This window comes from Amborella trichopoda, chromosome 10, assembly GCF_054954075.1.
Source record: "Amborella trichopoda isolate Santa Cruz 75 chromosome 10, AtrichopodaSantaCruz75HAP2 v2.0, whole genome shotgun sequence".
Classification (NCBI taxonomy): Eukaryota; Viridiplantae; Streptophyta; class Magnoliopsida; order Amborellales; family Amborellaceae; genus Amborella; species Amborella trichopoda.
This window is the reverse complement of record NC_142345.1, coordinates 26,552,831-26,697,009: the sequence shown is the minus strand read 5'-3', so window position 1 is coordinate 26,697,009 and position 144,179 is coordinate 26,552,831. Positions and strand designations below refer to the sequence as shown.

General features: G+C 36.6%; 3 protein-coding genes, 2 long non-coding RNA genes and 1 pseudogene across 7 annotated transcripts; 4 read left to right on the top strand and 2 right to left on the bottom strand.

Moving 5' to 3' along the window:
* The first annotated feature begins 16,736 nt into the window (after positions 1–16,736).
* Positions 16,737–20,921, top strand: LOC105421874 (triacylglycerol lipase 2-like). Its single transcript, XM_088850547.1, has 6 exons — positions 16,737–16,906; positions 17,020–17,130; positions 17,457–17,597; positions 17,705–17,944; positions 19,401–19,441; positions 20,439–20,921. Exons 1-6 carry the CDS (start codon positions 16,742–16,744, stop codon positions 20,749–20,751), a joined length of 1,011 nt encoding a protein of 336 aa, XP_088706673.1. The 5' UTR covers positions 16,737–16,741; the 3' UTR covers positions 20,752–20,921.
* A 31,083-nt stretch (positions 20,922–52,004) lies between these two features.
* LOC148780098 (uncharacterized) lies at positions 52,005–62,849 on the bottom strand. The gene is made up of 2 exons (XR_016042560.1): positions 62,237–62,849; positions 52,005–52,493 (listed from the first exon to the last, which is right to left on the bottom strand). It is a non-coding gene; the product is annotated as an uncharacterized LOC148780098 (long non-coding RNA).
* A 20,744-nt stretch (positions 62,850–83,593) lies between these two features.
* Positions 83,594–90,640, top strand: LOC18424870 (triacylglycerol lipase 2). Its single transcript, XM_020661790.2, has 8 exons — positions 83,594–83,764; positions 83,890–84,003; positions 84,963–85,103; positions 85,174–85,428; positions 85,591–85,631; positions 86,548–86,627; positions 86,763–86,858; positions 90,176–90,640. Exons 1-8 carry the CDS (start codon positions 83,642–83,644, stop codon positions 90,493–90,495), a joined length of 1,170 nt encoding a protein of 389 aa, XP_020517449.1. The 5' UTR covers positions 83,594–83,641; the 3' UTR covers positions 90,496–90,640.
* Positions 90,641–97,054: 6,414 nt separating this feature from the next.
* LOC18424869 (protein disulfide isomerase-like 2-3) lies at positions 97,055–119,406 on the bottom strand. Its single transcript, XM_006829442.4, has 9 exons — positions 119,142–119,406; positions 118,374–118,532; positions 112,193–112,306; positions 106,977–107,134; positions 99,656–99,755; positions 98,550–98,726; positions 98,193–98,338; positions 97,656–97,802; positions 97,055–97,507 (listed from the first exon to the last, which is right to left on the bottom strand). Exons 1-9 carry the CDS (start codon positions 119,253–119,255, stop codon positions 97,333–97,335), a joined length of 1,290 nt encoding a protein of 429 aa, XP_006829505.1. The 5' UTR covers positions 119,256–119,406; the 3' UTR covers positions 97,055–97,332.
* A 208-nt stretch (positions 119,407–119,614) lies between these two features.
* On the top strand, positions 119,615–120,586 carry LOC105421873 (putative glutathione S-transferase parC pseudogene; annotated as a pseudogene).
* A 12,802-nt stretch (positions 120,587–133,388) lies between these two features.
* Positions 133,389–140,447, top strand: LOC110006428 (uncharacterized). 3 transcript variants are annotated; one of them, XR_002279388.2, is made up of 8 exons: positions 133,389–133,540; positions 134,387–134,413; positions 134,507–134,561; positions 134,728–135,065; positions 136,745–136,829; positions 137,614–137,885; positions 139,903–139,977; positions 140,086–140,447. It is a non-coding gene; the product is annotated as an uncharacterized LOC110006428 (long non-coding RNA). The 3 variants fall into 3 exon arrangements; XR_016042558.1 differs by lacking the exon at positions 133,389–133,540 and adding an exon at positions 133,766–133,861; XR_016042559.1 differs by lacking the exon at positions 136,745–136,829.
* Positions 140,448–144,179: the final 3,732 nt, after the last annotated feature.

Sequence of the window (144,179 nt, the reverse complement as noted above, 5' to 3'; positions counted from 1 at the left end):
CAAAGATAATTTTCCATTACGAAACATAGATGCCTTGGTTGACAACACTGTGGGTTACGAGATGTTGTCATTCATGGACGGCTTCTCGAGTTACAACCAAATCCTTATGGCAGAAGAAGACCAAAACAAGACGACATTCATAACTCAATGGGGAACCTACTGTTACAAAGTTATGCCCTTCGGTCTCAAAAATGCAGGAGCAACTTATCAAAGAGCAATGACTAGCATCTTCCACGATCTAATGCACACCATTATGGAGGACTATGTCAACGACATTCAGGTCAAGTCAAAGACCAGGTCTGATCATTTCACTAACCTGAGAACCATTTTCGAAAGACTCCGGAAACATCTACTCAAACTCAATCCACAAAAATGTGTCTTTGGAGTTGAATCCGGCAAATTACTAGGCTTTATAGTGAACCAAAGAGGCATCGAGGTGGACCCATCCAAAATACGAGCCATAACTGAAATGCCTCCTCCCCAGAATATTAGAAAAATCTGTGGGCTTCAAGGCCGCATACAAGCCATAAGGCGTTTTATTTCACAACTGAAGGATAAGTGCTCACCATTCAATAGGCTCCTTAAGAAGGAGACCCCATTCATATGGGACAATGAATGCCAAGTAGCATTCGATCAAATCAATGAGTACCTCACCAAAACTCCCATCCTTAGTCCTCTTAGTCTAGATAAACCCCTGTTCCTATACATGTCAATGAAAGACAAGACCGTGGGGGCAATGTTAAGACAATATAAAAAAGAACAAACGATATACTACATCAGCAAGACCATGGTCGATTATGAGACAAGATAAATGGCTGTGGAGAAACACTGCTTAACACTTGTATGGGCCATGCAGAAACTAAGACATTATGTCTTATCTCATTCTGTCAAGCTCATATAAAAAATTGACCCACTCAAGTACCTATTGGAGAGGCCAGTCCTCAACGGACATTTGGCGAAGTGGAGAATGCTATTGAGCGAGTTCGAGATCAAGTATATCACTCAAAAATCGGTCAAAGGATAAGTCATTGCTGACCACTTAGTTGAACATGCATTGCCGGACAATATTCCTGTTAACACGGATCTCCCTGATGAGAACCTCTTCACAATTGAGGACTAGATTTGGGAGCTGCACTTTGACGGTGCAAAGATCAAATACAGGTCAGGTATAGGAGTCATACTATGCTCACCCGAGAAGATTTTAATGCCAACAATCATCCGATTGAATTTTCATTTACTAATAACGTTGCTGGATATGAAGCCTTGATAGCTGGGCTTAAGAATGCCATGGGAATGAAAATCCAGCAAATACGAGTTATTGGTGACTCCTTACTCGTTATAAACCAAGTTCAAGGGATTTGGAGGGTGAAAGAAGAAAAGCTCAAGCCCTATCAAGAAAAGGTGGAAAAGATGATTCCGTACTTTAAGAAAATCACCTTCCAACACGTGACTAGGGAAAATAATCGGTTCTTGCAACCCTTGCCTCAATAGTCCATATTCCCCCAGAGATCACCATGCTCCCATTCTACATTAAGAACAAATATGAACCTTCCCCACCAAGGATCGAAAAAGCAATAGAGCAAGAAAATGACAATGATGGGGAAGTATCTCTCATGGTTTCAGAGGCCCTAGCTAAGGCAAAGCCATGGTTCCACGATATGCTGTCCCTGTTGAAAGATGGGTTGTACCTTGAAGAAGCCACCAAAAAGAATAAAGAAGCCCTTCAAAGGTTTTCTATGGGATTCTTAGTAAGAGGTGATCTCCTATTCAAAAAGTCCTTCAATGGCATCATTCTACAGTGCCTCGATCAGCCAGAAATTGACTAAGTACTGACAGAGCTGCACAATGAAGGAGGTCATTCTGGGGCAGCTTCCTTAGTTCAAAAAATCGAGAGCCAAGGCTATTACTGGACCACCATAGCTGAAGACTACTGAAAGTTCATTAAGAGGTGTCCCAAATGTCAACTCTATGGAGACCTCATCCATGCACCATCCATATCACTCAACGCAACACCACCCGTATGGTATCACCAAAACCCTCAAACATATCACTCTCCATGTGAGGTCTTGATATCATCAGAATAATATCACCAAAACCCTCAAACAACCACTGTTTTATATTAGCGGCTACATAATACTTCACCAAATGGGTAGAGGCCGCGTCATTTGTTAAAATTGAAGGCCTACATACTGCTCGTTTTATAAAGAATAACATTGTATTCAGATTTGGAGTTCCTACGTCAATCATTATTGACAACGGATTCAATTTTAAAAATGAAAAGGTCACTAGGGTGTGCAAAAAGTTTGGGATAATATAGAAATTCTCCACACCTTACTACCCTCAAGGAAACGGACGAACAGCAGCCACAAATAAAAGACTTGTCAGAATCATAGACAAAATAATAAAAGGCGGGAAAGATTAGCACGAAAAGCTAAATGACGCCCTATGGGCCTACCGGACAACTGAGAAGACTCTTATTGGCATGACCCTATACTCATTGGTGTATGGTATGGAAGCAGTGCTACCTATTGAAGTTGAGATACCATCTCTCCGAGTACTCATTCATAGAAATTCAGATGAGGAACAAAAGATTGAAGCACGAACCACTGCTCTCATTAATTTGGATGAAAGACAACTACGAGAGACACAAAATATCGTTGCGTATCAGCGTAGGGTCAAGAGGGCATACCAAAGAAAAGTTGTTTCTCGACAGTTCAAAGAAGAAGATATGGTACTCAAGAAAATCTTCAACACTCCTGCAAATCCACACCCTTTAACAAAGTTCAAACTTAATTGGGAGAAGCCATTCGTGGTTACCCGAGTGCACACAGGCAATTCTTATAAAATAAAAACTCAGGAGGGGTACGAACTCAACGGCCCCATTAATGCAATGTATCTCAGAAAATACTACCCGTAATGAATAGAAAAACATAGTGAAAACCAGAAAAGGCATCACAAAGAAAAAAAAAAAACATAATAATAATAATAATAATAATGTAATATAATATAGTAATAAAAAAAAATGGATGTGGTGAAAACCTGAAAAGGCATCACGGGTAAAGAAATAAAAAGATCTCCAAGAAGGAGTTTCGATACAAAACACTCAAGCACAAACAAGTACTTGCAAGTTCCAATAATAGTACACAAGCAGACTCTGAGGATGAAGACCCCTCCTAAACCCTGCAGGTTCCTAATAGAACCAACTCAAAAAGATGTAGGAGGGTGATATGAATGGAAAACCAAAGTGATTTCGACGAACCCTGAAAAACGTCGAGACCCCTCCAAGATGGAAGCCTGAGGCATAGGATGGAAAGCTCCAAAGCTAAAAAGACAACTTTAAGACCTTTTAGTTCTCACTATCCCATAAGGAAACCCTTTCATCAATTTTGGGTAAAACATAATAAAGAAAATACCCACCAAAGGGGTCACAGAAGCCAAAACTGTAAGGCCCATCTCTTTTTAAAATGTTGTTCCAATTTGATTGTTAAAATCATCAATTTTCAAAAGCTTTCTCCTTTTATAAGGGACATCCTCCATTACTACAAGAGGATAAACTGTTAGTCAATCTAGCCTCGCTCTCGAAGCGAACTTCCTATGCCTATTATGAAGGTTTGAAACTAGCCAGGCACTCCATGGTTGTATGGGTATAACTATCGACTACCACATATCAGAGATGGGTGAATCTCACCAATGACGAAGTTGGCTAATCTGGGAGCGCCTTTTTCTTGACTGGATCCCTTGAGGAAAAACGAGGCTAGCTCATCGCCGTATGTGTGTATGATGGTTCAATAGCCGGAGATTCCAGACAAAAACCCTACAACTAGGGGGGCTAAGTTTATAAGAAATTCAGTTTGAGAAGTGTGTGCAAGGAAAGTGTTCTGCTATGCTTCAATGAATCAAATGCACACTTACTATAGGAATCCCCAACAGGGGCAATAAATAATAATAAAAAAAAAACAAGAAGGGGTTTTTCAAACTCCCCATAACAAGGAAAAGTCTGCAAAGGACCTCCCAACAGGGGAAAAATTCTCCCAGAAGTAAAAAAAAAAAAAAGAAAACATAATAATAATATATATATATATATATATATATATATATACCGGGTGACACGATCCGTGTCGCCCAAATTTTGTTTAAAAAAAAAAAAAAATCATATGGGTGGCACGTCTCGTGCCGCCTGGGCGACACGACCCGGTCACCCATCTCAGTTAAAAAAAAAAAAAAAAAAAATATTGCATATGGGTGACATTTCTCGTGCTGCCCGCGTGACACAAATAGTGTCGCCCACCTCATTTAATAATAATAAAAAAAATTATATGGGTGGTACGACCTGTGTCACCCACCTCATTTAAAAAGAAAAATAAAAAATAAAAAAATAAAAATTGTGTGGGCGGCACGTTCCGTGCAGCCCTGGCGATACTCCTAGTGTCACCCAAATTTTTTTTGTAAATTTTGTCTCGGTCTAAACCCTGGACATTTTAATAATAAAAAATCATCTTTTTTAGAAAATGAATTTTTGTAATAAACTATTTTCAAATGTTTATTTTAATAAAAAAATCATATTTTTTTATAAAATGAATTTTTGAATTAAACTGTTTTCAAGTGATTTTGAAGTACATTGGCTTTGGACATCCCGTCAGATGCTCCATGGTGGCATGAGCCTAAACTGCCACCTGATTTTCAAAAATAACAATTTTAAAAAAAATTAAAAAAAAAATTAAAAAAGAAATGCTCCTTGGTTGCATGAGCCTAAACTGCCAACCAACTTTCATGAAAGTAAAATAAAACGAAAAACGAAAAAGAAAATGCTCCATGGTGGCATGAGCCTAAACTGCCAACCAATTATAAAAGATAACAATTTTAGAAAAAAAAAGAAAATTTAAAAGAAACGCTCCTCGGTGGCATGAGCCTAAACTGCCAACCAATTTTCTTGAAAATTTCAAAAAAAATTGAAACTCTCTGCGGTGCCATAAGCTTGAACTACCAACCAAGTTTTCAAAATTTCAAAATAAAAATAAAAAATAAAATAAAAAAGAAAGGACACTCCTCGGTGGTATGAGCCTAAACTGCCAACCAAAGTCCGATCCAAGGCACAACCACCCTGTTTTAAAGGGAAAACGTCAAACTCGTGCAACGTTAAAGAGCCGAGACAGGAAAGCGTCAAACTCGTGTGACGTTAAAGAGCCGAGATGGGTAACGTCTAGCCCCGTATGATGTAAAATGTCGGATATGTTCTGGGCATAACCACCCTATTCAATGTGTTCAGGGCACAACCACCCTGTTCAATGTGTTGAGGGCACAACCACCCTGTTCAAACATTTAGCCCCGTATGACACTAAAGGTCAGGTATATCCATTTCAACATCAAACTCGTGCGACATAAAAGAGCTGAGATAGGTAACTTCTAGCCTCGTATGACGTAAAATGTCGAATGTGTTCAGGCACAACGACCTTGTTCAATGTCGTTCAGGGCACAACCACCCTGTTCAATGTGTTCAAGGCACAACCACCTTAATCAAATGTCTATCCCCATATGACATAAAAGGGTCGGGTGTATGATCCATCGATGCATGACCTTAAACTGCATAAAGGGCTCTATGGTTGCTGGAGTTAAAACTGCTAGCCAACCTTGTTTTTCAAAATATCTTTCTCTTTTCAAAATTTTCATGTCTTGTGATTTCAAAAACTTTAATTTTTTTGTTAAAATCGTAATATGTCCCTGCTCCAGGGGTCTATTTTCAAATCTCCCCTTACTTTCAAAATTTTTAAAACATTTTCTAAAACGAAGGAGCTTGGACACCAGTAGATGATGAATACCACGATTGCCGCGTTGCTGCCTCATCTTTCACTTCGGATTCGACCAGACAAGTCTCTTCCTATAGAAAGCCTTTCCCTATAGACAGCCTTAGGAAACCCTAAGGAGATCAAAGAAAATGCCAGGGTTAAAATGTCAAATTGTGAAAACCCCTGAAGTTAAGTGGCATGGCCAAAAATCCAACTTGAGTTTCGAGCTTGTGTAACTCGTTGACATCTTATGTCGAAAACCCTAGGAGGAAAATACCCTAGGTGGGTGAGCTCGTTGAGCGCAATGACTTGGAGGGATAGTTAGTATGCCTCCTAACCACATGCCTTCAAGACAAAATTTAAAATGTCTGCTTCATCTTTGACGTTCTCCTGCCCCTCGAAGGACAAGGAAAGCCAAAGTCTACTTCTTTTCTACTCACCTGTCCCCTGAAGGACAGGGAGTGTTAAAGAGGGGCAACTGTAGACACCCCATTTTAAATCTGGCAAACTCTGTGGTTTCTTGAACCCTAGGATCACACTTAACCTAGTAAACCCAAATCCATAGTTCACATAGCCCACATTGTGATCCGGAACAAATTTCCCTACCCGGAACCCTGTGGAAATCTTGTTTTGACCAAGATTGCTGTAATTGTCCTGTTTTATCAAAAAAATCATTAAAAATAGTAAACAAATCAATTATGACCCAAATTTTCTCTGAGAGCTTCACAAGAGGTTGATGAACACACTTGAAAAGAAAAAAAAAATTCAATTAAAATAAGTTTTGGTTTGGACGACATGGGGCATGCCGCCCGGGCGACAGTCTCCATGTTGCTCAGGTGACACGCCCCGTGCCACCCAGTCGACACGTCCCATGCCACCCAGGCGACACGACCCGTGACGCTTAGATTTGGGACCCTCAAAAATACGTTTTGACTGAGCTTGCTGGTTGGTTACGGGAAGATATTCTTCCCAACAAATTTTCTTCCATTTTGTCATCTTTTCGGGACCATTTAGAGGGGAAAGAAGAGAGAAATTCAGAATTCTTGGAGAGGTCCTGATCTTCTTCTAGGATTTGTCGAAGTCACTTTAGTTTTCTATTCATATCACGCTCCCGCATCTTTCTGAGTTGGTTTGTTGGGAACTTGCAGGGTTTTAGGAGGAGTCTTTGTCCTCAGGGTTCTTGTGCCGTATTGTTGGAACTTGCAAGTACTTGTTTGTACTTTAGTATTTTTTAATCAGAAGTTCCTTCTTGGAGATTTTTTTTTTTTCTTTTTCTTTTTACCCGTGATGCCCTTTCAGGTTTTCACCACGTCCATGTTTTTTTTTTTTTCTTTTTTTTTTAATGCTTTTTCAGGTTTTCACCACTCTTTTTAACCCGTTATGGGTAGTATTTTCTGAGATACATCGTATTGATGGGGTCGTTGAGCTCGCACCCCTCATGATTCTTAATCCTGTAATAATTGTCTGCGTCCACTTGGGTGACCATGAATGGCCCCTCCCAATTAGGTTTGAACTTGCTTAAAGGGAATGTGTTTGCAAAAGTGTGGAAGATTTTCTTGAGTACCATGTCCCCTTCCCTGAGCTGTCGAGGAACAACTTTACTTTGGTATGCCCTCTCGATTCTACGCTAGTAAGCAACAATATTTTGTGTTGCTCGTAGTCGTATTTCATTCAAATTAATGAGGGCATCGATTCGTTCTTCGATCTTTTATTCATCATCTGAATCTTTATGAATAATCACTCGGAGCGATGGTATCTCGACTTCAATGGCTAATACTGCTTCCATAGCATACACTGGCTAATACTGCTTCCATATCATACAATAATGAGTACGGGGTCATGCCAGTAGGAGTCTTCTCAGTTGTCCGGTAGGGCCATACTGCGTCATTTAGCTTTTCGTGCCAATCTGTGCCACCTTATATTATTCTGTCTATAATTCTGAGAAGTCCTTTGTCTGTAGCCTCTGCTTGTCCATTTCCTTTAGGGTAGTAAGGTGTGAAAAATTTCTATGTTATCCCTAAATTTTTGCACACCTTAGAGACCTTTTCATTTTTGAAATTGGATCTATTGTCAGTAATGATTGACTCAGGAGCACCAAACCTGAGTACAATACATGTTGTCTCTCAATTTTAACAAATGATGCGGCCACTGCCCATTTGGTGAACTACTCTGTAGCCATTAATATAAAACGGTGGCCATTTGAGGCTTTCGGTGAGCGGCGAGATCATTCCGATGATATCAAGACCCCACATGGCAAAGGGCCATACAGGCGGTGTTGAGTTGAGTGGTACGGATGGTGCATGGGTGAGGTCTCCATAAAGCGGACATTTGGGACACCGCTTTATGAACTTCTAATAATCTTCAGCCATGGTGGTCCAATAATAGCCTTGGAGCCTGATTTCCTGAGCTAAAGCGGCTGCGCCAGAATGACCTCCTTCATTGTGTAACTCTGTCAGTATTTATTTGATTTCTAGTTGATCAAGACACCGTAGAATGATGTCATCGAAGGAATTTTTGAACAAGAGATCACCTCTTAGTAAGAATCCCATATAAAACCTTCGAAGGGCTTCTTTATCTTTTTTTGTGACTCCTTCATGGTATAACCCATCTTTCAGCAAGGACAGAACATCGTGGAACCATGGTTTTGCCTTAATTAGCGCATCTGAAGCCATGAGAGATACTTCCACATCGTTCTTATTGTCTTGCTCTATTTCTTCTTCATTCCTTGGTGGGGAAGGATCATGTTTGTTCCTAATATAGAATGACAGCGTCGTGATTTTTGGAAGAATATCAACCATTGAAGGAAGGGTCACAAGGGCGTCGACGAACCAATTATTTTCCCTAGCTACATGCTGAAAGGCGATTTATTGAAATATGAGATCATCTTTTTCACCTTTTCTTGATAGGACTTGAGCTTTTCTTCTTTCACCTTTCAAATCCCTTGAACTTGGTTTATGACGAATAAGGAGTAACCAATCACTCGTATTTGTTGGATTTTCATTCCTATGGCGTTCTCGAGCCTAGCTATCAAGGCTTCATATTCAGCAACGTAATTGGTACATGAGAAATTCAAAATGATGGTTGTTGGTATTAAAATCTTCTAGGGTGAGCATAGTATGACTCATATACCTGACCCGTATTCACTCCTTGCACCATCAAAGAATAGCTCCCAAATTGATTCCTCAATTATGAAGAGGTTCTCATCAAGGAGACCTGTGTTGACGGGAGTGTTATCTGACAGTGTGTGTTCAGCTAAGTGGTCAACAATGACTTGTCCTTTGATCGGTTTTTGAATAACATATTCGATCTCGAACTCACTAAATAGCATTCTCTACTTCGCTAAATGTCCGTTCAGGACTAGTCTCTCCAATAGGTACTTGAGTGGGTCTATTTTTTAGATGAGCTTGACTGAATGAGATAAGACCTAGTGTCTTAACTTCTGCATGGCCCACACAAGCTTCAAGCAATGCTTCTCCTCATCTGTGTATCTTGTCTCATAGTCCACTATAGTCTTACTGATGTAGAATATTGTTTGTTATTTTTCATGGTCTTTGTATTGTCCTAACATTGCCCTCATGATCTTGCCTCTCACTGACATGTATAGGAACAGGGGTTTGTCTGGACTAGGAGGACTAAGGATGAGAGGTTTGGTGAGGTACACTTTGATTTGATCAAATGCTTCTTGGCACTCATTATTCCATATGAATGGGGTATCTTTCTTGAGTACTATATTAAACGATGCACACTTGTCTGCTACTTGTGAGATGAAATGCCTTATGGCTTGTATGCGACCTTGCAGCCCACGAATTTCTTTGATGTTCATGGGAGAGGGCATTTCAATGATGGCTCGTATTTTGGACGGGTCCACCTCAATGCCTCCTTGGCTTACTTTAAAGCCTAGTAATTTGCCGGATTCAACCCCAAAGGCACATTTTTACAGATTGAGCTTCAGTTGATGTTTCTAGAGTCTTTCGAAAATGATTCTCAGGTTGGTGAGACGATCAAACCTGGTCTTCAACTTGCCCAGAATGTCGTCGACATAGTCTTTCATGATGGTGTGCATTAAGTAGTGGAAGATGGTAGTCATTGTGTTGGCCAACCATTATGATGGTCAACACACACGCGGATCCTCCCGTCTTTCTTGGGTACGACCATTATGTTGGCCAACCATTATGAGTAATCGATAGGGGTAATGAACTTCGCCTTGAGCAGTTTATCTACTTTTTCCTTAATTTTCAGCTCAAGGTAGATCTTCTGACGATGGAGTTTATGCCTTACAGGCTTTGCCCCTTCATTGAATATGACGTGATGTTGCACCAATGTGGGATCTAGCCCTAGCATACCATCGTATGACTAGGTGAAGACATCGCGATATTCCTTGAGAAAGAAAATCGTATTTTCCCTTCCTCAGGAGATAGGGAGGTTCCAACCTTGGTTAACCTTGGGTCCTTCTCAGTTCCTAAGTTTATGTCGATCGTCTCTTCGATGATAGTCGTGGGGTCACCATCAAACTCTTCTAGAATTGCTCAACATGGGAAGTGAATTCCTCAGGTTGAGAGATTTCTTTAGACTCTTGGCTCTCTTGATCTTCGTCTTGGTCATCCAATTCGCCATCTTGGGTATTGTGCACCGTTTTCAAGCTATCTTGAGTGTTCGTCTTTCTTGAAAATTCTTTTTCATTATTATCAGTTTTATCCTGTTTTGATATTTCAACGGTTTTTGAAATAACACGAGAGGTGTCCCTTATGGGACTAGTGAGATAAATGTTGGGGACTAGACGCGCAGGGTGGTTAGATGGCCACTCTGCGCCTATCTGATTTTTTGCACCGGGACTTGAAGGTGTCATTGGTATGCTTCCAACGATTCTTGAGATAGGGAATTGATCAACCAATTCCCTCATGGGTTTGAATCGGTGGATGAGCACGCTTAGCTGTGTTAGAGCCGATTATACAAACCTTCAAATCTAGGTCAGCAAAAAGGCCTTCAATTCCTAGTTCTTGTGTATGCTGAGATGTGGAAGAAGAGTTATTCCCCATTGGAGATTCAAGGATCACCTTAAGTCGTTTTGAAGGACGGCCATCGAGAGGATCGAGGCTTTGAATGCCTCTAGATACAAAGCCTGGATAGCTTGAAGGTTTCATCCGGCTTTGCAATAAGGTGAGAGAACACTCGAGACCTCTTCGCTCTTATTTCGAATGATTAGAAATTGCCTCTGTTACGCTTTGCCCTTGACTACCTAAGCCTTGGCTTGGTTGGAAGCCTTGGGAGAAGAGCATGTGTCAAGCTTCGAGGGACCCGAAACCGTATCGATGTTGACATTGGATAATGTCATCTATCGATGCAGAAGTTTGCAAAATTTGAGGATCAGGGTCGCCGGCCTCTAGGTGTAAGGTGGCACAATCGACTTACTCGAAGGAAGAGAGCGGGATTTCTCTAAGCTCGACTCCCATAGGTAGCTTCCCGTTATGTATTTCTTTGAGCTCGACTCCTATAGGTAGCTTCCCGTTTTTAGTTGGAAATTTGAGGCATTGATGAAGTGTAGGGCTTTTGCCTATTTGCTTGCTGACATGGCTCGAAGTCATCTGGGCATATGTTTAAGGATTCCCCATTATCAACAAGCACTCTTCGTATCTCATATCCTTGCATGAAGACGGTGATGTGCAGAGGTTGACGTGAAATCGGTTGAAGCTAGCGGGGATGTCATCGTCTGTGAACACAATTGGTTTTGATGCCATCAGCCGGTTGATTATTCCACCCAAGTCATCCAGCTGTGTGTTGTGTGTCTTGGCAAGGACCTTTGTGATCTGGGCTCTTTGTACTGGTGAATTGACAAGTAGCTCCAAGATGGAGATTGAGCCTGGATCTTTTCGAGATGAGCTAGTACATTGTAGATGGCTGCAGATCCTTGAATTTCCTTGTTCGGCTAGTGATCTACCACCCCCACTGGTTGTTTATTTTTTAGGTATTTCTCATTCTTTCATCGAGAGTATCGGCCATCAATTGAATGGGTTTGAACACTCGGCCTCTTCGCGTTAAAGAATCGACCTCGCTAGCCTGAAGCTCGATAGGGTTAGTCCTAGCAAGAGTAATGTGAGACTTTGGGGTGTTGACCCCTTGTTTGGAAGATGACGCCTTTTCATTGGTCTTGACTATATTAATCTCTAGTGTGTCATATTCGTCATATCGGTCCTATTTGGGAAGGTTATCAAGGTTTGGAGATGAAGGGCTTCCTCTTAGGAGGCTCAAAAGGTCTTCTTCGGGTTCTTGAAAGTGATGATCACAGGACAATATGAACTGACTGGGATCCCCTTTTTCGTCTCCACACTAAATCATGTGCATGACAACGTTCTATTTCAAGTTGTCTTGAGCTCCCAACTTTTCGATCATTGTGACCATATTCTTAAGAAGATGATTTGTGAAGATACCCGTCTTTTGATTAGGCTCTTCGACAAGTTGATTTTTAGGAGCGACAGTGATGTCCCCCCTATTGATTAACCTTTGAATCACCCGTTTCAAATATATGTAGTTTTGAGTATCATGAGCATGGTTTTGATGCCATTTGCACCACCTGCTCTTATGCATGACTTGAAATGGTGGTTCAGATGGTGGAGGGAGATAAATCATATTCCAAGCCAAGAGTAATTCCAACACTTTTTTTAATAGGTCTTTGAGAGGGGTGAAATTATTCTCTCGGCTTTGGTTATTATTTTGAGCGTTGGCTCTAGGCTGACTCCTTCGATTTTGATTCTAATTGTTGTGTTGAGAAGTTGAGCCTTAGGCCGATCCAATAACGACGTTCTCATTAACCTGACCAGAAGCATTCCCCTTGTTTTTGTTCTTATTTTTTGGAACTGTTATTAGCTTGTTGTCGGACTTGGCGCTGAGGGGTGTCCCTCTGACTCTTTCATGTTGCACCACCTGCTCGATCCTGAAGAAAGTCTTGTACTCGGGAGCAGCATCTCTAAGACTACGAAGATCTTGGCTGGGTCTGTAAGTGGACAATCTATGATCCACATTGCCGCCTTGCAAAATCGACTGATGAAATCCTTGAAGGATTCTCCTGGGTTTTGTTTTGTTGTGTTGAGTTCGCCCAGGAAGATAGGTCTTGGTATCGATCAGCGGTAGTGAGAGATGAATAGGTTGAACATTTCGCTTGGAGTGATGTGTGGTCGACCGGACATTGTTCTCCGATGCCAGTTCAAGGCCTCATCGATCAATGTTTGTGAAAATATGGCCTTCAGTTGGTTAAGCCCATCACGCAAAGCTCTAACGGAGAGGAGGTACGTGAGTATATGGATCGCTCTTCCCATTGAACTTGTTTCTAAATTCTTGGACGACAAATCCCTAGGGAAGGTCTTCCATGCCTCCAAGGGTCTCACGAACATAGGCTTTTGGGGGTAGAATTTCATGCATGCCCATTCTTACAAGCATATCCTATATTGCTTTTAAGGTGCCTTCTTATTGAGTATTTGGCATGGCAGTAGGCTCACTAGTTGGTGGGTTCTCGATTACGGAAATTGCACGGTTTGTTGGACCGGAGAAACCAGAGGGACTGATTGAAGAATCAGCTGACTCAGCTGTGCTAAGGGTTGACCTATACTACTAACTTAGTTTGGGATCGACCCATAAGCTGGGGCATGAACAGTGTAACTAAGGTCAACTAGACTTTTGAGGCCATCTTGGATGCCTATCTCTCCTAAGGGTCAGTTTGAGTCGACACCTCTGCTTCGTACAGTGTTCCGGACATCATGAGTTGTACTATGGTGGCTTGAGGTTGGGTCAGATCCCTTAGACCTAGGTGGGTCTTGGTTTTGAGATCACTGGACCTCAAATTTATCTTGGTTCGAGTTACGGGAATTGGTGCTAGATGTTGCATGAATTTCTTCCCTCACTCGATTTCTACTTTGATTGCCTAAAATCCCTTGTAGGACGACTCTTGGTCGGACTACCTAACTATTCAAGGTTTTTTGGGCAGAGCCTGCTTTTCGAGCCACACAAATCTCAGGATTAAGAGTGGATGCTTGGAACTACCTCTAATTGAAGACTTGGGCGTTGGATAATGGATTGTCCTGAGGTATGTCGATAACTCCAAGGGATTGCAACATACTGACCCCTAGGTTTGGGTAGTTTAGGCTTAAAGTCAATCGTGGAGCAGTCATCATAGTCGCTTTGAGTGACTGACATGGTGATTGCTTTTGGCTGGGTTTTAAAATCTAGACTTAGGTAATATCTAAACTCGACGACTAAGGGCAAACCTAGCCTGACACTAGGGGCAAAAACCTTAGCTAAAACCTAGACTAAGACTAGACTGGAACCTAGACTTATCAGACTCAATGGATTTTGGTTGAAACCCTAAACTAGAGTAAGCCTAGTCTAGCTCTAGAGGCAACTCTTAAGCTCAGACCTGTGCTAGAACCTAGACTAAGATCTAGACTACATGGTGTACGGGTCTTGGCTCGAACCAAGAGTGGCTCTAGGTTTGGAGGGGTAAGCAACCCTAATGTATTTTTTTTTTTATCTTTTTAATTTTGATAAAACATAGTTAAACTAAGCATGGTGAAAGCAGGGAAAATATGATTTCAATCAAAATTAACAAACTAAAATAAAATCAAAAGGGCAGAAACAGAACAGATTTATCTGAAGCAAATTATTTTTTTAATTTTTAAATTTTTTGTTTTAGGTCAAAAATTGGTTAACAGGGAGTCAAAAGTCCTTGGAATGGTCTTGTGGGGTCCCAGAATATTTCTGAGACACTTACAGTTGGGCGTCATGGGTGGTGGCAGCACTAGTGCTTTTGTGCTTACAAGGTGGGTGACAAGGCTGGTGTCACCCAAAACATTATTTTTTTTATTTTTTTATATTTTTATCTTGTTAATATTGATTAAATAAGACTACTTTAAACTTGGAAGAAGCATAAAATAGAAATACTTATGATGAAATAAATTAAAATAAAGTAAAATAGAAAGTCCCAGATTGACCTAAAAAATGTTTTTTTGCATTTTTAAAAATTTTATTTTGATCTGAATTTTTTTTGTGCAGTCACAAAAAAGTCCCTAGAACAGATCTACAAATTTCCATAGGTTTATGAGATTTTTGAATTTGGGAGACACTGAGAGTGTCGCCTAGAAAAAGCAGGATTTCGAAGCATCGAAACCCTGTATTCTGGTCACAACCAACTTTTGGGACCTTTTGTGACTGAAAACAGTGAAAAACAATGAATAAAAGTTACATTTTGAAGCTTGGATCAAGCTCGAAATAGCTCTACGGTGGGGCGCTAAACTGCTTACGATGAAAATCTAACAGATCTTCCGATGAAGATCTCTCAAATTTTAACACCTTAAACTAATTAAAAAAATATAAATAAAGTTGTAGAGAAAGTGAGACATATCGAATTCAGATCTGAGGCCAGATTTGCTCATAAACGAGGAAATCTACTCTCATATATGTGGCAAAGCCAGCATGATCCAAAGCATTAAAATACGATTTTTAAGACAAGTTAACAGATCAAAAATAAATAAAAGAAGAAAAATATTAAAAAGAAGAAGAAAGATATAGGAAGAAATAATATCAAAACGGGCCAGATGGTTTAGGATTCCCGAGCCTTTGAGGGCTCGCCTTGGTCCTCTTTGCCTCTCTTATTAGGATGTTGACCAGCAAATCTCCGGTGTAAAGGATTAGATCAAGGGTTTTTTTACCCTAATTTTAATTTTGATCTAGGGTTTTTGTACCCTAGGTCTAGGTTTTTTCAATCTTGGGGGTTAGGACTTCAGGAGGCTAGGGTTTCTATCTTTTCTAGGGTTGTCAATCTAGAGATTTTTCTAAGGCTGTCCATTTTTTAGGAGAATTTCCTTGGTTTTATAAGGGTTTTGTGATCTCCAGAGGTTGAATATGAATTATGAGATTTTCTATTTTTGAAGATTTTTTCTAAATTTTTAGGAATTTTCTAAAGGTTTTTCCTATTTTTGGGTTATTTTCTAATTTCGTGAATTTCTAAGGTTTTTTTTTTTGTCTCTTTTTCTCTCTCATTTTTGGTTAAGGAGATGGGGTATTTATAAGATTCAATTGGTGATTTTTTCTAAATTTTTTGGAGTTTTTTCGGAATTTTTTGGATTTATGTTGAAGTTTTAGCCTTATTTAATTAAAAAACATATTTATTGCATCATCAAATGCATTGACTGCATTATCTGTCCGTGTCTAGGCCTCTCAGGCCAATTACAGCGAAGCCCATGGCCCGACAGTTGAGTCTCACAGGGACTAAATTGTCATTTGTTATATTCGTAGGTCCGATTCAAACGATTATTGGATCGTTGGGACGCTCTTGAGCTCTACTTCAAATTGGGATAGGATTTGCGTAGTTTTGGGACAATTAAATCGAGTCTACTAAAATAATGCGGTCTTCAAAGTTAAAAAAACTATAGAATTTGTCAGATTTAAAATGCGGTGTCTACAAATCTACACTATTTTTTAAACTTTAAATTTTCAAGTGAAAGATAGAAAATATATTTTAAGGCTAACACATAGATTTTCAATATTGAAACCACATTTCTCGACGCTATTTGAAAATGTGCCCTACTTTGATTATTTAGAGCTTCGGCACGGTACAAACCACAACCCCATTTAATGCACATTCTCTTCCACTTGTTGTCCAAGTTTGCACGTGCAACAAGGAGGTTCACGCAAGTCATGGGTGACAGGGCGCATGGGAATAGAGCCCACACGCTAACAGTAACGTTGAGCCGTTGGATCTTGTCCTTTATTCTCATTCTTTAACAAAAGGTAAGCATTGGGGCCCACCACGTGTGGAGGCAAATCTACCTCCTACGGTTCCTTCTTGTTAAGAGTATCGATGACAGCTTCCTTTCCATTATCTCTCGCTCCTATAAATTGAGCACCCATTCTGGAGTCCTGCTCCAGGTGCAAAAACTTCCAGGAAACAAACACAAATCGGAGAAACAAAAATGGCTACGAACCTCGGCCCCTGGATCTGTGGTACTCTATTATGCATATGGCTCTGTGTGGAGTACGGTGAGGCTCGAACTCCCCGCATACTCCATGGAGAGCCCTCCGGTGGGGTTTGCCAGAAATTTGTGAGACCCAAAGGATACCCATGTCAAGAACATACTGTACATACAACAACTCGAACTCGAACTACTCTTTCCCTTTTATTTTTTTATTTTTTTTTAGATTAGTGAAAATAACAATATCTTCATTTGTTTGGGTTGAATAATGATAATAGGTGATAACCAATGATGGTTTCATCCTCGGCCTCCAAAGAATTCCAGCAGGCCGCACTTCAACGTCCAACCAGACGAGGCAGCCCGTTTTAGTGCAACACGGTATGGTGGTCGTGTGTGTATCTCTTTCTCTCTCTTGAATTTTAAGATATTTTATAGTGGTATTATGCAAATAGGACAGGCGTCATCAATAAATAGTATGCCACTTCTATCCTCCACCGTCGATTCTCAACAACAAGCGGTTGAACTGAACATTTCCTCTTCTGAAATCCACCAAACGGCTGAGCATAATATCAAAACAATTGTTGTTTGCAATTGATGGTTTGATACATGAAGCACATGCTGCATGTGTGTGTGCGTGTGTGTTTCTATTGTGACATTATTGAATTACAGGGTGTGTGTGCGTGTGTGTTTCTATTGTGACATTATTGAATTACAGGATGGAGTTTCATGGCTTATAAGTCCTCCTGAAGAGTCTCTGCCGCTGATCTTGGCCGATAGCGGGTTTGGCGTTTGGATTTCATACACTCGAGGGACTAGATGGAGCCGTGGACACACAACACTCAATGACACAGACAAGGTTCATCACTCTCCTTTCCTCTCCTTCAAGTATGACAGAGAAACAGAGTTATTCCTCTGTTCCAGTCACATCGAGTATTGAGATGGCAAATGTATTTCGTATTTCAGGCCTTCTGGGCATGGTCTTGGCAAGATCTTGCGGAAAACGATTTGCCGGCTATGTTTGAGTATGTGCACGGGCAAACTGAGCAGAAGCTGAATTATGTGGGTCATTCGCTTGGTACTCTTACTGCCATGGCTGCCTTCTCTGAAGGGAAGCTAGTTGAGATGGTGAAATCGGCTGCTTTGCTGAGCCCAATCGCGCATTTGAATCATATTAATAGTACCTTGATTATCTCTTGCCAAAACCTTTCTTTCTGAAGTAAGAATCATCCCATTCATCTCCAAATCCTATGCTATTTTCAAAGATTTGTCATCGTCGTCGTTGTCATCGCCGTCATTATCAGTAGTAGTATTATTCACTGTTTTTAGACTCGGCCGACGAAACTCGAACTCGGCCGAGTTACTCAGCTTTGGCCTATGGACAAGGGCAAGCACCATGTTCCAATCTGGGCTATTCGGGTCATATGTTCATATGAACTAGTGGGGTAATCCCAGCTTTTTCCTTTATCTATTGTTTTTTAAGTGTGATGTGGTGGCATTTTTTTTGCTATTATTCATGGCTCAACTTTCTCATATCAAAGGTTATTCACGCCTCAACTTTCTCATATCAAAGGTTTGAATCTCGCGAGGCGTTGATACAATTTTTTATAATAATTTTATTAAAAAGATCCTGCCAAGGCGTTGATACAATATTTTATTAAAAAATAATTTTTTTATTTTATTAAAAAATAAGCCCCTAAATTTTATTAAAAAGTATACATGTTTCACCGTGGGGTTCAATTACAGGATTCAATAACCCCAACTTATTAGCGCCCATCACTTTTATCCAACACATTACTTAAGCCCTTGTGGTTAGAGTAAGTGTCTTGTTTACTTCCCACCATTAGATGTGAAATCTGATAGCTTCCCACCATTCGATGTGAAATCTGATAGCTTGGGTGTGCCATAAATTTAAAAAGATTTCTTTTGAACTTTGAGCCTAGCTAATGAAATAAATGCAGCCACTCAATTTCACATCTAATGGTCTAGATTACTTGTGACCACCTTAGGCAAAAAGTAATGGTCTCATTATTACCTTTTGCACATGATTGTTATAATTAATCTAGACCAGTGGATATGAAATTGGGTGGGCATTTATTTCATTGGCCAAGCTCAAAGTTCAAAATATATTTTATCGAATTTTGTGACAAACCTAAGCTATATGATTTCACATCGAATGGTAGTAAGTAATTATGACCTCCCTATACAAAAAGTAGATAGTCTCATTGTATACAATCCTTTATATATATACTTTATTTCAGTTGGTTATTCTCTTCTTTTTTTAACACGGCATGAACTCGATTGAGTTATTCGGACACATCCGGATAACTCGCCTCGCCCAAAGTCTGAGTATCTTGGCCGAGTCAATTATTTGAACCTTGGCATTATTATTTTTTGATAGGAAAGAACTTTGGTATTATTGTTAGCAGTGTTCAACTACTCGAACAAACCGACTCGGACATGCCCGAGTAATTTGGGCTTGCCACATTGGCAATCTCGAGTATCCCGAATTTGGTTGTCAAGCTCGGGATCCTTTAAAAATAATAATAATAATAACCATATATATATATATATATATATATATATATATATATATATATATAAAATCCAAAAAAATAATTTTATTGTTGTAGTATCTAATTTTGTTTTTGATCTGTTTCAGCTTGAAACCTGGCTAGACGCTGGGGAGTTCAACATGGGATTGTAAGTGTATTCATTATATGTTGGCAATAGAAAGAAAAGAGAACAAGGGCAATGTACTTGATTTTGAAACCTAGGGGTTTTCCAAATATCTATCCTTAATAGGACCCAACCAACAATCACCGTCCAAGTCGTAAAATTGCTAACTGACACCTTAACTAATCTGGCCCAAAACAAAAACTAGATTTGGCTAAAAACAACCATTACTTATGTTGTCCAATTCTAACTAATCGAATTGGTCGATATTGGCCAGTTAACCAACTAAACAAATTTGAAAATCCTTCATTTAAAAATATTTCATAATTTTAGTCCGAAAGGTTTTTTTTGTTCTTTTTAAAATCTAGTCTAATAGTTTGACACACCATTACATTCTTATCAACAATATTTGTGACATTTTCCCTTATTTGTAACCTTTTCCCTCATCTTTGCTTTGCATGGGCATGCTGGGCAATCTCAGACCTATTGTGAGGAAACTCTTAAGAAGTTTGTGCACCCCCGGTGTCAACTGCTATGACGTCGTCATTGCCATCACAGGTAATACTCCTTGACAATGCATACCATGCTGCATGTATCGCATAACCAGCGTGATACACATCATCTCCGTTTTCATTGCTTAATTAATGAAAATAGATATTAGCAATTCCTCAAAGATTAGAGGTGTTTGCTGAGAATGAAAGGCGAAGATGATATGTATCATATTTTTCGGTATGATACATGCATCATGTACTAACAAAATAACAATTTTGAGTTTTTACCATATTATAATTTATGCATGAAGCTGACTACACTGTATTTTTGTTAAAGGCAAGAACTGCTGCCTCAATGCCTCCACAGTTGAAGTCGTTATGGATTATGAGACTATGTCTACTTCAACATTGAATTTGGCTCACCTCGCCCAAAGTGAGTCTCTCTCTGTCTCTGTCTCTGTCTCTCTCTCTCTGAAAATCTGCCCTCTCTGTGTCTCACTATGGTCATTATCTCCATAATTTGCGGTGATTAGGAGTGGATCAGTGTCCAAGTACGACTATGAAAACCCGTTTAAAAACTGGAAGCACTACGGCCAGTTCAGTCCCCCAAGAAACAACATATCCAACATACCAACAGACCTCCCACTCTTCCTAAGCCGCGGCGCATATGGTGCTCTTTCCACCCCCACAGATGTGGAGTTGTTGATTGCTGATCTCAAGTCTCACAGCAAGGACAAGATCGAGGTGCAATTAGTGGAGAGTTATGCCCATATTGACTTCATATTGGGTGTTAATGCAAAGCAAACTGTCTACACTCACATTATTGATTTTTTCAATCGCCATTGATACTCTGTATAACTAAGAACCAGCCATGAAGCTGGTTTTTGTGTTTCATTCCTTCTAGGAACTGGGTCAGAGGTCTATGACCCATTAGGGAAACCCGACTCAAACAAGGAAGAAGAATTTGTCTGTATTTTCACAACTCTCGAGCAAATCAAGGATGTTATTGATCCCAATATTTTAGGTTACCTGCATTGCGCGTAGGAATGAAATAAGCTATTGTGTAAATAATCATGTAAATACATAATGGCGAGTGCATGGAAAACGTAATGAGCATTCATGTAATGGTGCGGTTTCTATAAGGTTGCAACATTAAATGATCCAATTAAGGCGCACCTCTAAATTTTATTATAACATGTAATTTTGGTGTAAAGTGTTTTTAGGATTATCTAAAAATCTATTTTCATATCTAATTATAAAAATTTAAACTCCAAAAGTGGTTAAAATCGAGTTGATCTATAAACATATGAAAATCTTGCAAATGGAAGGTCTAGATAATGTGTTGTAAGATGCACTTATTTTGGGACTCAAAATTTTTTTTTATATATATTCATATATCTCGATGTTGAGATGATCAATTAGAGGGTCTTTCAACAGTAAAACAATCTTTTTCGATAGATTTTTGAGGTGCATTTGTAATTCTACATGTCAAGGTTTCGTAAACTTTTCCCTTCATGTAAGGAAAAAGTTTATATAGAGCCGAGGCTCTAAACAATCAAATCAAAGCCTACTTCAAAAATTTCACTAGAAAAGGTTGTTTTGATGCTGAGATATCCTTTAATTGATCATCTCGACATCAAGATGCCTGCACATGAGAAAAAAATGGATTTCAAGTTCTGGAAATAGTGTATTTTGTAACACATTTTTGGACCATCAATTTTCAAGATTTTCAAGTTTGCATATATCTCTCATTCTACACTAGAAAAGGTTGTTTTGATGCTGAGATATCCTCTAATTGATCATCTCGACATCAAGATGCATGCACATGAGAAAAAAATGGATTTCAAGTTCTGGAAATAGTGTATTTTGTAACACATTTTTGGACCATCAATTTTCAAGATTTTCAAGTTTGCATATATCTCTCATTCTACACTATTTTTTAAGCTTTAAACTCTATAAATAAAGATGAAAATATATTTGAAGGCTATCAAAAAGATTTCCAGTATTGAAACTACATTTCTCGACATTATTTGAAGGTAGGCTCTAATTTGATTGTTTAGACCCTAGGCTCTATACAAACTACACCCATATAAACAATCATATAAATGTGCAATGCAAGAGTATATTGTTATGCAATAAGCCATCATGTAAGTAAAGCAAAAGTATAAAATGAGATTATTTACCTTTGATACAAGGGTCACAATAATCATGACCATTGGATGTGAAATTGAGTGGCTGCAGTTATTCGTTTGACCAAGCTCAAGGTTCAAAAGAAATTTTCTCGAATTTTCTGACACGAAACTATCAAATTTCACATCAAATGGTTGTAAAAAATTGTGACTATCTTATACCAAAAATAAACCCCTCATAATATAAAATCCTTGTAAATAATGAAGATATTGCACCAGAGTGCATAGAAATGCAAGGACAAATATATTTTGATTTCCTCGTATACAAGTCGAAGCAAGTAAAATGGGGATGAAGGGTACGCAACAATTAATATCATTAATTCATTTTAATACGGAAATATACAATTATTAAAAGATATAGCTTAATAGTCGACAATTGAGGGAATATTCAAAAGGAATCGCGCTTTTATGAATGAAACATTAAAGTAGCCGTTGATATATAAATAAGTTCAACAAAATATTCAAAATTACAATGAATCTTAAAATAAAACAAATCACAAATGTAAAGATAAGTACAATGATTTATATGCGCCGTAATACTTGAAAGCAGCGTTTTAAAAAACGCCGAGTCGAACCGAACTCGCCCGGTTCGACTCGGAAATAGTGAAAAGGGACCGGATCGCCCAAAAAATCGGAAATCGTCCGGTTCTAGAGAGAACCGGACGATTCTGTACAGTGAATCGCCGATTCACTGTACAGAATCGGCGAGTCCGAACAGTGAATCGGCGATTCCGTACGGAATTTTTTTTTTTTTTTTTTTTTTTTGTAATCCATGATAGATTTTTTTGTAATACTTGATCGATTTTTTTGTAATCCATGATCGAATTGTTTTTGTTTTTTTGTAATCCATGATCGAATTTTTTGGTTTTTTGTAACCCATAATAGAATTTTTTGTAATCCATGATCGAAATGTTTGTTTTCTTTTCTTGTAATCCATGATCGATTTTTTTTTTTTTTTGTAACCCATGATAGAATTTTTTGTAATCCATGATCGAATGTTTTGTAATACATGATCGAAATGTTTGTTTTTTTTTTGTAATCCATGATCGAAATGTTTGTTTTTTTTTTTGTAATCCATGATTGAATTTTTTGTTTTTTGCATTTTTTGTAACCCATGATAGAGTTTTTTGTAATTCATGATTGAATTTTTTGTTGATCGAACTATTTTTTTTCTTTTTTTGTAATCCACGAATGAATTTTTTGTTTTTTTTTGTTTGTTTTTTTTGTTTGTTTTTTTTTGTAATCCATGATCGAATTTTATGTAATCCATGATCGAATTTTATGTAATCCATGATTGAATTTTTTGAAAATTTGTGATTTTTTTTGTTTAATCCATGATCGAATTTTTTTTTGTAATCCATGATAGAATTTTTTGAAAATTTGTGATTTTATTTTTAATCCATGATCGATTTTTTTGAAAATTTGTTTTTTTTTTTTTTTAATCCATATTATTCAAAGAGAAAACGAGAGAGATGATGATTCTGAGGCCACCCTATCCCAGCCATATTATTCACATATCGAGTCCCAATAGCAATAGTGTAGGGATGAGCACGAAATACTGTAAATTAAATGCTGAATGGCGGTTCATGCAGGGAAAGAACATATCAATATTCGCATATTCATTCAAAAACATGAAAATTCTTAATGGAGTACCCTCATTTTTTATTGAATTCCTAAAAAAAAATATTTATAATGAATTTTAATAATTTTTTCGAATTTTTTTTAAGCTTTATTTTGACCGATTCACCCGATTCCCGATCCGGATCGCCGATTCTCCGATCCGGATCCGTTTTTTTTAAGCCAGATCCGGATCACCGATCCGTTTTTTAAACCATTGCATGAAAGTGATTGCATTTATTACGTCCAACAAAATATTCAAACTTACAATGAATCTTTAAAAAAAAAACAAATCACAAATGTATGATAAGTACAATGAATTATATGCGCCGTAATACTTGAATACGATTGCATTTATTATGCTACTTTTAATTTGGTAAGATTTTAGGTAATAAAATTCTTAAGTAGAACTGAAATAAATTTCAACGCCTAAAATATAATATATTAAAAAACTTCTATAATATTCTTGTGCATCCATGGAACTTTATTTCTTATCTAATATGGAAGGAAAAATTCACTTCAAGTTCAAAATATGTACTTAGGGTATTCACCTTAAGCTCAAAATATGTACTTACAGTCATTTGGATCTATGAAAAAAGATTACCTAGAAATTTTTTTTTTTTTTTTAAATATATTTCAAGAAAAGTATTTTTTATAAAATAGATTGCAGTTGTTTGGATTCTACATAGATGCATAACATTTTCATGTTTTTATGTTTAATTTTTTGTCAAATATTTTTATTATATTATTCATTATAATTTCATTTTTTTATTAAATTTGAGATAGCTTCTCTCGATAAATATTTGAGATGCTTTCTCTCTAAAAATTTTCAAGTGGTTTCTCTCTTTAAAATTTTAAAATATATTCTATCCGTAAAACTTAAAATTTGAGATCATTTATCTCCCTAAAATTTAAGTACTTTCTTTCTCTCAAAATTTTGAGATAATTTCTCTCTCTAAAGATTTTAACTACTTTTTCTATCTCTAAAAATTTACAGATAATTTGTCTCTCTAACATTTTAATATATTTTTATTTCTAAAACTTAAAAATATGAGGCAATTTCTCTCTCTAAAAAGTTTGAGATGATTTTTCACTCTAAAAATTTTAAGATATATTCTCTTTATAAAACTTAAAATTTGATATAGTTTCTCTTTCTAAAATTTAGAGATAGTTTCTCTCTATAAAAATTTTCAAATACTTTCTCTCTCTAAAAATTTAAATTTGAGATAGTTACTCTCTTTAAAATTTTTGAGATATTTTATCTTTCAAAAAAGTCCAAGTACTTGTTATCTCTAAAACTTATTTGATATAGTTTCTCTATTTAAAATTTTAAGATACTTTTTCTCTCTAAAACTTAAAACTTGAGATAGTTTCTCTTTCAAAAAAATTTGAGAAAGTTTTCCCTAAAACTTTTCAGTACTTTGTCTCTCTAAAGCTTAAAATGTGAGATAGTTTCTCTGTCAAAATATTTTGAGATAGTTTCTCTCTAAAATAATTGAGGTAATTTCTCTTTCTAAGACTTAAAATTTGAGATGATTTCTCTTCTTTAAAATTTTGGGATATTTTCTCTATTTAAAAATTTTGAGATAGTTTCTCTCTCTAAAAATAAAAAATTGAGATTGTTTCTCTCTCTAAAAAGTTTTTAATAGTTATAATGTTTTTAGGCACTCTCTCTCTCTCAAACTTAAAATTTGATATAATTGCTCTCTTAAAATTTTGAAATAGTTTTTCCTTAAAAATTTTCATTTACTTTCTTACTATAAAATTTAAAATTTGAGATAGTTTCTCTCTCTAAAGATTTTGATATAGTTTCTCTCTTAAAAAAATTTTAAATATTTTCTCTCTCTAAAACTTAAAACTTGGAATAATTTCTCTCTCTAAAAAGTTTGAGATAGGTTCTCTCTCTAAAACGTTTTAGGTAATTCTTTCCCTAAAATTTGATATAGTTTCTTTCTAAAATTTAAGATATTTGTTTGCTTTAAAACTTAAATTTTGAAATAGCCTCTCTCTAAAAATTTCTTAGATATTTTTTCTCTTTCAAATTTTTTAGTAACTTCCTCTCTATAAAACTTAACTTTGAGATAGTTTCTCTATAAGAATTTAAGATAGTTTTTCTTTTTAAAATTAAAATTTGATATAATTTTTCTCTGTAAAAAATTTGAGATAGTTTCTCTCTCTAAAAAATTTCAAGTATTTTCTCTCTCTAAAACTTAAAATTTATTATTGTTTCTCTCTCTCTAAAAATTTTAAGATGGTTTTTCTCTCTAAAATATCTTTAGATACTTCTCTCTAAAAATTGTTATAATTTCTCTATCTAAAATTTGGGATGTTTTTTCTCTCTAAACCTTAAAATTTGAAATAGGTCCTCTCTATTAAAAATTTTGAGATAGTTTCTCTCTCTAATTTTTTTTATAGTTTCCCTCTCTAAAATTAGATGTAGTTTATCTTTATAAAATTTTAAGATAGTTTTTTTTTCTAAAACATTAAATTTGAAAGTCTCTCTCTAATTCGTGGGGTTTTTTTGTGGAGCTAATTGTATTTTATAAAGTGGATATCTCCATAACGAGGAAATCTGGTTGGAAATCAATTTCAAAAGGTAAAGAAATGGTACAAATTTCCCTATATTTTTGCTTAAAATACGGAAAATAATTACTGTAGGAATTACTTTTGTCCCAAAATTTCGACCCAAAAGCTAGAAATATGCCATCTCCGCTAAAAAACATTTCTAGAAATATATTTCTAAGTATCCAAATCACCTCTTAGTGATACCACCGAAGAATGTTATAAGGATTTATATGAATAAAAATAAAAGAAAATGACATGGAAGCATTTAAAAATTATAAGTCAAAATAGAAAATTAGAAAGGAATTTTGAAAATTTTTGGAAACGAAAAAAAATGGAAATAAATTTTGGAAATATTAAAATATTTTATTAAAAAATTAACAATAAACCTCATTCTTAAGTTTCTAAAATTTATTAAAAAGAAAAGAAAAAAAGAGTATGGTTTCATAATGCATTGTAATAAAAAAAGAGAAATTAGTCAAAAATATTTTAGGGGACAAAATTTTGAAATATAAAATTAAAAGTATTAGAAAATCATTTTGTTATTAGGAACATTTGTAATTTTCTTAATAAATTGTAGAAGAAATAAGTTTAGGAGAGCAACAATGCCCAAATAAATTTGTTTGAAAAATCCAAAACTCGTTATTAAAATTAAAATATTTGTAAAAAATATAAAGTAACCAAAATAAAATCCCGTTGCCAACAAAACATAAGTGTTTTATACAATTTCTCATAATATTTTTCAATATCTAGATAATAATCGAAAATAAAAGTATGGAATTTTCCACAATCGAAAACAAAAATTTAAGAAATAGTATATGTAGATAATAAAAAGATCTCAAAAAATAATATTATAAACAAATTAATTCAAGGCATGTGCTTATGAAATTTAAATAAAATAACTCATTATCGTCAAAGCCTTTCTCTAACTACTTGGGATCAACTGTAGTAATCATGGTCGGCCATTTTAGTCTATTAAGGGTCATACCTTCAGTGAGGTCATAAGTCCCTATATATTTTCTCACTTCTTCCAACCAGGGATTTAAAAACCGTTGATTCAACCCGAAATCTCTCCGGTCGACACGGGAATCGGTCACCCATGCTGATTCTCACAAAATACATGAAATCAAGCAATTCTAAAGCTGAAACGACATTTTTGACCGAAAAAATGACGACTTGCTATAATAAAACAGTGAAATGGTATTCTTCCCTGTTTTTAGCAAAAAAGATACTGGAAGCGTAAAACTTCGTCGTTTTTTTATGAACAATGGAGGGGAAGTATATTTTAGTTCCATAAAACATAGATTGGGGTTGGATTGAATTCAAAACAATACCGGATTGTGCATTTATAGATTGAAATTTGGGTTTTTTTTTCAGTGGATTAGGGTTTTCCGCTAATTCAAAATTTTGGTGGCCATTTTTTCATCAATTTAATCTATTCTTTTTGTTGAATGATCGTGGTAATACATGCTTTCATCAAAATCATGTATTATGATTTGTTGTTTTTTATTTTAGTTTTACGATTTTTATTTTGGAGCGAGATTTGTTGGGTTTATAGCCTTTAAAGGACTTATAAGTGTGTATTGAAATACTTTTATTATAGTGAAACATAAACTCAGTGGGAGTGTGGTCCCTCGACGACCATACTAAGCAAATGATGTTTACTTATACCGAACTGCGCTTATCGATCCAGGCAGTCGGTTGGAAAATACCCAAGGTACTTGGGCATAAAGAATTAACCGATGAGGGTTTTGGGTTGGCCCTTGATGAGATCGGAGCTTATGCCTAAATGAGTGAGCCGAGGGACTGTGTGACCCTTATGTGTGATAGTAGGCCTACTGAGACGGGGGCCAAAACCTCATTCATGTTCCATCACACGACATGCATATCGATTGATCGTTCGAAAAAGCCAGATATCCACCTTTAGATGAAGCGTATGCATGTACGAGAGATACCCCTAAGCACCATAGAGTTGTGGTCGCAGCGGGTCGTGGTGACCTTGACTCGTCTTTAGGGGAGGACTTGTAATCTATAGACTGAGATTGCGACCCCTTGATTCATCGATCTAACTTTGGTTACCTGCTAATGAGCCCTTGCTTGGACTGTGGGTCAAGAGAAACACTGAGTCGGTTCGAAAAAACTAGTGTGGTCTGTAGTCCACAGTTGGAGGTGGAGTACCTTATATTTACAGATTGAATTCCTAAAACCATATGGATCATTTTCTTATCATATTAATTTAATTGTGTTCATTTTATTGTTAAAATTATTTTAGTTTTATTATTTGATTTTTTATGAATCTCTCAATATTTTAATTATGATTTTAGACTTATAAAATACAATTATTGATTTTACAAAGTTGTAAAAATTCAAATATATATTAATTTGGTTTATTTAATTTAAAAAAAAAAATTTATAAAATTCCATGGGGACCCAAACTGCACATGGGTCCACCATGTGGCATATTGGTGGGGGCCCACATGTGCCACAAAGGGCTGGCATGCCCCACCCTTTGGATACTCTTTAATTGCTTTGTGTTCAAGACTTCGAGTTTTGGTAACTTTGATTTCTGGCATGTGGTCAAAATCTTGGAAGGGTGGCATATTTTGTTTTATAGCAAGTTTGCCTTAGAGGGATATGGTCAATTTGAATAGATAGTAAATATTGACCTTATCTTATTTATATTTGGTAGTATTTATTTACTTGATAATATTTGATATATCCTTATGGAATATAAGACAAGGATCATGCAATTTTGTAGAATGCATGATATTTATGTTATTTAAATATATTGATGGGAAAATGGTTTAAGAAAAGGGAGATAATGGTTCAAGCACCTTCCATAATGTTGATGACTTATCTATGGAATTGATGGCTCAGATCTCTCATCCCACAAGTCACAATGATCAACGGTCTAGATTCAATCTCATAAAAGAGGCAAACTATGGAAAAACCCTAAGAAACCCTAAACCTAAATATTTACTATAAATAGGGGTGCTCTCCCCCAATCTCTACACAACTTTCTCTCTCTTAGAGGGACACGCCGCTCTCTCTCTATATTTCTCTCTCTAATTTTCTCTATCCAAAACCTTAAGTAGTACTCTCTCTCCTCTCTAGACCTATGTTAATTTTAAGGGTTGAAAAAATTAGAGGGGGCCTAAACTAATTTTGGGGGTTATGGTTTAGTAGAGATTTTAAGGGGAGGTTACCTAGTTTGGCTGAAATCAGCTATCTCGGTTTGTGATTGAAGCTAGACCACAGATCCCACGTCATTGGATGTGGTGACTCGGTATGGGGTATAAAAAGCCTGGTTGAGGTAATCTCAGGCATCTTTTCTTTTATTTGTTTGTTCGTTTATTTTATATTCTCAAGCACAGTATTAGTTTGTATGAATGACATCAAGTAGTTGAGATTTATTTTATTGATGTGTTATTTATTTTGGAATTTCTATTATTTGCACTAAGACAATCTGTGAGTGATATTGTTGCCAAAAATATAAGGGGTTATTATTATTAAAAAAAAAAATTGTATTTCCCCGATAAAAGATCTCATATATCTTTCTTTCATTGGTATCAGAGCAAGATTTTACTTGATTGCCATTAAGAGTCTTTTCTTATTTTTTCTTGAGAATAGAAATATAATGGTTGCTCGTACCTTCATCTCTGAGATCTTGAAAACCAAAAGGTTTGATGGGACTAACTTTGCTTCATGGAAAAGAAAAATCAAATTTGTGCTTTATGAAGAAAACTTGTATGAGGTACTCTTTGAGAACCTCGTCGTCCAACTGACGACTCATCTCAAATAATCACAGATGAATACGCCAATTAGAAGAGAAGGAACTTGAGATGTAAGCACATTGTTTTATGTGTCATGACTGACTCGTATGCTTCTGAATACCAGTCAATCTATACTGCAAGTGAGATTTTTGATAAACTTGAATGAGATTATGTTGAACCCTTTCTCATGAAACAAAATATGGCTATGAGAGGTACAATGATTTAAAAGTGGTAGAAGGTACCAAGTTTGCAGATCTTGTGCACGGGTTTCGTGCGCTAGTCAAAGATTTGGAAGATACATGCATGAAGCCCAATGAATCTAGGCAAGTGATTCATTAATAAATTCTCTTCTTAATTCATGGGAGACTTTCATATCTTCCATCTCTATTAGAAGAAAGGCACCAAAATTGGAGGAACTCATCACGACCATCAAATCTGAAGAAGAAATGAGGAGTTCAAGGCAAACCCTAAGAGATGCTGTGCATATGGTAAAATTTCAACCATCTTTTAAATTTAAGAAAGAAAAGAGAAGAAATACTTTTGAGAAGAAATGATATTTCAAAAGAAGAGATTTTGGAAATAAAAGAACAAAGAGAATGACTCGAAATGGTTTTATTTGCAAGAAGGTGGGCCACATAGCCAATAGTGGTCAGTTCAACAAATTTGGTGGAATTAACAAGGAATTGGCATATGTGGTTTTCGAGTCCATGCTAGCTGACCCTAATAGAGCTTCTTGGTGTCTTGACTCGGGGGCTAAGCCCATGTCACTAATACCAAGGAAGGTTACCGTTCTTTCACTCCAATGGGGCTAGGACAACAACATATTTATATGGGAGGAAATAAGAAGATTGATGTACTTGGACTTGGAGATTTTGAGCTGAACCTGAAGAATGGGAGCACCTCGATCCTAAAGCAAACACTTTATGCTTCTGATATAAGGAATTGCTTGGTTTCGGTTCCTAGGATATCTATGGTTGGATTCATAACCACTTTCATTGGGGAGAAGGTGGTGGTCAGGAAGGAGAAAGATATTATCATGACTGGACGACTTGTAGTCGGGCTATTTACTATTAAAATAAAAGAGAACATTGCTTATGTCTCATCCCTTAATGAATTAGATGCTACCCTATGACATATGAGGTTAGGACACATTAATGTCAAACGAATGGAGAGATTACAAAGGGACGGGATTCTTCAAAATTATAAGAGAGATTTTTCGAAAGTGTGCGAGTCTTGTGTGGAAGGAAAACTAATAAGGAAAAATACCACTAGGGCAAAAAGAGCTGCTAGCGCATTGGAAATTATTCATAGTGACATATGTGGACCTATGAATGTGACCACAAAAAGTGGAAAAATATATTTTATCTCTTTTATAAATGACCACTCGTGATATGGCCATGTGTACCTTATTTATGTTAAATCAGAAGCTCGAGAAAAATTCAAATAATATAAGGCCAGGTAGAGAATCAAACCAACCTGAAAATTAAAGTCCTTAGAACCGATAGAGAGGGAAATATTTATCTGACCTTTTCAAAGAATTATGCATTGAAAATGATATCATCCATTAGTACACCATGTCTTATACTCCTGAACAAAATGGTGTAGCTGAGAAAAGGAATAAGACCTTAGTAGAAATGATAAGGAGTATGATGGGGCATGCAAATCTCTCATTATACTTTTAGGGAGAAGCCGTATTAACGACATGTTACATCCTTAACCGGACTCCCACAAAAGCTGCCCCACTTGCTCCTCACGAAATTTGGGGGAATTTTCACAGGTCGTACTCTCTCCCTTGAACATTTGAAAGTTTGGGGTAGCTCAGTCCATGTCCTTATCTCACATCAAAATAGAACCAAATTGCAACCCAAAACTATCAAATCTATTTTCATTGGTTACCCAGATCATGGTAAGGGGTATCGATTCTGCAACCTTGAAACAAGTATGGTTATTGAAAGCCATGATGCTCACTTTTTCGAGGAAGAGTTCCTTTAAGCAAGGGTGAGTAGAAAACAAGCCGACTTTTATGAGGAGGTCTAAAATAAGGATGTAGTTCGAGACCTTGAATTTGAAACTTCCAAACCAATGAAACCTGATCCTGAACTCCCTTTAAAAAATGAACATTTGCCTGAACCAAGACGAAGTAACCGAGTCAGTAGACCACCTCCTTACCTAGAACATTTTGTCTACGTTGGAGAACATATTAATAAGGTTGGGGAAGATTCAGATTTAGAACCTAGAACTCATCGTGAACCCTTGACCTGTTCTGAAAGGGACTGCTGGGTAGAAGCCATAAAAGATGAGTATGGTTCCATTAACCAAAACCATGTATGGGATATAGTCCCCCTACTTAAAAAACGTAAGGCCATTGGTGGTAAGTGGATTTTCAAGAAAAAGTTTAACTCTGAAGGGAAAATAAAAAAATATAAAGCTAGGTTGGTTGCAAAGTTTCACTCAAAAAGAAAGGATAGATTATGAGGAAACGTTTTCCCTTGTTGCCAAATTTCCATCCATTTGAATCCACATAGCTATAGCAGTTCATTTTGACTTTGAGGTTCATCAAATGAATGTCAAAACAACATTTCTAAATGGGGATTTAGACGAAGAAATTTACATGACCCAACCTGAGGGTTTGAGGAGAAAGGGAAAGAGAATGTAGTATGCAAACTTAATAAACCCTTTTATGGCCTGAAACAAACATTGCGACAGTTGTATATAAAATTTCAGGAGACCCTTTCTCTTGCAGGGTTCTCCACATATAATGAGGATTATTGCATATATCAAAAGGTCAGTGGGAGTGATGTGGCCTTTATATCATTATATGTGGATGATATGTTAATTGTTAGTAGCTCAATTATTCTAGTAGTAGAGACGAAAAATTTCCTTGCACAACACTTCGATATGAAGGATCTTGGAGAAGCTTCATATGTGTTGGGCATCAAGATAATAAGAAACAAGAGAGAGAAGACTATCCAACTTCTCAAGAAACTTACTGTAAGAGGATTCTGGAAAAGTTTGAAATGAGTATGTGTAAGCCCATGTCTACCCTAATTGACAAAAAGACGAAGCTTAGTAATAAGATGTGCCCTACCGAAGACATGGATATAAGATCCATGGAGAGAGTGTCATATAGGAGAGCTGTTGGGTCCCTTATGTATGGCCTGACTTGTCCTTCATCATGAGTCTGGTGAGGCGTTCCAAAGTAATCCAAGAGATAAGTATTGATAAGCTGTAAAAAGAATTCTCAGATATTTAAAAGAGACCATGAACTATGTGCTCACATATAAAGGGGGAACTGAAATAGCAATAAAAGGATATTCAGATGCAAGCTATCTCGCGGATCCAGATGATGCAAAGTTTACATCTGGGTATGTGTTTATGCTTGGAGGGGGTGCGTTTCTTGAAAGTCAAAGAAACAAGATATTGTGGCCTTGTCCACCACGAAATCCGAGTACGTGGCATGATGTCTAGCAGCCAAGGAGGCCGTGTGGATTAATAAGTTTCGTAATCAACTTAATTTTCATCCTGTACGTTGTGAGTCAGTGCAAATTTTTTGTGACAACGCTGCGGCTATTTGTGTCTCTAAGGAGCTTTGGTTTCACAATAACTCCAAGTATATTAAGCCTTATTTTTGTCACCTGAGAAATGAAGTGAGATTGAAAGAGATCGAGATCACCTACATATCTACATATTTGATGATTGCATACCCTTTGACTAAGGGAGTTGTCCCTAATGTTTTTGTAAGACATGTGAAAAAGAAGGGAAGAGAGAAAGTGAGGAAGAGATAATGTAAAGCCTTCAAGGTCAAGTGGGAGATGTTGGGTTTATATGGCCTTTAAAGACCTTATAAGTGTATATTAAAATACTTCTATTATAGTGAAACATAAACTAGGTGGGAGTGTGGTCTCTTGAGGACCATATTAAGCGAATGATGTTAGCTTATACCTGACTGTGTTTATCGATCTAGGGCAGTCGGTTGGAAAACCCAAGGTACCTGAGAAAAAAGAATTAATCAATGAGAGTTTTGGGTTAACCCTTGATGACGTCGGAGCTTATGGCTAGACGAGTGAGTCGAGGGACTGTGTGACCTTTGTATGTGATGGTAGGCCTACTGAGATAGGGGCCAAAACCTCATCCATGTTCCATCACACGGCATGCATATTGATAGATCGTTCAGGAAAGCCAGATATCCATCTTTGGGTGAAGCGTATGCATGTGTGAGAGATACCCCTATGTCGCATCAGGTCGTGATGACATTGACTCGTCTTTAGGGGAGGACCTATAATCTACAGACTGGAATTGCGATCCCTTGATTCATCGACCTAACTTTGGTGACTTGTTAATGAGCCCCTACTTGTTAGTGTGGTCAGTTGTCCACAGTTGGAGGTGGAGTACCCCATATTTAAATATTGAATTCATAAAACCATATGGATCCTTTTCCCATCATATTAATTTAAATGTGTTCATTTTATTATTGAAATAATTTTAGCTTTATTATTTGAATTTTTATGAATTTATCAATATTTTAATTATGATTCTTGGACTTATAAAATACAATTATTGATTTTAATAAGTTGTAAAAATTCAAATATAGATTAATTCATTTTATTTATTTTTTTTAAAAAAATGTTTTATAAAATTTCATGAGGGCCCAATGTGGATATGGGCCCACCATGTGGCATGTGGGTGGGGGCCCACCTATGCTACAAAGGGGTGGCACACCCCACCCTTTGGATACTCTTTAATTGCTTGGTAACTTTGATTTGTGGCGTGTGGTCAAAATTTTGGAAGGAAAATATTAAGCATGGCATATTTTGTTTTATAGCAAGTTTGCTTTAAAGGGATATCGTCAATTTGAATAGATAGTATCTATTGACTTTATCTTATTTATATTTGGTAGTATTTATTTACTTAATAATATTTGACATATCCTTATGGAATATATGACATGGATCATTGCACTTTATGGAATGCATGATATTTATTTTATTTAAATATATTGATGGAAAAATGGTTTAAGGAAAGGGGGATAATGGTTCAAGCACCTTCCATATTGTTGATGGCTCATCTATAGAATGGATGGCTCAGATCTCTCACCCCACAAATCACCTTAATCAACGGTCTAGATTTAATCTCATGAAAGAGGCAAACTATGAAAAAACCTTAAGAAACCCTAAATTTAAATATTTACTATAAATAGGGGTTCTCTACCCCAATCTCTACACAACCTCTCTCTCTCTCCCATAACCTCTCTCTCACCTCTCTCTCTCCTAAAGCGTACGCCCCTCTCTCTCTCCATATTTCTCTCTCCAAAACCTTAGGTAGTACTCTCTCTCTCTTCTCTGGACCTAAGTTAATTTTAAGGGTTTGAAAAATTAGATGGGGCCTAAGCTAATTTTGGGGGTTATGGTTTAGTAGAGATTTTAAGGGGTGATTACCTAGTTTGGCCGAAATCAGCTATCCCGGTTCGTGATTGAAGTTAGAACACAGATCCCCTGCCATTGGATATGGTGACCTAGTGTAGGGTGTAAAAAGCCCAGTTGAGGTAATCTCTGGCATCTTTTCTTTTATTTATTTGTTCTTTCATTTTATATTCCCAAGCCCAATATTAGGTTGTATGAATGGCATCATGTAGTTGATATTTATTTTATTGATGTGTTATTTATTTTGGAATTTCTATTATTTGTAATAAGACCATTTGTGAGTGATCTTTTTGTCAAATATAATGGGTTACTATTATTAAAAGAAAAAAAATTTATATTTCCCCGACAAAAGATCACATAGGTATTTCTTTCAAGATTCACGATTTTTTTTTAGAGGGTTTGGTTTTCTACAAATACGTGAATCATGGGGCCATTCTCCATCGATTTGATCCATTTTGTTATTTTGGAATAATTGTTGAAGGATTATATTTCACCAGAATCAGGTAACACAATTTGTTGTTTTATATTTTTTGTTACGAAATCTGTTTTGTGGGGTCTCTGCACATGAACACTTATAAGGTTGATTGTTGGATTTTTTTTTTTTTTTTTTGTTTACGAACTTCCCTTATAGAATGTCTAATTGTATGAAATCTGAATTTTCTTACTTGAATCATTTTTGGGTTTTCATTTTTATTTTTGTTTTTAATTTTCATATTTCTTGATGCTTATTGAGGAACCATTTCTTTTCTTCTTCTTCTTCTTTTTTTTTTTTTTCTTTTCTTGTATGTAGTTGTAGTTATCGTGACCTATTATTTTTACGGGGTTTTTTCCCCAATTGTCGATTGTATTTGCGGATTTGTTATGAGCTTCTTTGGGTTATGGAGATTTCAGTTATCAATTTCTAACTCTAAAAGTGTACTGTAATGTTGCCTATCTTTTAAAGTTCTAAATAAGAAAAACTATTCTTTCAAAATGGGTTGCATTATCTATTTCCCTTTTCTTTCGTTTTTGTTTTTTTGTTTGGGGTTCTTGGACTAGCTTTGATCATGTGGCATTGCATTCAAAATGAAGTTGCATTGTTTATTTTGTTAGTAGCTTTTGTGATATCTTTTGGATTCTCAATTAAATTTCCGATGTTAATTGGGCAACAATTTCATGTTCAGAATAAAGGGGCCTACATTTTCAATCACTACAATATTTTATTTTTGGCTATGACGTTGGAAGTATTTATTTTCTTTAAATACAGCTTGTTGTCCACTATTGTTCTTATGGATTCGTCACAATTTGTTCTCTTTGAAGGATGCGTGCATGTATTCTTATTTTATCTTTAAAATTGTTGCATGCTTCTTATATTATTGAATATCATGATAGCTTTTATAAATCAATTATCTTCATCGTTCTTTGATGTGCTAGTAGTAGCATTGGGTATCAGTATTATATCCATTTGAACATGTTTCTGCTGACCCAGAAGTTTTGGGGGCTGCGAGTATCTCATTGGAACATCTTTCCCTTTACGTGTCCAACAAAAATAAAAAATATGCGATAAGTTTTTGTTTTAGTACAAAGTCACGTAATATCCGCTTTGAGATAAGCTGTGTATCCAACAACAAGAGGCCAGGGACGAGCATGACAGTGTTGGTGAACATGAAATAGGACAAGCTTCGGAGATTTTGGACTAGGAGTGCAACAAAACACTAACACTTGGAGATACTCAGATAGCCACTAATTTGTATGATTTGTTCCTAAATCGAGTCAATGAATTGTCACACGAATTCAATGAATGAGAACAACATGACCAAAATGAAGGAGAACACCGTCTTTCATTTTGGTTTAGGTCATATTTTACAAATTGTATACTTTATGGTAGACTATGTACGATTACATACTTCATCCATGATAATTCTATGATTCTTCTTTTGTGTGATATAAATTTAATGGTTAACATAAGTTCATATAGGGAAAGAACATCTCAATATTCGCATATTGATAAAAAAAATGAAAGTTAATAATGTAGTACCCCTATTTCTTATTGGATTCTTGTAAAACAACATTTATAATGATTTTTAATAATTGTTTGGGAACTTTTTATTGCCAAAATTGACCAATTTCCCAATCCGAACCTCCAATTCACCGATCCGGGTGGATTTTTGGGGTGCCCGATCCGGGGCACCGATCCCATTTCTAAACCATTGCTTTCAACCATATCCTTTTGAGCCTACCCCTGGCTCTTTATGAGCTTTCTATTTGTCATATAATATGTCTCAGGTTCTAGAGCATTCCTCCAAAGTTCTAACTTTGTTTTGATGCCATTTCGGTCCTCATCGATTAAAACGGTATCAACTACGAATATGCTTTCAATCTTCACAAAATGTGTGTGTGTGTTTATATATACATATATATATATATATATATATATATATATATATATATATATATATATATATATATATATATATATATATATATATATATATATATAAAAGATCATTTATCTTTTGTACATGGAGGTCACAATCATTCTCATTCATTAGATGTCAAATTTGGATCGCTTTGAGTGAATAACAAAGTTCAAGAATTTTTTTTTTTTAACTCTGCATCTATTCAATGACACTTTTACAACCCCCCATTTTGAAATTTAAGGGTCAAGAATGATTGTGACTTATATGTACAAAAGATAAATGGTCTCTTTGTAGAATATAAATATATATATATATAACTCTTTGAAATGCATATAGGCGAGAAGGCACAACGTTTTCGCCCCCTATACCCTATATCCAATGTCCGTTTATTTTAACGCAAACGTAAGGCCCTAATCCACTTTAAAACTCTTGCATGTGAAAATGCTTATTGGTTGAAAGGCTTCAAACCGAAGCTAATAGCAGGGCTACCCCTCTCCTCCCACATGCTATGTGAACCAGAGATTTCCTGTGCGAAGCTCCTTCTCTCTCGTTCGTCATCGGCTCTCCTAGTGGCTACATACCCTCTGCCTCCTCTCTCAATAACTTTTCAGGTGCTCTCCCTCCTCATTCATTCACTCGGAGTAGCGTGGCTCGCTATGGCTGCTGGCACCCCAAGGAGCAGGTTGAGAAACATTGTGAGGAAAATCGAAGGCGACTTAGGATTAGGGCACCGAAATCGATGAGTAACAAAAATTTTATTTGATTTATAGTCTGTAAATCACCATAAAAATCCTAAATTTGATTTGAATTTTTTGTTTTCAGAGTAAAATAAAACCCCATATCCCTGCTGAAATTTCAACTCATTTTTCACTGTTGAAATCGCCTACATCTATTCTCATTTGTATGATTTTTTTGCTCGAACGAAGCCACAATCTCTGAATAAACAACAATCTCAAATCAAGAATAAAACCCATTTTTTAAAAAAAACCAACTCAAAATGTTTAGTAGATCCCAAATTGAAGTGTTCCAATAAAACACTACTTTTTTTCCTAATAAATCACAAAAAACAGGATAGGAAATCAGTCATAAAAATGGAAGAGAAAACTACATATAGGAGAGGAAATTTTGGGTTTGGTTAATAATAAATTAGGTGATTTTAATTTATCATAGTTAAATCAAACCCTTATCATGAATAAACACCAATATTTTTCTTTGTTGTCTAAATTAATGCCAAAGTTTGTGATTAGACCCCAAAATGGAATTTGTGAATGAAGCCCTCTGTTTCACACTGTTCGATGCAAAATCAATGATTACAAAAAAATATTTACTCAATAAATTACTATAGAAAATGCTTAAAAAGGTACATGTGGGAGAGAGAAGATTTTTTAGGACATTGTGCATTCGTTTGAATAAGATTATTGCTATCAAGGTTTGAGATTTTGAGAATACGAACAGTAATTTGGTGAGCTTTTTGGTCTGATACCTCATGGCATTTAATGAACAATGGTTCTCATTTTTTCTCTTTTTTTTTTGGAGTATTCGTATTTGATCTTATTTATATTTTAAATTTATAAAAGCCATCAAGGAGTTGTTAATTAGCTAAATCTTCTTAGTTGATGTTGTTATGACTATCATTAGTATTATTCTGTTCCTTTCGAATGGATTTTAGTACCTGTTTTATTTTAGGGGCATGGAATTGTTCATTTTCATACTTGTAATTATGAAGAGAGTCATTGCTATCTTGTACTTTTTGCATACAAACTTGTAATTATGATTTTAGAATGGGGTTGGGGTTGGAGTTGTGGTGGTGGTAGCACTACTTGTGCCCCAACTAAGGTTTAGGCTTCCATTCTCACCAACGCATTCAAAAACCACTAATGATTGAAAAAACGGGTAGGGGCTTGTCATCCCTAGTGAATTACCCAAAAAAAAAAAAAAATGGTAATTATTATTTCAATTTACTTTAGAAGGTACCTTTTTGTGGGTATTCCTGGTATCATTTTTTGAAAGGTTTTGGGTCTAATATTGATCACAGCATGTTATTTGGTATTTTAGATGTGAAATTAGTAGCATGCCCATGATACAAAACTAAATAACTTCTCCCATTGCCCAATTAATTGTTTCATTCAAGTTTATTGGACATGATCCATATGTTGTTTGATGATATTTCAGCATGCTATTGTTGAGCCAGAGAGCTTGTTCACGATGTTGAATTTCTGGGATTTATTTTAAGAGAAGTTGGCATAATGTTTTTGAATCACAAAATAAATACATATTCTTGCCCCCCCATTCTTGTTCTCGTCATCTTTGTGCAAAGAATGGGCCTCAGCAAGCTCTCTCCCATTGACAGGGTAGTCTAACTCAAAAACTTTTGAGAAAGAAAGAGGAGCAAAACGCTTCCCAGCCTTGTTGTCGTGCTTGGCGTTGTTGATAGCCTTCCATGGGTGGTTGAAGCGCCAGTACAAGCGGCCACCGCCAATAACTCTCTGTCGCATGACTCACATGACCACAATGAGGAATCACAAACTTGCTTAACCCCGTGAGGTGAAGGCAAGTCTCCCACGCCATCCTCATGTTGAGGTCGGTCCTGGCCTCACGACTCACTTCAGAGGCCTCATGATCATGCAGCGCCCTGTTTTCCCATACTTCTTCTCAACACGTATGGTAAAACAACATCCTTGATCCAAGCCATTCTTACGTGCGAAGCGATGGGGGAAATAGTCCTCCAACTTTGTATCTCCCACACCTCTATAAGGAAGGATACAACCCCTCACACTTAGGAGGTACATGACCTCCTTTGTTTCCGTGGTCAGCCTGTAGAAGACCCCTCCGAAAGCATCTATAAAGACGTTATCAGTAGGGCCACCCATGGGAAAGGGGCTCCCACTGGCAAATAAAGAGATATCAGACAAAAGCTTACGAGTCTCTCCTGGCCCCTGAAACACATCCTTCATCCTGACAATCTTCAGCATGTGAGGGCAGGCGACCTCCGCAAGACTTCCATTTATCTCATATGCCCCAGGGGTACGTGGGAAGGTTTTTCTCTCATGGAAGTACTCCAAGAGCCACCCGAAGATATAGTGGACTAGGAAGCTCATCATGAAACACTCAGGAAAGCTCTCACCTACCAGGACCTCGTTCTTGTCGTCCTTTGAGGGGGCCTTACCACATGTAATGGCCCCCACCCCACGGTAAATGCTGCACAAGACTAGTTGTGCCAAGGCATACTCGCTCCCTTGAGCCATCATACAAGCCGCAAAGAAGCAGCTCGGTCGGATGATGTAACCCCTTTATCCTGGCAAGGCGAATTTGTACAAGAAAATGACCAAGTAGCCGGCTAGGTACACATGGTCCTTCTCCCCTTTTTGGGAGGAGTAACTGGTCTCTTTGATGCCTTAATTACCGCCACTCTCAGTACCGCATCTGCCCACAAAGTGTTGGAACAAGCATCCTCGCTGTCTTGGCGGTCCTCGTGAAAGTAGTCCCTCCATTCCTCGTAATGCACCCCTCCTTGAGTTTGGTTTCTGAGTGCAAGAGTTGGTAAATCTCAAACAACTCATGGAGACCAGGAGGGGCTGACTTGCAATTAATGGGTTGATTTCCAAAAATGGCCTCGTTGCTGGGTACAAACTCTTCAGACATCCCAGCAAGGGCAAGCCCCCTACAAAGTACAGATCCAGGAGAGTGATCAAAGTACAGATCCAGGAGAGTGATCACTGCCTCACCTCCATCAAAATGCGAGCTATTGGTTTTATAACACTATGTCTCTAATAGAGCTTCGATGGTATTGGGGCATCGATCGTAATAGCCAGCTGAACATTGGCACACCGCGGCTAATCCACATGCCTTCAGAGTGTCTACGTGAGAGTTTAGGAAATCAAATGTCCAAGTACTATACCCAGGCATGTATTGGTGCTCTCCCTCAAAATGAAGAGCACCTGCGGCCCAGTGAAACTTTGTCCTCGCAAGCATCCTCTTCCCCCAGCATAGGCAAGTCCTCGCTACAATCAAAATTCTTGTGGAGAGCATGATAAAGGGGGACATCGTCCCTTTGACTAAGAGGCTTTCCATTAACGTCCTCATATCTACAAAGCCGAGCATCTTCTCCCTCATAAGTGATGCTCAAATGCCACTTTATCTCTTTGGTAGGCTCAAGGACACCAAGTGAAGTCCCTTTGATGAAAGAGGCACCTGTGTAGGAATTGGTTTCCAGTTCCCCTTCATGGGGTAATTGATCTACATCAAGGATTTTCACTGCAAAGAACAAAAAAAAAAGTAAGCGACATGTAGGCTTACAACTTATACCCCGGAGGGGCATGCGCACGCTAAAGCTCAAAGCAACACTTTCAATACGTGCACGTGCAACCACTGCATTTGTTGTACACGTGCGTGTAAGTCTAGAGGCCGACATAAGTGGCGCCTCATCAAGGCATACTCGCAAGCAGGCGCTCGTACGCGTAAAAACGTGTAAACAAGGGCAGGCAAACCAAGTGCATACCAATGTGGTCATCAGGCACAAAACTCCAGAAGGTACCCTGACCCAGGCTCAGGCACGCACAAACTCAAACACACAGGTGTTCAGACATGTGCAAAAATAGGACCAACCAGATGCACGTACTCAGATCGCAGGCAGATGTTACAACGCGCATGTGCAGCGCTGAAGACGCACAAGATTGAGCCCAACTCAATGCGCACACACCAAAACTCAGGAGCGCACAAGATACCTCATATAGGCATTATCGGCTAGAAATGAGGTTTGCTCACGGTCGCTCATGGCTAATATCACTCAACCGAGCCAAGACTTGGCAGGCATAACTACGCCTGAACACTATCAATGGGAACACACATGGCCACAATAGGAGATAGTGAAGAGCCTTGCACAAAGGAACTCATGCTCGCAAAGCTCATCGGACAGCTAGAATGGTCCCAAAAGAAGCAATGGCATAGTCGATCAAACACTTAAAACACAATGGAAGAATTGCGGAAAATGGAGATTTGCGACTAAGAAGAAAACACAACAAAAAGTAAAACCAAATCGAAGAGAAATGACCATACCTTGAGGTGGAGCAGAGCTTGTACTGGCCATTGCTACAAATAACACTTGATGGTGAGAAATTTCGCTCGAGGATGGTGGTGAAAAGGGGCGCAGTAAGAATTAGGGCTTTTTACCTTGGGTAAAAATTTAGGGTAAAAATGAGGAAAAGGTACCTCTAAGCGTCTTTTTATAAGACAAGGGAATGACGTGTTGCTCAAGCAAATAGAACGTCGCACGACCCCGTCACAGGAAAACATGGACAACACGCACGTGAAACGTCACACGAAACATCGCATGGTCCCATCCAAGGAAATGCAAATGACGCCCGGCTTTGCCACAGAGAAGTACAAAGGACACGTGGCTCTGCCATTCCGCGTAGGAAAGTGCAAAGGTCACGCGGCTCTGCCACTCTGCACACATAAATCTGTTCTCTTAACAGTGCATGCGTCTTCGATAGGAAATTGCCAATTTCAGGTACGCGCACACATACGCACCCTGACAAATGCCTTCAATTTTCCCCGCTTGAGTCCATTACCAATGCCTCTCTTGGCCGTGCAAACATATGGGTCCATTCGCAGACCCACAAGGACCCTTGGCTTGGGTAGGGCTTAGTACACACTCATGCACAATTACACTTGGTAGGCAAGGGAGTCATGCCCCTTATACTATCTACACACTTTGGACCCGCAGTGTGTTAAAAAAAAAAAAAAAAGAGGGCCTTTGTGAAAACCAGAAGTGACACACACCCTAAGGGCTGAAATGAAAACCCGATAAGACTTTCAAACCACAGAAGCCAAAGGACCAACATACCTCCCAAGCGAAGCAAATCCCCTAGTCCATTCCTTACCCTCACTTTCAAAGGAGATAAGGACTGATCATAGAGAGATACAAGAGAAGACAAACCATGAGAAAAAACTACAAGCTGTGAACCAAGAAAGAACATTCATGCTAAAGGAAGATTCAATACATGAACAAAAGAGATCACAAAATTGTGGTTACAATCATCAGTAGCTACAAAAGAGAAGGACTTGTTCTAAATAAAACCCTCACCCAGGGATATAGCCCCCAAATACGCCACCTCCTTCTACAACTATGATCTCTTCAAGAGAGCGGTATTCTTCTTTCTAGAGACAAATTGGAATACCTAGAAAAAACCACTTTCTTCTTCTTACCATTGGTTTAAGGCGATGAACCAGATGGTAGTTAAGGGAGCAACAACGAGAAAATATCCTAGCAAATAATCACCTGTTGGACATGTTGGAGATATGCCCAATTACTGAACATTGAAGTTGCCCAAATCATTCAGGTGGGCAAGTACAATGAAAAGGATTACAAACCAGCAAAAATCACCATAACCCATCATCATTTTCTAATGGACAAGATTGGGTTCAGGCATGTTGACCTTCAAAATCTTGTGCACAACCATGAACTTTATTTTTAGAATCTCAAGCAAACCTTGTAGATTTGGAGGTATGAGCTCACCATCGATCACAGGATCATCACAAGAAACTTTTAAAGCTCGAACACTAGTGCTAACTAAAGCCATGGAACCACAGAGGAAGACTTCAAGAGGGAAAGCTCTCTTTCTCTCTCTACAAAAAGAAGGTTGAAAAAACAGGGCATTCCAAGGCAAAAGATGCCCTACTCTCTCTCTACCCTTGATTTTATTGGCCACTTTATCCTCGAACCTATCACAAAAACATGTCGCCTCCCTGACGTCGCTTCATCTGACCGCAGATCAATCTCCCATCACTTCGCCTTCCTGGCAACACTTCATCTACTCGCAGTCCCATCACGAAAACGTTTTTCCTTCCTAACGACACTTCATCTGCGAGTGGTTTCATCACGGAAACGTTTCGCCTTCCTTACGACGCTTCATCTACTCACGGTTTCCTCACATAAATGTTTCGCCTTCCTGACGACACTTCATCTGCTCACGGTTCCGTCATGAAAATGTTTCTCCTTCTTGACGACACTTCATCTGCTAGCAGGTCCATCACAGAAACACGGCTCCATCAAAAGAGTTTTCTCCAACTCTTCGCTAGCATACGCATATCGCAACATTGGTGTGCCTTCCCGCACAAACACTCAGCTACGCCACACCTCCATCCTCTTACAACTCACCAAAGGTACCTGTTAACCCAAGGAGCCTTATGCAAACATAACTCCTCTGTCCTATACCTTGTCGACGAAGGGAAGCCGGGCATGATGAGCATCCGACAAAGCCCATAATGAGTAAAAGAGAGCTTTTTAGGCGGACATAGTCACAAACTATGGGTAAATTGTCAAAGAAAAAAATAATAAAAAATTAAGCATGGTGAAAACTTGCAAGGGCGCCATGAGTAAAAATGACAGGTAGGCATGGCCATGAAGCCATGAGTAAGAGAGTCCTAAAAATGAAAACCGGGCATGATGAAAACCCAAAATGAAAACCGGGCATGATGAAAATCCAAAATGAGTAAGAGAGTCCTAAAAATCAAAGGTGGATGCGACCTCAAGGTCACGGGTAAAAGAGCTTCAATAAAGGGTGTTGGTGAAAATCATTCTAATGGCACCACTCCTACCTAGTTCAGGTGAAAACCCAAAAGGGCACTTGGACTAATAAATAGGTTGATGCAGCTTCTTAACTAAAGACGACTTCAACCTTCTAAAGAAAGAAAATTGGAAGGTACTAGGTGTAATCCAGACCATCCCTGCCCTAGCAACTAGATTGGGATAAAACGCCCACGAAGGGCATCCACTAGTCGGCCCCCGAGCCAAAAATGAAGTTCCTACAAATACTGAGATCACGTCCATCGAGGACTCTCAGCTGTTAAAGAAACTAGATTGGGACACAATGTCCACCAAGGGCTCCCACTAGCTGGCCCCATAGCCAAAATAAAGTTTCTACAAACACTAAGTTCGCGTCCGCCAAGGACCCTCTGCTGTTACAAATAAAAGCAATTAAATTGGGACAAAACACCCACCAATGGCACCCACTAGTCGGCCCAGAGCCAAAATGAAATTCTTAGAACACTGGGATCAGGTCCACCAAAGACCCTCAGCTATTACAAATAAAAGCAACTAGATTGGGATAAAACACCCACTAAGGGAACCCACTAGTTGGTCCATTAAGAGATGTTGTTGCGATGGAACGATAAGCCCTTCCACAAGGCACCCTATCAGCATACTGTCCTAAAAAATGAATTCTAGTAGCATTGGGAAGGAAGCCCTTAAGAAAGGCCCCCATGCATTAAAGTCCGCTTCGATCATCCCCCAGGGAAGAAGCTTAGCGTGGTCTCCCCCACAAGGATCGTGTTGACGCTGATGATCTAAAAGCAAAAGATTGTTGAGAGGCAATAAAAATATCTTAGTAAGGATTCGAAAAATGAACTTTGACATCAATTTTTTTTTTTGAATGTTATCCTTCTCATTTATCTTGAAGAGCATCATTCGGCGGGGCAAGTTGTTATATGTTATTTTTGACGTACTTGTATTCGCAAGTCACATAAGGAGAGAGCCAGTGATAACATGGTCCTACTGGTACCCAAGATACCGTCGGACCATGGGAACACTGCAAAATAAGCCTACAAGTGGGAAACCTTAAAAATAACACTAGAATGGCCTCAGAAAGCATGAAAAGGGTAGTTTTGGATGCCTGAAGGAAGCTCACAAAATTTTGTTACATTTTGATGATATTTGATGTGATCAAGGTGAAACGCAATAATCAAATCCAGCTCATATCATGCTGAAAAGAGACTTTATAACTACAGCTCTATCTTCTGGGACCATTATAGGCCCAAATTACCACAAACGGGTAAGTTTCATACTGTTACGATGTCACCTCAGTGAACCAGTTTCCATATCTGGAAACTGTGTTTTCATCCCTCAGGACAATTTTCAAGTACTCATAGCTTGCTCATTTGGAATCGGAACAAGCTCAAAATCGGTCACGAGCTAAAACTCGACGGCTCGGTCATTTTTATAGGCACACATCATGGTGTGGTGTGAGACAAGAGAATTTCTAGAAAGAATGTGGGCCCAAAGGCATGAAAATCATAATTTTTTATAGAGGATATCTTGTACTTCAAGAGGGCATAACCTAAGATATGGATATTAGATCGATGCAAATATGGGTCCGTTGCAACCACATCAAGAAGAGGTACAATTTGTTATGATATTTGCATTCAACTGAAGGCCGGATAGTGTAAATTTCAAGGTTGAAGATGGCAAGAATTTCCCGATTGCCGGAATCCCATTTTTCGACGACCTCCCAAATTTGGAATGTACTCAAATGAAGATCAAATCAGACAAAACTTAGTGCAGAATGATCATGACAATGTCCTCTTCAAATCAAGACAAAAAAGAGGATACAAAACACAACAGATCGCACTACATTGGCAATCAAAAGCTATGAACTTGGCCGGATTTTTACCCTTCCAAAAAAGTTCGTTTCAAGAAGATCAAAGGACATCAAAATGTTCATAATCGATCAAGCATCAATTCTAGGACAATGAATCGTCCCAACCATTGCCACAAGAGTCCCAAAAACTCTCGAAGTTTAGCTGTGGCGAGAGGCCCCTCGAGCAGGGATGGTTTTGTCATTAGCCCAAAAGATTTAAGGGGTATTTTGGTCAGTTTTTCTAAAAATGGGATTTTATTTTAATTCATTTAATATTTAATTTTCAGAAATTTAGCTTAATTTTGAGTGTTCCACCCATGTTTGGGGGTTGCTCTATATAAAGAAGCTTAGGTGAATTGTAACGAGCTGGATTATTCGTTAATGAAATTGAGGCCTTAGTGTGCGTTTACTTGACTTTGCTTCTGATTTTTTGATCTAGTGGAGAGGAGAGAGAAAAATTTTAGAGAGAGAAATTACCCTTAGTTCAGGCATCCTAGCCTACCCAATGGTCCATGCATAACATCCGTGACTCGCAGCAGACCTACGGTCCCATCTTTCTCTCTACTCTCCTTCTTTCTTTCATCGCGTGACAAGTCTTGGAGCCGTAGCACCTGCGACCCCGTCTCTCTCTCTCTGCGTCTCTTTCTCTTTTGCCTCACCTAGTAACTTGGAACCGCAACAGACCTGATGGCCAATTTTTTCTCTACACCTTTCACTCTTTCATTGAGTGATAAGTTTTAGAGTCACAGCCCCAGCGACCCCGTCTCTCTCTTCACGCCTCTCTCTCTTTTTCCTCTCGTAGTAACTCGGAACTGTAGCAGACCAGCGGTCCTGTATTTCTCTCTAGGCCTTTCTTTCTTTCATTGTGTGATAAGTTTTGAAGCCGCAACACCTGCGACCCTGTCTCTCTCTCTTTGGGCCTCTCTCTTTGCCTTGCGTTGTAACTCCGAACCACAGTAGAACTGCGGTCCCGTCTTTATCTTTATGCCTTGCTCTCTTTCATCACGCGATAAGTTTCGGAGCCGCATTACCTGCGACCCTATCTCTCTCTTAGCGCCTTTCTCCTTTAATCATGTTGTTCATCATACGCTCAATTTGATACCTCTCAGAGTAGTCTCATGAGTCTTAACACTCGGATCATTGCTCGAACTTCCTCTCCGTACAGTCGAGTCGAGTCACGAGAGATATACACGCTCTTGCCCTCTCTCACTTTGGTGGTGTCATCCTGAGTAGGTAATCGAGGGAGTTTTGACTCTCTATTTGCTTTAATCGTCAAGTTTCGTAGCGTTTGTGTAAATAGAGGGACCTCTGCCATCCCTTCTCCTTCATCCTTCATTGGCCATCCAATTCTTGTTCGAGTGAACCGTTACAGAGGGGTACTTTCGAGTCCACATTGCAAGCCTTGGAGTAAAAGAACAAGATGATGCATCAAAGTTTAAGGAGATTTCGTGTCCAAACCGTGCTGGCAAACAGCCAGAGGGCTTCGTGATTGTTCTGCTTTCAAAATAAACATGACTCACTAAAATCTAAATTAGAAGATTTTAAACTTGGGACGAGAGTTTTATTGAAAAGTACCTTGAGTCTATTTTGTACACGAGCCATGTCATGACGAAATCCACTTTTGCAATATCGGCCTCTCCCAAAACTGTTTCTCCAATAAGTTTGTACAAAATGCCAACTAACTCTCCTTTTGCAACCACTAGTTCCCCCTTTAAGATTTTCAGACATTTATTTTCACCTATAAATTTGAAACCTTGGATCTTGGCTAATCTCTTCCTGTAGTTGTCTCTATTGATATACCCCGTGCTACAAACACATTTCCACAGGAATCCTGACCAAAATTTTGCCTAGACTCCTTTGTTAGAAGTACTGAAATAATGGAATCAGATTCAAATGACTTTGCATTATTGAGATTCATGATCAGTCCATCCCATGATACCGGCATAGAACAAAATAATATAGTTGTTTTATATTACTTTACAACTAGTGACATCAACTTGCTAATCAAATGATTAAATTTACTGAAGTGCCCTTGTAAAAGTGCACCGCCACTCATCTTGAGATTATAAAGTTACCGACGAAGACAATTTTTTTTAGGAAGACACTTATTCATAAGTATTTTTCAACTGTCTCATAAATATTTTACAATAGTTTTTGAGGAGATATTGAATAAAATAAACTCATTAAGCTCCAAAAGAATATTCTCCTCAGCCAATTCATCATTTTCATCAAATTTCTCATTATCCACCCTTGGAGGTTTATTTTCTCTACCTTTTAGAGCCACTACACAACCATCTTTCACGAACATCACGGGCCTCTTTAGTTTTCAGGTTGATAAATTTGAACTGTCAAATTTCTGCCACAAACCTTGTGTCCAAGCAAGGATCTTAAAACCCTAGGGCTTTGAAACGAATTTAAATGATAAAAACCAAGGTTTGGGAAAAATAAAGGGAAAGAAAAATAGTGCAGAAAATTAAAGAAGCGAGACACAAATATTTACATAGTTCACAAATTGCTTGCGTCCTTTGGGTGGCAAAAATCTCTTCCACTAATAAAAAAAATACCCTGTAAGTATAGGGATTATAAGGGTTTTTCAAGCTCTCTCTCAAGCCTTAAAACATGTTCTTTCTCTCTCTAAAACACCCACCCAAAGGACTACAGAACTAATTTTTCTCTCTCTTTTTCATATATTTTCTCCCTCTACACAAGATGTATGGATATGGAGAAAGAAAGATTTCAAGCCCCGAAAATACTACATCTTGTAACAGAATATCTGGACCATCCATTTCAAGATTTTCATGCGTTTATAGATTTGCTTCATTTGCACCATTTTTTTAGCTTAAAATTTCATAATTAGAGATAAAATAGATTCTCATAGTATCTAAAGAATTATTGACACCAAAATTATGTCGAACAAAATTTGCAGGTACACCTTATTTTGATTGTTTAAGGCTGCAACTTTATGCAAACCACATTGCATTTTTTAAAGGGCAAGGTTTGTATAAGGCGCCCTCCTTATACGGCAGAAAATACATTATTTTTAGAACTTGAAATTCTGTTTTTCTATCCACACATCTCGAGATGGTGATGATCATTTTTTAGGGTTCTACAATATCAAAATACTCTCTTCTAGAGGATTTTTAATGTGCAACTTACTCCAATAATATTAGGTTGCAACCTTCTATAACTATTTTCTTAAGCCCCCACACTATCCTCCCTTCATTTTTTTTTTTTTTTTTTCGAAACAAGAAGACAATATGCAATAATTGTATACTATGGTATATGTAGCTTGCAGGATCCTATAGGTAGATGGTTCATTTTCAACAATTGCGATTTTAGATATGTTCCCTTGCTTTGACAGAGAGATGGTTCCCTTGTGCAACATCGATGATTTAGAAAATTTGAAACTACTTCTCTCTCATTAAGAACAATAGGAAAAATATAGAATATGATCATTTACCTTTAATATAAGGACATCATAATTACTCTTAGCCATTCATAGTACAATTGAAGAATATTTACCTTTAATATAAAGAAATCATAATTACTCTTAGCCATTCATAGTACAATTGAAGAATACGATCATTTCCTTTCTTATGCAGGGCCTTGTAGATGTGTGTCTGCGAAGGGCTGGTTTTGAAGAGGCATATATATGGCTTTTGTATCTGAAGGGGATCCTCTTCATGCACTTGATTGGTGTAGCAAGGAGTTTAGGCCGATTTGGAGATTAAGATCTTTATGGATAGAGATGTGTTTAATTCGTTGATTGTTTCTTTTCAGCGCACATATCAAGAGGCTAGCTAAAACAAGAAAAAAACCAATCCCAAAAAAATGAAAAATAAAATAAGAGATGCGAGAATATACCCTATCTCAGTATCTGCAAGGGATTCCACCCCAATCATCTCTTCACAAGATCAAAGAGAGTTCTATCTTTACTTAATTCACCAGCTCTTTCATAAGAGGGATGTTTTTCCCTTAAATACAAACTAGAACAAGAGAATAAGATAAAATAAAATAACACTTCAAAAATACTCTCTCCCGCTAACCTCCACATTTCTCATCCTAAACCCCACGTTATTATTCCTTTCTATCTTTTCCCATCACTTGAAGCAAGCCCATAAATTTTGGAAGACCCCACCTATCTCTACGTATTTCCTAATCTTTTCTTATTTTATTTTTTTTAATACTTATCAACTTATTAAAAGCAACATCAACCCCCACAAAAATAGAAACTAAATCTTGTATAAAAAATTTAAAATAAATATCACAACCAACTTCCATGAAAAAATTTCTATTCTAACATTTAAATCTATACAAAGAAAAAATGATAAAAATAAACCTAAACCTAAAAACTTAAAACTAAAAAAAAAAAAAAAGATTAAAAATTATTATTCTCCTGGATTGGGAGAAGCTCGACCTCGAAAAATTTATTTATCGAACTTTTGATTGTTGATCTTAATCGAACAAAGTCATGATATGCTTGGAAAGTCAATTGTGACACCAAATCTCTTGCACCTTCCACCACTTATATTTCATGCCTCTCAATCAATTCAACTTGCGAAGCAAGCTATAATGTGTGATTAATGCTTAGATTGGTGGTTGATTCTTGATCTTCTACTTGTTCAAAGTCTTGTTCCTCCTGCTGCAATCTACTAAATATATCTTATAGACTTTGTTGTATGACTTTGCCAATACATTCTATCATGTCTTCTTTGAGTCGCTCAAATTTTTTATTTGATCACTCAAATATTTGATTTATACGCTCCATAATATGATCATCAATTGTTTGTGATCATCATGGATCTCAAGGATCAGATACCAACTGATGCAGAAAAAAGACAATCTGGAAAAAATTAAAAGATAAAATAAAGGATGAGAGACTGCAAGGGAGTCCAACACAAGATATGCTCACAACATCAAACAGATCTTTTTTTTACTCAATTTATCATCTCTTTCATAAGAGGGGTATCCTTCCCTTTAATACAACTAAGAAAACGAGAATAAAATAAAACAAAATAAAACCTCAAAAATACTTTGTCCCCCTAACCTCCAAGTTTTCTCGCCCTGACTCTCTCTTTGCCCATCAGTTGAAGCTCAAAAATTTAGGAAGCTCCCACCCATCTTCATGCACTTCCTAATCTCTATTTTATTTTTTCTTTATCCACCCATTAAGTGGTAACAACTTCGAGCCCCACAAAATAGAAACTATATCCTGCATAAAAAATCTAAATTAAATACCCTACCTAACTTCCATAGTAAATTTTCTATCTCCTTGAATCTGCACATGGAAGAAAAGATAAAAATAACCCTAAACCTAAAAAACTAAAAATAGCATAGTAATTTTCTAAAAAAACCTCATTGCATGAGTAATGATATGGCAGATGGATTAGCAAGGTTTGGAGCTTGTTAGTGAGAATTTGTTAGCTTGATTCTATTGTACCTACCTATTATAGCAATAATAAAAACAAAATGTAATATTGTTAAAAATAAAAAAAAGGTGATTGATTTTGCTTAAAGTCTATTAAATAAGGAAAAAGTTTATATAAGGATGCAACCTTATAATGTAATACTGCAGATGCACCTTCAAAATCCATCTGAAAAGGTAGTGTTATTGTTGAAAAACCCTTTGATTGATCATCTCGACATCGAGATGTATGACCATGAAAAATAAAAAGATTTTAAGTATCAGAAATAGTGCATAAGACAACATATTATCTACATCATCCATTTTCAAGATTTTCATATGTTTATAGATCTACTTGATTTTAACCATTTTTTAAATTTAAAATTTTATAATTAGATATAAAAATAGATTTTGAGATAATCCTAAGATCATTTTAGATCAAAATTATATACCATAATAAAATTTGAAGGTGCACCTTACCTCTACAGCTACGAATGCATTTGTATGCCAACTGCACCCATTAAAAAAGAAAAAAAAAAAAAATTGGGAAACCCCTTAGTCGGATTTCACATTTTAAGGCAACGAGGTGATGATGGGGTTTATTTACTACGCTCCAAAAAGGGAAATAGATTTTGACTTTTCAGCAATCAAAAAAAGATAACATGGACATGCACTAGAAAAATGTGCACTTACTCCCTTGAGCAAAAACCTACTTAGGCTTATTTCTTGAACCGCAGATTTTGATGATGTATCCTTCTCATCGTAGCGACCAATACCAGAAGAAGAAAAAAAAAATGGAAAAGCTAAAGATTTACCCTAAAACTAACTACAAAAATGTTGTCCCACTATTGAATGTACATCCTTTAATTTCTAAACAGTTATTTGTAAGTGCAAACCATCTATGTTCGTTTATGATGAAAATATGACAGATCTTCTGATGAAAATATCTCAGATTTTGACACCTTAAACTAATGAAAAATGTAATAAAAGAGTGGCAAAAAAAGTGGGACAAATCGAATTCAAATCTGAGGTAAAATCTACCCGAAAACGAGCAAATCTACACTCAGATCTGTGGTAGAGCCAACATGATCCAAGACATGAAAATACGATTTTAAGGCAAATAAGCATATCATAATGAAATTAAAACTATAAAAGAAGAATAAAAAAAAGAAAGAAATGATACTGAACCGAGCCAAGTGGCCCGGGACTCTTGAGCCTTCTGGGGCTCACCCGTATCAGAACCGGTCATCGTTTGTCTCTTTGAGTCGGATGTTCATCAAAAAGTCTCACGTTGAAGAAGGGTGGTTGTGCCCTAAGTGTAGATCTATGGTGGTTGTGTCCTAGGTCTAAGTTTCTCAAATTTAGGTTTTCTCTCGGGAGGCTCGGGTTCAATTTCTAAGGTTTTCTCTTCTCTTGTGTAACTCTCTGTCTATCCGATCTCTATTTGTTCACTTCCCTATGGTCTCTCAGATTTTTTATCTCTATCTACTCTCTCCTAGGGTTTTTCTCTTTTTCCGTCCTCTCACCAAATGGCCACGAACAAACCCATTTAAAAGCCAAAGATTTGTTGGGGAAGGATAATATCCCCGTAACCAACAAATCCCCTTGGTCAAAGATGTCATTTTGAGGGGGTGGATTTGGAGTTACTAGGTTAAGTGTGGTCCTAAGGGTTCAAGAAACCATAGAGTTTATCAGATTTAAAATGGGGTGCCTACAGTTGCTCCTTTTTGGCACTCCATGTCGTTCGAGGGACAAGTGAGTGGTAAAGAAATAGACACTCTGGCGTTCCCTGTCCTTCGAGGGGCAGATGAACGTTAAAGATTTCTTCCTGAGGTCACGTGGTTAGAGGGCACACCAACGATCCATGCAAGTCATTGTGATCATCGAACTCACTCACCTAGGGCATTTTTCCTCTTAGGGTTTTCGGCGTGAAATGTCGATGAGTTACACAAGCTTGAAACTCAAGGTGGATTTTCTGGCCATGCCACCCAACTTTAGGGGTTTTGCAGTTTGAAAGTTTTAACCCTGGCATTTTCTTTAATTTCCTTAGGGTTTCCTAATGTTGTCTATAGGAAAGGCTTTCTATAGGAAGAGACATGTCTGGCCAAATCCGAAGTGAGAGACGATGTAGCAACGCGGCAATCGCGGCAAATACGATAATCATCATATACGAGTGTCCAAGCTCCTTTGTTTTTTTTTAAAAAAAGACGTTTTAGAAATTTTGAAAGTAGAGGGATATTTGAAATAGAACCCGGAGCAAGGACAGGTTACGATTTTAACAAAGAAATTAAATTTGTTTAAAACATAAGACATATAGTGAAAAAATTTTAAAAAAGAGAAAGATATTTCGAAAAACAAATTTTGGTTAGCAGTTTTAACTCCTGCAACCATAGAGCCCTCTAAGAAGTTTAACGTCATGCAGCGATGGACGGTGTAGTCGGCAGTTATACTCATATGACCGTAGAGTTATTATTATTTATATTTTGTTTGCTGCCCCTGTTGGGGGATGGTTTTCTTTTAATGTAGGTCATACAGTTTAACTACCCTATGTGAGCGTATCGAGTCATTGCTTGAATCTTCGGGATGAGGAATCATCAAGTATTTATTTATCTTCCAACCTCAGCTCTTGTGTTGCAATTCAAGGAGAGTTCGTTGGAGTTTCGAGCGAAACAGAGTCTTGAAATATTGAATATTGTCCCTGGATGTTCAGAATCTCTTTGGATTTTCGATTTCGTTCCTCCACCACCCACCTTTTGAAGTTTCAGATGATCTAGGTCCTTAACAACGTTTCATCAGGTTATTACTTATTGATTCTTCTTTTAACGCCACTTTGACTGAGGGGAGGAAAAGAAGATGTTTAGAGAGAAAAGACTTTGGTGGGTAGAAGGAAGGAGAGAACTTTGCCATTTTCATCACCCCGGGGTCTCTTTCGGGTGTTCAGCTTGGTGGGTAAGAATTCGAACATCTCTCCTCCAAGAGGTAGGGAGGTTCTAATATCGGTCTTCCTCTGATTTCCGTTAACCCAGGTTGGCATCCAAAATCTCTTTGATAATGGTTGTTGAACTTTTCGTTGAACTTTTCCTTTAAACCACTCCATTTGAACCTCGATTTTGGGGCTAAAAATCACTCTCAGTTTCCAAATCCTTTAGCCTTTTGTATGGACGGATAGGCTCATCAAGGTTTTCTCGTTAATAGAGTACTTCATGTTACACATTAGGCGTTAATGCCTTTTGAAGTGTGAGGCATGAATGCCTCATTTGGTTATTTGTAAGGGGTGAGTAATCACTCACTGCTTTTCGATAGTTTTTTTCATTACAAATTTCAAATTGTTTGTCGGGGGGTTAACTCTGTAGTAGACTCAATTTCAGTGCTCAAGCTTAGGTGAGACTCTCGCACAAGAGGAGTGGATGAGTTGGTACTAGTTGCCCTTACAACATGTTGGGAGTCAACAAAGAAGGTTTCAATCTCATTAGTTGCCCCCGTTGTATTAAACGGCCTTATGACGTGTTGGGAATCAACAAACAAGGGTTCAATCTCATTAGTTGTCGCTATTGTATCCTCTTCATGAGAGGATTTTGCCCCTATCGAATATTTTGATGGGGTTGCCCCTACAGGGCTTTCGGTTCCATTGGGAACTTTTTCTTCACAGGATGAATTCTCTTGATATGGTGGTGCCCCAGTTATTGGAGTTGTGCTCATATCGTTAATGACTTTTAGAGAGCCTGCCTCTTGAGTAGGTAAGACGATCAGATTTTCAATATCCAATTCTTGGTCCCAGATTAGTGGATTGTTTAAGAAATCTTGTGAAGGTGGCCCAAGTGGGCCCCTTAAAATTTCCAAAGGATCGAGTTCTATTAACTATAGCGAAGATGTCAAATCTTTGTGAATAGTCAAATTTGGGCTCTTTGTTTTTCTATCATCTATAACTGAGTTCACTTCGAGAGGTGACTCGATTAAATCTTCTGAGCTTGGCTCCTCATCCCATATAGGTGGATTGGTCAAGAAGTCTGGTGAAGGTGGCCTAGGTGGGCCCCTTATAATTTCTAAAGGTTCATCTTCTTTTGATATTTGAGGTGTTGGCCCCTTGTTTAGAAGCGTAATGGGAGACTTTGAGGTGTTGACCCATTGTTTAGAAGATGATCCATTCGCGTTGATATGGATCACATCAATTTCTGAAACGTCGTCATCATCATATTGATCCCACTTAGGTGGGTCGTCAAGGTTTTGAGGTGAAGGGCTTCCTTTTAGCACTTGATCATTTGCCCCCTCACGAGTTATTGTCCCAAACTTAAGGTTTTTCTTGTCATCATGGGCTTGGGAATCCATAGCTTCAAAACCTTAGTTGAGCTTATGCCCGAGTTCATATTGCTCTTGTGAGTTTGATTCATTGTCACACATGTATAAACCATTTATTGTATTAACTTGAAAGTACGGGTTGAAGGGTTCATAGCCCTGATGTGACTCTTGATGATGGGGATTTCTTGTGTCACTTTTCGGAGTGTATCTTGGAGTGGAATCCCATATGCGATACCCCTTTCTTCTCCCCTTTCTTCTGCTATAGGCTTGGAGCTAAGGTCATCCTCACTGATTTGATCTTAAGTATCCTTAGTCATTAACTCCTTGGTAAGGTTATGCTCTTTTTGTACTTCATCTACTAGATTTTCTAATTGATTTCTTCTTGTACTCCAAGTCCTTTGTGGATGTTCTTCGGGTTTGGGTATAGCTTGTGAATCTCCTAAGTTAATCAGGTTAACATCAAAATTGTTTATCGAAGCATCTAGAGTTTTTGGTTTTTTATTGTCATCAGCGTCTTTCTTTCTGACACTTATCGTGTCATTATTAATGAGGTTCTGAACTCTATGTCTGAAAGCTCGACATTCCTCCGTGCTATGGGCATAGTTTTGATGCCAATCACACCATTGAGATGTATCGTCTCCTTGGAAAGAAGGAATCTTGGCTCCTATCGGTAATCCTATGAGCCTCGCCTTAAGCAACTTCTTCATGACATCAGTCATAGACTCATCATTGGAAGTGAATTCCCTTGGTGTGGAAGTCTGCATTCTCCATGCGATAGAGTGAATATTAGTCTTTCCCTGTGAATGGTTTGTAGAAAGGTTGATTTTCTTGATCATGTTTACCTTCCCTTTTTTAAAGGGTTTTTCAGCTGCGGTGTTATCTTCCTTAGCTCTCTCATATCGTGATACTCTTTCGAGCATATCATCAAATGAGTAAGGGACTACCCCCACACTGAAAAACGTGACATATTCTATAGTCATGTTCTCTAATGTTATGCTTACCTTCGCAGCTTCAAGGAGTGGAGTTTCAATGACTCACATAGCGGCTTCTCTGAATCTGGTTATAAATAGGGAATGAGACTCGCCCGACTTCTGTTCGGTAGAAGTTAACTCACCAAGGGTGACTGGTCTTGGCCTTCCTCCACTATAAAAGGAGGAAAATTGCCTGAACATTTCATCAGGAGTTGCTTGAGGGTTATCCTTCATAAATCTTCGGTGCCACATCAAGGGTTCTTCTGATAAGCTATGCGAGAACATGACTTTAAGTTGGTTGGGTTGGTCTCGCAGTGTGTGGACCATCAATAAGTAGGCGTTGATGTGTGCCTCAGGATCCTCTTTCTCTGGAAATCAATTTCTAAACTGTAACATCACAAACCCAACTGGTCGATCTTCTAGGTTTCCTAGAATTTCTTGTACATAAGCCTTACGAGTTGAGAAATCTCACATTCTCATTTTCTCTAAAGAGTCTTGTAGGTATTGCATACGAGCAAATTGAGCCATCATTGTAGCTGTGAGCTAACTTGGTTGTATGGTTTGTTGAACCTAATTTCGTGGTATGTGGCTCGTGTGAACTAGCTGTTGAGCTATCTAGCGGGTTGCCCCAAGGACTCAGCATGTTGGCTAGTGACTTCTAAATGGTGGCCTTGAAGGCGCTTGGATGGCTAAGTTTGGCTCCATGTGGGTCGAGAGTCGGCTCACTAACACGAGTGCTATGAATAATTTGTGAGGGAGCATTATGACAGTGCCTCTCGGACTGAGTAGGTTCTCTAGATCTAGACTGAGCTAGGGCTGCTCTGCTATGACCTTGGGTCATGATTCCTAGACTCGATGGGATCTAGATTTGACGCCTCATGGTAGACCTAGTTTGACTCTAGGGGCAAAACCCTTACTAAGATCTAGGCTAGGACTAGATTGGATGAAACCTACTGGTACGAGTCTCGGCTCGGACCAAGAGTGGGTCTAGGCTCGAACCTGGGTAGGAGCCTAGTTCGGAACTAGACTGAGCTGGGTGAGAGCCTAAGCATGGACCTAGAGGGTTTTGAAGATCAGACCTGGTGTGGACCCGAACTGGATCAAGGTTGAGACAGGCACAGGCTTGGACCAAAAGGGAGCCTAGGTTCGGACCTGGGTGTGAACCTGGTTCGGACTTGGGCTAGGCTGGGTATAAGCCTGAACTTGGACCCAGAGAGTTTTGATGATCAGACCAGGTATGGACCTGGACTGGATCAAAGATGAACTAGGAAAGTGCCATCGGCTCGGACCGAGAAGGGGCCTAAGTTCAGACCATGGAGAGACCTGATTCAGACATGGGCTAAGCTGGGTACAAGTTTGGACTTGAACCCAGAGGGTTAAGCTCGGACTAAAAGCAGATCTGGTCTGAGATCTAAGATTAACCAACAAAAATAAGCAAGCACAGCACACGAAACGTTTTGACCTAGATTATAGGTAGGCTTGGCTTGAGAGTGGGTTCCTAACTATTGAAATGTGGCTAGACTGATATAGGTCCCCACATAGGTCCTGGCCTCCTGTTATAGGATGTTTACCACGTCCTACTATACGCGGAATTGCTTTGAGGCAAAGGATTACGGAAGGGTGCTCACAGTTAAAGTTACGTAAATCCCAACTGCCTCGACTCTCAAAGCTAGGTTTCCCTGATGCTGTTAACGCGGATTTTGGGGGTTTGTTGGTTTCCTGGGCACTCTCGATCCGGTGTGTGCAAGAGTGTGTAAAGAAGCACACAAGAAAAAATAAAGTAGCAAGCAAGCAAGCACACAATGCAAAAAAAAATGTGAACACTTAGCGCAAATCATGCCAAGTGAGGTGTGTTTCGGGTTGAGTTTTGACTGACCAAAAGCACAGTTCAAATGTGGGGGTAAACAACCCCCAAGAAAGTATGCAGTAAATGAAAGTGCAACCAAGCACAACATGTGCCTAGTTGAGCGCGCCCTGAGTCGAGGTTGACTCGATCAAGGCACAATTAGAAAGAGAGTGCAGCTGACCTTGGAAATTTTTTTTTTTTAACCCCTTTTTGTTTAGTGAAGAGAGAAAGAAGTGGAAAATGCCGAATTAGAAACAAAAAAATAAAAGAGAGTTTTTTTTGACAAATTTTTTTTTTTTTTTTGCTTAAGAAGATTCTCTCTTTTTAAAAGCAAAATTTTTTTTGTGAAAACTAAATGACTTACAAAACGAAACTTTTGTAGAAAAAGTGAAATTTTTTTTTTTGCAAAGAAATTTTTTTTTTTTTCCAAAAATGAGAAATGCCTTAAAAAAATAAATTTTTTTTTTTTTTAATGCAAGATTGCCTTTAAAAGAGATGTTTTGCTTTTTTTTTTTTTTTTTTTTTTTTTTTTTTTTTTTGTAAGACAAAGATGCCTAAAAAATTTGTTGATATTCTTTTTTTTAGGAAATTTATTTTTTTATTTAAAAGAAAAACTAAAGATACCTTTGTGTTTTTTTTTTTTTTTTTTAGTGGATAAGAAAGATGGCCTCAAACACCCACTCTTTTTCTTTTTCTTTTTCTTTTTTTTTTTTGAGATAAAATGACCTTAAAAAAAGGCAAAACAATTTTTCACAAAAATGATCTTCTTCTTTTTTTTTTCATTGCAAAGGATTTTTTCTTTTTGCTTTTTCAAAAATGAGAAAGGACCTAATTTTTTATTTTTTATTTTTCCCTCTCCCACACTCTAAAACTCTCTCTCTCTCTCCCTCTCTCTCTCTCTCTCTCTCTCTCTTTCTCCCTCTCTCTCTCTCTCCCTCTCTCTCTCTCTCTCTCTCCCTCTCTCTCTCTCTTTTTTCTTTCTATTTTCTCTCATTCTCCTTTCCCTATTTCTTCTTCCTATTTTCTCTCAATCTCCCTTTCCTATTTTCTCTCCGTGGGACCTCCAATCTCTATCTAAATCATTCAATATGATTTTCTCTCAATCTCCCTTCCTTGGCCATCTCTATCTAAATCTTCCACAAATTTCCCCTATAGCGATTTATTGCTTTCTATGTAAATCTCCTCTCAAGTAAATAGTTTCTATCTATTCCTCAAAATCCTCTTAACAACTCACACACCTCAACCCACTTAACTTAAAGTCACGTACTATTGATATGAAAACTATCCCATGAATACCAAAGAAGAAAAAAATTATTCCATGAATATAAAAAAAGATTAAGGAAAAAGAGACCAAAGAATGTTTTGAACGTGAATACCAGCAGAAACTGCTAACAATTAACCTAAAGTGTTAACTACGGAATAACTCAAAAAAAGAAAGCTTTATCTCTTGATCAAAAACTCTACCTCTCTTAATAAAATAAAGAAAAATGAATAAACAACAAGTAAACCTTATGAGGAAGGAAAAGAAGACAACAATGAACTAAAATAAATAAGGAAACTAAAGTCAGAATCCCAAAAGAAAATATTTATGCCATTCTCTCTCTTTCTCTCTCTAAAAATCACAAAAGTTCAAAGAGATGAAAATAAAATAGAAAGCATTGAGATAATCATAAACAAAGACACGCAAATTCCCTGAAATACAAGAAAATTATTTGAAACGGATCCAAGCCCTTAACAAGTTGGAGAAGGTCGAGAGAGAAAAAAATAGGAAGTTGAGTAGCCTTCTTAAATAGAGATAAACACAAACCCAAAACAACCTTTTAGAAGTAGAAAATAAACAGACACATAAACATAAACATGCTCCTATCATAAAAGTCAATGAGTGATCTTTTTTCTTCTTTTTATTCTACTTACAAAGTAAAATAATAATCAATAAATAAAATGAAAAGAAATAATAAAGGAAAAAGGTAACAAAAACAAGATTTTCCAATGAAAATGATTATTATTATTTTTTCATTTCTTTTGGATTTTTTTTTTTTTTTGGACCAAAAAAAAGACCCTAAAAAGGAGATTGGGGGGGGGCTTTTATTTTATTTTTTATTTTTCGTTCACGGATCTAGTTCGAAATGCCCTCTGGTGGTCGTCAAACTGTTTATAGTGCAAAATCAAAGAGATCGTCAAAGGAAGATCCCTCAGATCTAAACACCACAAACTGATTTTAAAAGAAGATGATAGAGAATGTGGGAAAATCGAATTCTGATCTGAGGCCAGGTCTGACAAGAAACAAGCAAATCTGTTCTCAGATCAGTGGCAGCGCTAGCATTGATCCGAATATGAAACACGAAATACAAGGTAATAAAAACTAATCTAATCCAATTAAAATGAAAAAAAAGCAGAAAATAAATAATAAAAGAGTAATAAACATTATCAAACCAGACCAGATGGCCCGAGCCTTCTGAGGCTCGCCCGTATCAGAACCAATCATCTTTTGTCTCTCTGAGTCGGATGTTCATCAGAAAGTCTCTGGTTGAAGAAGGGTGGTTGTGCCCTAAGGGTAGATCTAGGGTGGTTGCGCCTTAGGTCTAGGTTTCTAAGACTTAGGTTTTCTCTCAAGAGGCTCGGGTTCAGTTTTTAGGGTTTTTTCTTCTCTCATTTAACTCTCTTTGGTTTTTTCTCGTCTCTATCTGTTCTCTTCCCTAGGGTTCTGGTCTCTTAGATTTTTTATCTCTATCTACTCTCTCCTAGGGTTTTTGTCTCTCCCCATCCTCCCACCAAAGGGCCACGAAAAAATCTATTTAAAAGCCAAAGATTTGTTGGGGAAGGATAATATCCCCGTAACCAACAAATCGCCTTGGTCAAAGATGCCATTTTGAGGGGACGGATTTGGGTTTACTAGGTTAAGTGTGGTCTTAAGGGTTCAAGAAACCATAGAGTTTGTCAGATTTAAAATGGGATGTCTACAACTTTCTTATCAGCTACTTGTAAGATTATATAAATGTACAGAAGAGGGTAGTTTGAAGGGTTACTTTAGGTAAGGATCTAGTTTCTATCAAAAGTTATTTTGCATTTGCCCTAGCCTGGCCCTCAGGCCATATTTTGCAACCCAAGCCCTACATTTTTAGGCCTGGGTATCAACCCATTGCAAACCCTAGATTCATTCTCTGACATTGTAATAAGCTAAACTAATTATTTACTTTTAGAAAAATTTTATTCAAAACTGAGGCTCTAAACAATCAAATTAGAGCCCACCTTAAAAACTCAACTAGAGAGTTTTTTTTTATGCCCAAATATCCTCAAATTGATCATCTCAACATTATGATGTATGGACATGAGAGAAAAATGGATTTCAAGTTTTGAAAATAGTGCACCTTGTAATGCATTTTTTTACTGTCAATTTTCAAGATTTCATAGATCTGCTCAATCTACACTATTTTTGAAGCTCTACTTTTATAATTAAAGATGAGAATATATTTTAAGATTGTCACAAATATTTTCAGTATTGAAACCACATTTCTCGATACTTGTAACAATCCTAAAATTTCAAAAAAAAAAAAAAAAAAAAAAGGAGAAAAGATGCTTTTAAATAGGTGATGGTCTGTTTGAGTATGATGGTCCTTGGGGACCATCACTATTTTCAAAAGTTTTTACTTTGGTTTAAACTTTTGCTTTTGCCTGCTTTTGCCTGTTTCTTTTGCCTGCTGCTGCTTGCTGCTTGCCACGTCCTTTAGTGAACGTGGTTTTCGTATGTTAAAAGCGACTCTTAACGCGACACCTCAGGTATGAGGTTGAGCGTAATAAAATAATATAATAATACGTTATAAGAATTTAAATAGGGGAGGTGAGCGCTCCCACCCTAGAAAATTGTGAGATCTCTCTCTTTGGTCGAAACACAATGAATGCCTCTTTCGAACCGAATTTTTATCGGAAGCTCCCTCTCAAATATTTGTGGGTAAGTGACATCGTCTTCCTGAAAAATAGTCTATTTTTAATAAATAGTGATATTTCCGTCCAGGATCTTTATTTTATCAGTTTTATGTGTAAGTGACCTCATTGTCTCGAAATATAATCCATTCTTTTTAAAAATAAAATGAAATAATTATTTCTGTTTATTATCATGAATTTTACGTGCGATAAATTTTATGCGCACGTGACCTCATTATCTTGAAAAATAATCTTTTTAATAAAAATTGTGATATTTTATCTATGTTAGAAATTTTGAATGCTGTAATTTAGAAAAAATAAATTTATTTATTTTTCTTGTTTATTGTTAGAAATAAATGTGATATTTCTACTTTTAGTAAAATTGTGATATTTCTTTCTACTGTTTTGAATATTTAGACATTGTAAAATTCATGTGCAAATGACTGCCTTATTATTGACATTTTTGCAATTGATTATAGTATTGTTGTGAAATGTTTATTTGTGGATTGATATCCCATAAATTGTGATAATTCCGTATTTTTGAATTTTTATAAGAGTTTTTCTATACATATTAAATTGGCAATTATGCTAGAATGCTTTTACAAACTGCTATCTTTCTAAATTTGAGCCCAAAATATTTGATTGGTTATTTTTGAAATGTTATAGAGAGTGACTGTTATTAATGGTTTAAGTGAAATTCATATTAATGAGTTTAGTGATATGTTGAGTACATGATATTGCTGCTTTCGAATGTTTAAAGAGATTTAGAAATAATTTAAGTATGCAAGTGGACTCATCTGGTTCGCCGGTGAGGTATAAGTGGATCTATCTGGGATGCCGGTAGGGATTAAGTGGACTCATCCGGTACGCCGGTAAGGTATAAGTGGACCTGCAGGGATTAAGTGGACCTATCTGGGACGCCGATAGGGATTAAGTGGACCCATCAAGACGCTGATGGGGTATATAGGTGACCTACTTGGGATGCCAGTAGGGTATTTTGTGAAATCCTTTGAATTATGTACTGCCGTTAAAAGTGTTATAAGCATTTCAATTACTCGGATTATACTTAATTATGCATTTATTGAAAGTGAAACTGTTGATGCATTTCTGTTAATAGATCTCATTTTGGAAAATATTGATATCTTTCAATCATGATTATTTTTAGGATTATGATGATCACTTACTGAGTAGCCAAACTCATCAAACTATGGTAAACATTTTTTCAAGATAACTGCGGATTCATTTTGAGTGCTAGTCAAGATCAACCTTGGAAGATACTGTTGTTGTGCTAGCTTTCTTTATTTACTTTGTAAGACCTCGCCACTGTAAATTTGTCCTATCAATAGATGTATATATGTTTTGTCTGTCATATCTCAAGAATAACAGTATTGTAAATTCTTGGGGTGTGACAATACTATTTGAAGGTGCGCTTTGCTTTGAATGTTTAGAGCCTCGACTCTATGCAAATGGCACCCTTTACTTTTTTTCTACTGTTAACTTGAGATCTAATGGAAATGATACTCTAGGCATTACGCTATAGCACGTGCTTCCCTAAACACGTGTGCCAAAAGCCCCTTCTCCTATAATGAATTCCACCGGCTAATGCATAAAGGAAAATAAAAGCTTAAAGCATGTTTGGTTCATTTGAAAATGATTTCTTAACAATTATTTTTTTAGAAAATAACTAATTCTCACGTTTGGTTCGTCACAACAGTAAGAAATCATTTTACCTATGAAATTAGTTCCCATAAAAAGTGTCCAAAATATAAGAAATTGGAATCATAACTACGTAGGTATGAATACATTTTGTTTCAAAATAATTGGGGAAGAGAAAATAGGTTTTAGAGAGAGCAAGAGAGATTAATTTTCTAGAGAGAGAATGGGTTTTTAGAGAGATATTGGTTTCTAAAGAGAGAATCAATTGTTAGAGAGAGAAATAGATAATAGGTTTCTAGAGAGAGAATGACTTTTAGAGAGAAAGATAGATTGGATTTTTAGATAGAGAAAGAGATAATGCGATTTAGAATAGAAAAAGAGAGATTGAGTTTATAAAGAAAGTGTAGGTTTTTAGACGGAAAGAGATATTGGATTTCTAAATTGGGAGATGGGTTTCTAGATAGAGATAATAGTTTTTAAAGAGAGAAAAAGAGATTGTTTTTAGAGAGAGAAAAAGAGAATGAGTTTTAGAAAGAAAGATATATTGGGTTTCTAGATAGAGAAAATGTGTTTTAGAGAGAGAAAGATGATTGAGTTTAGGGAGAGATGGATTACTAAAGAGAGAATTGATTTTTAGAAAGAGATTGGGTTTTTCAAGAAAATGTATTTTTAGATAGAGAAATAGAGATTGGATTTTTAGATTGAAAAAATGGGTTTTTAGAGAGAGATTGAGTTTTTAGAGAGAGTGGGTTTTTAGAGAGAGCTTAGTTTTTTAGAGAGAGAGAAATGGATTTTTAAAGAGAGAATGAGTTTTTAGAGAGAGAAATAATGGGTTTTTAGAAAGAGAAAGAGAGATTGGTTTTTTAGAGAGAATCAATTTTTAGAGAGAGAGAGAATAGAATTTTAGAGAGAAAAAAATTGGATGTCTAGAGAGATAATAGGTTTTAGAGAGATATTGGGTTTCTAGATAGAGAATGGCTTTTTAGAGAGAATGATAGATTGGGTTTTTAGAGAGAGAAAGAGAGTGGGTTTTTAGAAAGAGAAATAGAGATTGGGTTTATAAAGAGAGAGAGGGTTTTTAGAGAGAGAAAGATAATGGATTTTTAGAAAGCACAAGAAAGATTGGGTTTCTTGAGAGGGAATGTAGGTTTTTAGATAGAGAAAGAGAGATTGGGTTTCGAGGGAAAGAGGATGGGTTTGGAGGGAGCTATTGGATTTTTAGAGAGAGAGATTGGATTTTTAGAGAGAGAAAATAGCTAACATTCCAAATTCTAGGAGGATAGATGTTGTGCGCGGAAGCTCTAAATCCGATAGGTTAATATTTTGATAAATAATTCTGAGAAATAAATCATAAAACATTTAAGATAAGAAGACAAAGATTTACGTGATTCACTCAAAAGGGCTAATCCACAGCATGACAAACTCTATTCGGGTTTTACTAACCATGGTTGCATTGTTTAATTTGGAGTTAGAGTAGCTTGATGTTAAGACTACATTCCTTCATGGAGAGTTAGAATAACATATTTATAAGACTCAGCCAGAAGGATTTGTTGTTAAAAGAAAGAAGTCTCATATGTAGTGGTACAAACGTTTTGATACATTCATGATTGGATACGGATATATCATAAATAAGTATGATAATTGTGTATATTTTAATAAATTTACTGATGGTTTGTTTGTCTATTTATTGCTTTATGTGGATGATATGCCTATTGTAGCGAAGAATTCTTTAGAAATCAGTAATTTGAATACTCAACTTGCCAGAGAATTTGAAATGAAAGATTTAGGTTCAGCAAAGAAAATTTTGAGTATGGAGATTAGTAGAGATTGAAAGTTGGGTAAATTGTAGCTATCTCGGAAGGAGTACATTGAGAAGGTCCTCACTAGATTCAAGATGAAAAATTCAAAGCCCGTGGTTACTCCTCTTGCTGCACATTTCATATTGTCAGCAGCATTATCTCTAAGTTCAGTTGTTAAAAAGGAATACATGTCACGTGTTCCTTATGCGAGTACATGTGGAAGTCTTATGTATGCAATGGTTTGCACTCGTCCATATATTTCTCATGTTGTTAGTGTTATTAGCAAGTATATGACTAATCCAGGAAATGAGCATTGGCATGCGGTAAAATAGATTCTGCATTATCTAAGGGGTACATCAGATGTGGGTCTGATGTTTGATAGAGATAGCAAGTTTGGTGACAAGGTTGTTGGTTATGTTGATGCTGACTTTGCAGGTGACTTGGACTATTGGAGATCTACTACAGGTTATGTGTTTACATTTGTAGGAGCTCCAATCAGTTGGAGGTCGATGATACAAACTGTAGTTACATTGTCTACGACTGAAGCATAATACATGGTTGTTAAAAGAAGTCATTTGACTTAGAGGGCTTGTAAGCGATTTGGGGTTATGACATGATGGGACTGTCATTTATTGTTGCTTAGAGGGCTTGTAAGCGATTTGGGCTTACGACAGGATGGGACTGTCATTTATAATTGCTTAGAGGGCTTGTAAGTGATTTGGGCTTACGACAGGATGAGACTGTCGTTTATTGTAACAGCCAGAGTGCAATACATTTGGCGAAGAACCAGGTATATCATGCAAAGACGAAGCATATTGATGTCAAATACCATTTTATTTGTGAGATCATAACTAAAGGTGATATCTTGTTACTAATGATTCACACCAAAAAAAATGTTGCAGATATGTTGAAGTTCAAGCTACGCTTGGACTTGACTAATGTGTTGCCAAGGTTGCCTATGGGGGCGCATGTGGAGAAGACAGTCGATGAAAATTTTTGAAATTCAAGCCAAGGTGGAGATTTGTTGATTTGTGTTGTATTCCAAGATAAGTCTTGGTTAAGTTTCCATATTTTGTTGTGATTTGAATTCTAAATTTTAGGAAGCAAATAGTTTTTAGATATATTTAAATTGGCAAGAGATAGGGGCATAATGATTTTGCCCTTGTGTGATCTCTCTAAGTTTCCTATTTATTTGGGTAGAGCCTATTGTTTATTATCTAAGTTTCTAAATAAGTCTTACTTATATTAAGATGAGTCTTTGAGTCCACATGGATAGGGATAAAATTCCTTTTTGATAAAGCTAAGAAAGTTGAGATTGGTTTGACGTACTTGTTTTTTGGGCTTTATTCTCTCTATATAAAGATGTTTTTCTAAAGAGAGAAAACATGTGTAGAAAAAGTAGGTCATACGTGGGTGCACTTTTCAGTTTGTCCTCTCTTATTGAGATATATTGTAGAGAGAGAAAGTGCATAGAGAAAAATAGAGGGAAACTTTTGGGGGTTTTTACAAAGACAAAATTGTAGAGAAGAAGGCTTTGTGGGAGATTGAGTCTCTGGTTCTCTCAAGTAAGTTTTCATGTAATTTTTTTTCTTTGATTTAGTGAAAAACATTAATTGTCTTCGCCCATAGATGTAGTCACAATTGTGACGAACCACGTAAATCCTGGTAATCTCTTTCTATTATTTATTTTCTTCTTTATTTTTGTTACTTGTTTTTTGTCAATTCTTTTTCTTGTACTTTATTTGTCAAAAATCAATCCGTCGGGTTTAGAGCTTCAGTGCACAACAAGTAGTATTAGAGCCCTGTTTGGGGTTTTAGTATGGCAGTAAAGGTTTTGAATGCAAGGTTCAAGGTGGAGAAATTTGAAGGAGACATTATTTTTCAGCAAGAATGATGAAGAAATTTATTTGGCAAAAGATGAAGAATCTATAAAGGTATCCAATGAATATTGGCATAATGAGCAGGTGATTTTGATATCAAGGTGGAGATTGTTGGATTTGGTGCTATCTAAAATCACCAACATAAGGAAATTTCATATTTTGTGGGATTGATTGAGAATGATCCATATTATGTGTGATTGAGATAATCTAATATTATGTGGGATTGAGATTGATATTGATAAGTTTCCCAAATGAAATAGAAATTAAAAAAGATTAAGACTCTTTAAATATATCTCTTAGTCTTTTGAGATATATATAACATCTATAGAAAGGTTTCTATTTAGTATAGATTCCTAATATTATATATAGGATGAAAGTGCAAAGAATTTGTGTGATTTATTCGGGTCACCATATGAGAATGGTGGTTCCTCTAGAGAGAGTGGGAGGAATAGCCTCCTGTGCATAAAATACAATTTCCTCTTAAAGAGAAGAAAGTTTTCTTTGGACAAAAACATTGTGATGGTGTCTCTTTTAGACTCCCGAAGATTGAGAGGCTTATTTGTTTTTTATAGAGAAGCGGTTCCTATTGAGATTTTGGGTGGTTTCCCTTTTAGTAAGAGAGAAAGATTGTTTCTCGTTGTTCTCGCATCTCTATCTGGTATTGTCGATATTGTAAGAAGTAAAGAGAATAACTCTCGTGTCTCTATTTGGTGTTGTCGATATTCCTAGAAGTAAAGAGAAGGAATTGAGAGCTGTTTAAAAGGGTTTTCTTGACTTGGGATTTTTGTCGAGGTTTGTTCCAAAATTTTTGATGTAACTTTCATTAGTGTAGTAGATTTTTGTTTGTCGTGCCGGTAGATGTAGCCCTTTTGGGTGAACCATGTAAATCTTTGTTTTCTTGAATTATATGCCTGCACTAATATTTAGGAAGAATATTTTCCTTCATCTTATGTGTACCCATATTAAGAAGGTGGTTTATTATATATGTTAGTTTCTTTAGTAGTACACAACTTTGTAACCCTATAATTTGGGACACTTGTTCATATCTTTGATAAACTCAATAATACATCTTTTATGGGGGCGTTAGGTCCAATTATACAGAAATATAGTTTCTCACATGTATAATTAAGAATCAGCCATGAAGCTGGTTTTTGTATTCCATTCCTTATAGGGACTGGGTCAGAGGTCAATGACCCATTAGGGAAACCCGACTCAAACAAGGAAGAAGAATTTGTTTGTATTTTCTCAACTGTCAAGCAAATCAAGGATGTTATTGACCCCAATATTTTAGGTTACCTGCATTTGTGTAGGAATGAAATAAGCTATTGTGTAAAAATCATGTAAATACACAATGGCTAGTGCATGGAAAAAGTAATGAGCATTCATGTAAACGACTGTTGGAAAAATCAGGCGATCTAACTACTAACCGCCCAGTTAGATCGAAACCAACCACTGGCCGGTTTCGATTTTGGGCGGCTTTGGTGATCGATCGATATTTAAAAAACAAATCAAAAAAATGTATATAAATTCCCCAAAATAAGGAATTTGATTTGTAATGTATTTTTTAATATTCTTTACATTATGGTAAGGATTAAAAATTATTTTGGTTATTACCACTTTTATATTTTCCTATCATTAATACTCACTTTTATGCACAAATCTATTCATTAAAATCAATTTTTTTTAATTAATTTTCAACTTCATTTGATTGTGTTTTGTTTTAATTATTCTTTATATGTTTTTCATATTTTAATAGATAAAAAACCACCTTGTACCCTAGGTGTCTCCTAAGGATCAAGCTTGTGAATTAGGAGGTTCAGGTGTATTTAAGGGAGTTCATGGATATTAAGGTAGCCGAAGGTTTGGTTCACGATAACTTCGCCTCACAACGTCCCCTTTTGAGAATTGGACTGTCTTTTGGCACCCCACGGAGTGTACATCTGACTCCTTCATTATTTTTAAAACGCATTTGAAAAGATTTTGAAAGGTTTTAGAAACAGATGTTGATGTCCGGTTACAATTTGAACCAAAGAAATTAAAAGTTTTTTAAAATGACATGCACAAATTTTGGAAATTCTCCAAACCAGTGTTGCCCTTGTGTTTTGGGTTTGAAATTACAAAATTGCAAATAAGATATTAAGAAACTGCAATTAATAAATTCAAGTTAAGAACTTGAACATGAAATTGGGAGGTTATGAAATAATGTTGATTTTGTCGCCATGGGGTTGCTAAAGGAAAATTTTAAAAATGCAGAATTTTGAAAACAGTGTGGTCGTGCAGTTTTCGCTCATGCAATCGTAGAGCCAACTAAGCAGTTTAACATCATGCAATGATGGACGTGGTGATTTGTTGTAGCAGTGGTTGTCATGTCATGACATGCTACCCCTAGCAGGCACCTCGTGGGTCCTGTTGGGGCGGTCAAGATCCAATTATACCATGTATAAGAGAATCGTATGTCATCAGTAGGTTTGGTGCCCCTTTCGAAGGGTCATTTCCTAGATCTTCTGAGCCTAGTGAACTATAGAAGTAAGGTACACCCAAAAATTGATTGAAAATAGTTGTTTCAATGTTGGAAATCCTCTAATTGATCACCCTGCACTTGATATGTATGACTATAAAAGGAAAAAATGCATTTTAGATATTAAAAATTATTCATCTTGTAACATATTATCGAGAGTATCCAATTTTAAGAGTTTTAAGTATGAGAAATGATCTGATGCAATCGTTGCATCATAGTATGATGAAACGCTTAGTTGGCAAAATTGTAGCCATTAGATTCTTAAGCAATCCAACGGTTGAGCTTACACCTACTTTAAAATGGGATTTGAAACCCCAAAAATTTGTTCTACTCCTGCTCTTCTCTCCTCACTACTGCCTCTCTCTTCATCTCCCACCTCTCTCTCTCTACTAGCACAGTCTCTCTCCCTTTGCCGTTTCACTCTCCTCTAGTCTTCTCCTCCGATCCCTCTCCCCTCTTGTTTCCTCACCCTATCATCTCCCCTGATCATCTCTCTCTCTCTTCTTCCCTCTCCAAGCTTTTTCTATCTTTTTACCTTACTCATTTTCTTCTTCCATCTCTTTCATTGCTCCCAAAGAAACACCCAGCAAACTCAGAAGCTCCAAATAGCCAAATCAATATGGCTCAAGAACCCCAAACAAATTCTGATGGTGAGAATTTGCTGTGATTTTGGTGTACAAGATGCATGTGGCTCCAAATAGCCAAATCAAGGCTTTTGGTGTAGAAGGTGTGATTTTTCTGCACTTTTCAAATCTTATCGCTATAGTTGTTTCTCTATTATTTACCCAATTTTTTTTTGTTTCTCTCTCTAAATCCTTCTATTTTATCACTCTAATGGTTTCTCAATTCCATATATCTCGGTAAGCTCTTTTATTCCACCAGTTGAATGGTTGCCCAAATTTATGTCTTTCTCTGTTATCTTTCCATTGCAATGGCTACTGAGTTAGTGGAAGCTTACATGTCTTTTATCACTATAATGGTTGTCCAAATTATTTTTTCTCTAAAATTATTTTCTTTTATATTTCTTTTATCTCTATTTGGTGTGATTTTGGTGTAGAAGGTGCATTTGGCTCCAAATAGCCAAATCAGGGCTTTTGGTGTAGAATGTGCGATTTTGCTGGGCTCCAAATCAGGGCTGATTTTCAAAACCTTCTGAAGTTATTTGTATTGAATTTAAGCTAAAAACTTGCTGAACTGGAATATCACGATTTTGAGAGGGATTTCTCAAAATAATTGAGTGGACACAAAATAAGGATAGCTTATTTTTTGTTCACTCAATTCCTAAACTTTGTTTCTGTTTCCCAAGAAATGTTGCTAACACAGAATTCTAGGATTATTCTGTTTTGTCTCACATTCGAATAAGATTTAATAAATTCACTTGAAGATTTAATAAATTCACTTGATGATGGGATCATCCCTGTTGCATTTTTTTTCTTCACCCTTTCTTAATGCATAATCATATTGTTAGTAAAGTTGGAATGCCATGTCTCATATGCATTATATAATGCTGGTTTGCCCTTGTAATCAGTTATGACTGATAGACTGCTAGTTGGTTCTAGGTGCTACATAGAGATTTTTCCAAGTGATCCATTAATAACGGCATCAAAAAATTTTAATTGTGAGTTTAAGGCTAATTAGTCATTTGGTTTAAAAAAATACTTCTTGATGTTGTCATTGTGATATTATTGTTGTTAGTTATTGTTCACCATACTTTGTTTTTTGACATTGTAAATCATTTGATTTTTCTTTATTTTAATTCTTTGTTGGGAGTCATTTGCAGGATGAAGTTCGCAGACTTGCAGCAAAGATGGGTGTTCCCAACAAAGAAAGGAAAGACTCACAAGGAATATGTTTCCTTGGGAAGGTGAGTATCATTATGACTTTCAATCCCGCCTCAGTAAGAATTCTGATATAACATGTGCCAGTGAAATCATTTTTCCAGCAGTTGGTTCATTCTAACTTTGGTTTACATTTTCATTCATTTTAATGGTTGAGCATTCAACTGGAGTTTTTAAGATATTTAGTTCGGGTCATTTCTTATACACTCGGGGACATAAAACAAATGCATGCACACACACACATTATGACGGACAGAGTTAGGCCTAGTTGGTCTAGCCAGCTAAGCCCTAGTATGGATCTGGGACAGCATAGTGGCCCATAAGGCCAGGCCTAGGTTGGCCCTGCTAATTGCCAGGCCTAGATGGTGTGGTGCCTCTCTTATTGCAATGAAGCTTATTTTGTTCATCCCAAATTGGAGGTCTCTTACACCATATATGTATGTTAGGAGATAACTATGTTTGAAAGTGTGTATTTGTGTGTGTGTTGTGTTTGAGAGAGAGAGAGAGGGAGAGTTCATAAATCACCTTTAAATAATTGTTCTTGCTTCAGGTTCACCATGTTCTTCTTTTTTGATTGCACCTTCAAGATAAAATCACGATGTGATGAATCAGCTCTTATCCATATATCGGAAGACGATCAAGGATTGGCAGCTGGGCAATTTGCTGCCTTGTACCGTAAAAATGTTTGCATTGGGTCTGGTAATTTCTTGGACTCATGGGACGATCAAAATTTTCCAGTTTGCTCCAAGGCTCTTGAGAGAGCGAAAATGGAAGACAAATCTAAATTGGGTTTACCCATCAAAATTAAGGTAAAATCTAAGCCCAATCATCCAATGAGTTTTGATTTTAAAGACAATGAGCTTTTGTGATGCAGCCATGGCCCTTCGTGATTGGGGCTAAGAAGGGTCGCAGAACCGCCCAAGAGAAAAGAAAGGGCAATGATGTAATAAGGAGAAATTATTATGGTTATTTATTAGGATTATTTTTTAATTATTCTTTTTGTTTAGGGAGTGCACAGGGATAATTAGCCGGACAAGAGTTTAGAGTTTATATTGTGTTTATGTTGTATCGATTGGGTTATTTTTAGGGATATAATTAGGATAAGGGTAAATTTAGAAGAGAGTTTATCTTTATCAACAATAACTAACTTGGGAGTTTTTTTGCGTAAAACACGAGAGGGAAAACATGGCTATCTAGAAGCCCAATTTTGGTACATGAATATGAGAGACAGAAAATAGGGATAAGTGTAGAAAAAAGCTTTTTTTATTAGTTATCTTATTTTCGTTTATGTAAAGGGACATCTCCTTTCATTGTAAATCAGTTTATGAATTGAATAAAAATTGGTTTCTTGAACGAGATTGTTTTGGGGGTGGATTTCCTTGCAGACTTTTGAGGGAGGGTATTTTTCTCTCAACCTTCCTTCTTTTTATTATCAATTTTTTGGTTTTATTCTCTCCGTGCATCAATTGGTATCAGAGCGAGCTTCCGATAGCTTCGCAAGAGATACCCCTCAATGGATTAAATGTATTGACTGGATTAGTTCAAGCCCTAGCAGAGAGAGTAGACCAATTCATGCCTGTAGCTGCGAAAGTCAATGAGCTTACGCAAAGGTTTCCTCAGCTTCAGGATGGAAGGAATTCGGAGACCGACGTTGAAACTCAAGGCAACAGAGATGAAAGAGGTATGCATCTTGTTCCTAACTAACCTTGAGGTGGCCCCGACTGATAATGAATTCAATGAACGAATACTTCTGTTATTGGAAAGAGAAAGATAACGTGGAATAAAAATTGATATTCCAGAGTTTCATTGTTGATTGTATGCACAGATGATTTTCTTGATTGGCTAAGTAAAGTAGAGAAAGTGTTTGAGTATAAAGATATTGTAGATCACAAAAAAGTAAAATTAGTAGCCACAAAATTTTCTTGCCATGCATTGGTTTGGTGGGATAATTTGCAACAGGATCATCTTCGACAAGGCAAGAAAAAGATTAATTCATGGGAAAAGATGAAGATGAAGATGCCTTGAAAATTTTTACTAGTAAATTATGCCCGAACTTTGTACCAAATGTGTCAAAACCTCAAGCAAGGTGAAAAGTCGGTAAGTGACTGTACTGAAGAGTTCTATATTTTGACATTTAGGGCAAATTTACAAGAGTATGAATATAAAAAAATAAGTCATTACTTGAATGGGTTAAATCAAAGAATTCATAATGAATTGGTCTTCAAAGATATCTATAAGATGTCTGGTGCCTATACTTTAGCCCTCAAAGCAAAGGAAATAGTCAATTTGGGCCTTGGGATAAATAGCTCAATGACAAGAGGTTCTACTTCAATACAGGGGCAGCAAGCTTTAACCTTTAGAAGACCACCTATAGGGCGTGGAAACTAAACCTCTCAGAAATTTCTTAGGTCAAATCATAATATGGGAAGAGATGGTATGGGGAGAGGGCTGGGAGCACCTAACATACTTCGTGATGATACACAAAAAGTGTGTTTCAAGTGCCAACAGCCTAGACATATGGCATTCAATTGCCCCTCACGTCAACTCCTTATCAAAGTTAATTTGGCTGAAGAAAATTATGAATAAAAAGTTGATGAAGGATACACCTATGAAGGCCAATGTGATATTGGGACGAGCCAATTTTATTAAAGGACTGAGCCTTTCAAAGGTGAAGTAGAAGATTTGTATGGAGATGAAGAGGGTGAAGTCTTAGTTGTCCAGCAAACTATGTTATCAACCCCAACATCTAACGATGTGACAAGTGACTACGACATAATATTTTTCAAACAATTTACACATTAGGAGGCTAGTTATGCACATTAATAATTGATGGTGGGAGTAGTGAAAACATTGTGTCTTAAGAGATGGTAGTTAAACTTCAATTGAACATAAGCGCCCACGCCCATATCACATCCAGTGGTTCAAGAAATGAGGTGCGGTACCAGTTCTTACCCGTTATTTAATCTCTTTTTCCATTTGTGCTAATCATAAAGATAAAGTGTGGTGTGATGTTGCACCTATGGATGCATGCCCCATATTACCTGGTAGACTATTGTTTTATGATCATGATATGGTGCACAAAACTAGGCCAAACACTTATTTTTTTGTTAAGGATGATATTAATATAATACTCCATCCTATGAAGAAACTTCCTACAACCAAATTCACAAAAGATGAGGGTTCAAAGCTGCTTAATGTTTAAAAATTAAAAGGGGACATCAAGGATATGGATGTGATTTATATATTGGTTGCAAAAGAAAATTCTACACCGACTGCAATTCTTAAGTCTCTTGAACCTCTACTTGATACGTATAAAGATTTGATGCTTGAAGAATTATCTGATGGTCTTCCTCCAATGAGAAATATTTAGCATCACATTGCCTTGGTGCCCGGATCTAGCCTACTGGCTCATTATCGAATGAGCCCCATAGAACATAAGGAGTTGCACAAATAAGTTGTTGCTTTGCTTTGCTTAAAAAGGGATTTCTTTGAGAAAGCATATCACCATGTATCATCCCTGCATTACTGACTCCAAAAAAAGATAGGTCATGGAGGATGTGCGTGGACAATCGGGCAATCAACAAAATCACAATCAAGTACTGATTTCTCATACCTAGGCTCGATGATATGTTAGATATGCTTAATGGAGCCAAGGTTTTCAAAAAGATTGATTTAAGGAGTGGGTACCATCAAATTCGGATTCGTCCTAGAGATGAATGGAAAACCGCATTCAAAACTCGAGATAGATTATATGAGTGGCTTGTGATGTCATTTGGCCTTTCTAATGCACCAAACACATTCATGCGCCTAATGATTGAGGTACTTTGTCCTTTGATTTGCAAATTTATTGTGGTTTATTTTGATGATATCTTGGTTTTTAACGTTAACCCACATGATCATCTTAACCACTTGGAACAAGTTTTTGATGTACTAAGGAAGGAATCACTTATTGTGAATTTGAAAAAATGCGCATTTATGATAAAAAATGTAGTCTTTCTGGGGTATATTGTTTCATCTGAGGGAATTAAGGTGGATCAAGAAAAAGTGAAAGCCAAAGCTAAGTGGTCGGTGCCAAAGTCACTCATTGAGGTGCATTCTTTTCATGGCCTAGCGACCTCTTATCGTCGATTTATCAGAAGTTTCAGCACTCTAATAGCACTAGTGACTGATTGTATGAGAGCTGAAAAGTTTTCATAGAGTCCCGCTGTTGAAAAGAGCTTTACTCTAATTAAACAAAAGATGATGCAAGCACCAATACTCGTCTTGCCAGATTTTTCTAAGGTGTTTGAGGTTGAAACCGATGCATCAAATGTTGGCATAGGGGCAGTTCTAAGTCAAGAGGGACGACCATTGGCCTTCTTTAGTGAGATATTGAACGATGTACGTAAGAAGTATTCAGTTTATGGCCTCGAGTTTTATGCAGTGGTGCAAGCCTTACGCTACTAGAGGCACTACCTGATTCATAAAGAGTTTGTTCTATACTCAGATCATGAAGAACTCCGGGATTTGAGTTCCCAAAAAAAGTTGAATGCACGGCATGTTAAGTGGATGACCTTCCTTCAAGAATACACATTCTTATTCAAGCATAAGGCTGGAACCCAAAATAAGGCAGCTAATGCTTTAAGTAGAAGGGTAGTGTTGCTTAGAACTCTATCTATGGAAGTGTTAGGGTTTGAAGTGATAAAAGATTAATATAAAGTTGATCCAATTTTCAGCAAGGTCCTTGAAAGGTGTGTTGATGGGCGAGACCATATGGGTGAGTATCTCATGCATGATGGTTGTTTATTTAAAGGTGTGCGGTTATGTATACCTGATTACTCTCTAAGGGAGAAGATAATCATGGAGCTTCATGGTGGGGGCTTGGGTGGGCACTTTGGAAAAGACAAAACTATGGTTATGGTTGGAGAAAAATATTTTTGGCCACGTATGCAACGAGATGTTGATCAATTTGTGACCCGATGTCGAACTTGCCAAGTAACTAAAGGTCATACACAAAATACAGGTCTTTATACTCCTCTTCCTGTTCCAGATGCCCCATGGGTTGATATTTCTATGGACTTTATACTTGGACTTCCACATACCACACCAGGTATGGACTCTATTTTTGTTATTGTTTATCAAATTTCCAAAATGTCACATTTTATTCCTTGTAGAAGAATTATGAATGTTACACATATCGTGAATCTCTTTTTCAAAGATATTGTAAGGCTACATGGTGTTCCTAAGTCTATTACATCTGATTGGGATATAAAATTTTAAGTCATTTTTTGCGCACTTTATGGAAGAGCATGGGAACTGAACTTCAATTTTCGAGTGCACATCATCCTCAAACAGATGGGCAGACCGAAGTAGTGAACAGGAGCCTTGGTAACCTCTTGAGGAGTATTGTTGGTGATAACATATCTCAGTGGGACCTCGCTTTACCTCAGGCTGAGTTTGTATACAATAGTTCAATAAATCGATCTACAGGAAAATCACCATTTGATATTGTTAATGGGTAGACGCCTAATCATGTGCTAGACCGAGTGCCATTACCCATGCTAGGTAAGATAAGTGATGATGTCAATTCTTTTGCTGAGCATATTCGAGATTTGCAAGCCCAAATCAAGAAGAAAATTGAGGAGAGCAATGCAAAGTATCAAAAAGCCTCAATTGAGCATAGAAGAGAGAAGATTTCAAGGAGGGTGACTTAGTAATGGTGTATTTGCGAAATGAAAGGTTTCCGTTGGGAACCTATAATAAACTCAAGTCCAATAAAGTGAGTCATTGCTGCATCTTGAAGCAATATGGGAACAATGTATATAAGGTAGAATTACCAAAGGCATTGGATATCTCCCCGATATTTAATGTTGCTGACTTATTTGAGTTTCATGGAGACCCTTTAGAAGTCGTAGAAGATGTAGTTGATATGATGAAGAAATTACCAAATAAGAAAGATAAGGAAATTGAGCAAGTTTTGAAAACTAAAAGCTTTCAAACTCGAAAGGGTTCCTATCGCCAATTTCTAGTCAAATGGAAGGGCAGGCCATACTCTAATAGCACATGGATTTTTGAGCCAGAATTCAAAAGAGTGGATCCAAACTTATATCGCATATATACTGAAGCCAACTCGCAGGAGTCAAGTACGTTTCAATTGGGGGGGAATGATTCAGCCATGCCCCTTCGTGACTGTGCCAAAGAAGGGTCGCATAACCCAAGAGGGAAAGAAAGGACAATGACGTAATAAAGAAAAATTATTAGAGTTATTTATTATGATTATTTTAATTATTCTTTTGTTTAGGGAGTGCGCAGGGATAATTAGTAGGGCAAGACTTTAGTTTGAGGGGTATAATTAGGATAAGGGTAAATTTAGAAGAGAGATTATCTCTATCAACAATAATCAACTAGGGAGCTTTTTTTTGGGTAAAACATAAGAGGAAAAACGTGGCTATCTAGAAGCTCAATTTTGGTACATGAATATAAGAGAGAGAAAATAGGGATTGGTCTAAAGAGAAGTTTTTTTATTAGTTATCTTATTATAATCTATTTAAAGGGACATCTCCTTTCATTGTAAATCAGTCTATGAATTGAATAAAAATTGGTTTCTTGAATGAGATTGTTTTGGGGGTGTATTCCATTGCAGACCTTTGAGAGATGATATTTTTCTCTCAACCTTCTTTCTTTTTATTGTCAATTTTCTGGTTTTATTATTTCCCTGCATCATTTTGCCGGCCCAATTCTGAAGGAAAGTTGAGTGTATCCATGAATTGGTTTCAGAGACTAAAAACAAAATGGTTGCATTTATTCTAATTCAGTATTTTTTGGGTTTTACTAGAAATTTGTTCAGGGTTGGTGTGCGTGATTCTCTTCTTTTTTGGATTTTAAGCAGCTGATAATCTCGTCATTTGAGGCCATGGATTACACGTATAATCTTATAACCACAAGTGAGTAAGGATGAAAGAGATTATAAGCAAAAAGGATGGAGTAACTGATAATATGAAGTGTATTAAACTATTTGGTGAATGGTTTAGTTTCTTGTCTTTGGGAAAAAATGGATTCATTAGCGAAAGCATCTTGTTGAATAGGAAACTACAAATTTTGACAGAATGCAGTCTTGGCTTCTGAAATCAAATCAAATTGGATGAGCAAATTCATGTTTCTCACATGTAGGACAAAAGTACATAAAGTTCTTTCCATTTTCTGAATTTCTTGCTAAAGGTATTGGATAACTTCCTCTGGTGATCATAGAACAAAAATGGTTGTTATACCTTCACAATTAGCTATTTGCATCAAGTGTATTAAGTTTTCCAAAATTTAACTCTGGTGGTTTTACCATTGGTTAAGTAAAGATACTTCAGCTTTGGGAACTTTTATGGTAAAATCAAAAGGTTACTCTTGCTTACAGAATTTCATTTTCTATTTATCTTTAGTTGGATTCTCTCTTACTTATTTTTTTCCTTTCATCTGTTAATTTCCAAAAGCGATGGGACAACACTGCTCTACCGTTGGAACAGTTGGAGAATAAAAGTAGTTATGCATTACGTTCTAGTGTGTAATATAATCCCTTTTTTTTTGGTAAACACACTTGAGTAGTGCTTGACTAGCCTTCTGGTTGTTCTCCATTGAGTGTGTGTGTGAGAAAGAGAGAGATTTTTCTCAGATGAAGAATGTCCACACTATGGTTCATGATCTTAGTGGTATTTTCTATTGATATTTGTCGTTAAACAACTCTATCCCAAAAATTCAGATTTTGAAGCTTCAACAATCATTTATGTGAAAAAAAAAAAAAAGACTGGTTCAGGCATGGTAAGCAGAGGAGAAGCTCAAAGAGAAGAAAAGATATCAAATACTTGTATCTGCGTATCGTGAAAGTTATCAAGGTGAAATTTTGTCAATATTAGAGCAAGGTTTTGTTAGGGTAGGAAGCATGTGTTGAAGAGAAAAGAGGGCACATGCTTTGTAAGAGGGCATAGACCCTCTTCATCCAAATTAGCAGCAATCAGCCTAAATTATATATCAGTGCTTCATTTTAAAGAAGTTTCTTATCAATATATTTTCATTTCGATTATTTTGTTCTTTAAAACTTGAATTTCATTTATACAATTGTGTGGTTCCTACATGTGACAAACTATATTTCATTATAAAGTTAGAGCTATGTTAAATACAATTTAAATAAAGAAAATCAGATTCGCTAATGGTTTGAAGAAATTGGGGTGTTTGTTCTAGACATAAAACATGATGATGCTTTGCATAATATGAATAGAGAGAGAGAGAAAGAAATGTTCTAGACATAAAACAGGATGATGCTCTACACAACATGGAGAGAGAAAGAGATGTAACTGATTGTATTGAGTGACAACTCAAACTAAATGACAAGCTTTTCATCTATTGATTCAATGTAATTGACTAACAAAAAGTTTACCACCAAGTGTAGCGAAACTATTCAATGCATTAAACCTTGGATTGTATTCTATTTAGTCCAAAATTACATTTGTTGGGGCCGCACGAAAAAATGCCACATATACAAAAAATGATGCTTGAGGCAACATTCTAGCATCATCATTGACATAATGAGAAGGTTTCACCAAATCTAATATCATCATTGACATAATGAGAAGCTTCCACCAAATCTTCAAGTGTATACTCATCCTCACCTACAATAGGAGTAATGTACCAAGAATTCATCTCATTGTAAGCTATTTGGAGCTTCTGAGTTTGCTGAGTTTTTCTTTGGGAGCAATGAAAGAGATGGAGGAAGAAAATGAGTGAGGTAAGAAGAGAGATAAAGCTTAGAGAGGGAAGGAGAGAGAGAGAAAAGATCAGGAGAGATGATGGGGTGAGGAAACAAGAGGGGAGAGGGGCAGGAGGAGAAGACACGAGGAGAGTGAAACGGTGAAGGGAGAGAGAATGTTGGTAGAGAGAGAGAGGTGGAAGATGAAGAGAGAGGTAGCAGTGAGGAGAGAAAAGCGGGAGTAAGAAATAATTTTCGGGGCTTTCAAATCCTATTAAAAAGTAGGTGTAATCTCAATTGTTGGATTGCTCAAGAATCTAATGGCTACAATTTTTCCAACTCACCGTTTCATCATACTATGATGCAACGGTTACATCAAATCATTTCTCTTTAAGTATTTATAATTCTAATTGATCAACATGATTTTTAGGCCTAAAATTTCATAATTAGGGGTGAAAAGTGATTTTTAGGTTATTGTACTGCTTTCAACATTCGAATTGCAACCTTGAACAAAGTTTAAAAGTACGCCTTACATTGATGGTGTAGTATGGACACCTTATATAAACCTCACCCTAGAAAAAGGGCTGAGGTCACGGTGGTAGCACACCTCATGCCTCAGTTGCATGTAGTGGTTTCCATTTCTATTGACAGCTTCAAAAAACCATTATTTCATAAACGGACAGGGGCTTGTTGTCTCCACTGAATTATCAAAAAAGAAAAAAAAACCTCACCCTCTAGAAAATTCCCAACTTCCGATTACAAAAAGAAAAACGGATCGAAGCTTGTCATCCCCACTGGATTATTAAAAAACAAAAGCCTCACCCTCTGAAAAATTCTCAAATTCCACTTACAGAAGGTGCCCTCAAAGCTCAAATACTACTACTCCCTTGATTCCACCAAAACGAATTGATCGAAATACCTACCATCAAATAGGAAAAATCAAAAAGAATGTAACGTCAAAAAAAAAAAAAAAAAAAACTAAACTGTCGCCTTTTGATTCAAAGGGTCAAACCCCGTTAATACGCTCTTAATGGATTAAGCGTCAAACCCCATTTAAGATGATGTTAATACGTTATTAATGGAGAGAGAGAGAGAGAGAAATAGAGTTCCCTTTTAAGTTTTAACCAGTGTTCCCCTAATTTAAAATGTTTTCCATATGCTCTCTTAGGTTATTGTTCGGCAAAATTCACAGATGCATTGCTAGGAAGGAATGGGTAATAAGCATGGGATTGGGGCCTACATACCAAAAGTAATCTTTTGAGGCATTGGATCTAAACATCAACGGCTTTATATTACTTTCTCTTTTATCACAAAGGATGAGATGTGGACCCATGTGAGTGGGCCCATACATGTCCTACGTTTTACAGGCGTTAGGACTAGGGATTTGTAACACATGCATGCGATGCCACTCTCTCTCTCTCTCTCTAGGATTTGTAACAAATGCATGCAGTTGCCAATAACTCCTCTCTCTCTCTATCTTATAAATTAAGAGGCTTAAGCTCACAAGGCACAGTAGAAGAAATGGGTTGGAGCTGGTGGTTGGGCTCGGTAGTGTGTATTTTGGTCGCCATTAGTCATGGTGGGGCTGCTGGTGTATGCGAGGAAGTGATCAAACCCAAAGGATACCAATGCCAAGAGCATACTGTACACACAACAACTTCTACTGCTCCTTCTTTTTCCATCTCCCTACAAATACTCTTCTCTTTCTTGCTTTGAGGTTAGTGAAAATTACAAGGATTTAATTCTTTTTTGTTGAATAATTATAATAGATGACAACAAAGGATGGTTACATACTCAGTCTCCAAAGAATTTCCCAAGGCCGCACTCCTACACCCTCCAACCACACAAGGCAGCCCGTTTTGTTGCAGCACGGCCTCACTATGGTGTGTTGAGCATGCATCTCTCTCTTTTAAGAAAAAAATTTTGTCAGCCCAATGGCGTACTGCTACTACGGTAAACGCCAATGATCCAGATTGAATTTGGGCCGATCTGATGATCACATATATCCGAAAGTATTTTAATTTTAATTTTTTTTTACAAATCAGAATAATCTAAAAATTGGAGAGTGTGTACATAAAAAATATGTGAATCTTCGAAAAATAGAAAAAAAATATTTTACATAAAAAAATATCCAAAATACCCCTGTAAAATTTTGGAGGTATTTTGGTCAATTTTGTTTTTGCTGATTATTTTTTGATATTTTTATTAGGTGTGCCTTGATGTGAAGAATATACACTTAAATTTTTAAAAAATTTGGATTTATAGAAAATAAAATAAAATAAAATTCAAATACAAAAAGAGGTCGTGACCATCAAATAAGCCAAGATTTAATCTAGATCATTGACGCTTACTGTAGCGGTCAGCTAGTAGGCATACTGAATCCACTCCTATATATATATATATATATATATATATATATATATATATATATAAACTTGTAACTTTTTATCAACTACAAACATACATGTGCATATACACACTACGAGACAATTTCGCTTTGTTAGAAGGAGGTCACAAACACCTTGCTATCCGATTCCAAATTGACCAACTCAGGGTGTGTCACAAACTTCAAGAAATTTTTCTTTGAAATTTGAACCTAATCAATAATATTTTCACAGCCCCCTAATTGCGACTTTATAGAACCTAGCCAATAATATTTTCACAGGCACCTAATTGTGACCTTATATTATAAGTAAATAGTTTTCCGTATATATTTACGTGTGATAATTATGTAGGATAATACAACTTTAATGATGAACTTAAACTACCCTACTAGATGAATTTAAAAGTTGAATAGATTTATAAGGGTATATGCCCTATCGTTTGTAATGTTGTTTTATAGGATGGAGTTTCATGGCTTATAAGTCCTCCTGGAGAGTCTCTGGCATTTGTCTTGGCCGATAATGGGTTTGATGTGTGGATTTCAAACACCCGAGGAACCAAATGGAGCCGCAAGCACACAACCTTGGACCCCTCTGATCCGGTTTGTTCCCTAACTCAAAGAGAGAGAGAGTTGTATTACTGGCTTATTGAGTTGGGTTTCATTTATCTAGGGCTTTTGGGCTTGGTCATGGGATGAGCTCGCAGAATATGACATACCGGCATTGTTCGAGTATGTAAACAATCAAACAGGGAAGAAGGTGAACTATGTGGGTCACTCTCTTGGTACTCTTATTGCCTTGGCCTCCTTCTCTCAAGGGAAGGCAGCGAATCTCACAAGATCGGCCGCTTTTCTGAGCCCAATCGCTTATTTGAGTCATATGACAACCCCTTTGGTCCTAATCGCTTCCAGAACCATGCTTGGTCAAGTAAGAATACACTCGTTCACCCTCAACTCCAAATGCTAGTATCTATAAAGAGCTTGTTAAAAGCACACATAAACACCGACTACATGTAAAAATGTATGCATAGAATCCTAGATTTGAGTTACTAACTTTTATTTCTTCTTCTTCTTTCTTTTTTTTTTTCAGCTCGCAATATGGATGGGGATTGCAGAGTTCAATATTGCATTGTAAGTACATTCATGTTTAAAACAGCCAACACATTTGTTAATTTGGTCATTTAACTCACTCGAGCCAAATGATGCAAGTACCTTTGCTTGTTCCAGTTTTAAAGCCCAAATTATTTTATTTTTTTATTAGAAAACCGTATTACATGTTTGGAACCACAAGCAAGCTCAAGTGCTTACATGTTACCACTTGGGTGACTGAAATGCCCCCACTTGCTCTGGTTTTCAAACCAAGAACATGATCTTTTAATGGAAAAAACATGTTCTAGGTAAAGAACAGGGAATGCTTAGATCACTCAGCTCAAATAATTTAAGTGGTTCAAGTTACCAAAGGCTCACAAACCTTGAATATGTCAAATTTGGGCATTCTCTATGATTCTCATGTTGGTATCCAAACACAACGATAATTCAAATTAAGAATTTCAGGGTGAAATTCTTAATTTGGCTTTATTGATGTCCATAGATGGTGACCACTCTAAGCATAATTTTCCTATTTTGAAATGGAAAACTCACCATAATCCAAGGAGAACAAAAAAAGTTGTTAGGAGCCCATTACTTTTAATAACGAGAAACAAATACTCTTGTCCATCAAATTTTGAATCGAGTATTTGTAGGTTGTCATTAACGAAACCTAAAGTTCAAAAACATATTCTCGAACATTGTGACATACCCTAACCCATCCAATTTGATATCTAACGGCTAGGAGTGATTGACCTTGTTATAACAATAGCAGATGAATTAATCGGCAACTCCATCCATTCGTCCATCATTTTTATGGAATGTGATTGACCTTAAGGATTGTTTTCTAAGTAGTCCTTAGGATCATAATTTACTTTCCTTAAGTGAAAAAGAGAAACTAGTTAGTATTGTATTAGTAGTAACTCCTTGGTTTGTGTAATTGCATGTTCCGCCAACTCAGGCCAGCCTTGAAAGCCCTCGTCAAGGGTGTATGCATGAATCCCCATATCGACTGCTTCAACATGGTCAGTGCCATCACAGGTAATATCATGAGCAAAATATTAGACAGCTCTCTAAAAGAAAAAAAAAAAAAATGCCAAGCGATAAATATACTCTCAAAGGAAGATTCTGTTGCCATATTTTTTCTTATGAAGCTTACTCGGAAAATTTCAACAGGGAAGAACTGCTGCCTCAATTCCTCCACCATAGAGCTTTTCCTACAGTATGAGCCTCAGTCTACTTCAACAAGGAACATGGTGCACCTTGCCCAAAGTGAGTCTCCTATATATCTCTCTCTCTCTCTCTCTCTCTCTCTATAGTCTCTACATCCCACCATCCAATTTTTTTGTAAAATCCCTCTTTTTTTGGAACTGTAACAGCTCTCTCACTCTCTACTAAGCATCAATCTCTTTCTCAAGAGTCCAGTTTTTGCTGAAATATGTTTTACATGTGTTCTCTGATCTTTCTCTCCCCCTTACATACGCCACTAGCTCATTTCTATTGAAAGCTTTCCATCGGTCACCCTGTTAGCTAATTTTTCTAGAAACTTCCTACCTCTCATACACATGCACAATCGCTCTCTCCATGAAAGGCCAGTTTCTAGCTAGAATTTGTCTCTCCCTCATCGAGATTTCTCTCGCAACTCACTACGGCCCTTGGGAGTTGAACAACAGAAATGGTCTTGCCTTTTATTTATTTTTTTTGAACATTGAACGGTAACTTTTCATTGATGGGATAAAGAATTACAAGAAACAAAAACAAAAAAGGAAAGCAAAGAAAAGACAAAAAAAGCCCTAAAACTGCCCTAGTCCTCTGGCAATGGCGTCAGCACTTCCATTCCTTCTCTATGGATATGAATAAAAGATACCTCCTTCCCACGTAAGCTTCTATCTATTCGGTTCCAAAGGTAGGTCCCTTGCCAAAGGGGTAGAGGTATGGTTCCAGCACCAGTTGATAACAATGAGGAAATCTCCTTCAATAAGGGTCTTCTTACAAGAGTTATCAAGTTTACTGGTTCCATGGCAGAGAGCCCAAAACTCAGCCTCATTTGCAGAATATGATGTTACCGAAACAATCCCGAAGCAGGGCCCCATAACTAGCAATCCTCCCCTCGTCCCCAACACTGCCATCGAAGTTAAGTTTAACCCAGCCTGGAGGTACGGGGAACCACCTGCTTTCCTTAACAAATTTCTTTTTCTTCAAGGTCCGTCAGGAGAATATGGAAGTTAGAGTCGAAAAACTCTTTTAGGAAGTGCTTGAAGGACATGTGTGCTTGGGCCCATTCTATCGTAGTCATAAGAATAGAGCAAACTATCTAGCCTTTCCTTCAAAGCATCGAGCATTTCTCTTTTTCCAAATGGTCCAAAGGATAGCAGCAACATTAATACGCCAAAGAACTAGACCACAAGAAGAAAAGGGGCACCAGGCATTAGGAAATAAGCCCTCAATATTGTTTCAGTAAAGGGCAGTGCAGAAAGAGGTGATCCACTAACTCACCATCCTGCTTACAAAATATCCAAACATTGACAATTGGAATATCCCTAATTCAAAGTTGATCCACGGTGAGGATATGCCCCCAACTAACCAGCCACAAAAATGCTCTCACCCTGAAAGGGGTTTGTAAGACCAAACCTTTCTGGAAAAGTTGTTAGCAGGAATGAATTTGTCCAACCATAGGATATTGTAGAGGGATTTAACTGTAAAAACACCTGAAGGTTCCATCTCCCAAATGACCTTGTCATCCCTGGAATGGGAAGGCACAAATCATAAAGCCTAGACATAAGTTGAATATATCGTTGTTCCACTTCAGAGCCAACCCTTCTTGAAGAGAGCATCAAATTCCAAGTGATATTCTCCCCTTGCCTTTCTAAACCATCGCTAATGAGAAGGTTTTTAGGGATGCATTTAAGAACTAAGTTAGGGTACTGGGATTTTAAAGGGTTATCACCTGGACACTTGGCATGCCAGAACTGGGTTTTTGAACCATTGCCAACAAGAAGTCGACAGTAGGCTAAGAACAAGAGTCTAACAGAAGATATCCTTCCCATACTGCAGAAGCATACCTATTTGTTATGAGCTTTTTAAGAATCATGCTGCTATGGTCCCACCCATATTTGGCAATAATAACTTGTAACCATAATTGTCCATGAGAGCATGAGGCCCTCCACCGCCATTTAGTGACCACCGCCATTTAGTGAGTAAAGCCTCATTAACTGGTATGAGCCTCCAGATACCCAATCCACCTTCTTTTTTTAGCATACAAACAATTTGCCATCTAACCAAATGAAATTTTTTTCTTGTTTTGCGTTCCACTCCATAAGAAGTTCATCATCATTCTCTCAAGGTTTTTAATAATTGCATGTCGAGCTCTAAGGAGAGCAAAGAAGTAGATGGGCATATTTGCCATAGTGGCATTTATGAGGGTGACTCTTCTTCCTAGAGATAGAAACCTGCACTTCTAGGCATCAAGTTTAAATTAGAATCTATCAATGACAGGGGTCCATTGAGCAATGGAAAAGGCACCCATATGAAAGAGGAATACCAAGGTAGTTAATGGGCAAGGAATCAAGGAATCAACTTTGCAGCCCAGCCAAGAGGCCCAAGCCTAAATCTCTTCTTCTGAATAGTTAATGCCTATAAGGGAAGTTTTGTGCATATTCACCTTAGCACCAGAAAGGACTTCAAAGCATTTAAGGAAAATCCATAGGTTTCTGATTTGGGAGAAGTGTCCTTCAGCCACCAAAAGAGTATCATCAGCATACTGAAGATGGGAGATAGAAAGGCCATCAAGAGCAACCAGAATGCTTGTGAGCATATTACAATGAACTATCTCATACTAGCATGTACAGGAATGTGGAAAGTGGGACTCCTTCAGGAACCATTGTGTAAGAACAAGAGCGAAGCTCTCTCTCCTCACAATATAACTTTATTTTTCCATTCATAAAAAGAGTGCATCATGCACCTTTGTTTTATAAATCTCGATTGCAAGTAGGTCGCAAACCAATTCGAAATGGTCATGTGATTGCTCAGAGAAAGAGAAAAATCATGTTTGTAAGAAAGCATCTCTATACCTACTTGGGCACTCTAGCTATGCATAAAAATAGTTTTGTGAAAGTATTTTCATATGAAAGAACTCCCCCATATGATTACATGTGTGAGCTTTTTCACAAAAATTGGCTGCCAATTGGCATGAAAAATACACAGCGACCACTTTATGAAAAAACATGACCTAAGTGTGAAAGCTATCTCTTGGGTTGATATATAAGCTCTTTCAAGAACAAACTTTCCTAGACCCCTCAAAACGGATTTTCACAAGAAACAAAGATATCTGATGCAGTGTTTTTATGAATGGAAAAGTAAAGTTATATTGTAAAGAGATAGGAGCTTGGCTCTTGTTCTTCTTTTCTTCTTCTCTTAGTGCATGGAGGAAGTCTCATATCCTTATGTTTATATCTTCTTCTTGCTGAATTCTTATCTATATTTCTCTCTAAAATGTGGTTATTTGCTGGTTGTTGGCAACCGATAATTTTCAATGCTCTAAAAGAGCAACCCTTTAACATGGGGTCTTGGATTGTCTTCTTGACTTGCAGTGATTAAGAATGGGGATGTAGCCAAGTATGACTATGGAAACCCTAACGAGAACATGATTCACTACTCCCAGAGCACGCCTCCCAAGTACAACATGTCCAATATACCAAGGGATCTCCCCCTCTTCTTTAGCCACGGTGGATACGACGCTCTCTCTGATGTGGAGGATGTGAATTTGCTGATCGCCCATCTCGATTCTCATGACAAGGACAAGATCACCATCCAATTTGTGGACAACTACGCGCATGTTGACTTCATTTTGTCCGTCAATGCCAAGCAAGTTGTTTACGAGCCACTCATCGATTTCTTGAAGCGTCACTGAGACATTTTTTTTACATTTCAGACCTACCTTTGTGTTGCTTCCCCTCTTCGTTCGATACAGAGAGTTGTAGTGCTCCCTCGTTGAGGATGTCTGTGTTTGTATTTTATTTGTCTGAAATTACGAGTACCACCTCCTTCCTATTTAATGGGGTTTTATCTCCTGGTTAGAGACTATGGGGATGGTTAGAGACTATGGGGATGATTGCGGATGAGTTTTTTTATGAAACTTGGTTGGGATGAGTACGCAACTGATTTGGAGCTGATTTTTTGGGCTGATTTTTGAAAAAATAGACCTATTGATTGATTTTATTGATTGATTTTGGGGCTGATTTTTGGGGAAAATAGACCCATTCATATTTCTGGTGAGAAAATAACCGGAATTGCCACCATATTCCAATGGGAACCCAATTTTCTACATCTTTCAGCATTGGTTTCCAGCATAATTTTGACTTCCCAAACTTCAAGCAGAAAAAGCCATGCTTTTATTCGTTTTTGGGGGGCCATTTTCCAATAGCTGTTCTTTTTTGCCACTCTTTTTCCCCCAAATCTCAACCATTTTTTGCCGTAATTTTTCTTGCCAACAGAAACCTTCTTCTTCTATAGTTTCGCCCCATATGAGGAAACCCCAATAGTGTTTTCTCGTATTTCAAACGTCAGATAGCTCTTTTCTTATTTTTTTAAAAAATAGCTCTTCTCCTATCTGATTTTTGAAATAGCAACGCTACTTTACTCCACTAGGAATACACGATTCAAAACCAATCAATAGGGGGTGGCAATGGACTCGGATCCGATGGATACGCCCGACCTGGATCTGGGTATTGGTCCAAAATTTGGACCCGATAGGTCAGGTCCAGGTCCAAATATTAGATCCAAACACTTTTTGGATCCAAGTTCATGTAGATCCGATTCAGATGTGATCTAAATAACTTTGATATTTAAATATTATTTCAAATATATGATATTGAAATAATATTTAAATAAATACAATTATATATTTATAGTTATACTAATTAGATAAGGGTGTGGTTCACATAATGTTGCAACTTTAAACTATCAAATTAAAGAGCACCTTCGAATTTTACCATAAATGTAATTTTGGTATCAAAAAGTTCCTTGGATGGCTCAAGAATCTATTTTTATATCTAATTATAAAATTTTAAACTCTAAAACGGTTCAAATCAAGTATATCTATAAATACATGAAAATCTTGAAAATGGACGGGCTAGATAACGTGTTGCAACATGCACTCTTTTAAGATGATCAATTAGAAGGTTTTCCAACATCAAAATAACCATTTATGATTGATTTTTAAGGTGCACCTTAATTCTATATTTTGTTGCAACCTTCTATAAATGTTTTCCTTTATATAACGCTATTTGGTCCTGGTTTTCGCCATCTCGAGGACTCGGCTCGAGAACCCTCTCTCAAACAACTGTACGCCCATACGTGTGTGTGCATGTGTGTGATGTACAGATTGAAAGAAAGACCTATGTGATATTTTACCAGTGAATACATGTTTTGTTTTTTGTTTTTTTTTTTTTCTTCACCCCTTTCTTTTTGTAAAAGATCAATTACATGTGGTCTTTATTATAATAAGATAAAATTCAAAATAAAATCAACATAACAATAAAACCAAGATCTTAACAACTTGATGCCATTGAAACAACTATGCACTATGTTTGAGAATAAAAGATAAGATTGCAAGAAACAAAATGAAGAATGTTAGAGATTACCTCAATTGGACTTATTACACCCCATATCGAGTTACCACCATCCGATGGCGCGGGATCAACGGTCTAGCTTCAATCTCGAACCAAGAAAACAAATTTCGGCCAAACCACACCAATAGAACATGAACCCTTTTGATCACAAACTCAAACCCTAGATGAATTATCTTAACAACCTAATTTGAGATAAATTGATTCTCTTTTTGCTAAACTCTAAAACTCTTAGCCATAAATCCATATTTGAGATATAGAAGAGAGAAGAACTCTATAACCTAAACCCTTAGGTTCTTTCACAATGTGGGAGAGAGATCAAACATGAGAAAGAGAAACTTTCTTAAGAGAGAGATAGAAAGATAAGGTGTAGAGATTTTGAGTAGAGACAATCCCTTTTTTATAAGCTTGAACAAGATTAGAGTTTTTTAGGGTTTTCTTGGCTTACCTCTTCTTATGAGATTAAACATAGACCATCGATCAAGGGTGACTTGTGGGTTGAGAGATCTGAGCCATCCATTCCATAGATGAGTTATCAACATTATGGAAGGTGCATAGACCATTATCCCCCTTTCCTTAACCATTTTTTCAACAATAGAAATTGGATAAATTAAATCTAATTAAAATATTATGCATTCCATAATCATTCACAAAATATTCCAAAGATATATCAAGTCAATATACACTTTCAATATTTGGTCAATATATGGTCAAAATATTCCATATCTTATTTGACCACATGCCATAACATAATATTACCAAAACATGAAATAACTTAAACTCGAAGAAAGAATCCAATGTGTGGGGCGTGCCACCCATGTGTGGCACATGTGGGCCCCACTCACTTGACATATGGTGGGCCCATGTGCACTATGGGCCCTCCATGATATTTTATATAATTTTAAATTATAAAAAAAAATCATTTTTGAATTTTATAATTTTGTAAAATCAATATTTTTATTTTTCAATGTCCAAAAAAAAATTATAAATAAAATATCAAATAACTCATAAAAATTTAAATAATAATTTTAAAATAATTTCTATCATAAAAAAACATAATTAAATTAACTTGATGGAAAATGGATCTATATGGTTAAGAAATTTAATCTACAATCATGGGGCACTCCACCTTCAACTGTGGACTACAGACCACACTTGCCTTATTAAACCGACCCAGTGTTTCCCATGACCCACAGTCGAAGCAAGGGCTCATTAGCAGGTCACCAAAGTCTGGCGGATGAATCAAGGGGTCGCAATCTCAATCTGTGGATTACAGGTCCTCCTTTATAGACAAGTCAAGGTCACCAAGACCTTATGCGACCACAGCTCTCAAGCGCATAAGGGTATCTCTCGCACATGCATACGCTTCACCCCAAAAGGTTCATTTTTATCTTTCTGAATGATCTATCGATATGCATGTCATATGATGGTACATAGATGAGGTTTTGGCCCCTGTCTCTGTAGGCCACCATCACACACAAGTGTCACACAGTCCCTCGCCTCACTCATCCGTGTATGTTCTCCGACCTCATGAAGGGCTAACCCATAAACCCTCATCGGTTTGTTCTTCATGCTCAGGTAATCGTTTCTGAAGAGCCTCTTAATAGGTGATCAGAGTAAACAGAAAGAAAATTAGATAATGAAGTACGAAGAGAGTGGAATGACAGTGAAGGAGCTTGAAAATACTAAAAAGTAGAGCAAGTAGGGATGGATGGGAGAGAAAATAGATCCTTTGGCACTCAGATGGCCTTCTGGCGTCCCCTTTCTAAGGAGGTGACAAGGAACAGCAGAGAGATCCCTATACATCAATCAAAGTCTAGAGTACCCTGGAGAATTCTTATGATTGTGGAAACAGAGGTCATGCCTCTGACACAGACCTAAAAAGAGCCTCACGAGGGTGTCAAAGCTTAGTTGGCTAAAATGGGAGGGGAATAGGTATATATAGGTGAAAGAGAGAGGAGAGAAAGAAAGTGAGAGAGAGAGAGAGAGAGAAATAAGGAGAAAGAGAGAGAGAAAGGGGGAGAGAGAGAGAGAGGGAGAAATAAGGAGAAAGAGAGAGAGAAAGGGGGAGAGAGAGTAGAAAGAAGAAGTGGATGAGAGAGGGAAAAGGCGAGAGAGATAGAGGAGGAAAGAGAGATAAAGAGAAGAGGGAGAGGGAGAGACAAAAAGAGAAGAGAAAGAGAAAGAGAAAGAGAGCGAGAGAGAGAGAGAGAGAGACGGGGCAATAGCTAAGCCGTTAACCCGAGGGGAGAGAGAGGGGGGAAAAAGAGAGAAGATGAGAGAGATAGAGTAGGGCCGTGGCTAAGCCGTTGGCCCGTGAGTGAGAGAAAGACAGGAGGGAGGAGAGAAGAGAGAGGAGGAGAAGATAGGTCTATGACTAGGCAATTGGCCTAAAGAGGGAGAGAGAGAGAAGGGGGGGAAGAGGGAAAGAGAGAGGAAAAGAGGGAAAATATGTATAAAGTCCCAAAATGAAAAGAGGGAAAATATGTATAAAGTCTCAAAAATGAAAGTTTTATTTTGTCGTTATTTGCAGCAAGAATAGCATAGGTTTAGTTTTATTGACCATTTTATTTTTTGATAAATAGTGCAATAACAAAGTGAGACTATAGTTAATCAATAGATTTGAGTATTTGTTTTGATTTGGTTTAGAACTTCATTGTAGTTTGCTTGATGGATACATTCTATGGATTTGTCTTTGCAAGTTATTTTAATTATTGAACCTTTTGAAAAAAATTAATTAAAGAAATTCATAATTTTTTTGAGATTAGGGTTTAGATAGATACGAAGAAGTGAGACTATAGTTAATCGATTTCGCAATAACAAAGTGAGATATAGTTAATCAATAGATTCGAGTATTTGTTTTGATTTGGTTAGAACTTCATTGTATTTTACTTGATGGATACATTTTATGGATATATCTTTTCAAGTTATTTTGATTATTGAACCTTTTGAAAAAAAAAAATTTAATTAAAAAAATTCATAATTTTTATGGGATTAGGGTTTAGATAGATACAAAGAAGTGATAAATTTTAAAATTATTTATACTATTTAATTATTTAAACCATAAAAACTAATGATATTTATAGTTTGTGAGTAAAATGGCTCATTAAATGTTTATGAACAATATTAACTTATAGCATTTGTTATTATTTTTTAGACTTGAAAAGCATGGTATAGACATACTATCTATATTTACGGTAGATATGCATTCCTTTACAAACCCCAGACAACATGTTTTAACATCATTTAAATCCAAAATGTTTTAAAATAACAACAATTATAGCGTATATAATTTTAAACATATTTATTAAAAATTAATAAGTATACTAAACACGTAATCCTTCTTTACAATTTGTACAAATAATTATGTTCTCCCGACTACAAAAAAGAAATATCATAATATGACGGGATTCTATAGCATCCACAACATGTGGATGCTTGAAAATTGTACACTCACCCTTAAACCGTTGAGATTGAACCTAGCCTCTTCAAAGGGCTACAAAGTAATTTTATTTTTTTAAAAAAAAATTATTTATTGAAAATTTGGGACTAAATTATTTTTTATAAGGGGGACGAAGAACTAACAAAGTAATATTTTTTAAGGCATTTTGATTTATTTTTTATTTGTGATATGTAAGAAGGGCTGCAAACTAATTTTATTTGATTCCCTTATAAAAAATAAGTTACACTATAAATTTTAGATAAATATTATATTTAAATAAAAGATAAAAAACATTATCCATTAGATATTACATAATTTAACCGTTCCAACTGTTTTCACATGATTTGGACGGGATAAAAGTTAGTTTAGTTGATTCATGTTTTACTTAATCAACCTTATGACCAATTATTATAGTCTTAAAATAACAAATTCTAAAATTTTAAATGTAAAATCCATGTTTAAGTATAAATTGACGAGTTGGCTATCTCACCAAATACTTTTCCTGGCAAGGAGATGTAACCCTTGGAAGAAAGGATGTGATACTCGGATTTTGCTATTAAATAACCTTTATTTCCATGAATCTGCTGTAACACTAGGATTTTACTGTTTTTTAATATTTATTACCGTAGCTCTAGGATTTTGGTGTTACGTAAGATTTATTCTTCTATATCTATTAAAATGGTAATCTTTATTCCTCTATATCTATTAATTTCCCATCTATTAAAACTGTGCGTACCTTTAAAACAGCTAAGGAGATGGGCCCTACACTTATAAAAATGGTGTTGCCTCTAAACCTGCTCTACAATTTTATTATTAATTAATATTTATTTCTATATATCTATAAAAATATTCACCCTAGTAGTTACCTCGATTTTTTAATAATTACTTATCTCAATTTTCTCACATGGAGCCCACCCTCAACTCCTATAAAAATTAGTTGACCTACATTATCTCTAGGAATAGAGTCCTCTTTAATTTTTTCAACATGTCCATCAACCTCAGACTCTCTGAGTTCAGGGAAGACCCTAAAACTGAAAATTATCTCTGAAGATATTCAAGGCCAAATGGCAATGGAACTAGGAAATAAAGGCAAAGTTCTCCAAACCCTTGAAAATTTAAGCACGGAGCTGTCCCTCTAAACTTAGGCATCTGGGGGCCTTCGTAGAGAAACAACTCTTATTGATGTTCAATCGAGAGACCTGCACGAATTAAACAAGACGTATCAAGATAAATGAAGACCATCAAAGGCTTTTCCCAATGGGACTTCATTAAACCAAAATTATTAGCGTAATTCTCTAACGACATTTGTTGACTACGGACCTAACCTTCATCAAAATAAGGCCATGGAAGGAAAATTGTTTTATGCAGGCTGGACCTCTACAATATACGGTCCTAAGGTATAAAGCATCCAATTTTAAAATTTATTTATTTGTTCACATTCATATTCTCCATGGTAGAGATTATATGTCCTAAAAAATTGAGTCCAAAATTCCATCTCAAATAGAGTTTTAGAGTTTTAAGAGGTGACTCATTTCTACACGGACTCATAGAAACCATGTCCTTTATAGAAAAGGAGGTGCCATGCAAGCAGAAAGATTTTTCCACCTCCCAACTATAAGAGAAACCAAATTCACTAGGCTCATCAAAAATTATTCTCTTGGGATTTCTATAATGAACACTACAATTCATCCTTAGGTGTAGCATCCTCCCCCATAAGCTCTTCAAGAGAGAATTCATCCTCTTCAAGGATCTCTCCATCTTTACCATCCCATGGCTCTGTTTTCGTGACAATTGGTACACTCTCGAGCGGCAAATTGCCTTTACCCCCACGTCCAGCTTCTTTGATGAACTCTCTGTAAATCAAATTGAATTTCTCTACCAATTAAACAGTACTCCATTGGAAAGCACAGGAGTGAACTCCCGTTCAAAGCCATTGAATTGCTAGTCAATAGAAATGAAAGGAACCAAAAAATAAATGATTAAATACAAAGAAATCCTTACACAATTTGGTCATGCTCAAAGGCACTGCGAAGGGGAGCATAGACACCCTTCTTAACATTGAGGGCAACCAACGCAGGGTACCCATATCCACCAACACCAACTGTCTTCTCAAGTTCAGCCTGCTTTCCTGCAGCTGCCCAAACATAGCTGCAAGAGAAACACCTCAATTCAGATTCAACGAATATAAGAAGAATAAGAGTTCACAAAAATTTTCGTATGAAACTACAACTTTGGTAAATTGAACAGGGTTGATGAGTGTGGCTTGGATCTTTGAATAAATCTGATGTCCCTTGCACAAACCGCATGCCTTACCAGGGCATCAAAACCCAGTAGAAGATGATATACTAAACAGTTCATCCCATCAAATCAGGCAATTACAATAATCATCTTCAATGTCAAAACTCATTGCTCAAAGTACTAAAGATAGAAAACACCCCATTATTCATTATTCAGTAGAACTTTGGCTTGAAATCAACTGCCAATTAACTAAAACCCTTGCTATGTTTATGGATGATTACCAGTCTGTTGAGAACTTGCCTGTATGCATTTCTTTTGAATCTCTCAGCCACAGATAAGACGAGTTCAAGATGCTTGTTCCTCCCATCTGCCTTTGAATCAAGAATGTCTGGGAGGAAGGATACAAAACAGATAGCCGCAGAAGCACACTTCTCATCCATCACTTCCTAGAAAGAAACAAATGAACAATTCAAAACTCTTACAGAGATGCAGTTATTTGACTTCTCTATAGCAATGCTTACTTTACTATCAAATACACAATTTGGGCAAACCTGGTAACTTACCCAACCATACCCCACCCCCCTCTCAAGAAAAAAAGTAGTTCTTTGCACAAAAACCAATAACAATCTGAGAAGAGTGATAGATGCATTAACTCACCGGACCAGTAAGCTCGGTCACTTCAGGTGGAGGAACATTTGTCTCAAGCTGCTCAAGGGCAAATGACTCAATTGCAGAAGCAGCTCTTGCACCCTCATAGGGATATGGGCTGTCCTTGTCAACACCAAACACCAAGATTGTGGGGAACCCTTGCACATTGAACCTACTCATGAGAGACTGAGAAAACCTCATGTTACAAACAAGAATACCAAAGCTTTTACAATTTAATGCAACATTGCAGATAAATATGACAGCAGGAATAAAGTTCCACCAGAGTAGATTTGAATGCGGGGAACAGAAGCTTAAGAAGCAGTCCCTTAGATTGAAAGTATTAATTTACTTCAATTTAGTTTAGAAGAATTCCATTCGTATAACAAATGGCTACGTTATATCTTTTTCATTGTGCAAGGTTCTGGATGGAAGAGTTGAAATATGCATATTTATATCTAATATGTATACCATTCCACAAGGAGTATTTTGGCTCTTTGCTGCATGAGAATGCATTGGCATTTGTCATTTGAGATAATAGGGATGGTAGAGATACTAGGGATGGTATTGATAACCATAATCAATAAGTAATGAAATATACCTTTTTAGTGGATTTAAAACTTCTCAACGGCTAATGGATATGGTATTAATGGGCCCCTTATAAAACTCTAATGAGTTGAGCCAATTCTACCATGCCTTTTTCAAAGCATAAGATTAACTTGAAAAGGTTATAACTAAAAGAAAGCCTACCCTAAACAGAGATCATACACACAAGCCAGATGGGACATCGACTCAAAAAGTTGTGAACCCCATTTATACCATATAGGTTTTATATATACCAGCCAATGGCATCTTCAACCTAAACCAGGTCAAACCGACCACAATAACCCAGTGTTGACTAATAGGTGACTCCATAAGAAAGAGAAACCAACAAAAATAATAATCATAGCAGCAACAATGTGAACCTTCAAGAAATTATGACTGTTTCAAGAATTACGAATCTATGAGCATTCCGAAAATCAGTAAGTCATGGATACGTCATATGTACACTACACCAACATATGGGGCTATCCCAAGTCATCAACACCATTTATTGTGAATGTCTAGGAAAGATATACCTTTTCAGTATCACAGTCAACATGGCCCAACTTCAACTTTCCTTTCAAGTTATTTGCAGCTTTTTTCCATTCAGGTGCAAGCTTCTTACAGTGCCCACACCTGTAAAAACAGAATGCGTGTTACAAATATGAACATAACAAAAAATTGTAACATAATTATGCCATGAAATGAAAACATCTAAAAGAAGCCCAGTTATGCATGGAGTAACTACTGTTGAGGCTTGTTACCCAGAATTGATTAATACACCAACACATTGGCCCTTGCCACTAAATTTTTCAGTTTATACAGATGTAGACCACTGGTACTTCAAATTCTTTGCTCCAAAAATAGCAAATTTGTGCTTCACTTGCCCCTCTATTACAATGTACTGACAACTAAGAGTTCTAGATATGGAGGAAGAAGAGAAAAAATATATTTCAGTCCCAGCAGCTCTTATTGCTCCATGTTTTGCTAAATTGTCTACCAAGGAAATTTTGAAGAGAGACACGACTCCAAACACATAGACCAGAGAACGCAAACAAATCAGCAAACAAATTCACTCAAGATCACATAATAATCAAGAGCTTTTCATTAACACATTGGTTCGGGAAGAGTTCCAAGTGCTCATTTCATTTGCGTCCGACTTTCATAAGAAGAACAGAACACCTTTGATCCGTGATTACAAAGAGATTAAAGAACTCCAGAAAGAAGAAAAATTCCAGTTATGATGATCCTAGGACTAATATGAATCCCATGTACCTTGCCTGTCAACATGAGGGGATCAAAATTACGACTCTCTCTAGTACTCTTTTATCTTTGTTCTAGAATTTTCTGATTTTGCTCTCTTTTATCTCAAACAAATATCACGATCTCTTGTATCTGAAGCTTTTTATGTGAGTTGCAGCAGTTATCCTCTGAGTTATTATCCCAAGTTTGTGCTGGAACTCTATTTTGAATGGTCCAAATTTTGCATATTGAATCACACCCTTACCCTTATATAATGGGAGAAACTTGATATCCAAGTAAAACTTTCAACCTTTGGCAAGTATAAATCTCCTCATTCAATGTTTCTAGAGCATTTTCCAATCTAAAAATATCCAAGAATTATTCCACGAAAATGACCTGCTCATTAAAGCTTTCCCATGAGTCAGGGAGGGAAAATCTGATTTTAGAAATTCTGGCACAAAGGCGGATGAACTCAAAAACATCTACTGAAATCCATCAAATCGATCAATTTTGGCAAGTTCTTGCCTCTATCATGGACCAAACTTGATTACCCATCAAAAGATCTTTCTAATGGCCATAGTTGCACCCAGTGTTTTTTTTTTTTTTATAAGAGCTAACTATAGTTGCACCCAGTGTTTAAAAAAACGGATCGGTGACCCGAATTAGTGTCACCCAGTGGTTTAAAAAACGGATTGGTGCCCTAGATCGAGTACCCCAAAAACCCATCCGGATCGGTGAATTGGCGATTCGGATCAGGAATCGGCCGAATCAGTCGGATTTAGTCTTAAAAAAATCCGAACAAATTATTAAAATTCATTATAAATGTTAGTTTTTAGGAATCCAATAAAAAATGGGGGTACTCCATTAAGAACTTTCATTTTTTTGCATCAATATGCGAATATTGAGATGTTTTTTCCCAGCATGAACTACTGCTAACCATTAAATTTACATCACACAAAAGGATAAGCATAGAATTATCATTGATGGAGTATATCATCATACATGGACTACAATAAAGAATGGATTAAATCGATGAAGAAATAGCCACCAAAATCTCAAATCGGCAGAAAACCCTAATCCACTAAAAAAACCCAAATTATTACAACCTAACTAACTATAATCCAAAATTATTACAACCGAACTAATTATAATATTATATACTTAAATTGAAATTGTTGGTTTACATTTTATAATTATTTTACTATACAAATAATAACAAATCCAAAATATCTTACAATATATCTAATTTAAAATATATTATTGACAACTATAAGAAAAAATAGTACATTGCATAAATTATAATGAATTTTTTTCCAAAAATCTAGTTTTTTAAGTTTCTAGAATAAATTTAGTGGACGAGATTGTTAGTAGAGAGAGAGAGAGAGAGAGATATTTCAAATAGCCTCAATGTATGAACCCTATCTTTAAATTAATATTCCTAAATTTATGTTAAAGACCACCATGTTATAAAAAAAATATATAATTAGATCATTTATTCCTAAGTAAAAAAAAAATCTAACAATAGGCATTCATATATGAGAGAGAAAAAAAGAGCTAAGCTAACATGCTTCAAGTCTATATTGTATTACCTTTATATATCTAATTTAAGCTTACGATAATCGCAGCTCAAATGAGTGTTTGAAAAACATGACACCTGTTGTATTAACTTTTATTTATTTTTGACAAGAAATACTTGTTGCATTACCTTTTTTTTTTTTTTTACAAGAAAAATAAGAATATGGTGTTGCCCAAGTACCTTTTATTTTTATTTGTTTGACAAAAAGAATTGTTTTTTACAAGAATTTATTTTATTTTTTGAAAACAAGAATTTCTTTTTTACAAGAAAAATAAGAAGATGGTACTTTTATTTTATTTTATTTTTTGATAAAAAACATTTGTTTTTGACAAGAACAGTAAGAAGATGGTACGTTTTAATTTTTTTTCTTTAAAAAAAGAATGTTGCCCAAGAGATTCCGAAAGACCTCTACCATCAAAGAAGGACATGACAACCACTATGCCACAATGCCACGTAACATGTTAACTTTCATAATAAAAGTATATATTACCTTTTCAAACTGTTACAGTGGGAATTGTCCCACATCAAAAAATTCAAGGACCATTAACGGGTATAAAAGACCTGAGGACGCTCATATCAATAACAAATGCATGGGGCATGGGGCCTCTTGATGGTCGTGGTGACTCGTAATAATAGAATAAACCCCATTTTAAAAAAAAATATCCCAATTACCCTCGGGCGGTCCACTGTAGAGACTCTGGCTGTTTACTATTTAAGACTTGGGCGGACTCGCCTGTTTTCCAGTAGAAACGGGCTATTTAGTGTAGAGACTTGAGCAGACTCACCGGTTTTTCTCTCGAGCCAGGCGATACTGTGAATTTTATTGGAATCGACACGGGGTGACTGAGTCTCGTGTCGATACACCCGAGTCCGTGCTGACTCGACAATTTTTAAATCACTGGTGTCACCCATACCCATGTCGAATCAGTGAATCAGTGGATCCATTCATAGAATTGGCCGAATCGGCAATTTTTGTCCCAAAACTTTTTCAAAAAATCACTATAAATCTCTAACAATAGTGTTCTTTTAGTTTCTAAAAGAAATTAGGAGTGGTGCATGATGTACTTTCATTACTTTGTAAAAATAGGTGAATACTGAGATGTTTTCATGTCTGGATATCTGTATAATTGTTAATTATAATATAATATTATAATATTGCATCAAAATATTTTAAAAATATTAGAAAACACTTCCATATAGATTAAAAATAATAATTTCCCATATAAAGTGAAATTAGTATCACAACAAACATTATTAATTCTCTTTACTCATCCAAAATTATCATAACCTAACTAACTATAATATTATATATTGAAATTGGAATTATTAGTTTATATTTTATAATCATTAACTAACTATAATATTATACATTGAAATTGGAATTATTAGTTTATATTTTATAATCATTTTACTATACAAATAAGCACAAATTTTGAAATTCGTCTTATATGATCATCTAATTTAAAAATCTAATTTACAATTATAACAAAAAATAGTACCTTATATACCTTATAATGTAAATAAATTAATACATAAACTATAAAGATTTGATTATCGATGTAATTAATATAATTATTAATTATAAATTCTAATAAATGTGATTCAAAAAACAAGGGTATGACCCTCAAAATAAGTAAATCGACAGTGTAATAATTAATGTGGATTAAAATATGTAGTTTAAAAACATAAATTTGCAAACATATTTTAATAAAATTAGAAAAATAAATAAATAAATTCATACTTGCAATGTGGGATAATTGATAAAGCAACTTGAAAATGAATTCTAAAGTGGTATGAGCTAGTTTTAATTTTTTCTTAAAATATCCCATAAACTAGTCTTCTAATGGTCAATAAACTAGTATTAGTGTTTTTTTTGCCTTTTTATGATCTTATGAGTTAGTAATATATATATTGTTTTTAGACCCAATTAGCTAACATCTAATAGCCTAATATTACTCATATATCCATGAGCTTTTTTCTGGGTAAGTAAAATCCCATGAGCTTGTTTTTTGGGCAAGTACAATCCCATGAGTTAATAATGCTATGAAATCTTCGGGTAAGACAATGTGAAGTTTGTCCCACATCAAAGAGATGTGGGAGGAAATCAGCCTATAAAATAGTTGAAGGTACTTTAATAGATATGACGTGTTGAGACGCAGGGCATCAATTGTGATGCATGGTCCAAAGAAAGATGACGCCAGGTTGCAAGCTGCAAAGCCACGTGGTAGAGATGGAAGGCTCAATAGAGATGATGTCATGGTGCGAGATTGGCCCAACACGTGTTAACTTTTTAATGGGAAAATCATATAAAAAGGTGGATCAGGCCGGATCCCCCTTTTTAGCAAGAACCGGGAATGGGCTGGGCGATTCCCGATCCAGATTGCCCTATTCTGGATTGCGTCACCGATTTTTTAAACACTGGTTGCACCCAAAGCTATAAATCTCGAGATATTTGAACATCAAGTTGCTTCCCCAGAAGTAATCAAGTTTTAGGAAAGCTGCTCATTTTTATCTAATCGTTGATTTCTTTTACCATAATTTTAAAAAAAAAAAAAATCAAGGGCTCACTTAATGGTATTATCCCCATGATGTCTAGCACCAAATCAATTCAAATTACTCCTACATTTTGAAAGAAAACTCAAATCAAGTACCATAAATATAAACTTTTTAAGTTTTGCAATCCTAATTTCAGGATTGTATGCCCATATCATGCTTAGAATCCACTTTACAGCCTGGCAGCATGTGATGATTAATTTGAATGACCACATTCCTAGTGTCCAAAAAATTATGAAATTTTAACCAGAGATCCTCAATACAATCCCACACTTTCCTACAAAATTTCACCTCAACATAAGATCATTTGATTCCCTAAATAATTCCCAGGGCAGAACCAATTTTCCAGGCAGTTTTCTACAGCATAAAACTGGTCAAGAAGGAAGAAAAATTCGATTGACCCATCTTGAGGTCTCCAAAAATCACTGGATTTTACTGTAATCTCATAATACCTTGATCTATATTCGCAAAAAATTTCACCTCCATTGGTGACCTCTAGCATGGTCAACTAAGTCTGCTGCAGAGCCTACAGTTTAAACAGAGTCTGCCACAAACAACAGTCACTATTAAGAATGGGATTCTTTTTTAACAACTCCGAAATTCATGAAATTTTTACTACATAAACCTCCCAATACATTTCCGCACCTTTATAGAAAATAATAACGTTTTTGGACATCAAAATCACAGTCAAATATGAACTTGATCTACACAGACTGCATTCTGCAAATTGATATTCTTTCTAATCTCCATTTATTTGGATGCCCTACACATGTCCAAAATTCATGAAATTTTCACTGAAGCTCCGCAAGACAACAATAGCCTGCCGCAAATTGCAACAACTGAGAAACTCCTTGTACTGGATTTATTTAGCCCCCTTTAATGTCATCAAAATTCCGTAAAATTTATACATAAGATGCCAATACATTCTTGTATTCACAGAAAAAATTTGGTTTGGATTGGAGACCATTAAGGTAACCACTTCAAAACCAGAGTGAAACACCATTTCACGAGTTTGCAGCAACCTGCAACAATACCTCTGTCAATTTCCAAATTGAACAATATTTCACCCCTATGCTCTTCAAACAATCCTCTATAACCCCTTAATTTCAGCTTCATGTGATAAGATCAACACAGGATTTGGTTTGAATGAATTCCTTATAGCCCAAGGAAGCTCAATAGTAGTCTAGCTTCGCGATGAACTTGACTTCAAAACTTGTGCACCTCTCCAAATTATATGAGTCATGGGGAAAAACCATCTCATTTTGTCACTTTAGATCCCTCCTTAAAAATTTTGAATCATTAGGAATCCATTGGCCCAATTTGTCAAGTCTGCCACTGAACACTATTCACCTTGCAGCTACCAAAAGCCCTCTTCTTCCATTCAAATCAGCTGATTCTTCATATACAGCATTATTGGCCATTTTAATGGCATGGTTTCTTTGTCAAGGACTATGTAGTCATTTCCCAGTTTGTTTGAATTTGTCACAAAACACCCCCAAACACTCCAAGAACATAAAAAAGCACGGTGATCGAACCATGATAATTACGTCCAAATTGATTTGTTGCAGTTGTTAAACCTAACATGCCCATAAATATCTTAAGAAACCCAAAGACTGCCTTCTCATGATTCATTTCCCACCAGAACTTTCAATAAACAGTTATCGAGGTATACTGTTCTTCACAGGTTAGAACACATGATTTCCAAAATTAGAAGTACAATATCCGGAAGCATAGGCTGTAAATGGCAATTGTACTTCATTTATATTCTATGACTTTAAGTTAGTATTAGTTGAGAGGCTGCAAATCTCATCTTATCACATGCTGCACCGTTCCAGGTAAACTCAAGATGAAAACATCAACTACAAGATCATACTGTCACTGACTTATGAGAGTCCAAAAGATGCCTCAAAGAGCATGCTTGACATAAGAATATAAAAAGATAGTACAAGAATGGAACTCTAAAAGAGCAGTCATTAATCATCCATGATAATTTCCACACCATGACATGATTTCCATCCAACCCAGTTATGATTTGTGGAACTTGTTTCAACAAAAATTCTCCAGCATCTTTTCCTAGAAGTGAAAGACGAAGACAGTTGAGTTGAAAGTGCTCTTTTCAATTAGCACATGCTTTGCTTATAAGGTTGTACAGAATTGGATGAGAGATTTTTGCTTTTTTTCCAAAGAAAATGATAGACATATCCATTTTAAGGGAAAAGGAAAAGCATATGTTACGTAGCTCCATGCAGACTGATGTTTAATATTACTCAAATCAGATCACAGTCGATCAAAATAGAAAAACTCGAATTATGGTTTCAGCTTCTTACTGGTTTTAGGAAGGTAAGTCACAGATAAGCATATTGGGTTCATGTAGTCAACCCCAATTAATTGGGAAAAAGGCTAAAATGATGATGATGATGATGAGTCTCAGATAAGCACATTGACCACCAGGCCTATGAAACCATTAATTAATTAAACCAACTCACCAGGGAGCATAAAACTCAACAATCCAGAGGTCTTTACTTTTAAGGACCATTTCATCAAAGTTACGAGAATTTAGTTCCACTGACGCGCTTGTTTCACTCTTCGTATTTGACCCTCCAGCTGCCTTCCCATTCAAACGATCCCTTAAGAGTGCCTTAATCTGTTCAAAACTAAAAGAGTTATTCTGCATGTGTGCAGATAAAAACTAAAACATTGAAGTATGCAATACAAAAAAAACAGGTAAAGGAACACTAACAACCAAATCTTTAGAACATCACGTGCATGAGGTTTAGTGATTCATAATGAAAAAAAGACCATAATTGTTGGAGTCAGGAGCAGGATCAGATGCGATTAAGAGATCAAAAGCGGGGATCCCAAAGGGCAAGAAGACCCCTATAGTAGGGAACGTCATCCGCATAATGTGTATTCTAGAGATCTTGATGTGTCCTTTTGGCGATCTTAATCCCAACCATTGGCGATCTCGCTCCGAATCTTTTGGCATTGTGCAAGAAATTAAGACCACTGTTAAATTTTATAATTTCCACTGTGAACCAGAAATAGGCAGTGTGCTTTTAAGAAAAAAGAACTATTCTAAGACCACAATGTTTATTTTCTGTAAAAGTAGACAGTGCAGTCTTCAAAAGGTTGGGATTGCTCCCAGCCTTTTGGGATATCGATTCCAACAGGAGCGATCGAGATACAAAATTTAAGAATAAATATCTCTTGAATATCCCTCTTGTGGAGCGCTGGAGCGAGAGCTCTTAGAGTGGAATCAAAACCTGGGTTGGGCAATTCCTGTAACTCTGAATCAGACTCATGCTCAGTTCCATAAACCCTTATCTCAACGTTTAACCCATCAAAACAGTAGCAACACTCATGCACATTATGCCACATTTGATCTATGCCAATTCGCCAGCAGAACAGGATTTCCAACAGGGGAGAGAGAGGAAGAGATAGAAAGCTGAGTGAGTGCCAGTAACAAGAAAGGCAGGAAAAGAGCCTTCCACCAGTAAACACCTAGTGGCAGCTTCTAACCCTCCCTAAGAGAGGGTTTCCAGGCAAATACAGTTGGAAAATAGTGTCTTGATACTGACAACCATTCGTTGAGTGTTCAACAATGGAAATTGCATGAAATCATGGACTGAAATGTTGAGGTCCAAAACAATTGGTGCTCATTATTAAACTAGGAATCCCAGCGCAGTGGCACTTAGGACATATGTGGTATCAACAGATTGTTCCTTGTAATGGTCAAAACTCAATATTCCATGTCAAAAGAGGTGAAGAAAATTCTCTTTCAGAAGCTGATCTATTTTACTTATAGAGTTTCGTTTCTAATATTTATTGATTCACGATTCCTTAATTCTTGAATCTCAATTTTACATTTGTTGAATCTGGATTCCACATATAATGATACTCGATTTGATTGTTTTCAAATTCAAATTCTGAACATCAAGTACCGCAATTCGTAGATGCAAGAAACCATAAAATAAATAACATCAAATCTTGCTTCCACCCTCATAGAATCTCGATCTAACTTTTTTGGAATCGCAGTACCCCAAAATCAAATACTTATGTTCCAGGTGCACAAATATGTGACTCATGGGTTGGTTCAACTATTTACGTGTTTTGATTTGAGATATTTGGAATCAGTCTGAAGATAATTCTCCCACAGTTCATATGTGCTCCGAATAATAATCCGATGAATGCATTGTCTAAGTATTGATTCCATACATCAACTTTCAAATGTAAATGTCTAGAGTTTGGTTCTTAACAAGTATCATTCTAATGTCTTTTGCAAGTAACAAAGGCAAGTATAACTTCTTTTACAAGTAAAAGAAGACAAGTATAACTTGGGCGCTAGAGCATTAGAATTAAGAGAGCTTGGGCATTGCAACGTTGAAAATTGAATACTCCACGTCTTCACTCTCATTATCAAAGGACCTACTACAATACAAACAACACCATGGCACAGACAAAATCCCATTTTAAACTATAATAATGAAATCAAAATCACAACCTCACATTTTAAAAATACGTGAGATTATACATGCATTTTTTGTAGACAAATTCCCTAAGTGACCCTACTTTCTAATATTGTCTTTAAGGCTCAATAGTCAATACATCTATTTCAATCTAAGGAACCTTTCTTCAGAGTCTTACAGACCTCTAATCTCAATTGCTTTTAAGGCACAAGATGTCGTTGATGTAGGAATCTTGATTTTAAGGGGGTTGAAACTCGCCCCCATAGAGCTATAATTCTTGATTGCCAGTAGGTCGAAAACCAATTCCAAACTAGTATGAATCTCGATTCTAAATACATTAGAAACTCAATGCCAAAACTATCGGAATCTCAATTTCATATATGAAGGAATCTCGATTCCATATGGGTCAATTACAAATAGATTAGAAACTTGATTCCAAAGAAGTCAGAACCTCGAATCCACATATGCAGAGATCCTGATTCCATTTGGGTCAAATCTTGATTCCTGTAAAGTAGGAATCTCGTTTCCCGCAATTTTCCCATACGTACGTCAATTCAAAAAAAAAGATTCTTCTAGCCAACTGTGATTTTGATTCCTAAAATAATTGGAATTTCAAGTGTTTCCAAGAACTATGATCCACCTCAATTTTGAGTGACGAACCAAATAACAGTAGGTGGTTTATTTGATATACATCAATTCAGCAAATTAAGTTGTACATGCATAGTTGTATTATCAAATGGATCAAACTTATAACACTATGAAGTTGTAGGACAGAGTGATTGAGCAAAATCAGTCCAATTTAATGTCGGGGAGGTCAACTATTTAGGATATTTTCCTACTTAGGCAATTGTTTGAGAAGCTTAGGGAGAAGAGAAAAGACCTCTACATGGTTTTTATTGATTTAAAAAAAGTATGCGATAGGGTACATAGAGAGTTAATTTAGTGGATGTTGGAAAAGAAATGAGCCGTTAGAGGATATATTAATATGATGAGGGATATGTACGAGGGAATTTTGACTGGTGTGAGGACAACTAGTGAAGTAACAAGTGATTTTCGATAACAGTAGGCCATCATCAAGGGTCAACACTGAGCTCATATCTCTTTGCTTTGATTATGTATGAGTTAACTAGGCATCTACAGGATGAGGTACCGTAGTGTATGTTATTTGCAAATGACATGGCTTTTGATTGATGAGATTAGAGATGGTGCCAACAAAAAATAAAAACTTTGGACGGTTGCTCTAGAATCTAAAGCTTTTAAAATAAGCCCGAATAAGAATATATGGAACGCAAGTTTAGCAATAATAAAAGTAAAAACCAGGAATTAGTTAAAATTGATGGACCAATAAATAGCCAAAATAGATTATTTTTTATATCTAGGGTCCATAATCCATGAGATGGAGGGATTGAGGAAGATGTTGTGCATAGAATTGGAGATGTGCGTCTGGAGTCTTATATGAACGTCACATACTAATAAAACTAAAGGGAAAGTTCTATAAGACGACTGTAAGACCAGCCATACTTTATGGGACGGAATGTTGAGCGGTCAAAAAACAACACACTAATAGAATATTATAGCTAAGATGAAGATGTTGAGATGGATGAGTGGCAAGTCAAGAAATGATAAAATTCGGAATGAATACATCCAAGGAAACTTATGGTTAGCTTCAATAAGTAATAATATCAAGGAAAGTAGACTTAGGTGGTTTGGCCATGTGTAGCAGCGGCCTAGAACAACACCGGTTAAGAGAGGTGATTTGCTTCAAGTGGAAGGCTCTAAACGAGTAAGAGAAAGGCCTAAAAGGACATCGATGGAAGCAGTGATAAGAGAAATGATGAGTTACTGTCTGACAAAGATTATGGCCCTTGACAGCACAGAATAGTGGAGCAAAATTCACATAACATACCCCAAATTGTTGGGATAAGGTTCGAACGATGATGATGATGAATACAGCAAATTAAACTTTTCATAATCCTCCCATGTTTTGGGTGGCAGAATCAACATAGCTCAATTTTAGTTAATTAATCCACCCATGTTTTGGGTGGCAGAATCAACATAGCTCAACTTTAGTTAATTAATCCAACCATGTTTTGAATCATGTTTTATTACATTATAGCTCACAGCTAATTAAGTTTTTTGATGATGAGTGGAAAACAGTTGGCAAAAAGCTAGATGAGCACCATAAGAATTAAACTCGAGTAAGGTGACGTAAGACTAAAATGTGCAAGCTGCACAACTGACACTCGCTTTGGGCGCCCTCATTTCATACATTTGTTGAATGAGCTGGGCAGGGTTTGAGCTACCTAGATATGGGTTCTCCTGGGCCCATAATAGACCTAGTTCAGGTCTTTGGTTCACTTTTGGTTCATCGTTTGGGCCTGGGTTTGACCTTGGCCTGGCAAACAAAGCCTTCTTGCACCCTTATTCCTCTCTCATCCCATTTTTATAGCTGCTTAGTTATAGTTCTCTACAAGTCCAAACTCTAAAATCTTATGATATTTTAATAGTAGACAAAATAAACATCTCAATTCTCAGACTCAACAAAGAAATAAGGAATTATAGTTGAAGCAAACAACAAAGTGATAATTTGAATTATAGTCAAAACAAACAACAAACATGATAATTTTAGATGAGTCTAATTTTAAAGAAGTCCGCATGCCACCATGCATTCCACTCCAAGCTATTTGAGAGCCAACGTGTTTGCTCAATGTTTCACATAAACATAAAAGTTTTCTTGTCTTCCATACATAATAAGCAACATGAGGAACAAAGGGAATTCAAAATTTTGAATAATGTAACTAACGATTATGTTCAACCAGATACTGGCCAAACAAAAATTGCCTCTCTTTAGAGCTATTTATGCCTTCAATGAGAAGAGAAGCATCAACAAATTATAGGTGTCACATCATCACTGGTAATTCATTCTACCACCATTTGTAAGTTTGAGGGTACAACCAATATAATAAAAAACCAACATTTTTACAAAGGCACATTGAACGAAATGTAAAACAAGGTATCCAGACAACGTCAAATAGAACTGCAGTAAATCACAATTGGCATCCATTACAACCTGCTTAGTTGAAATTAAAAAGAAATAATAAAAGGTGAAAGGCAACTGAAAATAGAGCAAATTTACATCTCATGTTTAATGCATAATTTCTTAGACTCAAAGTTTCACATACCAATAATGTTTTTTTGCAATGGAAATGTCATTCCACATATTTCACAAATCATACCTGCTGAACAGCATACTCTGCAATTGGTTTGACTTCTCTTGCTCCCTGATAGTCTGCAGGAGACTTACCAGGAGAAAACACCTTTATAGTTGGAAAACCTCTGATCCCATACTCCTACATAAGTTACAATGTAGGACGTCAACATAATAGGCATTGGCTAAATATTTGTTCTTGCAATATGGAATGGTTCTGAGCTATGTCAAATGGATTCAACAAAAAGGTAGCTCAAATGATGTCAAGCAAACCATATCCAGAGAGTGACCACACTACCTATTAAAAACAATAAAAAATATGAAAAGCACATTATTGTAATCAGCACAATTAAATCTTTGTGAAACAATTCCCATAACATCCTAAATCACATTTGAAACATCACATGCAGATTAAGCTATAAAAAGTGATAACTAAAATTAAAAGCCCTACATATCACTGAATCAATAAAAAATATTATCCTGTGCATGAAGTAACTACTGTTAGCATTGACAGTGAAGCCCTGATGTTTAGACAATCAAGGTTTAGAGATGTAGAAAGTCAAAACTTCACTTGAAATGCCATTCTACTTTAAGATAGATCACCTGGTAACCAACAGCCCCTAGGTGTACAAAGTCTCAGTCTGAAATCAATTTTTCTAAAGTGAAATATTCATCCACTAGTCCAACAAACACGAACACCCTTTCTCCACTGATTGACCACTGAAACATGGAACATAATAGTAATTAGGGATAGAGGCTTTTAATGCGACAAGATTGATACTTTGATATGTCACCTATCAGCAAGAAAAATTAAGGAGGTGCATAAGCTGACATTTTGACCTTTCTAGAGTCAAGGCCACAGATCAGAACTCGTGATTCACCACCATTCTAAGCGGGCAAAGTTTGTCTGTCGAAAGGGAAACCGCCCTTGGGAAGGTCGAGCTATTTAGCCAAATAAGTTCCAGCAATAAGGGTTCAAATACATCGTTATTGGTCTAGAAAACCAAATATTTGAAAATGACTTTCCTCTGTAGAAAAATTCAAGAATACTGGTCACAGTCATAACAAAATGAGTCCTAGGGTGGAGTTTTCTATAGATAAACCACTTAAACCATCACAGTAATCAGAAGCACTACTAGGATTCACGATTTAGATTTCAGAAGGGTACAGCAGCCAGAAGCCAAACTCTCTCTTTTCATACATTCCAGAGCAAAATCCTCAAAGTTTCCTCTATGCAGAATCTCCGTGCATCAAGCAATCAATCGTCTTTACATGTGAGACTATTTTTTCTGCTTATTATTTTCTCAATGAAAATGTTATGCTTTTGTGGTCAAAGACTGTTGTCTGCTTGTTTCTTGTTGAAACAAGCAATTGCTGCGATGGTTTCAACATAAGTGCCTGAAGCTTAAAGTTTCTTCGTTGTCATCCCAGGTTTGGTGATTTTGCTAGCATGATTGGGCCTACAAGGGCTATCCTCATTGTTATGAAGTGGTGATTTAAAATCCTTGGCAGGGACTTTGGATTTGTCTCATGTCACTAAAGAAAGGCAAAAAGAGGCACATATTGGACATAGGGTCGCAAAGAACTCAAATAGCAGTGATCAAAACAATGGATGCTAGCTAAGGGGACAGAAACTAGGATTCCCTAGGGGACACCTTGAGGAAACGAGCATGTATGGACCTAATTTCATTGAACTTTGAAGTCATAGTTGTTGGGAACAAGAGTAGGATCGAGAGCCAGAGATCAAGAAAGGCTAGAAGATCCCTGTGGTTAGAAACATCAACAATAGAAAAGTTATATTAGAGACAGAGAACCCCAAATGTTAGGGAGCAAGATCCCAACCTTTTGGGGATCTCGATCTCGATCTCAATTTTTTGGGATCTTGATCCCAACCTTTTGGGTAATTTTTTTCCCAACATTAAAGTGCATATATAATCTAGGACTTACATAATCTTTAAAGTAAGGATTTCTTTATTTATAGCCAACAAGCAATGCAATTATATTAAAAGTATAGTTACATTGCTAGCTGGCTATAAATGAATAAAATTATCAGTTTGGTCATTATCTTGGTCTTTAAGTTGGGGGTTAGATCCTTAACAGTATGGATCAAAATCCCTAACAACGGGGATCACGATCACAATATTAAAAAATCCCTAGAAGATTCCTTTCTTGGAGGGTCAGAGCAAGATTTAAGAAAGGGTCACCACCTAGGTTGGGAGATCCGAGCAGCTATGGTTAAAGGCATAGTTGTTGGGATCAGGAGCAAGAATGGTTACGGGGATCAAGATCGGGATCTGGGACCGGGACCGGGATCGGGACCGGGGAATGGTGAAATGCTAAAAGATTTCTTTAGTTAGGAGCTTTGTCCATACAATGCACATGTTAGGGATCGAGATGCCCAAATGTTAAGGATCGAGATTCCAACCTTTTGGGGATCTTGATCTCAACCTTTTGGGATCTTGATCCCAACTTTTTGGGGATCTTGCTACCAACCTTAAAGTGCATGATAATCTAAGATTATGTATGCTCTTTAAAGTAGGTATCTCATTATTTATAACAAACAAGTTATCCAACTATATTAAAAGTATAGTTGTGCCACTAGCTGGCTATAAACAAAAAAAATTGTCAGTTTGGTTGTTGTCTTGGTCTTTAGAGTTGGGATTGAGATCCCTAACAGCAGGAATCAAGATCACAAAATTCAAAAATCGAGATCCCTAAGAGATCCGTTCTGGGAGTGACAAGATTGAGATCCTAGAAGGGATCGCCTACCAAAGTAGGTGATCACGATAACTATGGTTCCAAGTGTTTAAGGTGGTTAAAATGCATAACAAAGGACATAAGTAGTGAAAAAGGAAGGACATAAGTAGTGACAAACGAAGTTATCAGTCTAGAGGAACTAACAAGGGGGCTGTTTGATAGTATTTTAGACTAGGAAAGGGAGACAAGTAAGACTATTCAGGTGGATGATAAACAAGAGAATTGAAATAGAATTTCCTAGACGATGAGGAAGTTAAGGTAATACAAGACTGCTACTAGTGAAAATGGAGGGGATGGAGAAATGGTAGCTCCGAAGAAGATGATTTCAATAACATTAACATGAACAAAGCACGGCAAGACAAATAAGAGGTCTTAAAACATTGCCTGATAGCAAAATAATTTCCTAGTTCTACTGGATATCAATTTTCTAAAGAACTGGATCAAGAAGAAACACAAAACCAATCAAGGCCATCAGAATTATTATAAAAACTAGGACCCATTTGTTTTTTCTTCTTGGGACAAAACTCATTTGAAGTGGTAATTCGTGGACAAAATTTAATGCCTGGTAGGTGGCATAATTGTCGATCTGTAAGTGGGCATGAGGATAAGGAGGGCTTTCAAATTAGCGAGAAGCACACCACTTGTTCGTTAGAGAGGGCCACTTGGGATTTAGTAGGGTATAGTTGAGGTAGAACTTATTACAAGAACAACCAGGCAAGTGGAGCAGATCTTCATCAAACAGCTTCAAAGAAATAAGTAACACAAATAACTATCAAAAATATGTATAAAAACCAAGTTCAGCAGAAATGCAACAAGCCATGCATACATATAAAGTGAATGGGTAAACAATCCACTCCTAAATTTATATAGCATTAAAAGGACGTAAACACAAAAAAGTGACACGCTCTAGCAGCTAATAAGGTTAAGATGGTGAGGAACTGATGTCATAGGGAATCTACCAATGTGAGCATATATATATATGTAGGAGCTTGTAACCTTAAAACTGTAGAGCAAAGGTGCACCTTAAAAATCCATCAGAAATAGCTGTTTTGATGTTGGCAAACCCCGCAATTGATCATATCAACACCGAGATGGCAATAATAGATATATATATATATATATATATATAGAGTCCTAAACATAATGCATCTTACAACACATTGTCTATACCATCCATTTTCAAGGTTTTCATATGATTATAGATCTCCATAATTTAAACCATTTTTGGAGTTTAAAATTTTATAATTAGAGATGAAAATAGATTCTCAGGCTCTCTTAAGAATTTTTTACAAACAAAATTACATCTTATGATAAAATTTGGGGGTACGCCTTGCTTTGATTGTTTAAGGATGCAACCTTGTGTGTGTGTGTGTGTATCATCATCATCATTTTACCTTTTTTCCCAATTAATTGGGGTCAACTACATGAATCTTAATTCTCCATTATGCTTTATGAAAGGCCATAAATCCCTATATCTTTTCAAAATACTTCCAACCACGTCTTTTTGAGCCTACCCCTTACCCTTGTCAGTCCTTCCACTTGAACTAACTCAAACCTCCTAACAAGTGTTGTACTTGGTCGGTGCCACACATGACCAGCCCACCTAAGTCTACTCTCTCTCATTTTATCGCCTATTGGTTCCACGCTTAAATTCCCTCGAATAGATTCATTTCGAATTTTATCCCTTCTTGTCTTGCCACTCATCCATCTCAACATCCTCATCTCCACTATACTCATTTTATGGGTATATTATTTTTTGTCCACCCAACATTCCGCCCCATAGAACAAAGATGATCTCACCGTTGTCCTATAAACTTGCCCTTCAGCCTCATTGGTATGAGGCGATCATATAAAATTCCAGTTGCACATCTCCACTTAACCCACCCAACTCTAATTCTGTGCGTGAAATCTTCCTTTCCATTTTTTTAGATTATTGACCCAAGATATCAAGAGTGCCATCTTTTTTGTACTTCCTGACCATCAATCTTAACTGCTTCCTCGTCTCTACTCCTATTATTACTAAACTTGTACTCCATATAATCTGTTTTGTTTGACTAATTTGAAAACCTTTGGATTATATAGCATCCCTCCAAAGTTCTAAGTTTGTGTTAACGCTTTTTCGAATCTTATCCATCAAAACTATGTCATCCACGAAAAACATGCACCATAGTACCTCATCCTGTAGGTGCCTAGTTAAGCCGTCCATAACTAAGACAAAGAGGTACAGGCTCAATGTTGACCCTTAATATAGACCTATTATCATTGAAAACTCACTCGTCTCTCCACTATTTGTTCGTACACTAGTTCGCACTCCAGCGTACATATATTTCACCAAGTCAATATAGTGTCTAGAGACGCATTTCTATTCCAACACCCGTCAAATCAAATATCGAGGTACTATATCATAAGTTTTATCTAGATCAATAAAGACCATGTGGAGGTCTTTTCCCTTCGCCTTAAACTTCTCAAGCAGTAGTGTGTGTGTGTGTGTGTGTGTGTGTGTGTGTGTGTGTAGAGGGTGTGTGTGTGTAGAGGGAAAGATCTTGTCAGCCCATGGGTTGATGAAATAGTATAAACCCAATGACCCAATTGAATCTAGGCCGATGGCCCAATTATGACTGTATTTCATAAATGAATTTCAATCATTTTTTATACAAATCCAATTAATATGAAATTTGAGGTATCCACTCTTCTCATCAAGACGCATAACAAAAATATTTAAAAAAATAATTCACAAAACTAAATTGACTAAATACCCTTAAATTTGTGAATTATTTTTTTATATTTTTATTAGATTCACGTATTTATTAAAAATAAATTATCCAAATTTCAAGTAATTTGGATTTGTAAAAAATTCAAATTCAAATAAAAAATGCAATCATGACCATTGGATCGGCCAAAATTCAATTTAGGCAACTTGGTGTTTACTGTAGCTGTCCGCTAGATGGCTGACCTCAAACTTTCCCAAATACGTATCTCTGAGGTCAAAATTCCATTTAATGGGTATCAACCACAAGTGAATCTACGAGTTTGGTCATATAGGTTGCTACAAAAACACTCCAAATGCCTTCCCCAGCACATGCCAAATCCATGATAATAAAGTCATCTCAACACCAGGTAAGTCCCTTCACTTCTAATATGCGCATTTATCATTTTGTAATCCAAGAATAAAACTAACTAAGGGAGTTCAAAGCTTCAACCTATTTGTTTTCTCATATAATCTGCTCATGGGTTATGGCCATAAAGTTATGCATGATATTTGTGCAATAACAATAAGGAGAGTGTTGGGTTGTCGCTTGAAGTTAATCAGCAAAAGCCCAAGATAGCCAACTAAGCATGCATTGTACACTAAAAGAAGTTAGAAACATAAATTCAGTCACCATGTCTAATGCTTTAACAAATACAACCAAGAAGGTACGCACAGATCAAATGATAAGTACAAGGTAGTATACCTGAGCAAGGGATTTATGAGCATCTGCATCAAGAGCTGCAACAGTGGCTACACCCTTTAACACTGTTGCCACCTTCTCCCATGTAGGTGTCAAAGCTTGACAGTGTCCACACCACGGAGCAAAAAATTCAACTAACACAACACCATTGGAATTCAAAACCTGCAACGCCCATGCCCAACACATCTTGGCTATTAATTGAAAGATACAACCTTGAGGCCATGTGATATCAAGAGAGGAGGGGAGAGATAACAGAGCGAGAGAGAGAGAGAGAGAGAGAGAGAGAGAGCAAACTACACAAACTTCTGCATAGAAGTTGAACATTGACAACAGTTAAGAGATGAGACTTCGCAATCATTTCCTGTAAAGGTTCATATGCATTCATTTTTGCAATAAGATACACAATATTCACTCTTTCTGCACTAAAATCCATAAAAACATAGAATCCTCCGTTAAAGATTCACATAGTCAGCAGATCAAAGTGTTTTGCCCGATTTTGCAGCAATGATCACCCTTGTGACCCAAAAAGAAATCAAAATCATAAGAGAACAGCAGCAAAAGAGTATCATTTTAAAAGATTTAACGTGTACGACAAATGAATTTTCCAAAACAACAACATTCAAAAAAAAAAAGGTAAAAAAAGAAAGAGCTCTCAAAAATGGGTTTCCCAAATAAGCATTAGAGGGCGAGCTGAGAAATTCCAAAACATAGACAACAAGCCCTCCAGGAAACTAGATAATGCAGAATAAGGGAGAGAGAGACGAGTAAGACCTTGGACTTGAAATTGGAGGGGTTAAGGATCAGGACATCAGAAGAGGGCCCATAAAGAGCGTCTGTGCTGTAAGCTAAGAGTAGTACTAGCACCGTAAAGAACCCCAACGCCATTACCTTTCTCTCTCCGTTATGTCTTCAAGATCTCTCTTCTCTCTCTCTCTCTCTGTTAGCTCGATTGGTGAATTTCGAGACCCCTCTCTCTCTCTCTAGACTCGATTGTGTCTCTGTGTCATCTCTTTCTTCTCTTTTCTTTTCTCCCCAAAACGCAACGGGCGTCCACTTTGTTCCAAATGAGCAGCGCTTCTACCACTAGGACGCGTGTAACAACCAATGGACGACTCACACGTGTACTACTTCAGGCCAAACCCCCAAGGCTTAGAGTTGGGAGACCTTCCAATGGACGTCTTAGATTGGTGGGTGGCCAATGGAGCCCGAATCTGAACCGTCCAGCACAAACATGAATAGTTTTAATGGGCCCCATCGGCGCATGGGTTCATGCTCCTGGGTCCGCAAATTACATTGGCGTTTTTATTTTTGGGAAGGTAAATGCTTTCTGAAATTTAGAAGTTCTGCGGGGAAGCGGAAAGCTATCATAAGGTAGTTCGCTAGAATGTTAAGAAAAATCTATGTTTACCCTTGGTTTTTTTTTTTTTTTTTATGGGTATTTAAGGTAGTTCCATGGAATGTTAAAAATTCTAGGTAAAAAATATTTCCATAGGCTTTGTTTTCAACTTTTATTTTTTTTTTAAATTCAAAATTTCAACACCTATCTTCAAACCCCCAAATAACTTGATCTATTTTTATTCCAAATTTTAATCCAAACAAATTAAAAAATACGCTTTTTTTTTCTCTCTCCCCTCACATTTTCAATCGCTCTCCTCATATTTTCTCTCTCTAGACTCGTCACGCTAAGAACCCCTCTTCTTCTTCTTCTTACCGACCTTCTCTCAGTCGGAGCCCTGGTGGTGGTGGGGGGTGGCAGTGGCGCTGGACGAGGTTTTGGAGGAGGTGCTGGTGGTGGTAGATAGAGAGAGATGTTTGGGAGGTTCGAATCAACACATATCCTTTTTAGAGAGAGAGAGAGCTAGCAGTGAGTTTTTAGAGAAAATTTTTTTTAGAGAGAGAAAAGCAAGGGCGAGGCTCAGGCCTCGGCAGTGAAAGAATTCATTGAAAACCTGAAGATCTTGGAGGGCGCCTTGGGTGACAAGCCCTTCTTTGGAGGGGAGAAATTAGGGCTCGTGGACGTTGCCGTGGTGCCTTTTGTTTGCTGGTTACATGTCTATGAGGTCTATGGTGGGTTCAGTGTTGCAGCTGAGCGCCCCAAAAATGATGCTTGGGCCAAGCGTTGCATGGAGAAGGAGAGCGTTTCAAAGGCTTTGCAGAACCCTGAGAAGGCCCTCGAGTTTGTGGGGATTCTCAAGAAGAAATATGGGGTTGAGTAGAGAGACATGTGTTAGAGAGAGAGAGAAAGAGAAGGAGGGTGTTCATTTGTGTATGTTTTCTGGTTACGTGGGCGTCTTTTGTTGTGTTTTAATGGCTGTATGTGACTTTTTGGTAATAAAATGGAAGTAGTCGGGGGTTGAGAAAAGGAATCATGTAAAGAGAAGCTTGAAAACACAATGTTTTTTTTAAGTTTATTTGAGTCAAAAGAATTAATAATAAATAAATAAAATATGTTAAAAGGGTTATGAGATATAATAGAGTGAAATTTTATGTAGTAAGATAGGTTTTACAACCTTGGGTCAATAGAGAAATAAAAGTTGAAAATGAGGTCTATGGAGATTTTTTTTTTTGTTTTTTAAGATAAACGAGTCTTTATTCGTTTTTTAAATTGTTAGTGGTTTTTTAATGCGTTAGGTGATAATAGAAGTCTAGACCTTAAGTAGAGCACAATGACCCAACCCTATTCTGCTTTTTACAATCGGTTGAAATGATCAAAAAGTACTAATACGTTATTGGTGCTAAATGGAAGAGAGTGTGTAGTGTGTTGCATGCTTGTTGCTAGTTTTCAGAGACGCCGATAAAAACCCATTGCATATGATGAGACATTGATCCAAGTATATATAGAAACCAAATAAGCATGTTTTCTTCTTTAATAACCAAATATTATTTAGAAAAGCCCATATGTTGATAACTATTTTATCCTAAAAACCAAATAAAATTAATAAAAGTAATGAAATATATTATTTTTCCAGATGGGCATTCATATTATTCAATCAGTAAATAGGGCCCAATTTATTCATTTTGAGAAATAGGACATGGAATGTGACCACTACTATTCCAAATCTGGTTATGATCCCAAATGGTAGGGTTCAGGATCCTCTTTTGTTTATCTTGCAAGAGAGAGAGAATAGGAGAGAGGGTTACGGAGTGAGGGAGAGAGAGGATAGAAGTACTTGGTTGGATGAGGCGGAGGCGTGGGAGGCATGGAGTGGTGAGGCGGATGCATAGGGACAAAGAGCAAAGGGCTAGGGCGAGCCTGATGGAAGAAGAGCAAATGGGTTTAGGGCGTGGATAGATGGGTTTTTTTATCGAGCCAAACTTCCTCTTTTCTTTCGGGAAAATTCTTGAATCAACTTCCATGCTTTTAGACTTAAGCTTTATGTTCCCTTTTTTGGCCTACAAAGGGGCAGAGAGAACTTGAGTTTGCTGTATCTCTTCAACTTATCCAATGCAGAAGCGAAACAATACCATGGAATGTTCCTCTTCCTCCCTATAACTTCCCATTATCAAATACAGCCTTTGAAAGGGTAAAATGTTTCGGTAAGGTCGTGTGGAAGAGAAAAAGCTTGACGCAAGGCCTTGGCTTTATGAAAGAAGCAAAGGCATATATCAAAATCCTGTCCAAAATTCTAGTTTCAATCAGGTGATCCTCAAACCAATTGTATTTGCCTCAACAATCATGAATATTTAAAAAAAAAAAAAGGTTTCAAGCTCTAAAAATTAGTATATCTTGTAGCACATTATTTTCAAGTGCCAAAAAATCGTAAAGCTTCAAATTTCATAATCGGTCGTAGAAATAGATTTTCAAACTATAATTATTGGTGTATTCCAGATAGTAGCCAAGGCCCAAGGCCCTCCATGACTCAACATACCGGAAACATGGTTCATACCCAGTGGCTTTATAAAACCTAAATTTTGCATACAATAGAAGAGTGGACATTAACCTTAATGACTTGCCTAGGATGGGAAAAGGACCTATGATCTTCGTGTCTTTGAACATGAAAGGGAGTCCCTATAGCTGGTGAAGGATGGCCTTTTAAGCTTAACCGCAAGGCACAACCTATAAAAGGCGTTCAGTAAGCCCTCAGGGTGCATTTATTGAAAATAAGATATGTGCAAGCCCTTGGTGAATGACTCATAAAAAGTACACATGTTTGCCTTGTGTAAAATACAAATTCATTTATTTGGCTTCATGAGCAATCATCAAGTATTTGGATAGGCAGTAAGATTAGGATCCATAGAGAGAGTTTCTCTCTTTGTATGAGAGAAAACAGTATATTTGGAGGGAGCAAACTTTGACTGGAACCAACTTCGGTAAAAACCAACCTGGTGATAACTATTTTGGGCATTTAACTGCTCTTATCACATGTATCGAGCCAATATCAATGACTTCAAGCTAGAAAGACTGATCAAGGTCCCTAACTATCATTATCAAGATCCCTAACTATCTCTCAACTTAAGTAGAATTGGTGCTCAATGTACTTGAGTGACATACCTTATTAGTCCTTAGAGAATAAAAAAGACCCTGGACAAAGGCAGTTGATCTAGAACTAGCTATCCCTTGGGAAGGAAGTCAATCAATACTAGTATGGGAAGAGGCATGATATGTTGATCAAGGGTCACTTGCATGAAACATGAAGAAGCAACATTCTATTAGATGGAGCAGTGATGGCAACATGTTTCTTGCCTCTAGGATCAATGGGAAAGGACAAAATATATCATAGAAGATAAAATTTTGGTATGAAAAAAACCACTTTAAAGCTTAAGGAAATATGCCAAGGACAAGGATGGTTATATCTTGTGTGTCCTCTAAGAACTCTCATTCACCATACTTGGTTAACCACTAGATAGAAATGAAGTATTAACATTAAGTCCAAATAAAATTTGCTTTGAACCTCCCTTCGTATGGGCTTCAGACCTTGCAAGGCTTCCAAGACTATTAAAGGCACACAGTGTCGGTTTTCACTAACTCCATGGTTGTTTTCTATGTTGTTGTTTTCCAAGTTTCAAAAAACATGAATTTTAAATGAGGTAGTTCGTGATAATGGTACATCAAACTGTAATGAAAGTTTGAGTCCTAGAAAACTTAAGCGTAATTGACATATAAAAAATTTTAGTTCAAAACTATTTGTAATTTTGAGATATTAGTATATATGTGGTCATTGCTGAAGTATAACATCAATTTTTAGATTTCTCTCTCAATCTATTCTGGCCCACAATAATAGGGATTTTCAATACCAATAAAAATTTCAAGTACAACTTTAGGGCCGATTTAGAAGACGATTAATTTTATCTAAAATAGACTATCTAATCTGAAATTAATTTACTTTGGATGTTATTATTATGTTAGTTGTTTGGCAGTCAGTTATTATGCATCTTGACGACTGGCCGACTCATTATCATTATCATAGCTTTTTTCTAATTAATTGGAGTCAGCCACACGAATCTTGGTCTACCATTCTGCTCTATTAACTAACGATCGACCGACTATAAGAGATTAATCAAACCATCTCAACTTGAGACCAATTCTAGGATTTATATTCTCATGGCCCCTATATACCACTCCACACAATATTAGAGGAGTTTGGATATTCTTAGATATGTTTTGTATCTAAATGAAGTGGAAATATATAGATATGCTTAATGAATTCTTATATATATTCAGTCCAAAAATCATACAAATTGGACATCTTTTTATTCATCACCCAAATCCATTGGCAGCCAAGATATGCCCTAATCGACAAACCCAACATGATACTTGGGGAATCATCTAAAACTCTAGGCAAATCATACATGAGGCATAATATCTCTTTGCTAATTTCAAATTGTTTGGAGACGATTTGACCCATCCTTTATACCTGTCAGCAGCCAACACTTGTATCTGTCGTCTGCCAGTATGTTATGCAACCAGGATGACCTACAATCACCAATTTAAGATTCCTCCTAATCTAAAAGGAGTCCTTCCATGGTATTTGGACCATTAGATTCCTGACTCAAAGCTCTATCAACCATGTAAGGGTAGGTACCCTATGGGTTTTCTATGGGAGAGTCGTTAGCTTTGCAATAGTAGTGATAAAATTGTGAAAAAGTTTGAGTGACAGTCCTTAGTATCTCTCAAGATAGAGAGCATTTTAGCCCCAAATTTTGTGGAGATATGCATCATGAGGTCTGATACATGTTTATCAAATCCCCAGTGTCTAAAGCCCCTATAACAAAAGCAGTTGAACTTGTAGTCCTTAGATCTATTATAACAATCAGCATCATAAATGGGTCAACTTCGACGAACTATATCTCACTCATTATTGGTCTATTTAAGCTGAGTGGACCACTCCACTCCTCTTTGAATCCTCTGTCACCATGCAAAATTTCAAGTTGAAAGGATCTGTCATTAAATAGCAGCATTGGTTATACTCATATATAATGGAGCATTCTATAGGTTTGATCAACGACAGATAACCATATTCATTTGATTCTCTCATGGAAATCGTGCAAATCTTGATTGTTTCAAGTTTAAATTAAATTAGTAGGGTATTTTGAATTTGAATGAGATTAAAATCTATAATCAAAACCACTTGTTGTTTTGAATTCAAATTCAAATGCAAGCTTATCTCATCAAAACACTATGTAAGAGAGAAGTAGTTTCAACCAAAAATTGGGTAAGACATCATCATTCCCCATACTTATGATCTTTGAGAATATTTATTTATGCCCCACTCATAAAGTGGAGAGGGACTAATGGGATTGATTCAACTATGTTTTGAATTTGACACACTCTATATTTTGTCTTCACTATATATATATATATATATATATATATATATATATATATATATATATAAAAAGAGAGAGAGAGAGATAGAGAAAGAGAGAGAGAGAGAGACCCATTTACAATCATGCTTTCTTATGCACTTAGTAAATAGAGAAGGCCCTTATAGTGTCTTTCTACTAAGTAGAGATATTACATAGAGAGAGATAAGATGTTGATCTAGACTCACTTGAGGCCCAGATCAAAGTGCAACAAAATGTGGACAAAACCCCTACGCATAGTTAGGTATACGAGTGTCATATGTCCCGCTAACCCTGGCCCTGTGAGGGCCAGCCCAGGCTAGGGTTAGGGGCGGCTTGACCTAGGCTAGGGTTAGGAGTCACGGTTTGCAATGGACCTTTTCATGTGTCCAGGACTTGGAGGGGTCGAAGATTGGGTCTCTCTGGCGATAGCACTGATGACACGGGATGCACTACGTTCACATGAGGATGTTCTTAGTGTTGAAGAGCAACTGATATGTTTGCACTGATCCCAATTGTCATGAGAAACTCACTAGGAAGGGTGTTCACAAAAGCTCCAAACGCCACCGAAGAGTACTCATGTCACACCCCAAGAAATTTCAATACAGATATTCTTGAGATGTGACAGTCCAAAACATATATACATCTCTTAATAAGACAAATTTACAGTGGCGAGGTCTTACAAAGTAAATAAAGAAAGCTAGCACAACAACAATATCTTTCAAGGTTGATCTTGACTAGCACTCAAAATGAATCCGCAGTTATCCTGAAAAAATGTTTACCATAGTTTGATGAGTTTGGCTACTCAGTAAGTGATCATCATAATCCTAAAAATAATCATGGTTGAAAGATATCAATATTTTCAAAAAGAAGATCTATTAACAGAAATGCATCAACAGTTTCACTTTCAATAAATGCATAATTAAGTATAATCCGAATAATTGAAATGCATATAACACTTTAACGGCAGTGCATAATTCAAAGGATTTCACAAAATACCCTACTGGCGTCCCAAGTAGGTCACCTATATACCCCATCAGCGTCCTGATGGGTCCACTTAATCCCTATTGACGTCCCAGATAGGTCAACTTAATTCCTACCGACGTCCCGGATAGGTCAACTTATACCTCACCGACGAACTGGATGAGTCCACTTGCATACTTTAATTATTTCTAAATCTCTTTAAACATTCGAAAGCAGCAAATATCATGTACTCAACATATCACTGAAATCATTAATATGAATCTCACTGACACCATTAATAACAGTCACTTTCAATAAAATTTCAACCAATCAAATAATTTGGGCTCAAATTTAGAAAGGTAGCAGTTCGTAAAGACATTCTAGCATAATTGCCAATCTAATATGTATAGAAAAATTCTTATAGAAATTGAAGAATACGGAGTTATCACAATTTATGGGATGTTAATTTGCAAATACACATTTCACAACAATGCTCAAATTTAGAAAGGTAGCAGTTTGTAAAGACATTCTAGCATAATTGCCAATCTAATATGTATAGAAAAACTCTTATAGAAATTGAAGAATACGGAGTTATCACAATTTATGGGATGTTAATTTGCAAATAAACATTTCACAACAATGCTATAATCAAATACAAAAATATCATTTTTTAGATAATAAGGCAGTCATTTGCACATGAAATTCACAATGTCTAAATATTTAAAAACAGTAGAAAGAAATCTCACAACTTTACTAAAAACAGAAATATCACATTTATTTCTAATAATTTGATAGTATCTAAAATTTTCTAACAATAGATAAGAAAAATAAATAAATTTATTTTTCTAAGAATTTACAGCATTTAAATTTTCTAACATAAATAAACGATCACAATTTTTATTAAAAAGATTATTTTTCAAGATAATGAGGTCGTGTGCGCATAAAATTTATCGCGCCTAAAATTCATGATAATAAGCAGAAATAATTATTTCATTTTATTTTTAAAAAGAATGGATTATTTTTCGATACAATGAGGTCACTTACACACAAAACTTATAAAATAAAGATCCTGAACGGAAATATCACTATTTATTAAAAACAGACTATTTTTCAAGAAGACGATGTCACTAACCTAAATTATTTTGAGAGGGAGCTTCCGATAAAAATTCGGCTAGATATAGAGAGAGACCTCAAAATTTTCTAGGGTGAGAGTCTTTGCCTCTTGTATTTAAACTCTTACGACATCTTATAATAATATTTTATTAAGTTACACCTCTTGTATTTAAACTCTTACGACATCTTATAATAATATTTTATTAAGTTACACCTCATACACGAGGTGTAACGTTTATATTACCCTTATACGCTTAAAGCCCATGTCCATTGGACGTGGCAAGGCAAGCTGCAAACAAAACAAATTCAAATTAAAAGCTTTGAAAATGGTGATGGTCCTTAAAGACTATCATGCTCATATGGACCATCACTTATTAAAAGTATCCTTTTCTTTTTCTTTTTCTTTAGGATTATTACAACTCAATATTGGCAACGGAGTATAAGTTGTCGTAGCACCCCACAGAGCGGTCAAATGCTTGCTGCACAAGCTCATACTCACTAGCATTGGCATTATAGAATGGGGATTCGTGGTCATCGCAATGGATGTAGGATACCTTGAATCCGGCAAAGAATGACCAAAGAACTAAAAAAACGGAGATGGTGGAAAGCATAGGATTTGGGGTTTGATGGATGCCATGAATTCCACCGTGGCAAAAGTTTGAGGATCTACACCTACTTAAATATACGCATTTGTCCTGGTTGTTTGGGTTCTTAATTGTGAGATAATTTGGAAGTAGACAACATTTTGCGAAGCTCGTATAAGATACTCCGATTATTGCAGGTTTTTGCCTAAACATTTTGCTCGGGGACCTATTAATTTTTGCCTTGAAAATGCTCCGGACATGCCTTTCATGTGTTTTATTTTATAATTTAATAAAATTCAATCCATTTATTTTGATATTTTTCTTGAAATTTTCAAGATTTTAGACAGGAAATGGCAAGAGAAAAGTGGACTGGGGGCCACAATTTCGGGTGCCCCGACTGCGTTGGGTGACACACTTCGTGTCGCTTGACCACCCTTAAGTGACACACTTTATGTCGCCCAAGCCATCCTCGGGCAATTTATTATTTTAAAGATAAAAATATTTATAAAAAAAAGAAAGATAGAGAAGTTGAAGCCATATGAATCAACACTATTCTTTCAATGAAAACTCGTTCATTAATTAAATTAAATGGAACATACAGAATGTCGTCTTTGTTCGACACAAAAACATGCATTATCCTTTGGGATACAGAATGTTGACTTTGTCCCCGCATGGCCAAGCATAACATTTTGTTTGACACAAAAACATACATTATCTTTAGCAGAACTCACCAGGCGGTGATGTTGTTAAAGTCGAATGTAATGGCTAGAAAATACAGCATGTCATCTGATCCATATACACGGTAGCAATATTGGAACTAGTTCGATGGATCCATGTATGTGATAAAGAGGATACCATATGTAACTTGTACCCCTATCGTATGATACATTGTCTCGTTAATTTGTGTGTCTGAGGTGTCGGCATTCATGATAAAGATCTTATGGCTCACTATCGCATTGATGGTCCATGGTGGGATGTGCATATGCTTAGACCCCGCACTGATAATTAGGACATTTAAGATGACCAGTGATGGCCTTGCCAACAACTGGTGAATCGAGACACTGATGATCCTTTGGGATATTTGCAGCGCCTTCGAATTTCATTACGCTCTTGTGCCAAGCAATACGTGAATTTTTTCGAATTTCATTACGCTCTTGTGCCAAGCAATACGTGAATTTCTAACCGATGATATCACAAAGTTGGTCAACAAAAGGGAGGGCCCGGTGCCCAAAACTGATCAACCCTAGCTGTGACCCTTCCAAGATAACCTAAGTATACATGGTTGCATCCAAAGGCATAGCCCTGCACATTGGCACATTTCAACTCTAGCAGTAACTGCTAACATTGGAATCAATGTTGGGATCATAGGTGATATTTGCAATAGAGTTACTTGTTGCATTTGAATAGATTGACTCAAAAGTGAGAATGTCAGTCACAATATTACCAGTTGCATACAGTACACCACCATACTGCATCAGTCTCTTGTGACTAATCATTAGCAGTAATGCACGTATGTGATCGATGATGGATTAAAAAGTATACTGTACCGCTTCAAATTCCTGTACTATCACGTGGAGAGACGTATCATGGCCTTGGGAGTATATGTATCCCATAATATGTCTCGAATTGAGGCGGTTTGATATTTTTTATGATTGGGCGTTAACTAAGATGTACATACTTGACTGATGACAGATTGGAAAGTATGTCGTAGTGCATTAAATTCCTCCAATGTAATGTACAGAGGCATATATTAGCCTTGAGAGTATATGTATTCCAAAATTTGTCTCAAATTGAGATGGTTTGACACCTCTCACTATTAGATCATTAGCCACGAAATATATGAGCTGATCGACGATCAGAACTCTCAAGCCATATTGGGGCCTTCATATGACGAGTCCTAGACAAATCATATATGTATATCACATGAGGAGCATATTTTGGTTTTGCATAGTTTATCCATTGTCTGCCAAGATATCACTCTGGCATGCGTTCAATATTTATCCCATGGTTATGCCATCAAGTTCATTGGTGCATCTCTCAAAATGCATTTAAAAGTGTATGATGACTGAAAATGCACTCAACAACACACACCTTTTTGGTCTGTATGTTATCATCCTTGGCCCGGCCGTTGCCACCCTTATACAATTACAATCGAGAAATCCTTTATATGCAGGGAAAGATGGGAAGGACTTTGTAGAGTGGGGGAAGGCAGTGGCGGGAAGGCCCACACTATTCTGAGTGTAAAAAATTATAATGAGCACTGCTCAAATTTTGTTGGCTATAGTTTTTAGGGTTAACTGATTTGTAGAGATGAGATAGAAAGTTTTGAAAGGTCATTTAGACAGTTCTTGCCTACCAACTTCTTTAAGAAAGTTTTAGAATACGAGTAAATCAAAACTGACATATAATAAAGTGAAAATATTTGTGCTCCCATACGAAAATGTTGTGCATTTGCTCCCTCATGGTAAAACTCATGTATAAATACTTTTGGAACCTAAGTTTTGGGGATGTAACCTCTAGAACCTATAACCAAACTCAAAGGAAGAAAAAAATTAACTACAAATATACGACTCTCAATGTGTCTTAGAAAAAATAATGTGCCCAGATTGACAAGAACAATCCAAATTTTGGACGACAATATTTGAGTGTTCAAGAACTTAAAATTCAATTTGTTCTCTTAAAAAATCATTTGATGATACTTGGATACATCCCAAAACTTTGGATAAAAAAATACTTATAAGTTACTCATTTGCTCATGGGAGTTGTTCTACAGTAATGTTCCCATAGGAACGTGCTATATACGTTCAGAAAATTCTAGTTATCGCTTTTTCAGAAAACCAAAAGATTTTATACTCCCTGGGGAATTCACTATCCATTTACTCCCTCAGGTGAAATCTAATCTAGGAATAACTTTAGGATCTCAAAATGTAGGGATTTAACCTCTTCAACCCACACAACAATCTCAAAAAAAAGAAAGGAAAATTCGAAATCACGGTCTGTATGCACTTAAATAAATAAATAAAAAAAAATCAATATTGAACAAAGGCTATCCGATTTTCAATATTGAACAAAGACCATCCAAGTTTTTGAAAGTGAGATCTAAGTGTTGTAAGAAAGGAAAATTCCAAATCACAGTCTCTATGCACTTCAAAAAAAAAAATCTCAATATAAAATAAAGACCATCCGATTTTTTGAAAGTGGGATCTAAGTGTGAAAAATTGTAGATTCAATTTTCTATTTTGAAAATAATCATTAGTGTTTTTTAGGCGGTTAATAAAATTTGGGAAAGCTTTCTATATCCCCCTACAACATAGAAGTTCTATGTTCCTTCTTATCCAACCGTCTATTTTTTAATGAAGGGCTATAAAATGGATGGCTGGATGGTAGGGGGAACATAGAACTTATATGTTGTAGGGGGAACATAAAAATGCTTTGCCATAAAATTTAGATAAATAATTCTCTTAAAGTAAATTTTCTTTCAGAGGAACTAGATTGACAGCATTGCTCACATAAGAGCAAAGTACACATGCTTAAACAAAAAAACAATGGTGACTAGGAGAGAGAGAGAGATATGAGGTGATTGGGCCTTTCTAACTAGGGCTGGTCATAGACTTCAATTGGACAGGGCCATCTTTGGCCTCTAACCTCGCCCTAATCCTATTAGAGTTGGCCCAAGCTCTAGCTAACCCAGATCTAGCTGAAGAGGCCGAAGCTGGGTTGGGTATACACTCAAAAATTAAAAGGAAAAACATAAGGAGAAAAAGGTTGTGACAAGATGACCCAATCATGGCCCAAGACTAGGCCTAGCTTGACTTTTTCCCAACTCGCATGGCACATTTTATGACCCAAACCCTAGTTTTTTAGGGCTAAGCTAGGCTAGGCCATCTAGGTCTATTGCTAACCCTATTTTTAAAGGCGAGCGTTATTAAGACCTCAAGCTTTTAAGTTGGGCCCAATTTTGGGCTAGAAGGCTGTTAACAAGCTAGATTTACCTTAGGCTCAAGCTTGAAAATTGAGTTATGCCAACCACAATTATATAACCATATGCTTAAAAAACTAGTTTTAGACTTGAACAAATCCAGCCCAAATTCATATAATATTGTCTTACTAGAAGTCATGTCTAGTAAGGCATTCTATAAATATGGAAAAGCTAAAAACCCTCAAACTAGATCATCTCATTATATATATATATATATATAAAGAGAGAGAGAGGGGCTTAAGCTCTATGAAAACAAAATAAAGTCTCAATTGTCGTCAGAAAAAGACTTTAGGTAAAAAAAAATCTCTATGATGGCTCTAAAATCAATTTCCAACACCAACAATAAAATTTGAAACTAAAAAAATGGTATAGATTTTGTGGATCTGTGATATCTTATTTTTAGAGAGAAATGGACGATCTAAATAATTTGTTACAATATACACTATTTTTAGAGCTTGAAATCCTAATTTTTTTTATAACCATAATATTCAAGTCAAGATGATCAATGTAAAGGTTTTTTCAATGCTTTCTATTGTAATTTTGGATGAGTTATGAGGTGAGGCTTTACTTAATTTGATAGAGTTGTAGCCCTATCAAACCATTTTCTATATATATGGGACACGGTTTCTATGCTGCCAGCCCGCATATTGTAAAAACATGGGCTTGGTAATAAATATATCTTTTAAATATAATTTGATCCTAATTTTTATAGAATATATAATCTTTAACATAGAGATCATGAATATGAAATAATTTTTTTTGAAAGCTAGAAATAATAATTATATTAAGAAAATATTTAGACCGTTAGTTACACTTCTTTCTAGATAGACCACCTATTTGCATGCATCTTTAAGATGGATGCTGCTTTATACCTTTGGACCGTATATTGTAGAAATGCGGTCCAGCCCGCTTGAAATGGATTCCCACATATATTGTTAGGCTACATCACTTGGTGGTGTATACCCTTAAAGTCCGCAATATTTTTAGATACTTAAAATGCTCTTGAATTATAATACAAAATTTTTCAAGTAAGGGCATTTTTTGTCATTTAGAAGGGTAGAACGTATATTTCTATAAGAAAATAATAGCATTCTATTAGTAGTTGAAAGACAATTAATGCATCTTGTAGGTGATGTCATACACTATGTGATTGATGCATACATCATGTCGGTGATGTCATTGTCCACTGTTGTTAATAAATGTTTTTGTTTCTATTAGGAATTTCTACTTTACCCTTGACTAATTACTTAAAATCCCGCTAGACAAAAAGTTACTACACTATAGGATAATAGTATCTAAGTGTCCAAAAATGTTGAGGATTTTAAGGGTATACACTACCAGGTGGTCTAACCTAACAAAACCATATATATATATATATATATATATATATATATATATATATGAAAAAGATATGGTAAGCAGCCTCTTGTAAATAAGAAAAATGCACCAACGGTGATGAGGGACTAGTCATTGAATGGATGGTGAGAGATATTGTCTCAAAATTCAAACTAAACACATTAATGTTTTGTACTCTCTCTCTTGACAGCCTGACTTTCTCTCTCACCTCAAGACTCTTTCTTTCCAAACACATTTATTACGCCAACCGATGTGTCTCGCAGCTCACGATGCTCTCTCTTTCTTGACCCAATGTAAACAAAACCAGATCCCTGCCTCCTCCTCTCTCTCTCCCCAACCATGCTCTTTCTCCTCCAACGCGTAACCATTATTGGCGGAGGCTGTTGCACCAGGTACGCTCCTCCTCTTCCTCTCTCTCTCGGCTTTAGTTTTCTATATGGGCCTCTCTCTCTCCTCAATAGATGACAATGTCACTCTCTCTCTCTCTCCCCAACAAAGGACAATGTCCCTCTCTCTCTTTCTCCCCAACAGAGGCTGTGGTATCTCTCTCTCTCTCGCTCTCTCTCTCTCTCACCCCAATAGAGGCTGCAGTATCTCTCCCTCTCATGCCCCAATAGAGGTCTCTCTTTCTCTATTCCCCAATCCCAATACCCTGATATGGGGAAATCTTTCGATCAGCAATGGAGTTTTCATGTCGTTTTGATCCGTCTGTGGTAAGGCAATGATTGCACTCCGCCGATGCATTTTAGGATTCATCTCTCTAATAGGAACTCGATTCCTTGCCATTCATTTGTTTGTTATTCTTAATTTTCATGTTTTCATTTCATTTTTTTTTTTGGTAGAGTTTCACGCATTCAAATTGTTATTTCATTGGTGTTTACATGGTGTTAAAGAGATTGCAAACATTATGCGACAATTTTATGAATTTGAATATATCATTTTATGGGTCAATGAACATGGAATTAATGGTTTTGATGAATAAAAGAATAAAATAAAAAATATTTCTATTAAATGCACCCCATTAACATAATTGGGTCAATGGAATTGAGCCACTGTTTTAGTATTGAAATGTAACAGTAAAAAAAGCTACAAATAAGATCTCACTTCTTGAGAAAAATACATTTAATTTATTTTTACAAGATTAAATGCTGCAAATACTAAACATATTTAAAAATTGAATAAATTAATCAGTTAGACGATTAATTAAGTAGCCTAATGGGATTTGGATGTTTGTGCAGAATCGCCAGAGGCTAGGTGGCACCCAGGTCAGTGAATTTCAATAGATAGATGAATGCGTGAAACTCTACAAATTGAATGCATAATGTAACCAAAGCCCTGCCTCCTCTCTCTCTCCCCAGTCGTGCTCTTCCTCCTCCAACACGTAACCATTCTTGGCTGAGGCTGCTCTACCAGGTACGTTCCTCCTCTTCCTCTCTCTCTTGGCTGTAGTTTTCTACATGGGCCTCTCTCTCTCTCTCTCCTCAAAATAGAACATGTAAATTTCATTTTCTTGGATACTTAATTAGTTAATTTCAATGGGCTTATATACTAATTACTTGACGTTGATATTATTGGAAAGCAATGGAAGATAAGATACTAGCCTTTGTCTCTCTCTTTCTCTGTAAGGGCGATGATTCAATTGAGCCTGACCTCTCACAATAATAGAGAGAAGGGAGCCTTAAGAGGCAGAAGTCCAACCCTCACGTACCACTGTGTCTTTAAATAGCGCCCTCAACCCATCGCCGCCTGCTTTCCCTTTCCTTCTCAATTTTTTTCCCCTTGCCCTTACTCCCTGCACGAGCACTGCGCCATCATTGTGGGAGGCCTCTGGAGCAAAGGCAATTGCATGAAGCTGCCATGAGGTACGTCGAACGCGGCGGACGAGCTATGTGCAGGGGTGGGAGTGTCATGAACAAGGTAAGTGGGTTTAGTGCTATGTTTTTAGGCCTAATTGGAACTTAATGGAATGTTGTCAAGGAAAAGAATTAATGGAGAATAAATTGTAAATTTTGAGAGAAATCATAGAGCCCCTTTTTTTTTGTGTGCCAAACTCGCTAGCTTATTCAATGAGTTGTGAGTTAATTCATGAGCATGTAATACGACGACGACACCTAGAATTTCCAGCAACATCAAGGCGGTTGCTTGACACTTTTTACTAGTCAAACGGCACCCGTTTGGGCCCAAATCAGCTTCAAACAAATGATATACATATCTAGTTAAAGTTTTTTTTCTGCACCATGTTATAATATCATGAAAATTAAGAGACATGACCCCTTATGCGAGATATGGCATTACCACGGTTGCTGTGAATTTCCAGCAACTGTGACCCCCTTTGGGTCCCATTTTTGGCCAGGTAAATGACATCTAAATGCCCCAAATTGCCATCGTTGTAAAGCCTTTGAATGAATGAAAGGTTGCATGTTTTAGGATTTTTGAAATTTTCTATGAATCTTGATTTATATTTGAAAATGTATGACTATGTCATTACTCATCACTATTGTCTGCTTAAGATCGCACCTCAATCTCAGGTGTAAGGATTGACCTTCTTGAGAAATGAAGCATCTAACTCTCTCATTTACCTATTTATTGAAGCATTAAGGCTTAATGAATCAATAATGAATATGAATGCTATATGATAATTGTCATATGCATACTACTAGATGATGAGAATAATGCTACTTAACAAGATGCTATGTGAAAAGTAGATGGTGCAATAATGACACACGATGAAATTTTCAGGATAATTGTTAAAACACCAGGAACGATGCTCATGTGTGAATGTCATACTTTGAAGCACGAGATGAATGCCTAGTGATGACTTTCATACTATTATGATATTGTTTTAATGAGAATGCTAACCACTATGCATTGGGACTCGAGCCCATTGGTAGTGGATACTATGCTATCATGCTGACCGCTACGCATTGAGACTCGATCCCTTCGGTAGTGGATACTGGACTTAATGATGAGAACACCGGCCGCTACGCGGTGGGACCCGAGCCTATCGGTAGTGGAGCTAGGTTCACCGAGATGGTAATGATAGTGTATTCCCTAGCCTGTACAATGACAGGTGCATGTTAGGGGAGAAAAGAGGGTCGCTTCCTATGATTCATGATATGAGATATGAGATTTGAGTTGATGCTTTGCAAGGTGAAGGCTTGTCGAACGCCAATGTGTGCTAGGGACCGTGTACGTGAGTTGAGGGTATTACGAACTGGATTGCTCCGCTTGTCATCACCCTCCCTCCTATGGGATGATAGAAGCCCTAAGCAATGGGATTGGCTTAGCTTGATGGATAGGTCTTCTATTAGGAGGAGTAGGTGAGTTAGGGAGTGAGTATGGGATGCATATATTGAAACTATGATTTCTTTTGTATTGCCTGCCTAGTGTTGCTTATGTTGGATGCCCTTTTATATTAGATATCTTGTTATATCGACTGCATTGATTAGATAACCAATATGCTGAACTACTGCACTATTATAAATTACGATTAATGATACTATTCCTTGCACCTGAGTATGCTTAATATCCATGCATAACACTAGATCTGCTTATTGAGCTTCAAAGCTCAATCCACTATATTTTTCTCCCTGTAGATTCAAAGCAACGAGTTACAAGTTGGAGGTGTGGGCTGCAGTTGAAGACTGAAGCGACTACTTTCCGAAGAAGTTCGAGAATCTTGTAGGTTTTGGGCCTTCAGCCTTGCTTAGATTGTTTCTTAGGGATTTTGTAATTATGGGTATTGGAGCCTTGAACTTGATTGTATCACCTTTTGAACTATAATACAATATAATATCCTTCTCAGGAATGGGCTTTATTAAGTTTTAATTTATATAAGGGTTTACTTCCTTGGTTAGTTGATTACCATATCGAGGCGTTAAATTTACCCTCACTTGGGTGATAAACGCTGCATTGGGATCACGAACCCGTGGCCGGTCGCCTTCCATTGAGAAGGTTAGGTAGACAGGAGCAGGGTCGTGACATTCTCTTTCTAACATTTCTCTCTCTAAAATTGTAGAAAGGTATTGGGCTCGAGCTTTCACTTTGTCTCTTCGATCTAGTAGATGTGTTTTAGGATTCATCTCTCTAATGGGAAGTCGATTCCTTGCCATTCATTTATTTGTTGTTCTTGATTTTCATGTTTTCATTCTTGTTTTTTTTTTTTTAGAGTTTCATGCATTCAATTTGTTATCAAACTAGTGTTTACGTGGTGTTACAGATTTTTCATGATTATATCTCCTCTTGGATTATTTCTAATTTATATAAATCACATTTGTGTAGTAGTCCATGAATTTTGATATCATAGTGAAAAGGCTAGAATTTTGATGTTATTCCTATATAGACGTGGGTGGTGTTTCATTTGTTATGCATTGTGTATGATTTGTAAGTATATGAAATCAACAATTAAACTTTATATGTAAAATTTGTTAGTCATAAGTTCATATACAAATTTTGTTTTGTGTAGGCTCATTCAAGTACCTCAAATGGGCCGATCCATTTCAGACAGTGTGTCATTTGCCACATTTTCAGATCAAGACAACATGGGGGATGACATTGAACCCGTCGAGCAAGATCACCTGCTCGTAAATCGCCCCCCAGCCCCCCCCCCCCAAGAGAAATTTACAAATACGAAAATCGAAGAACCCCACATGGGAATGAAGTTTGGTTATGAAGAAGATGCATGTGAATATTACAGGGCATTTGCATTGGTGCAAGGGTTTGGCTCCCTCAATCAAGGTATGGATGCAAGGCTAAGCCATACATAAGCTTAAATTCTATAGTGGGTAGTGACTAAGTTTGTAAATGATTACAACCACGTCCTTGTCAGTTCAAGGAAAGCTAGACTAATTCGATCACACCGAACAATATCGAATGCAAAAAAGTTGATGAGAAATTCTATGAGCTCTGCTTTGGTGAAATCTATTCTATGATCTCTGCTTTGGTGAAATCTATGAATATTTATGATATTTTTATAGAGCAAGTTGGGGGGGGAGGGTTGAGAATCTCCAATGCTCATAAAAAGATATCGAAAACCAAATAGCAAAAAATCGTAGAAAATTGGAAGGAGAAGATGGAAATCATGCTATGCAATGGCTGTACAAAATGAATGAATCAAAACCTTCATTTTTCTATTGGGTTAAATTAGATGAAGATGGTCATCTAATCAGTATGCTATGGGTAGATGCTATGTCAAGGGTGTTGTACCACCACTTTTCAGATGCGATGAATTTTGATACGACATACAAGACGAACTTGTTTGGTATGCCCTTTGCTCCCATACTTGGTGTGAATCACCACTTCAGCACAACTTTTTTTAGGTTCGCACTTATATTTGATGAGAAGATGGAGTCATTTGTATGTGTATTTGATGCGTGGCTAGAAGCAATGAGTGGTGTCAACCCGATGTAATTATCACTGATCAAGATCTTGCAATTACTATTGCAGTGATACAAATTCTGAAAGAAAGTAGGCATCATTATTGCAAATGGCACATACTTACAAAGGTGAAATAAAAATTGTACCATGTATTACGTTGGCATCCCACTTTTTCAGAAATTTTTAAGAAGTGTATAACAAACTCAACCATAGAAGAGTTTGAGGCAGATTGGAAATCTCTTATTGAGAAATATAATCTTCAACAAAATGAATGACTCATTAGAACATACAATTGTCCAATGTAGTGGGTTGATGCATATGTGGCTAATGCATTCACAACTAGTATGTCAATGACTCAAAGAAGTGAAGGCATGAATAAGCACGTTAATATGTATTTAACTCCCACAACAAGCTTGCACCTTTGTTGGAAATTACTCAAAAAGTACATGAAAAGAAGCTTTACAAAATGAGGGAGAATAACTTAAAGAACATCACTTCTACTTCTATTTTGATGACCACTACCTTCATAGAGGACATGTTTCGATGATCTATACACACAAAATGATGAAGTTTTTTGGGGAAGAAGTTGCAGATTCCGTAAATTACAAGATTGAAGCCATTGAAGACAACGACACAGTTGCCACCTATAAGGTGACAAAACCTGGAAGTGGAACAAGGGTATTTGTTGTAAAATTCAATAGTCATAATCAAATTGCTTCTTGTACTTGCCACTTGTATGATAGGTTAGTCATTCTTTGCATGTATGTGCTTAGAATCTTTTTAGTGAATAATATTTTTGAGATCCCATCACATTTCATAATGAATCGATGAAAAAGGTGTGCTGAAAGGGGCTGTATTTGATGAAAGAGGCAAGAAAATTCAAGTCTCTTATGATCTAGCCTAGTCCATTCGTTATAATGAAGTTTGCCAAATGGCTCGAAAATTCGTAGAGAATGCCTTAGAAAGCATGGAACTCTATGAATTGATAATGTCTGATTTTGCTACTACACATGCAAAAGTTGATGCCAATATTGCGAGTAGGGCAGAATCAAGTAACGTTACCAAGACCCCCAGTAATAGGAGAAGAAATAAGGGTTACCCTCTTCAAAATATCCTTGAGCCCTTGCGAGCACGAACAAAGGGACGACCTTGTCCTACAAGGTATAAATCTTGGTATGAAGTAGAGTTAGAGATAGCGAAAGCAAAAGAAAATGTGAAGGACGATATTAGAAAGTGTGCAATTTGTAAGAAGAGTGGACATGACAAAAGAAATTGTCCATCATTCGTTCATTCAAAGTACGCATAAATAATTCCTCAATACTCTTTGTGAATGTAACATGGATTTATTAAATGTTTATAAGGTATTTTCTTATTACAGGTTAAATGACACTATGGTAGCTATATATGGGACCTATGAAGACATGGAACATATATAGTAATGATAATGAATCAAGTAAGTGTTGTGTTATATGCTGCTGAATTTGTTGTGTTCTAATATTGTGTTGTGTTATTTAGAAATACGCTACATACATTAATGTGATGTAATGATATTTTGTTACAGGAAGTACAGAAGGAAATCACCTTTTGAATTCCAATATGTTATATTGTGTTGTTTGATATTCTAGTTTGATTGAGAAACACAACTTCACTATTCAAGAAGAAGCTAAGAAAAGCCAGAAGTAGAAGTACAACAATTAAGCCATGTGACCATCATGGAGGGAGGAGACTGATGTGGTTTTTTTTATGACATGATAATTTGAACTTGGAGTTGTATTTGTGTTGCATTTGTACCTATGAAATATTTTGTTTCATTGCAAATTATATTAAGTGCTAACCACTAGAAAAAAATTGGGTAGGACAACAAGATACTTTGGGTTGGTTGTATCTTTATGTTGAAATGGCATATGAGCAATTGCATTAAAATACTCTCTCTCTCTCTTTCTCTCTCTCCATTATTTCTCCTTAACCGTGGTTTTCAACAACTTATTGTGGCCATTTGTGGGATGAGCTTCTTTCCTTCAATCAATTGTAGGAACAAAGAATGGAGCAATATTCTGTGAACCACTATTTTGTTGATCATCAATTTTTTTTAAATCAAATTATGACTAACAAAACCTGATTGGGGACTGGATTTTTAAACATTTTGATACGATTCCTCAATCATCATCATATTAATCTAAGACATGGTAGTCAAACCTACTTTGGGTTATGTTTTTAGAAGCCATGAATTGGGCAAAAGACTCTATAAGAAAACTCCATACCAATAAGGTTGTCTGCCTCTATAAATCCACATCTTTTGGAGCATAATCTTAAAAAATAACTACATTTGTGCTCAATAACAAGATAAAAATGTATTCGCTTCACACAAACTTGAGAAACTCGAAATAGAAGTACACAGAATAACTTTGAGGCCAAAAAAATGAGAGACATATTGCTTCTTTTGTATGCAAAATATAGTTTATTTACGACTAAGTCAAAGAAGTAACACCAATTAGAACACAATTTGTGAATAACACTATCACGCAATCATCAAAAGTGAGAGCTCAATAACTATTCAAGTAACATGACATGTTTTGTTCCAGAGCAATGGAGTTTTCATGTCGTTTTGATCCGTCTGTGTTAAGGCATTGATCGCACTCCGCTGCTCATACAAAGATTCCCCATATCAGGGTACTGGGATTGGGGGTTAGAGAGAGAGAGAGAGAGACCTCTATTTGGGGCATGAGAGAGAGAAAGATAGACCACAGCTCTGTTGGGGCGAGAGAGAGAGAGGGACATTGTCCTCTGTTGGGGAGAGAGAGAGAGGGATTTTGTCCTCTGTTGGGGAGAGAGAGAGAGGGACATTGTCCTCTATTGGGGGAGAGAGAGAGAGAGACCCATGTAGAAAACTAAAGATGAGAGAGAGAGGAAGAGGAAGAGGAAGAGCGTACCTGGTGGAGCAGTCTCTATCGAGAATGATTGCCCGTTGAAGGAGGAAGAGCACAACTGGGGAGAAAGAGAAAGGAGGAGGCAAGGGCTCTGGTTACATCAAGCAGATAGAGAGAGAGCCTCATGAGGTTGGAGGAGAAAGAGCATGGCTGGGGAAAGAGAGAGGAGGCAGGGCTCTGGTTACATTAGGTAGAGAGAGAGAGCCTCATGAGGTTGGAGGACGAAAAGCATGGCTGGGGAGAGAGAGAGAGGAGGAGGCAGCGCTCTGGTTTTGTTTACCTTGGGCAAAGAGAGAGAGAGCCTCGTGAGCTGCGAGACACATCCGTTGGCGCATTAAATGTGTTTAGAGAGAGACAGAGTCTTGAGGTGAGAGAGAAAACCAGGTTGTCAGGAGAGAGAATAAGAAACATTAATGTGTTTAGTTTAAATTTTGGGAAAATATCTCTCACTGTCTATTCAATGATCAGTCCCTCATCACCGTTGGCGCATTTTCCTTATTCACACGAGGCTGCTTACCATATCTTTTCCTCACTGTCCATTTAATGAAAAGTCTTCCCAACACATATAGGTGAAAATGAACATTGATTTTGCCTATGCTCATCACCGTCCAAAGTTCATCGCACGGTCACGATCGTCTGATAGTGTTTAAATTTTTATTTTATTTCTATAAATCGGAATGATATGAAATTTTGAGCGTACGTATATATTAGTAAGGCGCACCTAATAAAATATGAAAAAAATATTTTGTAAAATATAAATTGACCAAAATACTCTTGTAAATTTTTAAGGGTATTTTGATCAATTTATATTTTACGAATTATTTGTTTTGTATTTTTATTAGATTATTCTATTTTTGATAAACCAACACACCAAATTTTAGATTCTTGCAATTTGTAGAAACAAATTAAAATTGAAACACTTCCGGACAACTGTGACCCTGCGATGAACTTTGGAGGGTGATAAACATAGGCGAAATCACTGTTCATTTTCGTTATATGCATTGCGTAGTGTTATATATATATATATATATATATATATATATATATATATATATATATATATATATATATATTCGCCTACCCTCATCACCATCCAAACTTCATTGCACGATCATAATTGTCTGATACTATTTTTATTTTTATTTTTTTTCTAAAAATCCAAATTACTTGAAATTTGGAATAAAAATATGAAACAATAATTCATAAAATATAAATTGACCAAAATATTTCAAAAAATTAAAGGTATTTTGATTAATTTATATTTTACGAATTACTTTTTCATATTTTTATTAGATGTGTCACACTAAGATGTATGCATGCTCCAAATTTCAGATCATTCTGATTAGTAAAAAAACAATAAAAATTGAAATACTACTAGACAATTGTGACCATGCTATGAATTTGGATGGTGATGAGGGTAGGCAAAATAACTGTTCATTTTCGCCTGTAGTGATTTCGCTTACCCTCATCTTTATCCAAACTTCATCGCACAGTCACAGTTGTCTGGTAGTGTTTTACTTTTCATTTTGCTTTTACAAATCCCAATTACTTGAAATTTGGAGCGTGTGTACATCTTAGTGGGGCGCATCTAATAAAAATATGAAAAAAATAATTCACAAAATATAAATTGACCAAAATAAAATCAAAAATTTAAGAGGGTATTTTAGTTAATTTATATTTTTCGAATTATTTTTTTTATATTTTTATTAGGTGTGTCTCACTAAGATGTACACACACTCCAAATTTTAGATCATTCTAATTAGTTAAAAAAAATAAAAATTAAAACACAACAGGACAACTGTGATCATGCAATGAAATTTAGATGATGATGAGAGTAGGCGAAATCACTGTTTATTTTTGCTTATAAGCATTTTGGAGTATATATATATATATATATATATATATATATATATATATATATATATATATATATATATATATATATATGAAAAAGCTGGGGTTAGCCCACTAGCTCATATGAACATATGAACCTAAAGGCCCAGATTGAATCTACGCCGATCTGACGATCACGGATGTCCAGTATTGCTTGAATTTGTTTTTTCTACAAATCCAAATCACTTGAAATTTTAGGTATGTGTTCTTCTTATCAAGGTGCACTTGATCAAAATATAAAAAATAATTATTCGTGAAAAACAAAATGATCAAAATACCCCTAAAAAGTTTCTAGGGTATTTTGATCAATTTATTTCATGTAAAATAGTTTTTTGATATTTTTAGAAAATTAACCTATTTTTTATGAACACATGCCTAAAATTTCAAGTGATTTGGATTTGTAGAAAAAAAAAAAAAGTTCCAGACATCCATGATAGTCAGATCGGCCCAGATTCAATCTGGGCCATTGGGCTCATATGTTCATATGAGCTACTGGGCTAATCCTAGCTTTATATATATATATATATATATATATATATATATAGATATGGTCCCCCCTGCAAAAATTCACGGGTTAAGAAGTCAGGAAGGGAATTCGAAGAACCGTGTAGATGTTCAATGGAAAAGTCGAAGGCAGATAAAATTGCTTGCCATCGAGCAAAAATTTGTTTGGAAACAAGATTTTGGACATCTTTTTGCAGAATATCTTTTGCAGCTTTACTATCAGTGCGTATAAGAAAATGTTGATTGAGAATATCGGTTTGGAATTTGCAAACACAAATATATATATATATATATATATATATATATATGGAAAAAGCTAACAAACACTTGG

Bases quoted from the DNA above. Each gene is read 5' to 3' on its own strand.
- LOC105421874 (XM_088850547.1), top strand. From the start codon at position 16,742: ATGGCTACGAACCTCGGCCCCTGGATCTGTGGTACTCTATTATGCATA. The intron at 17,131-17,456 runs GTGTGTGTATCT...ATTGAATTACAG, and splicing joins TGCAACACGGTATGGTGGTC to GATGGAGTTTCATGGCTTAT. The intron at 17,598-17,704 runs GTTCATCACTCT...TTCGTATTTCAG, and splicing joins CACTCAATGACACAGACAAG to GCCTTCTGGGCATGGTCTTG.
- LOC18424870 (XM_020661790.2), top strand. From the start codon at position 83,642: ATGGGTTGGAGCTGGTGGTTGGGCTCGGTAGTGTGTATTTTGGTCGCC. The intron at 84,004-84,962 runs GTGTGTTGAGCA...GTTGTTTTATAG, and splicing joins TGCAGCACGGCCTCACTATG to GATGGAGTTTCATGGCTTAT. The intron at 85,429-85,590 runs GTAAGAATACAC...TTTTTTTTTCAG, and splicing joins CCAGAACCATGCTTGGTCAA to CTCGCAATATGGATGGGGAT.
- LOC18424869 (XM_006829442.4), bottom strand. From the start codon at position 119,255: ATGGCGTTGGGGTTCTTTACGGTGCTAGTACTACTCTTAGCTTACAGC. The intron at 118,533-119,141 runs GTCTTACTCGTC...TGGGCGTTGCAG, and splicing joins CCTCCAATTTCAAGTCCAAG to GTTTTGAATTCCAATGGTGT. The intron at 107,135-112,192 runs GTATGATTTGTG...AGTTTTGAACAG, and splicing joins CAGAGTATGCTGTTCAGCAG to ATTAAGGCACTCTTAAGGGA.